At 45.6% G+C, this 121,896-nt stretch overlaps 8 protein-coding genes and 1 long non-coding RNA gene across 27 annotated transcripts in view; 5 read left to right on the top strand and 4 right to left on the bottom strand.

The window, feature by feature from the left end:
- The first annotated feature begins 1,218 nt into the window (after positions 1 to 1,218).
- cabp1b (calcium binding protein 1b) lies at positions 1,219 to 19,046 on the top strand. 5 transcript variants are annotated; one of them, XM_028973756.1, is made up of 8 exons: positions 10,744 to 10,818; positions 15,396 to 15,548; positions 16,308 to 16,338; positions 17,116 to 17,259; positions 17,339 to 17,448; positions 17,805 to 17,879; positions 18,005 to 18,077; positions 18,998 to 19,046. In XM_028973756.1, exons 2-8 carry the CDS (start codon positions 15,483 to 15,485, stop codon positions 19,021 to 19,023), a joined length of 525 nt encoding a protein of 174 aa, XP_028829589.1. In that variant the 5' UTR covers positions 10,744 to 10,818; positions 15,396 to 15,482; the 3' UTR covers positions 19,024 to 19,046. The 5 variants fall into 5 exon arrangements, with proteins under 5 accessions (XP_028829586.1, XP_028829589.1, XP_028829587.1 ...); XM_028973754.1 differs by lacking the exon at positions 10,744 to 10,818 and adding an exon at positions 12,292 to 12,824; XM_028973757.1 differs by lacking the exon at positions 10,744 to 10,818 and adding an exon at positions 13,041 to 14,022.
- A 2,840-nt stretch (positions 19,047 to 21,886) lies between these two features.
- gpat4 (glycerol-3-phosphate acyltransferase 4) lies at positions 21,887 to 32,055 on the top strand. 4 transcript variants are annotated; one of them, XM_028973483.1, is made up of 13 exons: positions 21,887 to 22,052; positions 24,349 to 24,382; positions 26,390 to 26,459; positions 26,801 to 27,077; positions 28,951 to 29,025; positions 29,110 to 29,199; positions 29,281 to 29,374; positions 29,878 to 29,993; positions 30,080 to 30,135; positions 30,308 to 30,393; positions 30,485 to 30,613; positions 31,228 to 31,307; positions 31,420 to 32,055. In XM_028973483.1, the coding sequence occupies exons 1-13, from the start codon at positions 22,009 to 22,011 to the stop codon at positions 31,526 to 31,528; spliced, it is 1,260 nt and encodes a 419-aa protein (XP_028829316.1). In that variant the 5' UTR covers positions 21,887 to 22,008; the 3' UTR covers positions 31,529 to 32,055. The 4 variants fall into 4 exon arrangements, with proteins under 4 accessions (XP_028829316.1, XP_028829313.1, XP_028829314.1 ...); XM_028973481.1 differs by having other exon boundaries at positions 21,919 to 24,382; XM_028973484.1 differs by lacking the exon at positions 24,349 to 24,382 and having other exon boundaries at positions 21,926 to 22,052.
- A 756-nt stretch (positions 32,056 to 32,811) lies between these two features.
- LOC114787064 (uncharacterized) lies at positions 32,812 to 34,449 on the bottom strand. Of its 2 annotated transcripts, none has more exons than XR_003749292.1 (3): positions 34,214 to 34,449; positions 33,976 to 34,133; positions 32,812 to 33,223 (listed from the first exon to the last, which is right to left on the bottom strand). It is a non-coding gene; the product is annotated as an uncharacterized LOC114787064 (long non-coding RNA). The 2 variants fall into 2 exon arrangements; XR_003749293.1 differs by having other exon boundaries at positions 34,273 to 34,449.
- A 4,146-nt stretch (positions 34,450 to 38,595) lies between these two features.
- On the top strand, positions 38,596 to 53,887 carry rab11fip1b (RAB11 family interacting protein 1 (class I) b). 3 transcript variants are annotated; one of them, XM_028973686.1, is made up of 6 exons: positions 38,596 to 39,063; positions 45,616 to 46,040; positions 46,689 to 48,144; positions 50,599 to 51,879; positions 52,611 to 52,725; positions 53,337 to 53,887. In XM_028973686.1, the coding sequence occupies exons 1-6, from the start codon at positions 38,714 to 38,716 to the stop codon at positions 53,541 to 53,543; spliced, it is 3,834 nt and encodes a 1,277-aa protein (XP_028829519.1). In that variant the 5' UTR covers positions 38,596 to 38,713; the 3' UTR covers positions 53,544 to 53,887. The 3 variants fall into 3 exon arrangements, with proteins under 3 accessions (XP_028829519.1, XP_028829522.1, XP_028829520.1); XM_028973687.1 differs by lacking the exon at positions 38,596 to 39,063 and having other exon boundaries at positions 45,616 to 45,755; positions 45,835 to 46,040; XM_028973689.1 differs by lacking the exon at positions 50,599 to 51,879 and having other exon boundaries at positions 38,600 to 39,063.
- Positions 53,888 to 56,373: 2,486 nt separating this feature from the next.
- On the top strand, positions 56,374 to 59,609 carry brf2 (BRF2 general transcription factor IIIB subunit). 2 transcript variants are annotated; one of them, XR_003749230.1, is made up of 6 exons: positions 56,374 to 56,710; positions 57,180 to 57,239; positions 57,327 to 57,648; positions 58,210 to 58,387; positions 58,702 to 59,413; positions 59,485 to 59,590. XR_003749230.1 is itself a non-coding variant. In XM_028974007.1 (5 exons), the coding sequence occupies exons 1-5, from the start codon at positions 56,563 to 56,565 to the stop codon at positions 59,317 to 59,319; spliced, it is 1,326 nt and encodes a 441-aa protein (XP_028829840.1). In that variant the 5' UTR covers positions 56,374 to 56,562; the 3' UTR covers positions 59,320 to 59,609. The 2 variants fall into 2 exon arrangements, 1 of the variants encoding a protein (XP_028829840.1); XM_028974007.1 differs by having other exon boundaries at positions 58,702 to 59,609.
- A 2,308-nt stretch (positions 59,610 to 61,917) lies between these two features.
- prlhr2b (prolactin releasing hormone receptor 2b) lies at positions 61,918 to 63,699 on the bottom strand. The gene is made up of 2 exons (XM_028974243.1): positions 63,220 to 63,699; positions 61,918 to 62,594 (listed from the first exon to the last, which is right to left on the bottom strand). The coding sequence occupies exons 1-2, from the start codon at positions 63,675 to 63,677 to the stop codon at positions 61,958 to 61,960; spliced, it is 1,095 nt and encodes a 364-aa protein (XP_028830076.1). The 5' UTR covers positions 63,678 to 63,699; the 3' UTR covers positions 61,918 to 61,957.
- Positions 63,700 to 78,120: 14,421 nt separating this feature from the next.
- On the bottom strand, positions 78,121 to 83,326 carry adrb3b (adrenoceptor beta 3b). Its single transcript, XM_028974827.1, has 2 exons — positions 82,244 to 83,326; positions 78,121 to 78,189 (listed from the first exon to the last, which is right to left on the bottom strand). Exons 1-2 carry the CDS (start codon positions 83,324 to 83,326, stop codon positions 78,121 to 78,123), a joined length of 1,152 nt encoding a protein of 383 aa, XP_028830660.1.
- Positions 83,327 to 86,300: 2,974 nt separating this feature from the next.
- anxa4 (annexin A4) lies at positions 86,301 to 93,434 on the bottom strand. Its single transcript, XM_028972878.1, has 14 exons — positions 93,332 to 93,434; positions 93,035 to 93,200; positions 92,211 to 92,268; positions 91,722 to 91,809; positions 91,123 to 91,217; positions 89,042 to 89,155; positions 88,802 to 88,892; positions 88,401 to 88,480; positions 88,197 to 88,253; positions 87,885 to 87,978; positions 87,343 to 87,438; positions 87,177 to 87,235; positions 86,977 to 87,099; positions 86,301 to 86,635 (listed from the first exon to the last, which is right to left on the bottom strand). The coding sequence occupies exons 3-14, from the start codon at positions 92,217 to 92,219 to the stop codon at positions 86,576 to 86,578; spliced, it is 966 nt and encodes a 321-aa protein (XP_028828711.1). The 5' UTR covers positions 92,220 to 92,268; positions 93,035 to 93,200; positions 93,332 to 93,434; the 3' UTR covers positions 86,301 to 86,575.
- A 1,525-nt stretch (positions 93,435 to 94,959) lies between these two features.
- Positions 94,960 to 121,896, top strand: part of aak1b (AP2 associated kinase 1b) — a 27,243-nt gene continuing 306 nt past the window's right edge. The window contains exons 1-22 of one of the 8 annotated variants that reach the window (XM_028974277.1): positions 94,960 to 95,252; positions 95,614 to 95,882; positions 99,082 to 99,200; positions 99,382 to 99,490; positions 101,593 to 101,735; positions 101,944 to 102,065; positions 103,260 to 103,341; positions 103,463 to 103,595; positions 103,784 to 103,887; positions 104,086 to 104,171; positions 108,550 to 108,716; positions 108,844 to 108,959; positions 110,178 to 110,522; positions 110,918 to 111,093; positions 111,184 to 111,425; positions 111,572 to 111,664; positions 112,720 to 112,797; positions 113,813 to 113,917; positions 114,128 to 114,202; positions 114,963 to 115,073; positions 115,319 to 115,426; positions 119,516 to 121,896. The exon at positions 119,516 to 121,896 is cut by the window's right edge and continues 305 nt beyond it. In XM_028974277.1, the coding sequence (XP_028830110.1) occupies positions 95,726 to 95,882; positions 99,082 to 99,200; positions 99,382 to 99,490; positions 101,593 to 101,735; positions 101,944 to 102,065; positions 103,260 to 103,341; positions 103,463 to 103,595; positions 103,784 to 103,887; positions 104,086 to 104,171; positions 108,550 to 108,716; positions 108,844 to 108,959; positions 110,178 to 110,522; positions 110,918 to 111,093; positions 111,184 to 111,425; positions 111,572 to 111,664; positions 112,720 to 112,797; positions 113,813 to 113,917; positions 114,128 to 114,202; positions 114,963 to 115,073; positions 115,319 to 115,426; positions 119,516 to 120,147 (3,303 nt within the window). In that variant the 5' untranslated portion in view covers positions 94,960 to 95,252; positions 95,614 to 95,725 and the 3' untranslated portion in view covers positions 120,148 to 121,896. Of the gene's footprint in view, positions 95,883 to 99,081; positions 99,201 to 99,381; positions 99,491 to 101,592; positions 101,736 to 101,943; positions 102,066 to 103,259; positions 103,342 to 103,462; positions 103,596 to 103,783; positions 103,888 to 104,085; positions 104,172 to 108,549; positions 108,717 to 108,843; positions 108,960 to 110,177; positions 110,523 to 110,917; positions 111,094 to 111,183; positions 111,426 to 111,571; positions 111,665 to 112,719; positions 112,798 to 113,812; positions 113,918 to 114,127; positions 114,203 to 114,962; positions 115,074 to 115,318; positions 115,427 to 115,652; positions 118,140 to 119,515 lie in introns of those variants that run through there. The other 7 variants (XM_028974278.1, XM_028974276.1, XM_028974284.1 and 4 more) reach the window with 7 other exon arrangements.

Here is a 121,896-nt window from a genome sequence, read left to right as displayed (position 1 = left end):
ACACGATGAGAGTATGTGGGGTTTGAACCTGGGTCTACCACCCTTATATGGCGAGACGACAGTAAAACTTTCACTTTGACTTTGAAGCAGGTTTCACCTCCCATACTGGCAACTACCAAAACGTGTGACGACATTGGTGGTTAGATTTTGGCAATGTGGCTAATCTCTGTACTGCAAGAGCAGCTCATAGTCAAAAAGCGAAACAAGAAAACGAAACAAAACGAAGCCACAAGACATTAACAAGAATGCATTTTGAACTGCGTCCCAGTTTTGACAGGCTAAATGTTTGCCCGTGTGGACCAGCGGAATAATATCGGTGGTTCGTCGGCGAGAGCAGCATTGCGACATGTTTGCTTTGCTCTGTCCACAGTTTTCTGAGTAGAATTATTAATCTCTGGACAATGAACATGGACTTCAAAACGAGCCCCTCCCACCCAGATTGGCACCCGGTCCTGAGGTTGGGCGTCGGCCTAATCAAAACCTGACTGTATGTATGTTAACACAATACAAATATGCATTACAGTTCAAGAACATGTTGTGAATGATGTTTAAACTGCTTTAAAGCAGGTACATTAGTCCAGAAGACCCAGGTTCAAACCCCACTTACTACCACCGTGTCCCTGAGCAAGACACTTAACCCTGAGTGTCTCCAGGGGGGGGCTGTCCCTGTAACTACTGGTTGTAAGTTGCTCTGGTAAATGCCGTAAATGTCAATGTTCTGACCAGATATTCTTGTGATTCTGCCCTATTGTGTCTGTGCCAGTTACTTTTCATTGTCGGTAATACCGTTTCGTGAGCAATAAGATGGAAATATGTTAATAATGCCTCAGGCTTCACGTGATATCTTACATAAACCTGTACCTATTTTTCACGTACGTAATTTCAGTTGGCACAGAAATATAGACAATAATTATATAACAAATATTGCATCAGGTTAATATCTTAACTACTAAAACACTATATAAACACTATATATTGTGGTTTTCTTTAGTCTGAGTGGGGAAATTATACTTAATTATACACGTGTGTGTGTGTGTGTATATATATATGTCGCACTGTTATTTTCTAAACCCACTCTTGTGAGTTTATTTGAAGGACTGTTCCGTCGTCTCTCGTGACGTCACTGCTGCGGCCGGCGTCACATTTACCTGCAGAGTGCAACCTTCTCTGCTGACGTCACTCACTCTTTCATTCATTTATTCTCCCGGATCGCGCACCGACGGCCTTGAGCCGCCTGGAAACGTGACGTGGGCGCCGGAGGTGGGGAGGGCGGGATACTACGGAGGTGGATGGAGGAGAGAAGTCTCTCGTCCGCTCCTTAAACGGCTTTTTTTTTTTTCTCCTTCTCCTTCTCCTTCTCTTGTCGTCCGTCACCAAGTCCGGGCCAGTGACAGCGGTGACACGCCGCGCCGGGAGGGAGGAGGGGGTATATAAGCCCCCCACCCCCTCCGAAGGTGTCCAAATTCGGCGACGACGCCCCGCTCCTCCTCGCCGAGCAGAGGCGCAGGCAGGTGGCGAACCGCAACTTTCCCGACAGCGGCGGGAGCGGGCGGGTGGGCGTCGCAGCTCCGCGTCAGCTCCTCCGAATCCTGCGCCATGCCGCGTCGGTCCGGCTCGACCTGAGACCCGCGCCGTCCCCGCGATGAGCTCGTCGCTCCCCAAGAGCGAGTCCACCACGTCGCTCCTGCGACCGTCGGCGCCGAGACGCAGGACCGCGCGGCCCGCCGACCACGTGCCGGCCGAGGACGCGTCCTGGGCGGACGACGGCGACGCCAGCGCCCGGAGACCCCTCTGCCAGCCCGCGCGCGGGGGCAAAGGGCGCGCGCGCCCGAAACACATCGACTTCGAGGACGAGCGCGGGCGGGAGCGCGGCAAGTCGTCCAGACCCCCGCAGCATCCTCATCATCACCATCACCACCATCACCACCATCACCAGCAGCAGCAGCACCGGAGCGCGCCCTCGCCGACTCCCTCCCAGTCGAAGCAGGCGGACGAGGCCGCGCGCTTCTTCGAGCCGTCGGCGAGGGAGAGCCGGGCGCGCGCGGGCTCGTCCCCGAGTCTGACCTCTGACCCGCCCGCCGCGTCGTCGCCCCCCCCGGCCGCGCCCGTCCGGCCCGGCGGGAAGCAGCGAGGCGCCGCCGCCGCCACAGCCGCCGCCGCGGACTTCGACCCCAACCTGCAGCCCATCGTCAAGTCGGTGTTCGGCCAGGTGAGGCACGTCTTACGAACCGAACGCCGCAGAACTTTCGAAAAGTGACCGGTCTGCCGGGGCTGCCAGGGTCACGGAGCGGTTTTAATGGCCACCTTGACTTTCGAGGGGAAACAAATCCCACAATAGCGCTTAAAATATACATATATATATATATATATATATATATATATTAATGGTTTATTCAAATGATATTATTACTGTATTAATTGAATTATCAACTATATACGACAAGTAAGGAAAGTGTAATTAAACTAAAACCAGTCAACCTGTGCTCGACCCGACAGCCCGAACGTCCTCGGTCATTTTAACGTCACGATTTTCGGCTTCGAAACGTCTCCTTTCTTCCTTCATTTTTTTTTTTTTTTATGTCGCCGTAATTGCGGGTCTAATACGGAGCGACCTGGCCGGTGTGACGGTGCGTGTCGTGACCTTTTCACTGACGAGTGGCGACTAATCGTGTGATTATTTCCTTTAAAAAAAAGGATGGGCGGGGGGGGGGTAAGGTTGATTGAGGGGACGTAATTGCAAGTGGGATTAAAATTAATTCGAGCAGCCTGGAGGCTGATTCCAGGTCAGAGCCATTACGCAGGTCCGACAAAGTGCCATCGTTTTGGGAACAAGAGGGTTTTTTTTTTTTTTGGAATTGGAGCTACCTGAGAAGAAGTGGAGTGGATTTGTTGTGGGATCCAAGACCCAGTTTCCATGAAAAGCGGCCCACTGTGCTCGTAATAGGTCGATGAGTGTTTGCGATCTATTTTTAATCATTTTAATTCATAGGCTGTAAAGCCCGTGATATGCGATATCGGGGCATGACGCTGACAGACATCTTTGTCTTCGCGTAATTATAACAGGGCTTAATAATTTACGCTCCTCTGCTGAGGGCTGTGTCGCACTGAAACGTGAGAGAACCGGGGACTTTGTAAAAGCCCGTCACCATCGCTACGCATCGTAGTTCCATGCATAATAACAGTCATGTGCGCAGGCTCGTCCTTAGACGTACAGATTTCGGCTGCGCAAGTGACGCGGTGCGTATCCGAAGCCTCACCCCAGAGGACACTGGATCACTCCCACGTTTTTGGTCCCGTGTGACGTGCCCAGAGATCACTTTCACCGCTCCTTTTATAACCGCTAGAGACGGAGATGCTGTTGATGAACGCCAGATCAACTTTCATCCCGTCCAGGTTTTGAACGTGACCCACCGCGGTGCACCTGACGTTTTTTGGGTGAAAGTCGTCTCCTCGGACGTGCGTTTTTAGCTCGGTTCTCTCAGGTCTGCAGCTCTGCGGGCCTCCAGACTTCCAGGGTTCCAGGCAGGCTCACTTGTCCCAGAAATAACTTCAGGGGCCCCGGGCCCAGCTCGCTCGCGACTCGTTTACGCCCCGAAGTGTGAAAATGCGAATTGCTGCTCACTCGTCTAGCACGATGAGTCTCGGCGCGAGAGAGAGCGCGAAAGGTGAGTATCACCCACCAGCCCGCCGTGTTTGTGCGGTTCGAGGCGTCACGACAAACACCTGTTGTGGTTCAAATGTCGGTCTGTTCTGCCAAAGCCACGATTGCATAACATCTCCAGACACCTTTTAGGCGTCGGTGTCGCGAACGTGCACGCCAGCGGCAGCGTTCTAACCAAGGAAGTTCACCGCTATGCTAAGTATTTACAGCCGCGTTCATGTTGGTGCGAAATGAAGATTCCTCAATTGCTGCATATCACATCTCCTTATGCAACATGAAGGCCCACATACAATCCCCACAGAAATCAGCCTCTGCCAGCGGCCGCTAAATATAGCAACCCGGAGACCTGATTATAGGAGGGGAGAGGAGAATGCCGCCTTTTGTGGCGAAGTGGAAATATTCTAATCCCCTCGGCTACCTGACGGAAGGGGGGGGGTTTCAAATCGGAGGAACCCGCGAAGGGTAAAGTCCCTGCGCTTGGGCGTTAAACGCGAAGAGGCCTCCTCTCTTCGACGACGATCGCGGGGACAAGAAGTGTAGGCTAATAAAAGAGGAATCTCGCAATCTCGTTTTTACGCCAATTTGTCCACTCTGCAGGGCTCGGGCCCACTCCGCATCCCCCCTCTTGTCAAATCTCTTTTGGCCACTGAGTGTCGTAGAAGGATCTTCCTTCAGAGGAGTCCGAGACCAAAATATCTCCTTTTCAGATCACCACACACCACAATAGCCCGTTTCATGCACTACTTGTACAAAATAGGCACAAAACACTTGAAAAACTGACATTTTTCATCATTATATTCAGGGTATATGAAGGGTAAACAACGACGACGCTTTTCTGTATCCTGACTCATTTTTCAGCTGACCAGAGGTCAGATTGTAATAATTGGATGTTTGAGCTATCAACCATAATCATTGTCATGATCCGGTCCGAAAGGGGATCCGGTCCGGAGTTTCACTGTTGTCCTGTGTAATGTTCCCTGATCGTCTTCACCTGTGTAAAATTGTATAAAGCTGCCCTGTTCGTTTCTGTTCGCCGTCAGGTCTTTGAAGTTATGTTCCATGTTCACCAGCGTGTCCCCTGTCCTACATTTACATTTACAGCATTTACCAGACGTCCATATCCAGAGCGACTTACAATCAGTAGTTACAGGGACAGTCTTCCTGGAGCAATTTAGGGTTAAGTGTCTTGCTCAGGGACACAATGGTAGTAAGTGGGATTCGAACCCGGGTCTTCTGGTTCATAGGCGAGTGTGTTACACCACTAGGCTACTAGCACCCTGTCCTGTGCGTCACAAATTAAACCCTGGTTTCGTGATGTCATGCGATTGCGTCCTTCCTTCCTCATCTTCTCGTCACCTCTTCGCCCTCCTCTCCGTTCACCTGCCTTGTCATGCCAGCATGGTTCTGACAATCATTAGCATTCAAACAAAAAAAAAAAATTCACTTTACATGTAATTAATATATGAATTATTTTTTAAAAGAACTACGTAATAATATATCACTTTTCGAGCTAAAGACGTCTGTGTCATTGTAACCTTAATGTGTAACTGGAGTTCGTGGCTTTCGCGTGAACGGCAGAAACCGGGCACGGGGGCCAGTAATGTTGCGTTCCGTTCGGCCCTCGCGGTCGGGACCCGCGGGCCCTGCTGAAAACGAGCCGGTCCCGAGGAAGGAGAAGATGAGGAGCGGCGGGGAGGCCTCCCTGGGTCAGGCTGACCTTCTTGGTTAGACGTAGAGGGGAATAAAGCGAGGGAGTGCCGGGGCGGGGGGGGGGGGGGGGGGGGGGGGGGGGTGGGGGGGGGGGGGGGTGGTGGGGGGGGGGAGAACGAGGGGAAGGGAGGAGTGCGAATGCTCGAGCGTGATGCAAGCAGTGCCGCGCGCACCACGTCATTTTCTGCCGTCAATATGTCTCGGGCTGCGGCTCTATTTATAGCCACGGACGTGTGTTTTTATAGTCGGCTCATGCGCAGCTCTGAAAGGGCCGCGTTGTCGCAGCTTCCTCCGGTCTGCGCAGGAGGCAGAGAGGTTGGACCTTGAAATCTCGGGATAAATAATGCGGTTTGTGTGTGTGTGTGTGTGTGTGTGTCCGTCTGAGTCCTGGTTAATAAATATTCATGGTCACCTGGGGGAGGTGCATGACATTGAGAGGGGAAAAAACAGACAGTGATGGAGAGGGAAGAAGCGAGCTGTGGGCCTGTGGGGGTGGAGTCGGGGGGAATGGAGAAGGAGGACGGGACAGACGGGCCAATCAGAGGGCCCCAGCCGACAGGGAAGGACAGTTTACATTCATTGCGTCCCATCCTGCGGATTGGAGGACAATAAGTGAAAGTGAAGTGATTGTCATTGTGAAACAGTGCAGCACAGCACGCTGTGACACAACGAAATGTGTCCTCTGCTTTTAACCATCACCCTTGGTGAGCAGTGGGCAGCCATGACAGGCGCCCGGGGAGCAGTGTGTGGGGACGGTGCTTTGCTCAGTCGCACCCTGGCTCATCGTGATTCGAACCAGCAAACCTTCCGATTATGGGGAGCAGCGGGGAAGGAGGCGAGGGGATGAGGCTGGGGTGGACCGGGGCAGAGGAGAACAGGAAGACAGCTGGCTTGAGGATGGTCCGGGAGCGTGGGTTGGATGGGAGGGCCTCTTGGGTGGCACAGGTGGACACCGTTACTTGGCTACGGGTGGCAGGAAGGTGGGGTAGCGTATGCGTATTGTCGTAGCAAAAGGGGAAGGCAAAAATTAACATTAACAGTATTTATCAGTCACCCTTATCCAGAGCGCCTTACAGTCAGTAGTTACAGGGACAGTCCCCCCCTGTAGACACTCGGGGCTAATAGTCTTGCTCAGGGACACGATGGTAGTAAGTGGGATTTGAACCTGGGTCTTCATAGGCGAGTGTGTTACCCACTAGGCCACTACCACCCTACCACCATCAATCAGGTGTTTGCAAAGAAGGCTGGTGTCTCTGGGAATTTGTTTAATTCAACAAACAGCGGGCAGCGCCCCCCCCCTGGCCACCTGACTTTTATACTCGCCGCTGCCCGCTCTCACTTCCGCTCCCGGGTCGCTGTCTCCCTGTCTGATCTGGCTCCCTCTGGGGGGCTGGAGGCGGTGCGTTGGCCGTGGCAATTTTTTTATATAATATAGTATTTTTTTAGAGATCACGGGGGGGTGCAGAATTATATCTGGTAACCACAATTATATTTGTAAACGTTACATGTATAAAATCCCAATAACACATCCAAAATTTGTATAATCCTGTGTGTGTGTATATATATATATATATATATATATGTGTGTGTGTGTGTGTGTGTGTGTGTGTGTGTGTATATATATATATATATATTAGAGGTGGGCATAGATTAATTTTCTTAATCTAGATTAATCTCACTGTAATCTTGGAATTAATCTAGATTCATTTTAGATTAGATTTTAGATTAATCTAGATTAAAATGGCTCATTTGAATTCTGCCGAATTCTGCATTCAGAATATGTGTGCTACCCAAATAATGACTAAAAGTAAGTCTTTGAGAACGGGTTTCTCAAGCCAGGTGGCGCATTAGACCAGGGGTTCATCTCCTGTTTCCAAAATGCATCACAAACTGCTTGAGAAAGCTGTTCTACTATGATAATTGGTGATGAAAATAAATTATGTTCAATAAGATGTACTTGTGTTTACCAACTGTTTATTCAGTTAAATAGCTGCATCCATGTTACCACGTCACGTTTGATGTGGTCATTTCACAGTTCGAAGACTCGTTCTCGCCCCCTAGAGTGCAATTCGGCTAGGTATACATCCGCGCTAAAATATCAAGGTGAAAGTCATCATTGCGTAGCGCTTCTTCTTCTGCGTTGTGTAACTTTTTGATTTTGTTTCTTGAACCACAAATGATGAGCTGACACCCAAGAGATTTTCTGTGCAAAGTGTATTCTGTACAAAAAGCAAGGTCGCGTCAGAACATCGCGTCACACATCGCGTCTTTCTGCACCTCTCTCTACAATATACAGTATTAAAAGAACATAAAAAATATTCACAAAATAACACACATGCAAAATATTCTTATATACTTATACTTATATAATATACTTATACCTCTAGTGTAACCATTTAACTCCGGCACAATAGCTTGCGTAGTATAGCACTGACTGTGAGACTGACTGTCACTTGTTCAAGTGCACCACCGAGCATGACAGTTGAGTTGGGTTCGGTCTAACTCTAGGGCCAATTACAGCTGTAATATATACTCAGTGGAAAAAAAGGTGGGGAACCACCAGCCTAGCAGACTGATAATCGGAAGGATTTGGGTTTAGGTCACTAAGCGCCGAGGTGCCAGGTTTCCTTGAACAAGGTGGATTAAAGGCAGGGGACACATTTCGTTGTGTGCACCGTGTGCTGCGCTGCTGTCCATCACAATGGCAGTCACTGCTTTCACTTTCTCTTGTGATACTGATCTCTCTTCGCAATACTGTCATGAGTGAGGACTTAGTCCTCATGGGCACAGAATCGCGTTTTTCCAATCTGAACTTCCCACGACAAGTTCAAGTAACAACAACATCACAACAACATTTATTTCTTATATAGCCCAAAATCACATACAGTATGTCTCAATGGGCTTTGACAGGCCCTAGAGTTGACACCCCCCACACTTGACCCTTCTGCACACAAGGAAAAACTCCACACAAAAAAACTCTAGGAGAGAGAAAAAAAGAAAGGAAGAAACGTTGGGAAGGAGTGATACAGAGAGGGACCCCCTTCCAGGGTAGAGTGAGCCTGCAAATGGTGTCAGTGCAGGGCTGGTGATGGTTTGTACAATATAATAATAAGTCCTACAGTTGTAGGGTTGGAGAAGTCCAGGATGTAGTCCAGTGTCATGGTCTAGATTACGTGTCCATTATGATGTTACTGGTCCACTTGAAGATCCCTGAAGCTGTAGTTGTAACGGTGGTGGTGGCTGTGGTGACCCTCTGGTCCGTTTCATGCTATGTACCACTCTCCACGGTCTCATCATCATGACACCAAAGAAAATACATATTTTTTTATTTCAGTGTAGGCCGCTGATTGGGGCCTGTCAGGATGATGTCAGGATGATGACAGTCGGTATTTATGTGTTTAGCATCTTAACTGGTCCGCTGTGGAATAAAATAGAGGACAAAGTTGAGGCGATGGTTCAACATATCATGAAAGCTCTAGGTTGCCTGATTTGTATTGGTAACCTGTCCCACATTGTTCAACACTGATGTAGTACGCGTCCCACATTTGCTCTGTTTGCGTCTGGCGACGCTAGGCAGATTCTGGAGTTGTAAAACTGGGGTGGTCTGAGTCCGGAATTGGTTCTGTCTGTGTCCTTTGCTCCTTCCATCACTTTGTTTGCTCAGAGCAATCTGGCCACCAGCTATTTTGCATTTTACGTTCTACCCTTGGTTACCCGGCTGACATTCGGCACCCCAACGTCTGCCTACACTGCGATCCCGGACCAATCAGTATGCGCGTGTGCCCAGTCTGCGAGAGCCTGCGTATGAACATAAACCAACTGCTGAGATGCGTGAAAAACTATATGTGTTCATGTTCGGATCTTCTTGTTCAAGTAATGGCACCTGCGGCAGACCAGCGGTAGCAGGCATATTGCTGCCCCCAACAGCTGTAGAACCTGTTCAAATCGTTCACCCAATTGGTGAAATTAACCCGCCACTTCATCACTGACCATGGTGTTTTGCATACATAAAAGCTGAGATAGTCAATATGACAGTGAGGCAGAAAGCGTGATAATTTTGTAGTTACACCGAATATGGACAGACACAGGTACACTTGAATACCCAAAACACAGGGAATCAGCAGCCTTTTATTAGAGTAACGCGAATAAATTCCCCTGTCCGTTTATCGCATATGGAAAAAAAATCTAAATTTGAGTGCATCCTCAATAATTCATGCTGGAATTAAGCATGATAATATTTCACCAGCGGCGTGGCCAATCCAACTGAAAGTCATCATCATTTATTTTGCCGGAGGAATGGCTCTCGGGTCACTGACTGAGTCGCACGCTAATCTTCAGCAGTCAGCACTCGGCATCACACAGAGCTGCGTGCCTGAGAGTGGCTGCAGAGGAGGACCACGGTCACGCACACGGCGTCAAGCATGGGGCACACACCCTCCGCCATAGGGGCGTAACTGACATTAACTCTGATATTCTTTTTTTTTTTTTTCATATATAAATACCGGCATTTGCCTTTTTCTATATGAACAAAAATGAGAAAGATGAGTGTTAACAGAAAAACTTCACTTAAATAAAGAAGAGACACCTCAACAGATTCTAGGCTGTATGCAAATAACAACATGTATAAGATCATGCAACTTTGTAAATGGGTTGAGTGAAGGTAAGTGAATAAATATCATCACAGGCATCTGCCCTTTTGCATCGTAAATGTAAAATGTGTCTGTATCTTGACAAAAAGAAAATATCTACAATTTCTGTTGTTGTACAATTATTTATGTCCAAGAAATGCAATCTTATTTGATCACAGTTCACTCAGAGCGACTTACGATCAGTAGTTACAGAGGACAGTCCCCCCCTGGAGACACTCAGGGTTAAGTGTCTTGCTCAGGGACACAATGGGGGCTAATAGGTGTTACCCACTAGACTACCATCATGCTACGTCCTGGATGATTTAAACCCATAGCCATGTGTCACATGGTATTTTGTGCTATTTTTGTGATGTTTAATCTCTGGACACCTTTAACCTTACACAAGCCAACACACTTCATGCATAGTGCCGCGAAAAAAGTGAGCATGTGTAAATAAATCCACATTTAGTGTAGTGTAGGTGCCGGAATGTTAACGTGTGCGTATGTAAGAGTGTGATTACGTAGGTGTTGGTGTGTCCGCGTGCCCGTGTACATCGGCTGTGCTGATGTGATGGGAGTAGGCATGGCCTGGCTCTGATGGCTGATGTGTTGTGAAGTTCACAGCGAGCCTCCGGTGAAGGGCTGAATCATCAGCTCAGATGGGGAGAGAGGGAGAGCGGCCGAGCCAGACAGCAAATGAATGAAAAGAACGAGGGGCGGGAGGACGCGGGGCAGGACGGCGGACCCGGCTGAAATAACGAGCAGCGAGGCGGTGGCCGGGCAGGAAATGGCAGCACGTTCAGTTCGGCCGCAGGAAAGGTCTGAGTGACTATTGGGTGGCGTGCGCTCATTGGCCGCCATTGGGTAGCGTGCCTTCATTGGGTGCCATTGGGTAGCGTGCCTTCATTGGGTGCCATTGGGTAGCGTGCCTTCATTGGGTGCCATTGGGTAGCGTGCCTTCATTGGGTGCCATTGGGTAGTGTGACTTCATTGGGTGCCATTGGGTAGTGTGCCTTCATTGGGCGCCATTGGGTGGCGTGCCTTCATTGTGAGCCATCGGGTGGTGTGCCTTCATTGTGCGCCATTGGGTGCCGTGCCTTGATTGTGCGCCATTGGGTGGTGTGCCTTGATTGTGTGCCATTGGGTGCTGTGCCTTGATTGTGCGCCATTGGGTGGCGTGCCTTAATTGGGTGCATTGGGTGCCGTGCCTTGATTGTGTGCCATTGGGCGGCGTGCCTTCATTGGGCGCCATTGGGTGCTGTGCCTTGATTGTGTGCCATTGGGCGGCGTGCCTTCATTGGGCGCCATTGGGTGCTGTGCCTTGATTGTGTGCCATCGGGCGGCGTGCCTTCATTGTGCGCCATTGGGTGTCGTGGCTTTATTGGGTGCATTGGGTGCCGTGCCTTGATTGTGCGGCATCGGGTGGCGTGCCTTCATTGTGAGCCATTGGGTGTCGTGGCTTCATTGGGTGCATTGGGTGTCGTGGCTTGATTGTGTGCCATTGGGTGTCGTGGCTTCATTGGGTGCATTGGGTGTCGTGGCTTGATTGTGTGCCATTGGGTGTCGTGGCTTGATTGTGTGCCATTGGGTGTCGTGGCTTCATTGGGTGCATTGGGCGGCGTGCCTTCATTGTGCGCCATCGGGTGGTGTGCCATCATTGGGCGCCATTGGGTGCCGTGCCTTGATTGTGCGGCATCGGGTGGCGTGCCTTCATTGTGAGCCATTGGGTGTCGTGGCTTCATTGGGTGCATTGGGTGTCGTGGCTTCATTGGGTGCATTGGGTGTCGTGGCTTGATTGTGTGCCATTGGGTGTCGTGGCTTCATTGGGTGCATTGGGTGCCGTGCCTTGATTGTGTGCCATTGGGTGGCATGCCTTCATTGTGCGCCATTGGGTGTCGTGGCTTCATTGGGTGCATTGGGTGTCGTGGCTTGATTGTGTGCCATTGGGTGTCGTGGCTTCATTGGGTGCATTGGGCGGCGTGCCTTCTTTGGGCGGCCTTTGGATGAAGATATCGACGTCTCCCTGCAGAACTTTTGCCTTTGATCTCGACGCGACTTTGCACTGTGCGTGGCCGTGTGGTGGATAGGAGGAGTGGCAGCGCGCCTCAGATATTTTTAGCCGCACAGCCTCCCGTGCGCGCGTGTGTAATCGACTGTGCGGGTGCGTGTGCGTTCGGATTAGTGTCTGCAGCGTCTTGCTCGGGGGAAGGTAATATGCTTGTCCGAGCGAGCCTCTTTGTCGCTCTCGCCACTGCGCCGTTTGGACGATTTAAAAACTGTGCAAAAGAGGGAAAGGAGCGAGAAAGAGAGAGGAAAGGGAGGGTGGAGGGATCAAGAGAGGAGACAGGGAGGAGGCGAAAGAGGGTAAGGGAGGGAGGAAGAGAGAGAGAGCGAGAGAGAGAGAGAGCAAATGAATAAGCAATCTTGCATTTTTCTGCTCTGAGCGCTTCCCTCTCAGTAAGAAGCCACGCGTACCTCCTCTCCGCCTTGTTCCAGCGCTTCTTCGTTTCCTTCTCCCGACCTCCCTCCATTGCTCTCCCCGTGTCTCAGGTTCTCCCTCCTCCGCACCTCTGTCTTCCCTCTCGCCTTGGTCCTGTCTCAGAGCCGGTGTCTCTCCCTCCTTCCCCTCAGACCCTTTCCCCGCGGAAGATGAGCCCACCCTGACTTCATGCATGGCGACGGACACATGTCCACACACACAGGCACCAGTACACACACTTGTGGGCAGGCGCACTGATCTTTACGCACTGACACAGACACACACCGCGGAGGACTTGACTATGGGCAACTGCGTTAAATCTCCACTCAGAAGTCTCTCCAAGAAGGTAAGGGCTTGCGTGGTTCCTCCTCGCCTGTGGACCCCCAACCCCCACCAGCCCCTTGCCCCTGGACTGGACTGGACAGAGTGGACTGTGTGCGAGTCAACTGGTTGACGCTCGGCTGGCTTGGATTGGATGTTCTGGAGGTGCGGTTCTGGTGTAGATGTGTCCAGAGGTCTTTACTCCTCTTCTGATTATTGGTTCTGCATGTGCTACAGAGTTCAGACGTTTGCGCTACGTGGAACTGTGTGGAACGAGCAACGAATTGACCATAGAGCGTATTCTTGGAGTTACATTGGCATCTCAGCCTATGTACTCGTGGTGTTTGAGGATTTGAGCCAGTGTGTGGACTGATGGTGAGGCTGATGCTGTCCATGGAGAGGTGTGTTCAGGGCAGATGGATTGCCGTTTATCGAGCCGGCCAGTTGGGCATGTAGGCTAACAGGTGGCAATATCTGTACCACAGGAAAGGCTCGAGGAGTTCATTTTATACAGTCCATATAGTCAGATTTCCAAAAATTGTTAACATCTGCACTGCAATTGCAAACAGCCTGTGGCACGTTCTACTTGTTTCAGATCCTTCCATATAACTAACCTGAGTAGGTTGTATCGTGTTTTTTTTCTCCAAACACCTAATCTGCAAGCATTTTCTGTGATGCTTGCATTCATTAAGGATAATCTGGACGTCCTTGATAACATGTTGGTGAGCGTAACATGGTGTAACATGTAACATGTTGGTGAGCACGCTCGTCTGCTTTTTACGCTCCTAAAAATAATATCTTAAAATATCATTATAATATCGGCGTTTTGTTCATAGCCCTATCTGACTATATATGTCAGGGCAACAATACACAGCAGGCACCACCGCAGTTAGCATCTTCCTCCAAGTGCCCACTGGGCAAAGCTTCCTGGAGCGGCAGAAGCTGGCAGCAGAACTGGCATGGTAGCAGATGGAGTGTGAAGGTCATGCCTGAGCAGAGGGCAAAATGTGTGTATGCGTACGCACAAAGCACAACGAATGCGCGTAGGCACGCTCGCGTATGAACAAGCGTACGTACGAGGCGGCATTGATTTTGTGAGCGAGCGTTCTGCTTGAGGTCCTTTTCACTGGCCGACGCTGTAAAAATGGGATATTTTAGAATGGAAATATACGGTCTGAGTGCGTACAGAGCCAGTTCTGCTGCTTGTACCTGTTCACGTGCTGGTACGTAGACCGTCACTGAGCTCCTGTGGGTAAGAGCTGGGTGTCTGGTGTGTGCGCGCGTGTCCATTTCTTAACCATTGTTACATCACCACAGGCGGTTGCAGACTGATTAATATCTCAGCATGCGGCAAGAGGCAGAAGAAGCTGCAGTGCAGAATGGCCAAGGCATAGACAGTTAGGTAGATTTCAATAATCAGATGGAAATGCAAATGTGTTTATCATAAATGATATTATTTTCGAACTGGCACTAGATGCCGCACTATCCGTGAAGTGTGGGGCTTGTTAGCTAATGAAAGGTCAAAGGCGTCCTCAGGAATCACAAATAAACAGATCCAGAAAGAAGAAGTAGGGGTGCGTGATATCCATCAGTCATTGCCATGGGCTGAGCTCCTCCTATTTTAACAGTAAAACGTTGTGTTTTTGGGGGAAAGAAATAATTACAAACCAACAAAACCAGTAATTAGTTTCTCTTCTTCAACATACAGTTCATTCTTGTTTTATATATTTCTTCATGTAAATCCTGAGGACCTTGCGCCAGTGAGTGGCCGGAGTCTAGCAGCGTCGTTTTTATATTCGCTCTGCCAGTGTTAATACGGGTGGTGAGTGTGGGTTTCGCCATCAGGTCTCAGCCGGACATGCGAAACCATGTCTCATCTCGAAGCCCTTGACCCGCGTTCACCTGTTTAACCGTTAAACTGTCATTTTGGTGGTCTCAACTTTATTTAACCCGTGGCTGGCTGATTGATTGGGTATGCATGCTTTCGGTGTGCTGCTCTGCCCTGGGATCACTGGCTGATCATTATAATGCAAGTGGGTGGATGACTTCATTCTCCTCTTGAATGATGTGCTTTCGTCGACTCGTCTACTTTACTCACAACAGGGCGGGGCTCTGCGTGTTTGTTCTGGTGTGCAACCTGCATATTTAACCGATTACAGAGCAGCGCCTGCACCCTTAGAAAGCGGTCGTGGTGCATTTGCACGATTTAGCACGCTCTCGTCTGCTCACATTTGCTAGTGTTGTGCAACACAAACGTGGCTGTGTGGTCAGTGCCAGTTGCGGTCGTGATGGGCCGTTTACCGGAAGCATTTTCAGTTGCTGTCACGTTTTGACACGTATCGAAAGGAACCCTGAAACGAATGCTGCGGAAGACGGGCACTTTGCATCCACTGCACCTGAGAACTGCACGTCCAGCGATTTGCAGTGGGGCTACATGGACCTCGGTCGACTGACGTGTGACACCCATGTCGAGCCAGCATACCCATATTTTGTCCCCTGAGAGTGTGTTTTTTTGTTGCATTTTGTCTTCAATGCTGTGCGTCTAATCGTCCATCCTCCTCCACCCCCTGCTTTCTGTGGAACTCTGGTGGGTCAGGATCAGAAGAGAAGCTATAAAGCGGTGCAGTCCTGCGATGACGGAGCCCAGGGGCCTGTGTCGGCTCAGGCCCAAAACGGCGCCCTAATGCACAACATTCTCGGCCCGGCGTGCATCTTCCTGCGCAAGGGCTTCGCCGAGAGCCGGCAGGCTGTACGTAAGTCTGGATACGCAGTCTTTCTCGCTCTCCTTTTCTTCCCTCCTTTCCCCTCTTTCTCTCTTTCGTCGAACACGTGACTGAGTAAACGAAAGGCACAGCCGCACTCGGACTAGACGAGGCTGTGCCGTGCCGGTGGTCCTCTCTCATCCACTGCTCTGCGGCCTGGACGTGCCATATGGTCTTGTTACTCTCTTCCTTTGCGTCTGTGTGACCCGAAAAAAACCCTGAAACACGGTGTGCTGCTATCTGTGCTGAGTGACAAAAGTGACAGAACATCAGTGGCCTTCATGTTATCAGTGCAGTCAAAGCTCAAACACGTCTGCCCCATGTGAAACATTGCAATTTAGCGGCGGTGTAAAGCAATTGCCTGAGACTAAGACATCAGAAAATGTGAGATCAGTGACATTAAAAAAAAAAAAACGACAACAGCTAAAAGGCCTGGGTTTATCTGGCATGTCAGCCACTGGCATGCCGCTCACGGGGGGGGGGGGGGGGGGGGCAATATGACGGACACCCAAATACCCGATGGTAACATCTGTACCGTGCTCATGGGGTTTAAAACCTGTTTAAAAGCAGTCTTCTGTCCCTGCACGTTAAGTCGGAAGTGATAGACGACTGGCATTCAGATCCTGCAATCGCACAAGGCGATTTCAGTTTGGGTCAGTTTTCATATTCTCCAGGTTCATTTCAGTTTAATCGTGACCATGGACACGTGCACGCTGATTCTCACAATGTCTTTCTCTCCTTCACAGGACAGAGAGCTGAGGCCAGAGGAAATGGATGGTAAGTTCTCACATAATCATTCTCCAGGCAAGGCTTCAAACAGGCCCGTTGTATGTGGCCTCCAGATAAAATGTGCAGGTTCCAGATAACGCTTCAAAAGATGTATATCTACCGTTCCAAAAACACTATTTCATTGTTGACATTGATGCATTGTGTTTAAAAAATTTCATGCTGCATTTGAGTGCTGTTATATGGAGGGAAACAAAGATGATTATAACAAGTGTTTCTGGATTTTTTTTGTTCAATGGTTGTCAAAACCACCAGAGCCAGAGCAGCACTGACCCTGCTCTATACAAGGATGTGGCACAGTAATGAATGCAATGGGCTGTCCCATGAATACACTCAGAAAATATGGAAACAGCAATATATTGCGATATTTCATGTGGTGATATTGTAGCGATACAATATCATATATACGTTTAGTCCACCGTGTGGCGCTGTCGAGCGTTTTCTTAAGCGAGGTCAGCAGAGATGAGAATGAGGGTGCAGATACAACCTCCACTCCTGTAGATGGCAGTTCATGCAGAGTGAAATTGCGAAACATGACAGACCGATCACAGCACCTTGTATTTCAGCTGTTTTTTCATTTTCAGTGAACTGCAGCATATTGCAACATGTACAGTATCACAGTATATCATGATATAATCGTATCGTGACCCATGAACCCAACGATACGTATCGTATTGTGAGATCCTTGCCAATACACACCCCTAACACTCATCATGTTGTTCTGTCCTATAATTATTACTGTCCTTCTTTTATTTTTCTGTCTAACAGAGTTACGGGAAGCATTTAAAGAGTTTGATAAGGACAAAGATGGCTTCATTGGCTGCAAAGACTTGGGTAACTGCATGAGGACCATGGGTTACATGCCCACGGAGATGGAACTGATTGAACTGAGCCAGCAGATCAACATGAACCGTGAGTGTAACGAAAGCAAGAATACATTTAAATTCTCCCAGTTATCTAACACTATTCTAATTGTTCCCTGATTCATTAGTTGGGGGCCATGTAGACTTTGAGGACTTTGTGGAGTTGATGGGACCAAAGCTTTTGGCTGAAACAGCTGACATGATTGGGGTCAAAGAATTGAGGGATGCTTTCAAAGAGGTAAGGAGTAGAAATGATTGAACTTGATGGAGAAAAGGGGAACTTGGAATGGAAAGTGCAATAAGATGCACCGTGGGAGTTGAGGAGACAATTACCGAGCTGAGGGAACCCCAGTACGCCTTTAAATGAGTGTGAGAGAAACTAATGGGAAATAATCAGGTTATGAGTTGGGCAATTATGTGCCGTAATGATGTGGAGATGAGTGGATTGGGGCAAAGCTCACAAGTGAATCGCTATTCTATTTATTATTCATAAAGAGAGGCATGAGGTCAGCCCAGGGACACAGCTGAGATTGAGAAAACGCTCTTAACACCTTTCAGCTCTTTGTTGCTAATCTTACCCTTGTTTATGTTCAGTTTGACACCAATGGGGACGGGAAGATCAGCACTGCTGAACTGAGAGAAGCCATGAAGAAACTGCTAGGACAGCAGGTGGGATAAACTAGACGGATCTATCTGGAAGCTAATGCAATGAAATATAGAGATGATTAAAACTCATGACTAAAACTAAAAAATTACTATATGGTCATAATGCTTCTCCTTGTTATCCTTGGTAGGTGGGCCATAGAGATCTGGAGGACATTCTACGGGATATTGACCTAAATGGAGATGGCCATGTAGACTTTGAAGGTGAGTCTTACCGGACCCTCCATGATGGGATAAGCAAGCCAAGTGCACCTCCATTGCCGGCTCGGCTTCCAGCATTCGCATGAGTGCCTCTCCTGTTCCCTCTGTGAAGTGACCCACATAGATGTAGACTTACCTCAGCGCCAGCACAGGGTCCATCAGAAGCTCTCTGAAATTCCTACTGCGAGAGCGAGAGGGAGGTGGTGGGATGAGGCAGTGGAGCTGTCTTTCAGATTATCTCCCATCCAAAGGATTATGTCACCTCATAGATTACCCAGAGGGGGAAAAAAACGGCATCCAGGCAGTGTGACAAAAATAACCATGGCAGCTATTCTAACCAGACTATTCTAACGGGCAGAATTCTAACATTTACATTACATTTACATTTACAGCATTTATCAGACGCCCTTATCCAGAGCGACTTACAGTCAGTAGTTACAGGGACAGTCTCCCTGGAGCAATTTTAGGGTTAAGTGTTTTACTCAGGGACACAATGGTAGTAAGTGGGATTTGAACCTGGGTCTTCTGGTTCATAGGCGAGTGTGTTACCCATTAGGCTACTACTAACCCTCTAACATTCTGCCCGTGGACATATCGCATTCATATTTGCAACGATACCTGTTTTTTTTTTTTTCTCCGCTACTGCCCAATTAGTTTATCTAGTTTGACTTGCATGGTATGATGTCCTACATCAAACGGAAAGGGAACAAGGCTCCTCTGAGCCAAAGTGAACCTCTTGAAGCTCTCATTAAAAAGTCTACAAGAACTCAGGAGATATTTCCTAAAAGAGAACAATAGTTGACATACCATCTTTTTTTTTTTTTATCACCACAAAATAATCCTGGACATTTCCTGCACAAGGTATTTCACGGTGGGTCTAAATTACATTCTTTATTCTCCTCTCTTTCTTTTTCAATCTTTAGAGTTCGTGCGAATGATGTCACGCTAAAGCAAAAAAAAAAAAAAAAGCCCTAGATGGAGTGGACGGTAAACCCAGTGGAGAGCCTCGACCATCACCCCTGAGGCGGGTGGAGAAAAGGACGGACCAGGAAAGGGGGTGCTGTCTGGATATAATGCAACCACTAACCTCTCAACTACACACACAAAAAAAGCGCTCAATGTACCAGCCTTCCAAACAACGTGATTTCTAGAATGACTCCAGTTTTTTTTTTAAATGGTATACTGAGATATTATCATTCCCGGCAACCTGAACACAAGTCGTACTTTTCCTGAGTCTGCCGAAGAGACGTGACGTGTAGTGACGTGATGCTTCCAATCACTTCTAGAGCTCCCTTTTGGATATACTGTGGCTAGCTAGAGTCTACCTGAGCCTAATTTGGTCTAACTGCTCCTTTAATAAGATGTCATTTTTATGTAGAAAAAAATACTAATAATCTTGGTGCGCAACCAAGCACAAAGTTATATATTTACACATTGTAAAGAAATGGCAATACCATCAGATTACGGGCTGTATTTTAACAGCGATTAATAAGAATAATCAAGTTTGTCTTCGCTCGGCAAAAAACTCACAAACAAGAAGGGGCTTGCTGGTTAGCTGGAGCTGATGGAGTAGGGTTGGAGCGTCCAGCCAGCACTTTCTTGTTCCTTTACTTCAATTTCCGATGCAAGAGACGAACTGTTGTTATTTTACCTAAAAAGATGGTGAGCGTGCCCAAGTCTTATTTAGCACCACTAAAGTACAGCCCCGAGTCTTAAATGCACGTGGACGTTGGTGGGGGTATCAATTTCCATTACTACGTGCAGTAATACCAACCGGACACTGAGAGAAATAGTTACTTTGCAAATCATGATATTAAATATCAGAAATGCTGGAGATTGCTCTTTGTAAATATTCCAAAATTTGCACTAACGCACTTCCATGCACTATCCATCTATTTTTATGGGGGAGAGGGGCATTTACATTAAACCTTAATCGTTCGACCTGCTGCCGGGCATGCTCGTCTTTATTTTTCTCGTGACCTGCATGAGGATCTCTACCTGTTTCTATGATGATGATGATGTAGCCGTTCATGGGCACTAACTGTTCACTAACTAATTTGCTAGAAAATGAAGTGCAGTTGGTTTTAATTGTGTTTGAACGACACTTCTGAACTATTTTTAAATGTCTTCACAACGTCATGTTGGCACAATGCTCATGTGTTTCTATTATGTTGTGTATGTGTCTCTGTGTGTGTAAGAGAAAGGGGTGATATTGGTGAATGTGTGCTTTTGATGTACTGTGCTCACCTCAAGTCTTCTTTATCTGTACGTTAAACCTGTGTGGGTCTATGCATGCCAAAACAAATATCTTTGTAGCAAAAAAGAAATGGTTTGATTAAAGAGTCTGTTGCAGTGATATACTGTACTCATACATGGTTTGTCTGGCTGCTTTTATGAGAAATCTTTCCTCATTGTGGTAAAAAATATATATTTGAATTAGAAATCAAATGTTTTTTGTTGCATGAAAATAGCAAACCTTAAGGGCTTAAGGGTTCTACTGGGGGAAGTGGTGGCCTAGCGGGCAATGAAGCGGCCCAGTTATCAGAAGGTTGCCGGTTCGAATCCCGATACGCCAAGGTGCCACTGAGGTGCCACTGAGCAAAGCATCGTCCCCACACACTGCTCCCCGGGCGCCTGTCATGGCTGCCCACTGCTCACCAAGGGTGATGGGTTAAACACAGAGGACAAATCTCACTGTGTGCACCATGTGCTGTGCTGCTGTGTATCACATGTGACAATCACTTCACTTTTTTTAATGTAGTCAATGTTACATAATGCTGATGTTTGCAGGTAAATAAAGCGATTAATAAGTCTGACATGAACTCTAGAATGATGTCCAGGCTGTCAAACCTGAAACCAGCAAGGATTCCAGCAGCAACAGTCGTATTTCGGTGTGTCCCCACTAGATGTCCCTCCTGCCTTTCAGTGGCTAGTTTGTGTCTTTTACCAAAACTAGTCCAGGGTTTAGAAAATGGCTACACTATGGAATCTGACTGCGAAAAGAACTGAAACCGCAATGTAGACATGATAAAAACAAATTCATTCGGGTCTTGAGAGTTTGAATAGGACATCAAATGAATAACAACTGGTTTTGAGAAAAAAATAAGAAAAACAGATATATTTTTTTCCCTTTAATGTGCATTTAAGGCATTTGGCAAATGCCCTTATCTATCCAGAGTGACTTACAACAGGCTTTCCTGCTACCATCAGGGAAGTCATCAGTTCTATGAACACAATCGTTCTATGTACTCTGTTGTTTTTTCTTTACCATATATGAGATGACCCTAACCCTAAAAGTTATATGTTACAAGTTAGTCTAAGTTAGTATTGTCTAAAGAGGAAGAATTCATAATACTCAGTGACCGTGCCTTTCTGACCCATGGTCTAGATGCCTGACTTTCCTTGAGTAATCTTTTGTTTGGAACACTTACAGCTTGGCAGACTTTGTACATTCTAGTTGTCAGTTTGACGTACTTCTAACAATAAGTGAACATTTTTGAAGTGACAGGCTTTTATTTTAATTTACAAGAACAAGGGCATTAAATTCTTTGAATGCTAGTGCAACTGCATATGCATCCATATTAAAAACCATCATGTATATTGCATATTACAGTGTAATAGTAATGCAATGTGAAAATGTTTATTTTAAATAAAGTCGTATAGGATTTAAATTAACATAGGAATACTTGTTAAGTATTCCTATCACCAGCATTGCAAAAAGCAAAATTATTTGGAAATATGGACCCATGATGTCTAATATATTGGTGACTAGATATCTCTGGATGTTTTTAACGAGTACCGGAGCTTAACATCCCTGATGGCTCCGTCCTGACCCCATAGAGGCTGGCGACGTCATGTGTTTAATGATGGTTGGAGTGTTCTGTCACCTTGCCGCAGTCGCCGAGTCAACAGATCTAGTTGCTAATTCAATTCAATGCCAAATACGAGAGAACCCGGAGATCTGCTGCTGCCGTGCGGGTACGTATGCAGCTTCGGTCACCCGGTGATAATATAACGCTGGATCAGCTCCTAGCTGTGCTAGCTCGCTGGCCCGTTACTCGCCATGTTATTTAATGCTAACTGTCTAGCGCGTTACTGGCCGTGTTATTTAATGCTAACTGGCTGTTCCGTTACTCGCCATGTTATTTAATGCTAACTGTCTAGCGCGTTACTGGCCGTGTTATTTAATGCTAACTGGCTGTTCCGTTACTGGCCATGTTATTTAATGCTAACTGTCTAGCGCGTTACTGGCCGTGTTATTTAATGCTAACTGGCTGTTCCGTTACTCGCCATGTTATTTAATGCTAACTGTCTAGCGCGTTACTCGCCGTGTTATTTAATGCTAACTGGCTGTTCCGTTACTCGCCATGTTATTTAATGCTAACTGGCTAGCGCGTTACTGGTCGTGTTATTTAATGCTAACTGTCTAGCGCGTTACTGGCCGTGTTATTTAATGCTAACTGGCTGTTCCGTTACTCGCCATGTTATTTAATGCTAACTGTCTAGCGCGTTACTGGCCGTGTTATTTAATGCTAACTGGCTGTTCCGTTACTGGCCGTGTTATTTAATGCTAACTGTCTAGCGCGCTACTGGCCGTGTTATTTAATGCTAACTGGCTGTTCCGTTACTGGCCGTGTTATTTAATGCTAACTGTCTAGCGCGTTACTGGCCGTGTTATGTAATGCTAACTGGCTGTTCCGTTACTCGCCATGTTATTTAATGCTAACTGGCTAGCGCGTTACTGGCCGTGTTATTTAATGCTAACTGGCTGTTCCGTTACTCGCCATGTTATTTAATGCTAACTGTCTAGCGCGTTACTGGCCGTGTTATTTAATGCTAACTGGCTGTTCCGTTACTGGCCGTGTTATTTAATGCTAACTGTCTAGCGCGCTACTGGCCGTGTTATTTAATGCTAACTGGCTGTTCCGTTACTGGCCGTGTTATTTAATGCTAACTGTCTAGCGCGTTACTGGCCGTGTTATGTAATGCTAACTGGCTGTTCCGTTACTCGCCATGTTATTTAATGCTAACTGGCTAGCGCGTTACTGGCCGTGTTATTTAATGCTAACTGGCTGTTCCGTTACTCGCCATGTTATTTAATGCTAACTGTCTAGCGCGTTACTGGCCGTGTTATTTAATGCTAACTGGCTGTTCCGTTACTCGCCATGTTATTTAATGCTAACTGTCTAGCGCGTTACTGGCCGTGTTATGTAATGCTAACTGGCTGTTCCGTTACTCGCCATGTTATTTAATGCTAACTGTCTAGCGCGTTACTGGCCGTGTTATTTAATGCTAACTGGCTGTTCCGTTACTGGCCGTGTTATTTAATGCTAACTGTCTAGCGCGTTACTGGCCGTGTTATGTAATGCTAACTGGCTGTTCCGTTACTCGCCATGTTATTTAATGCTAACTGGCTAGCGCGTTACTGGTCGTGTTATTTAATGCTAACTGTCTAGCGCGTTACTGGCCGTGTTATTTAATGCTAACTGGCTGTTCCGTTACTCGCCATGTTATTTAATGCTAACTGTCTAGCGCGTTACTGGCCGTGTTATTTAATGCTAACTGGCTGTTCCGTTACTGGCCGTGTTATTTAATGCTAACTGTCTAGCGCGCTACTGGCCGTGTTATTTAATGCTAACTGGCTGTTCCGTTACTGGCCGTGTTATTTAATGCTAACTGTCTAGCGCGTTACTGGCCGTGTTATGTAATGCTAACTGGCTGTTCCGTTACTCGCCATGTTATTTAATGCTAACTGGCTAGCGCGTTACTGGCCGTGTTATTTAATGCTAACTGGCTGTTCCGTTACTCGCCATGTTATTTAATGCTAACTGTCTAGCGCGTTACTGGCCGTGTTATTTAATGCTAACTGGCTGTTCCGTTACTCGCCATGTTATTTAATGCTAACTGTCTAGCGCGTTACTGGCCGTGTTATGTAATGCTAACTGGCTGTTCCGTTACTCGCCATGTTATTTAATGCTAACTGTCTAGCGCGTTACTGGCCGTGTTATTTAATGCTAACTGGCTGTTCCGTTACTGGCCGTGTTATTTAATGCTAACTGTCTAGCGCGTTACTGGCCGTGTTATGTAATGCTAACTGGCTGTTCCGTTACTCGCCATGTTATTTAATGCTAACTGTCTAGCGCGTTACTGGCCGTGTTATTTAATGCTAACTGGCTGTTCCGTTACTCGCCATGTTATTTAATGCTAACTGTCTAGCGCTGCTGGTCTTTATCATTGTGCCTGCCATTCTTGGGGTTTCTTTCGGCATCCGCAGGATATACATGAAGACCCTGCTGAAGATCTTTGAGGTGAGACCAAGCCTGTGAAAGAGAAGAAAGAATGATTTGTGCATCTGACATACAATTGCAGAGTGAAATTTATTTTTAAAGCATCATTAAAACCAGACCCCATGATGATTGGCCACCGGTCAGCTGATCATTTCTTTCACCTGAACATGGGTTTGAAAAAATAATGTGTATCTGCCGAATTTGCATTGATACCGAGGGGTTCAGTAATCAGCAATGACATTTTTGATGCGAAATGCAAAAAATATAGTAAATAATGCAATTTGTCTCCCTTCCTTTCATTTTAATCTGCGCTCATGCATGCATGAATACAATCTGTATTCATATAGCAACCTCATTACAGTCCCAGAGCCAGCATTCTTTTATCTGGCCTCGTCAAATGCAAAATATCATGTTAATGTTTCTAAAAGTCAGTTCCAAAGTCTTAAACTTTGGAACTGAAGCTACATTATTGTATATGTCATAAGGTCACCAATTTCAGTTTAGCATCGCTCTATAATAGCTGTAGCCATGTCAGAATGAGCCACAGTGGATGCAACAGTCTTCTTTATTTATGAGGCCATTTAGACCTGGCCTTGTCTTTGGCTTCTTCTTTAGCATCCTTGTACTGAAGCCAGTCCTATCAGCAGTTTCCTTCTACTGCTTTACCCAGGGGCTATAAATAGACCTCACAGACGGCCGAGCGAGCGAGTGAGAGAGAGAGAGAGAGAGAGAGAGAGATTGACCTCAAGACGCAGGGCTCCACGTGCATCAAACTATTCTGGCTTCAACACTGCCACTCCTACTCTGCTGAGGCCAATTTTAGTCTGCTAATACGAGTTCTGGGCACCGTCCCAAGACTCATATTTTATAAAAAGGAAATTTACTTTCCGTTCCAGGAAATTGGGTTTAATAAATATGCATAATATGCATAACACCCCATAACTCTATATTAAAACACTCACCTCAAAAAAAAAAAAGAAAAGTAAAACAACCACTTAAGTGACAGCTCTATTAAAATAATAACGTTATCCATGTTTTACCAGCCATAAGGAAAAGCTTAATGGCTAAAGCCGCTCAAATTGAACATAACCAAAACATTTTCATTGTTGCCTCTGAGCTGGATTTTGGTTTTAAAAGTAAATCCTACATTAGTGAATGAGAATGACGACAGGCTTGAAGGTCATAAACATCTGAACATAGACTTCATATTTTATTAAATATTCTAAAATAGAATGTATGTTTTTGCAGTCCAGAAGGCTTATTATGATGAACACTTTCTTATGATTCACTCATGTTAATGAGCATCTCATGAAGCGACTTCTGATGATGACAGTAGTGAACAAAGCAGCCATGAAGGTAAAAAGAGGCGACTCCGAAAAAACAGATTCATCACTTTCTCCTGCAAAAAAAAGTTCTAAATAGGCTTCTTGCATTTGATTGTTCAAAATGGCTCCATCTTAGTCTCCGTCACAGAGTAGGTGCATCCAGACTATTGGCAGGTACTGTACTCAATATGTACTGTAGCTGTGGCACCCTCACGTTCGTGTCCTGTACTTAATGAACAGGCATGAATGTCGAAAGACTGCGAGTCAGCGCTTCTGTGCCCTGACATGAGCGGCAGCTTTATACACTTTACACACTTCACAGCGACGCATCACACGGCCCCGGGCTGATTCGCATCATCGCAGCGCTTAATTGCTGCCCTGTGTGTCAGACACCATGTTTACTTAGCCAGCATGGGACCACGTGACACTGCTGTGGGTGTTCTCGCCACGCCCAGCCCCGTAGAGACGGGCCCACGGTCCTCTGCTTCCCAGGGGATATTTAAGCACGCAGGGCAGAACACGGGCGTTCCCCGTGGAGCGTTTTTACCTGCAGCCCAATTCTGCTTCAGATTATTCCCCATTGCACACAGCCGACCTAACAGATCAGCAGCAGGGAACGCAAGGAAAGCATAACGTATGAACGTATACGTCTGTATTACATTGCAGGAAGTGTGAATAAAACGATTGCTTTTGTCTCTTTAAGTGGGCGACGTTGCGAATGGAACGGGGAGCTAAAGAGAGGAACCAGCAGTTATACAAACCCTGCAGCAATGGTGAGATGAGAACTTTTCTGTAGACTCTCAGCACCAAATCGTTGCTCTAAATGAAGCCTTGGTACACCGAAGACCGTGTCTTTATACGCAGAGGTGAGGTTTTTATAAGAAATGACCCTGTGACCCTCAGTTGGATAAGCAGGTTAAGAATATGGACTGATGACCTCTGTTTCTGATGTCACTGCCAGCTTCAACACTGACTGGGACCCTTGATTATCTAGTTTTGGGAATTGTTCTCAGGTCGGGGCCTGTTTAGAACAGTTGGGAATGGCAAGTGCCACCATCATGTCTCAGTTCACAGTGAATGAAGCTCATCTGTTCTCCACTCTGTCTCTCTGGAGGCATCATCGCTAAGGAACCGGTGTCGCTCGAGCAGGAGATCCAGGAGCCGCGCGGTGGTGGGGGCGAGTTTGACATGTCCGACATCCTCTACTTCTGCCGGCGCGGTGTGGAGAGCATCGTGGACGATGAGGTGACCAAGCGCTTCACGGCCGAGGAACTGGAGTCGTGGAACCTGCTGACGCGCAGCAACTACAACCTCCACCACATCAGCGCCAGACTCACCGTGCTGTGGGGGCTGGGGGTCCTCATCCGCTACGGCTTCCTGCTTCCACTCAGGTCTGCAACACAGAACCCCTGCATTCAAGCAGAAACAAATGACCCCTGCACACCTCTGCATACTTGGTCTCCTCAGTGTCGTTGGAATAGATGGATGTCTTGCCTGTAAAGGGGTTTGCCCCTGCTCTGGTTTCTTTTTTTCCATCAAACAAATGTAAATAATAGTTAAAGGCAGCACAAGTAAACTCAAAATTGTTTGCGACTACTTGCAATGAGTCTTTTACAGCGCTCCTCTCTTTTTCAGCATGAACCGCCTTTTGGAAATCATGCCATAAGGGTGGTAGTTGCCTAGTGGGTAACACACTAGCCTATGAACCAGAAGACCCAGGTTCAAACCCCACTTACATTGTGTCCCTGAGAAAGACACTTAACCCTGAGTGTCTCCAGGAGGGGGAGACTGTCCCTGTAACTACTGATTGTAAGTTGCTCTGGATAAGGGCGTCTGCTAAATGCCTTAAATGTAAATGTAATGCCACCGCATATCAGTAGGATTCAGGTGACCAGGCAACTCTAAAGTCTTCATTCTGTTTTTCTTCAGCCATTCAGAGGTGGACTTGCTGGTGTGTTTTGGCTTGTTTCTGCTTGAGGTCATTAACAGATTCTCCTTCAGAATATGTGGTCCTATTTATCACAGAAAGTCTTCCAGGTCCTGAAGGAGCGAAACAGCCCCAGACCATCACACATACCACTAACCTTTACCCCCTCAGTATGTATTGTCCCAAAAGACTTGGGGATCATCAAAATGTTTTCTGGAAAAACTTTGACTGTCATTAATGTTATTTTTGCTCAACAGTGATTTTCATCTTGCCATGCAGGCCATGTTTGCTCAGTATCTTCAGGATAAGTCATAAACACTGACCTTAACTGAGGTCTGAAGTCTTTTGGATGTTGTGGGGGTCTTTTGTAATTTTGATCAGCTGAACACTCATGGGAAGGAAACACATTTTGGTGTTTACTTGTGTTGTTTTTGATTATCTGAAACATTTAAATGTGACACTTTTAGGGGACAAACACTTTTTCACACCACTGTGTCACATCTCGTGGCTCAAGGGGGAAGAAGGTGCAGAAGCAGGACAACTGGGGCAAAAAAAAGGGATTTTATTTTAAACACAAAGGAGCCAGCACGAGGGCCAAAACCAGGGAAAGAGAAAAGGAATAAATGAAAACAAACCCTAAACGTAACCATAAACCGGGTACGTCACGGTCCACATTAATGTCGCAGCACCTACTGGGTGCTGCCAACCTGCTTTTCAGGGAGTCCTGAGAAATCATGCTTAATTGGCTCCAGGTGAGATTACTCAGGACTCACCGGTCCAGTGGCCCTCAGGCGTCACGGTAAGCTCTCCAGCCTGGGGGGTCTTCTCGTCTTAACCTAACTGAAATCCCCCTGTGTCAAACCTTAACATCGATTTACCTGAACCGTTCATTGTAGAATTTTCTAGTTTTCATGACATTGACATTATGTGCCTAGAGAAGAAAGAAATACCTGTTGTTCCTGTTATGTTTTATTGAAAATTGGCCAATATGATTATTGTGGGATAACCACAGTGGAGCATGAACACGATCGGTTAAGTGTTATAAATTATTGAGTCCTTTGAACTGAGTTTCAAGTGGATGATGTCACAACACATTGGTGTATTCAGTAAATGATCCAAATGAACAGTGTTTTGTGTTCAGCTCCAATTTTTTATTTTTTTTTTCATGTTTCTTGATTTCTGTTGTCTGCTACCCACAGTGTTCATCGCTACCCAGCTGAAGGCTTTATTTCTGTTGCAACAAAGATGAATATTTTTTTTTCTTAACATTATTTTGAGGTGCAAGCACATTGTTGCTTTACCCAAGGGTCAGTCTCTTTTGCACATGTGTTGTACAGGGTCACTCTCGCAGTCACTGGTGTTGGGCTTCTTGTGGTCCTGACAAGTATAGTGGGCTGGCTCCCAAACAGCAGGTACAAAAATAAATTATATCCTCATCCCACATCTGTCCCACCTCAGACAAATGGTGATGGCTCCTGTTTTTTTTTTTTTTTCAGGATGAAAAAATACCTCAGCGAGAAGGTGAACCTGATGTGTTACCGCATCTGTGTGAGAGCCCTGACAGCCATCATCACTTATCATGACAGGTACGTTCAGCAGGACGTTTAGCAGCTCAACCTGGTCACCAGGTCTGTTATCAACACAAAATTGACCTCCTGCTTTCACAGTGACAACAAGCCTAAGAATGGAGGCATCTGTGTGGCCAATCACACATCTCCCATTGACGTCCTCATTCTGGCTAGTGATGGATGCTATTCAATGGTAAGTTGGTCTATGGAAAGTCCTGTGATCCAATAGTTTTTGAAATAAAAGGCATGATCAATGAGATTTTAGCCTTTTGGTTTTTTTTTCAGATATTTGTTATTTTGGGCTGAAAAGCAGCACTGAACCCTGTCTGAGACCCTGTCATAGAAACCTGTGCTAAACATAGCCAACCGAAAGCAGCTCTGAATCGATGACCCGCAATAGCCTAGCATCGCTTATTTTCTCCGGGTCTTCACCATCTGCAGTGTGTTGCTCAGCAACTAGGTGTATGAGCATAGAGAGATTCTGCCGGTGCACAATTAATGGGCTGCATGAACATCAGTCATAGCGCATGGTTTCCCATGAAAGTTAATGAGCAAAGATCCTCCAGGTCCACAGATTTTTTTATGGGCCAACCATTCTATAGGGCAATTAGAAGAGGAACAGTTTGGACTAAGTTCACAGTAGATGCCATCCGTGGGGTGTTTGTGCCATATGTTTAATCTCACCTGTTCCATCAGGTAGGTCAGGCTCATGGTGGACTAATGGGGTTCATTCAGAAGACCCTGGTGAAGGCCTGTCCTCACATCTGGTTTGAGCGATCTGAAGTCAAAGACAGACACCTGGTGGCCAAACGGTAACATAACATCTGTCAACAAGAGGTTGATATGGTAGTTGAATGTCATTTGATTTGTGATATGTCTTCTATGTTTCTTTCTCCAGGCTGAGTGACCATGTAGCAGACAAAACCAAGCTACCAATACTCATATTCCCAGAGGGTGAGTTATTGGTCAGTTTGTTGTAATTGTGGAAAAAATATCTTACATAGAGATTTCTGGGTTTTTTTTATTCGAATGAACAGAGTAAACATGAATAAAGCCCATATTCGATGACCATGTTATTTAGTTATTAATTTTTTATGCTGTTTACAATGTTCTGTTTCTTTCCCAGGCACCTGCATCAACAACACCTCTGTGATGATGTTCAAAAAGGGCAGCTTTGAAATAGACTGCACCATCTATCCGGTAGCGATTAAGGTTGGCAACCCTTCCCTGCCTTTCTCAGAGCCTTTCGTGTCTTCCAGAAAGCCTGCTCTGCTTTGATCTTTCCCTCTGTGTTGTGTGACAGTACGATCCACGCTTTGGTAATGCTTTCTGGAACAGCAGTAAGTTTAGGATGGTGACTTACCTGCTCCATATGATGAGTAGCTGGGCTGTAGTCTGCAGCGTGTGGTACCTGCCGCCAATGAAGAGAGAGGTGAGTGGTACTAACCAGTACACTTCCGCCCACCCCCATCACAGCCTGCTCTGCCCTGGCTATAATAAGATTCTTATTCTCCACGTTGGAGTCAGGGTTTTTTATATGTCCCTGGAGTGGAGTATTTTCCCCTTAAATGCAGAATGCATGAGGTTACAATAACAAATAAATTGCACAAGCTCAGTTCTGAGCTCATCATTATGAGCAATCTATTATCTCTGATAGAATCTAAGCAACTTTTGTCAGAGGCTCATGCTGGCCTGATCTATGGAAAAAAGGACTGTTATTGCTTCACAAACTTTATGAGGCATAGAAGGCTATTATCTTGCCAACAACCCTTTATAGGCCTTGTTCCTGTAAAGGCGTTTCCCATAATTTAACCTTTATTAGTTCTGATTTTAATGACAATGATTACTATTATTTATTACTAGTTATTAGAGAGATTTTATTTCTGTAATCAACATTTTCAACAATGTCATTAATATTGTAGTAAAGTTCAAGCTGGATATAAAATCTAAACCCTTGTTTTGTGGGGGAAAAAAAACATATTTAACACTAATAAAGCGTTCAATCTGAAATGTAGGACAAGTTCGTTTTGTACTTCTGTATTTAAGGAAGGTGAGGATGCAGTCCAGTTTGCAAACAGGGTCAAATCAGCCATTGCCAGAAAAGGGGGTCTGGTGGACCTGCTTTGGTGAGTTCTCAGTGTCATATGTTCAATCTCACCTGTTCCATCATGGTGGACGCCTTCGTAAATATACCGTTTATTCTACTGTGCACTGTTTAAATATGTCTCTCTGTGGCAGGGACGGTGGTTTGAAGCGAAGTAAGGTGAAAGAGGTTTTCAAGGAAGAACAGCAGAAGCTTTACAGCAAAGTGTTGGTGAGCCGACAGGAAGACCCAGAACATTCCTGATTGTAGGGCTGGATCCAGGATCCAGATCCAGGATCAGTGCACATGAAGAAGCCTACTGCACGTGTTCTTCTGCGTCCCCCGATCTTCTCAGGACATTTTATATTTATTTGTTTGTTTGTTTATCTGTTTGTCTGTTTATGCACACTTTGCACAGAAAGCAAGGTGACATTTGATCCCTTGCTGGCATTGAAGGTTATTTATGTTACATATTGTTATACATATCTAAAGACCTTTTTAACACTGCTTTTTTTAAGCAATATTTTATCTAATGCATGTTCATAGTGAGAGAGAGAACGAGAAAGAGAGGGGGTTGGGGGAAATAGCTGTGTGTGGTGAAGTAGAAAAGATGAAATGGAGTAAAAACAGAAGGCCTGCTGTTAGCCTGGGGACCCATGAGGAGCTCTTGAAATGGTCCAGTGGACCTTTACTCATGTTACTGATTTCTGTATTTTATTAACTGTTATAGGTGCACTATTCTTTTAAACCCATTGTTAATAAAAAAAAATAAAAATCCCTGTCCATTGTAATGTTTTTGCTGTTTAATTGTGTGTACATTTAGATTCTCATGCTGAACATCTGTTTTATTCATCCTTATCTAATGAGCAGTATTTGACCACAAATAAGCCTGTGGGATTTTTTAGTTCTGTTCTTTCATGAACGAAGTATCTGCTTCCTGTATAAAACTCATTTTCTTATCCATTATTTAATGGATTTGTAATGGGTAATAACATAGGGCACTTTTTTAGCAGTTGTTGAGTGCACATGCCAAGCCATTGTCATTGTCTAAAGCCACAGAACACACATTACTGCTGGGCTGGGCCCGCTCTTATCATATTGGCTTTATTCTGATAACTGTGTAGACACAGCTCTCAGACATCCCAGAAGGCCTTTCTACGCGTAAAACGACGGTGCCGTCAATATAACAGAGCTGCTCAGTTTGCGTTAATGATTATGAACATATGAATCATCTGTCTGACTGCTGCAGGTGTATTGAACTCTTGCTTGTTTGCCTAACCCATATGCTGAGAACGATACATGCACGGTAGGAGAAATGGTTAATACTACACACGAGCCAGACATAAACAATTCTCACTCAAGAAATCATTTAATGGATATATCTTTAATTCCAGTATTCAGTGGCTGATGTCCAGAAGAATAAAAACGAAAGAAAACAGGAATGTGTTTGTCCATTCGTTTAGTCAGGAGTGCACAATGGGAGGAAATCCTTGCAGCTGAGTCAAGCCTGTTTGCTGATACAGCCGATAATCTGCCAGGGGAAGGTGTTAAAAACACCTTCTGTCATTTGTTTCTGGTCTTCTCTTCAGAGACCCTTGATGTCACTAGTTTCCGGTGATCACAAAAAGAGCAAAAAAGAACACAAAATATTTGTCTAGATGGCTGTTTTTTAAAAGCATTGTGTCTAATCTATGAAATAGATGAAAAACATAATACTCAAAGCCTTGCAAAAAAAAAACACTGGCCATGGTCAGTTTACAGTGGTTTGAGGGAGTGAGAGAGGGTTCGGCAGTGTTTGGTGAGGAACCTCTGAACCCTCTCGTCATCACAGTTGGGGTCCAGGGGTTTGTCATAGTCCTCGTCTCGCTGGCATGCTCCCTTTTTACAGTTTGCCTGAGTGTTCTCAACCTCTGTGCCGTTATTCTTCCTCCACTTAGTTCTCCTGTTCTGGAACCAAACCTGGAAGGTGAAGGCAGCGAGAGGAGTGTTTGCATATCTCTATTAATGAGACACGTGGGTTTTAGATTGTCTTGTGCTTTGCCTGGAATTAGTTGAAAGTCAAAATTCTGTCATTGTTGGGTTTGTATGGCTTAATGTAACTAATAATGTATTCATTTACAGCATTTATCAGACGCCCTTATCCAGAGCGACTTACAATCAGTAGTTACAGGGACAGTCCCCCCCGGAGCAACTTAGGGTTAAGTGTCTTGCTCAGGGACACAATGGTAGTAAGCGGGACTTGATCCCGGGTCTTCTTGTTCATAGGCGAGTGTGTTACCCCTAGGCTACTACCACCCCAGTTGCTGAATACACAGTAAATACCATATAATGCAACAATGGTTCACTCACTTTAAGGGATATTCATTAAAAAAAACTATTGATTTACTTGACCTTATTTCTATAGAATTCCCTAGAATTGTTCCATAGTTCACACAGGAAATAATGGACACTGTATGTAAGTGCCTTTATTGATCATTTTCCTGTTCATGGATTCAGCCTGGTCCTGGACTAAAAGAGAACTTCGATTAAGATCTCTTTTCAAAAACCCTTTGAGTTTAGAACTAGGCTAAATCCATGAACTGGAAACAGACCCAATAATATGGTCGTCCGTGCTGTGGTGGGTTGGCAAATTGAAGAAATGTGAAATTTCCCACCCCCCTGCCCCTGCACCATACTGTACTTTCGTGACTTAAAATACAACGCTTGGTTACCTTCACCTGAGACTCCGTCATGCCTAGGGACAGCGCCAGCTGTGCCTTCTCCAGCGATGTCACATACTTGTTCTGCTCGAAGGTCTTCTCCAGCGCAAAAATCTGGTAGCCACTGAATGTAGGTCTCGACTGCTTGGACGTCTTGTGCGTCTTGCTGTCTAAAGCAACAAGTAAAAGCATAAAAACACTTGGCTCTGGTCCTGAAGTCTACAAAAACCAAAAAGCTGTATTAAACGACCTGGAGAGCGGACGTTTAATTGCACAGAGGGGCCAATGTTGGAGGGGGAAGGGAGTCACCGTTGCAGTGCTGGTTTGTGTCCCTCCTCCGCTGCCCCGTGGCTCCGGGCGCCCTGGGTAGGCCATCGCCCCCTGCCTGGCAGCAGCTGCTGTAGTCCTGGCGGTACTGGGGAGCCGTGGCGGCTCCATTCGCCGGCGGTGCAGAGAACCCGGCCGGGGCGGGGCGACAGTTGTTGTGCGGGTAGTTAGCACCCATTCCGAGAGCCACGCCGTCCCGGCTGTGCGCGCACGCGATGCCGGAAAGGTCTCGGCAGTGGTCCGTAGGCGCGCTGCCCACATAGCTCCCACTCAGAAAGGGCCCAGGAATGCAGTGATTCATGGGTGGTGACCTTTGCTAGGTTTCAGGTGTTGAGTTGTCGTCCCAGGTTGTGATTTGTTGGTCTTATTCCATCACATTCATCAGTCCATCACAAGGAGGTTGAATGGGAAGGTTCACATGCAGTGGCTGAGTAGACCTGCACTGCCCTGGGATATCAGCTGAGTTTTCCGTTGAATGAGTGACATTAAGACAAAGGCCAGCCCGACTCCTCCCGAATGTTCTCTTTTTTTTTATCGACAGGTGTGTGTTTTACAGTAAGCTGTTACAAACAGTGGTGCCGACATGACTTTCTCTGTTTACTTTCCCACCAGCACAAAGAAAGTTCAATGGCACACATGCTATATGTTGGCCAGATATATGATTAAAAACACATTAAAGAAGCATAGTGGCCATAACCATGTAAATATGCTATGTGTCAACAGCACGTGTCAAAAAAATCTGTACCACTGAATACTATTGCATAATTGTACACAATGTAAATCAGTATATTTTCAATTATAGACACATTACTTTTCTGCACTTATACAGTTCTGATGGTCGTTGCTCTAATTATGGGGAAGGCTTTTATGGGGACACTCTAAAAATAGTTCAATGTGTTATTGACCATTTATAGCATTTGTGACCACAGTGCTTCACACTTATACAGTGGTGCAAAAAAAGGAATTTAGCAGAAACTGATTATGCACGTTGTCCAATTTTAAAAGATGAAAGGGGTCTGTAATTTTTCACCATAGGTACAGTTCAACTGTGAGAGACAGAATGTCAAAAAATCCCGGAAATCACATTGCATGCTTTTTAAATGATTTATGATGCAGAAAATAAGTATTCAGCACCAACAAAGGCCCTCACAGACCTGTTACTTCTTCTTTAAGAAGCTCTTCTATCCTGCACTCGTATACCTGTATTAATGGTATTTGTTTGAACTTGAGCGACAAGATTGTCCAGCCCCTCCTCCGGCACTCTGTGCGTTGCTGGTCCTCCCTGACTCTGGATGACCTGGACCCTCTGGTTGGCCCCCAGATGTCATTCAGCATGGCAGTGGCTCCGGCCCCTGCACACAAAAAAACAGCGCCGAACCTTCCAGGCATGTGCAGCCCCTGATATTGCACGTCCCCATTGACGCTTCCCATGTGTCTCTCCCTGCCGCCCCCAGGAAGGTGGTACCTCCGGTGACCACTCTCCATACCAGCCACAGCTGTAAAACACCTGAAAACTTCACTGAAAGTGAAGTGATTGTCATTATTATTAACACATCACCGTTAGTGAGCAGCCATGAAAGGGGAGTGTGGAGTGTGAAAGTGGAGTGCAGTGTGGGGATAGTAACTTGCTCAAGGGCCTGTCAGTGGCACCTTGATGGTTCGGGATTTGAACCTACAACCCTTCGATTGTGACTCCGCTTCCTTACCTGCTAGGCCACTATAGTACTATACATAAGAGGATTGACCTGAAGCCCAGGAAATCCTCTAATCCACAAAAGATCTGTTTCTTTTGGTATCATCCAAATAAACTTCCAGAATAACATTACTCACATTATACATATGGTTCAACCTCCAGCCAATTTTTTGTATTTTATTGAACAACTTAAGTAGAAAACCAGAAATGGTGGAACCAGAAAAATGGAAATTAAATGTTTTTTTTGTGTGTAAGTGGCTTACTGGGATCACACTGGATTCACACTGGGACAATTTGCGACATTCAATACTTAATCTCCGCCCATGTTTTTGTCTCAAACTCAATCCAATTAAAAGCACAATCTGTTCACTTAATGCCAGTGTACTGAGTCTAGAGCAAGCATGCGAATATGGAGAGAAGGAGGAGACAGAGAATATGTGGATCGTTTTACATTTTGTTATGCTTTTATTAAGCTCGGACCTGCTCTCTACATGCATGCACACTAAATGAATTGACAACTCTGAGTTGTCCATAAATTAGAATATGTGAGTGATTGGTGTGTGTGTGTGTGAGTGTGTGTGTGTGTGTGTGTGTGTGTGTGTGTGCATGTTGGACTAAGCAGTTATAAAAAGTGAGTGATTGAGTGATTTCTCTGTGTTTTTTTATTTTCTTTTTATTGATGACGAGTGGCTGTTTTTAACAGGGCTGAATAAATTCAGTGCACACAATTGAGCTCAGTTCTACTGAAGGTGATAAGAACATAATTAGAAGGGAAAAGAAAATCGAGGGAGTTATGCTCATGTCGTATTTTGAAGCGACTAAGCTGGACTCTTTGTTCTTCAGACACCAGCAGCAGCCGGAAGAGCCACAGTGTCGGGAACTGGGAGCTCAGAGAAAGATTTAGAGCGCACCCAAGTGACAAGACTGCAAATTGAGTATAAAACTCTGTTCCAGAACCACGTTACCTTCAATAATAAGCCAACAGATGAATTCTGGTTTCCTGAGAGAGGCAAAAGTGTAGAAAGGCTGGAAATCATTTACCCAGTAATATTATGATTTTTTTTTATTTGGTAGATGGTTTGTCTCTCCCTCTCCAGTGGTTTGATGTAGGTCTTGTAGGCAGAAGATTAAACTGTTACCTTAAACCCTTGATGTCATCACATAGATTCTCCAGAATCCACCGGCACCGTCTATTGCCTCCGGCTAGTCCAGAAACTGCCCGAAGCAGCCAACAAATTTGAAACCATTATTATCCCATGATGCATACAAATGAAGGCTAACTCCCTGAAGAATTGAACCGACGAATTATAAGAATTCTCTAGTTTTTGTCTCTGCTCATCAATACCTGCCCTCTAAGCCACATTAATGTCTGAATGGTAAGGCCAGGGAGCGTCTTACTCTGTAATATTAATAATGTAATAAGGACAGGACATTCAATCCCAAACCATACAAAAAGCCGCCCTATTTAAACATGTATTCACCACAACGTAATATTTATAAGAATATTCCAGAGAAAGGGCACCAGGGGTTGTTTCTTTGTGTGTTCTGTACTGACTGCCGTCAGTGGTCTCTGGTTCCCATTTGTTCCTGTAGAGGGCGCTGCCGCTACATCTCTGTTTACATGTGAAGGCATTTGTGCTACAGCGTGGGCTTCCGAGTACTGCGTACTGTGGTTTCAGTTCACATGCATGCTGTGTGAGCCTTAGCACAGATTTTTGGTACATAATATATGGTAAATAATAAATGTGTGAAATATATTTTCAAAATGTCAGGAGTAGTCAATAGTGTAAACTGGATGATAAATCGTAAAATACAAGCTGTTAAATGAAGTGGAAAAATAAACACATTCATTTGCAAATATATGAATATAACAATATACAAAATATGTACATTTATTATATAATTATAAAATTGTTTATGGCATAAATGACTGGAAGTTCTGTGTTTCCCATCATTACATTATGTGGATATTAGGCTTATGTTGCATGTTGTATTTTCAATGCGTTATTAGGGGAAAAAAACAATAACACGTTAGGGTTATATTATTCAGTTACTGATCTGCTTTCACATTGTTTACAGTGGAAAAAGAAACAGAGTAAATGAAAAGGAAGGCTATTCCTAAATCCCTCTGCAGCGTTAATTTAACAAATGAATAGAAATAAATTGATGCCCGAGGTTAAGAAGAGACACCATCTTGTCAAGTCATGTCAAGTGCCTGAAAGGAAAACTGTTCGGATTGATCAGCATCCATTGTGTGATTAAAGAGCAACGGCCTATCAAGCAATGGCCTTGCCAGATCTGACGTTGCCAGATCCAATAACAAATACGACAAAAAAGTCAGCGTCAATAGCACGGTAAAAAGGTAAAGGCAAGACGTGAATCATAGTGAAGTAACATAAATATTGATTTATCATACAAAAAACAAACAAAAAAACTATTGGCCGAAACAAGACCCAAATGGCGTATAATTGGCGGATTTGGCAACAACGAGGTACAACCAAGAGACGTGCTCGGCTAATAAGGACTAGTAATCCTGGTGGAGATTAACCGCTGGTCCCGCCCTCTGACACACGTCATCATCAGGCCACGCCCACATACCGTTGCCACACCGCAAGCAGGACACTCAGCTGAAACTTTTCTGGCGACGCCGACGACGAACTTGTCTTTTTTTTTTTGTCCCCCGGCCCTCTTCAACACCCCGCCGGGTCAGCAGCCCCAGGTCGAGCCGCCATGTCTCTAGCCGTGCAGAGCCAGCAGTGGTGCCCGACCAGCGTCCAGGTCACGGCCGTGCAGGCGAGGAGCCTGCGGACCAAGGGGAAGAACGGGACCAACGACGCCTACGCCACCATGCAGGTGGCCAAGGAGAAGTTCTCCACGTCGGTGGCCGAGCGGTGCGTGGCTCCCGTGTGGAAGGAGGAGGCCGCGTTCGAGCTGCCGCTGCTCCATCCCGGCAACGCGGAGCGCTGCACGCTGCGGGTGCAGGTCCTGCACCGGGCGCCGGTGGGGCCGGACAAGCTGCTCGGCCAGGCGCTCGTCAACCTGGTGGAGCTGGAGGAGAACAGGGGCCGCGATGAAGCCGAGTGAGTGAAAAGCCGCCAGCAGTCAGCTAATTCCTCCCGTCCTCGGATGTATTGGCCTGATAGGGACCCGCTATAAACTGATGAGGTCCTGCAGATCTCCACCAGCCACAGATAATCCGACCTGGGCCCATCCTCCCAAACTTCCCCCTGCGCCGGGGCAGGTTAAAGCGCCGCATTGTTCCTCTGTGCCAGTAATTCTGCTTCTCCAGGGCAAACAAACCGCAAATCGAACCCGCCGCATCAGGTTCATTAGAGTGAACTGTAAAAGTTTCGGGAACAATTTCCTGATTGTTTCCTCCTGCTCTGTGCATTTTTAATTATGCCTGCAGGCTTACTGGTTTTACAGGGGACGCTGGGAGGACGTCCCCAACGAAGCCACTGGGGTCTTTACGGTCGTTTTGGGCCCCTGAAGGACTGCCAGTCTGGACGTTTAAACTTTATAGGAATTTCGATCCTGTGGGTCACTGTCGGGAAATTGGACTGTTAATGTCCCCCGTCGTGTTCGTGAGTAATGTGACACCGGCGTGTAAGGGGACCTCCAGGTCATGAGCCGCCCCTGTCTCTGGTTTGATGTACAATTCCTTCAAGCCATTTAACCCGCGAGCCGTCTTGGCCGCTTTCTTTGTCCCCTCAGTAGGTCCCTTGCATAAACCCCCCCCCCCCAGAGGTTAAACCCGGAGGTCGCCGTAAACACATTCCTCCGTGTTTACCGGCAAGAACCGAGGCGCTCGCCGCCCGTTACGCTCCGTTCTTCGCCCGCCCCACCCAGACAGGCCGCGGTAATGTCTCAGCCCAGCGAGAACATTCCTGCCGACTCTGCCTGGACTTGCCGAGTGCCCGCCAGCGTCCTCCGTTCTTCTTTTACGATGTTCAGTAATGAAACGGTGGTGGTAGCCTAGTGGGTAACTATGATCCAGAAGACCCAGGTTCAAATCCTGCTTTTTACCATTGTGTCCCTGAAAAAGACACTGTCCCTGTAACTACTGATTGTAGTTTCTGGATAAGGGCGTCTGGTAAATGCTGTGAATGTAATAAGGAGGTGGTGAATAATTCCTTCCATTCTGCCATGGGAACAAGTCAGAAGCGTCACCGCCGATGTTCCAATGTCAAAATGTCCATGGATAAGCCAGGTCATCGGTGTCTTTATATTATGACATGATGATGCCCGGATCCAGGGCGAGACTCGGGATTTAAGTGTCTTGCTCAGGGACACAGTGGCAGTAAGTGGGGTCAGAACCTCTGGTTTATAAGTGAGTGTGTGTGTATAAAATTTGATTATCGCACATCGATATATTGATTATTGAAGGATTGCAACAGGGGCCACGGGGAAGCGAGCGGCCTTCCGCAGCCTCGCCACTCGTACGCAGTCCAACAAAACCAGCTTTGTCTCATATCTTAAGCCCCGGGGTGCTGCGAGGTGAAATCGCAAAATCCACACTACTTTTAGCTGACGCTCTCATCCGTCTCTCTCTCTGTCCATCTTGTAACTAATCAGGAGGTTACGTGACTAAATACAACTTACTCGGCTCTGTACTGTATTTGTTCGCGACTGTAGTTCAAACCCAGAGAAATCTGCGCTGCTCGTTTTTGAAGCGAAGCGATTGTCACATGTGATACACGGCAGCACAGCACACGGTGCGCACAGTGAAATTTGTCCTCTGCATTTAACCCATAACCCTGAGTGAGCAGTGGGCGGCCGTGACAGGCGCCCGGGGAGCAGTGTGTGGGGACGGTGCTTTGCTCAGTGGCACCTCGGCGGATCGGGATTCGACCTTCCTTAACCGCCAGGCCACCACTGTGATGGTATCAGTTGGGAAAGACGTCATTTAATACGCTGGTAATTAAACTGTGCAGGTTTGCCTCTTTAAGGGGCTGCTGTGAGACTTTGAAGCTTTGCTGTATTGTAAAGGAATTTGAAAAAATCCAGATGAAAAGGATGATGCCACCGCAGGTAGTACTTCACCGGGTACCGGGCCTGCAGGTTTCTGAACTTGCTACCAAATGGACCCGTTGGTGTGGATGTTTAAGCGAATCCCCGTTACCGAGGTCCGCCCCTGAAACCCGACTCTGTTCCTCCTCCTTCGTAATGGCGGGTGGCCGATAGGACGCGTTTCATGCGGGATGTAAGGCCATTCGGGACGAGTGGGGCTCGTCACAAATGCGGAGCGGTGACAATTCGTTCGGAGGAGGACGAGGGAGAATAGCTCCTCTTTCCGGCTGCTTGTGGCGATAAGGCCTCGACGCGGCGCTCCACTTTCTTATCAGTCCGCCGGCACACAGGCGCTGGGAGAGTTGAAAGGGGCGCTGAACCGTAATAAACGCGGCGCGTCCCTGTCTGGCATCACGCGGGGTGGAGGTTCCTCTGCGGCCTCGTCTGCCGCGCCCTTCGATGGCGCAACTTCCCCCCGGAGCGGCTTTTTAGACACGACGCTTGTCAGCTGCAATCGTTCCCACCGTAACCGTAAAAACCGTAAAATCCGTCAAACGAACACACCCTGCTGGTATCATGTACATATGCACGGTCGAACTGTGAGGAAGTCCAGAGTGATGTCATCGCCGAGGTCACCGTCCTGTGCCCCCTCTAGAATCAGGGCCTGGTGACCAAACTGAACACATTGGACAGAATCTAATAGGGCGCTTCAGATAAAAGGAACGTAAAGTCGTCAACTGGAGGCTGTGATGTGCCCTCACCGGTCCCCGCTTCCTGGTTGCGAAACAGGAAGAAAGTGAAGTGACTGTCACATGTGATGCACAGCACACAGTGCACACAGTGAAATTGGTCCTCTGCATTTATCCCATGACAGGGGCCTGGGGAGCAGTGTGTGGGGACGGTGCTTTGCTCAGTGGCAACCTTCTGATTACGGGGCCGCTTCCTTAACCGCTAGGCCACCACTGCCCCAGGAACGTTCCTCCAGGAGGACCCTGGAAGGGCCTGGACGTTCCTGGAAGGGCCTGGAACGTTCTAATCCGGCGGAAATTGTTACACAGACCTGGTTGTTGGGCATCGCTGGCCCGTGTTGGCATTAGGGCTGCAACAACGAATCGATTGAATCGATAAAAATCGATTACTAAAAGAGTTGGCAACGAATTTCCTAATCGATTCGTTATGTCGCGCGACGCGGAGACGTTTGATTATTAAAAAAAAAAAAACGTTATTTGAGCGCGGAGCGGAGTGAACGCACTCGGTCTCTCTCGTGCACAGATGCTAGCAGAGTTTGGCGCTTCATAGACAGCGCGGAGCGAAAATAAAAAAAAACGAGCGGAGGTAGAGGACAGATACATGGCGGAGGCAGAGAAATCCACGCGAAAATATGCAAAAGCGTCATGGCACGGCACGGGAGCACCACGGCAATGATCCAGCACCTGAAACGCAATCATGTTGGAGTGTTTGATGAGGAGGAAGAAGGGAGTTCAGCAGCAGGGTAAGTCGCTACAGAATCCTACTTTTGTTCCGTTTTGAAGTGAGGAACGTAATGTCCCTGGTGCTGGTGTTTAACTCGCCGCGGAGGAGAACTAGACGGGGACGTACAGCGCCACCTACAGGTGTGGAGGGGGGATGAAACAGCGTTCGGACTGTTCTCTGCATCTCCGCGTGGACGACTCGCCTATTGTGTCCCTGAGCAAGACACTTAACCCTAAGTTGCTCCAGGGGGACTGTCCCTGTAACTACTGACTCGCTCTGGATAAGGTCGTCTGATAAATGCTGTAAATGTAAATGTTTACCCGTCATCCAGCTAACGAGTTAGCGTTAGCGCGTTAATAACAGTAGTAAAGCAGGGCTGCTATAGTTACTTTGCATTAAAAGACTAAAGACATGTTTTTATTCACTAGCCTTTTTTGGACCATTCATTTTTCAATCTGTTGTCATGTATAGCTACACTGCAAAAAAGCTTTTCTTACCTAGTAATTTTGTCTCGTTTCCAGTCCAAATATCTAAAAAATCTTAAATCAAGATTACTAGACAAGAAAAATTGCATGAGAAAAGTGATGCTTAAAACGTCTGTTTGAGATTATATCTCATTAAGATTAGTTTTCTTACCCCATTGGCAGATAATTTTGCTTGTTTTAAACAATTTTGAGATGTTTTATCAGAAAACAAGACATCATTTCTTATGCTATTTCATGTGTCTAGTAAATGTATCTTGATTTAAGATTTTTTAGAGATTTGGACTGAAATCAGGACAAAACTAGAAAAAAAAAAGTTAGAAAAGCATTTTTTGCAGTGTGTGTGTGTGTGTGTGTCAGTGCGAGAGTTTGTGAGTGTGTGCGTCTGTGAGTGTGTGCATCTGCAGTGTAGTGTAGAGAACAAGTTCTGACATTCAAACAAATCCTGTTAAATTTACTGATTTGTATTGTTCTTTATTTTTTTTATAAATTATTTATCGTTCTGGCAGATCAAGTGGCACTTTATTTAAAAACAAACAAAAAAAAAAGTCTATATTTGGCAGATGTAAAGCATACATGTGTATGTTTTTTGTGTTAGTCCATTTTTATTTTATTATTATTATAACAGCTCAAGGAGCAACAAGTTTGTGCACTTTCTAAAGATTTTGTTTCTGTTTTTGAATAAAGGGTTGGAAATGAATGCTTTTCTTGTTTTTTTTTTGTTTTTTTTTTTATCCGATTCTACGATTAATAAAAAAAATAATCGACAGATTAATCGATTATTAAAATAATCGTTAGTTGCAGCCCTAGTTGGCATGGTAAAATCCAACTAGAAATCTTCGGTGCAGGTTCAACCTCTCCGGGGGGGGGGGTGACCTACATAAATGGGCGTGTCTGTGGTTATAATGTTCTGGTTGATTTGTGATTACGAGCATGGGTGCCGGCCCAATGGCCTCTGCGCCCCGGCGCGTTTTTTCTCCCCGACGCATCGCGGAGATGTGCGAGGGGAATGCCAGGGGGTGATTTGGGGTGTAGGTAGCGGCGTGGGAGGAGAATTGGAAGTTCTCCCGCGCGCACACTCCGGTTACGGCCGGTGCCATCAGGTGCCATCAGCGGCCTATTCACACACACTCAAAAAAAAAAAAAAAAAAACGCCGCCGCCTTCTGAAAATGCTTAATGCGGCACAGCTCTCGGCTGCTTGTTAACGTCGCCATTGTGGCAGAGTCTTTCACAGCATCACCAGAGAACGGCTCCAGATGCTGGGTCCTCCGAGAGCTACCTCGGCAGTGCCGTTTCCATTTAATCACATGCTTGTCCGGGCCACTGTGTGCCCGTCCGGTCGTTTTTCTTTGTTTTTGGTTTTTTTCAAACTGAACATGGCCAGTGGTGGCCTAGCGGTTAAGGAAGTGGCCAAGGTGCCACTGAGCAAAGCACCGTCCCCACACACTGCTCCCTGGGCGCCTGTCATGGCCGCCCACTGCTCACTCAGGGTGATGGGTTAAATGCAGAGGACACATTTCACCATGTGCACCGTGTGCTGTGCTGCTGTGTACCACAAATGACAATCACTTCACTTTAAATAATGCAGGCGTGACGGCCTGGCGCCGGGGTCTGGAGATAAGAGGAGCATCTGAATCAGCAGCAGGCGAGCTCCAGTGTTATTCTAACCCGCACAGCTCCACGTTTCCTGAGGAAATCAGCATTTTTTTTTTTTTTTCCTCCAGGAGAAAACGCAACTTCTGGAGTCGGCAATTTTTTTTTTGTTTCCTCGGGTCACATTTCCTGATGCTGGGCACGGTTCAGTCGTGTTGGGCTTTGTTATTGTCGTCCATAAATACATGAACTGGGACTTTATAATACTGTGGAATGCCCACAATGTGCGTGGTTACCCAACGTCCCCGGACTTTGTCTTCCTGGGTCTCTGTCCCCTGTTTGTTTGTACCGTGGTGCCTTCTGGCTTTTAGGGCTGCCGCACACATCCAAAACACACACACAGAGACACACAAACTCAAAAGGCATTTAAAATACTGACACGTTTTATATTCCCTGTTCTGATTTATTTATCATAGACCAGTCATAGGAGTCCGCTTATGTGGTGGTTTCAGCTTTTCCTTTGAAGCTTAAACGGAGGTGAGGATTTGAAGTTCAATTTAACGATGGAAAGTGGAAAATCTCGACTGACACGAACTGCTGCTTCTGACTGGAGCTGTCAGCTGTATCTGTAGCTGTCAGAAGTGAATTGTGTTTCGTACAGTTGCATGTTGAAGCTTCGTAGCGAACAGGGATGATCTTCTGGACTGCCGGCGTATCGCTGAGAGCAACTTTTTGTAAGTCTTAAAATTTTCACTGTTGTGCTGCTGAATTATAAATGCTGCCAAGAGACGGGAGCCAGAGTCAAGCCAGGCTGAATACTAAATTTTTTTTTAAGAGATTAAAGGGTTTTTACGTGACAGGATTCTTCACCTCATAAACCACGTCTGAGGACTATAAAATATAATAGCCAGCACGGCAATTTGGCTTAATATCTCTGAACGTCCATAAACGCCAGCGCATCGCAGATTTGTGATCTAAGGATTAATGTCCCGTGCGAACATTTAATCATATTCTTCTGTGTGTGATTAATAATAATAAAAAAAAAATAATAATCTGCCCAAATGCTCCTACAGGTGGTTCAAGCTGCTGGACAAAAATGGCAAACATGACAAAGAAAGGGGTGAAGTGTTGCTGGACATTCGGTTCATGAAGAACAACATGACCGCCAGCATGTTCGACCTCTCTGGTCCAGATAAACCGCGGTCGCGCATGGGTAAGCTGAAGGACAAAATCCGCGGCAAGAGAAAGGAGGGCCTGTCCGACTCTGCCTCCGCTGTCGTTCCCTCCTTCAGCCAGCCGCTGACGGACAGCGAGGAGGACGAAGGAGACGACGAGGCCTCCAAGAAGAAGAAGAGCAAGCTCAAGTCGCTGTTCGCTTCCAAGTCCAATTTACAGCGAAACATCTCCCAGTCCATGTCTACACTGGGCACCCATCCTGAGAGGGACTCCGCCATCGGCTCCAGCAGGTCATCTGACCTGAACGTGCCCTCCCCTGAAGGTAAAATCAACTATTTGTCAGGATTTAAAATACGGATGTTGAAAATGGGATTTTGGAATTTTACGAAATTATGGTTGTTGGCCATAGAGCATGATGGCTAATAGCAGTTGTCAACCAAAAATATGTCCTATGTCCTATTAGGTTACGTGTCCTATGTCTGCAATCGTTGGGGAACAGGCTGCTGCAGGCACAATAATAGCTGCCATGTTCGTGCCTGCTCGTAACTGTCCAAGCCGAGCCCAACCGCGCTAAGCTGTTTGCTGATATTAACGCATTATTTGTAATGCTGCACAACCACGAGAGAAAAAAAATGTGATGATGTGTTTTGTATAATGAAGAAAAAGTGTGACTGGCGTAACCGACAAAATTTTACTTCAATTTTTGGATTTTCTGTTGGACACGTATTCAGTTTTTTTTTTGTTTTACCCACTTAGCAATATGTTTGAATTTATGTTTTGGTTGGAGAGGACCGAACCTCCACATGAATAAGAGGTTCTTGTTGTATACTTTTTATACACTGTCTGACATTTATGCCTATTATCCTCATACTGGCTATATTTAACACAATGAAAAGGACACCTATGCCATGAAAATGTCACTAAAATTGTTTTATTTAATTAATGTTCTTTAATTGTTTTCTTTATGTAGGAAAAAAGAAATTTAAGTTGCTGCCTCACAAGTGGACCGAGAGCTCAGACAGCAAATCCTCCCAGGCCCCAGGACAGGCTAACTTGTGCATTAACGGGAGCCACGTCTACACAGACGAACCCGAGGCCAGGAATGGCCGGGCCGGCTCCAACTTCAGCCTCGGCAGCTCTGGCCACGGGTCTCTGGAGGACCTGCGGAAGAGCTCGACTGCTTCCAGCGACTCCTTTAAACCTCCATGCCACGTACCTGAAATAACTGTAGAGGAAGAAAACTCTGAGGAGGAGGAGGAGAAAGCAAGGAGAAAGGAAAAAGAGGAGGAGAAGAGAAAGATTGCAGAGATGAAGGCACTGGAGATTAAAAGGTTGGAGGAGGAAAGAATTAAAGAGAAAAAGAGAAAAGAAGAAGAAAGGCTCAAGAAAGAGGAAGAAGAGCGAAAAAAAATGGAGGAGGAGAGAATTAAAGAGAAAAAGAGAAAAGAAGAAGAAAGGCTCAAGAAAGAGGAAGAAGAGCGAAAGAAAATGGAGGAGGAGAGAATAAAAGAGAAGCAAAAGGAAGAAAGGCTCAAAAGAGAAGAAGACCGGAGAAGGTTTGAGGAAGAGATGAAAAAGTTGGAGGAGGAGAGAATTATGAAAGTGAAGAAAAAGGAAGAGCAGGAAAGGGTCAGAAAAGAGGAAGAGGAGCATAATAAACTAGAGCAAGAGGAAAAGAGAAGGTCTGAGGAGATAAAAAGAAAAGAGGAGGAGAGGATTAAAAAAGAATGGGAAGAGCAAGAGAGGAGAAGGGTTGAGGAAGAGGGAGAAAAGAAGAAGAAAGCAAAAGCAGCAGAGGAAGAGCAGCTCAGAGAAAAGGAAAAGAGGCGAATGATTGAAGAAGAACAGGTTAGAAGACAGGATGAGGAGAGGAAATTATCAGAGAAGAGGAAGATGGAGGAGGAAGACCAAGCAAGGGAACAAGAAAAGAAACTAATTGAGGAGAAAAGGATCAGGAAAGCAGAGGACGAGTTGAGAATGAAGGAAGAAAGGGATAAAAGAGAGCAAGAGGAAAGAAAGAAAGCAGAGAGAGAAAGGGAAAAGGAGAAGATAAGGTCTGAGGAAGAAAGATATCGAAAGGAGGCAAATGAGGAGAAAAAACGAGAGGCGGAAGAAAGAACTAAAAGGGATGAGCAAAAGAAAAAGGCAAGGGATGAAGAGAGGAGAATTGAGGTAGAGGAGAATGACAGGAAGATAACTGAAGCAAAGAAAGAGGAGGAGAGGAAGAATGTGGAAGAAGTTAAAAAGAGGAACAGCGAAGAGGCGAAGATGGTCCAGGCTAAGGCAGCCACAGTGTCCAGGAATCCTTTTGAGGATGACTCCACGAATCCTTTTGATGAAACCCCTTCCACCAATCCATTTGAGGAGATTCCATCGCCTCCAGGGCCCCTGAGCCGCACACCCAGAGTCTCTGCAGTGAAACCAAGGTCAGTCCCATCACAAGCACAACCTCCACACCAACCAATCCAGTAAGGAACACACACACCTTGCCTACACTGCGGAGATGCTTCCTGCAATGTAGTATGTCTGAGACCATCGGTACTCTACTCCAGTCTGAGGACCCACAATCTTCCCAGCTCCTCCCATTATGACTCTCATGATTCTCCTGTTTGATGTGTCGTGGGCGGGGCAACAGTCTGGAGTCGACCACCAGTGTGTCAGACATACAGGGGCATAAACATAGAATAAAGGAAAAGATACCATCTCTAAAATTGTTAAATGCTTATTTAAGACCCTTTGATCACCCAGTTCATGTTTGGTTTGTCAATGTAGCTTTGCAAGGTAGCATTTTAAAAGGTTAACATTTGTAATAGTCAAGAGACCTCAGTTGATCAGACTGTTCTTTTAAATGTTTTATTTAGTATAAAAATAAATAGGAAGAAATATTATTATAGTAATTGTGACCTTACAAATGTAAGAAGTAAAATTAGAACTACAATTAGAAGTAAAAAGGCGACTATATCCAAGTTATAAACAAGTGGCTTTGCAAACAAATTAAAGTTCATTGTTGAAAGTTTGGAAAAAAAACAGCTTGCTGTATTGAGGATTCCCAATAATATGTAAATTAGCATTTAACTATTGCAAATGAAGCACAACGTTTTGGTGGTCTTATGTCCATGTTATGTCCGATCTGGCACCACTGCTTTGGCTGCTTTGTCCGTGTGACCGGTTTAAATTTTCCAGGACGAGGAAGCAGGACTCGGTCAGTTGTTGCTGTGGGCATCTCTCATGTTAAAGATAATTCGTAAAATATACTGAGACAAATAAAAACTATGTATTACAATCTAATAACACACCTGCAAACCAAACACACCCTGGATGATCAAATTCGGTTTTTCCTTAATCTGTGGATGTTTTTTTATGTATCTATTTATATTTTTCCCATCTGGATTAGATTTAGTATTTAGTCTGTTTTTAGAAATCACACCTAAAGACATAAATGAGCCACATCGGAGAGGAACCGTAGGTCTCTTTATTTTCAGTTGCTTTTTTCCTCATTAGAAAAGAACAATCTAACCGTCTTTGTCTTAACCAAAAAACCTTCTGCCTGTATTTCATTTAAAGGGGCAAAATAATTGACCACCTTAAATCTCCATGCGCGTATGAATAGGTTTATGTTGACCTGAATCCATGTGCCATGTGTTTTTTGTATTTCAACATCAGAAAAACAGGTATAAAGTCATGTAGATGCCCCTTTAATTCTGCCAATGAAGGCAAAGCTAAGCATTCTAACACTCATTCTGCCTCACTGGCAATTACAAGATCTCAGATATGACCTGACCAATAATGGCTTCTATACTTGTGGTTATGTCAGAAAATGAAAGTGACTACTTTTTCCAACCAATCAAAAGCAAGGTTTGTGCTTGCGTTTCAGTTTTTTCCAAAATTGCATCTTCAAATTGATAGTAGAAATTGTATTAGTGCGATCTGCAAGGTGATTTCATTATTTGAGCAAATTAAAGGACTATTTTGCAGGCCTTTCTAACGAAGCACAAAATTGCCTAAACTTAGTAGATCTGACATCATTTGCTTATCTAACACCAGCTTTTTCATCACACCAGACCTCATTTTTTGGTATGACTCATTATGTCTGTTTTTGCATTTCAACATGGTAAAATTCATCTCCTTAAAAGGACAATGTGCAGGATTGTTTTTGCAGTAAATCTGTATAATATGTGACATTTTAGTATGCCATCATTTTTTTAACAAATATAGTTCTTGAATTTTTATATAGTGTGTGAATTTTTATTTATTTAAAAAAAAATGTGGTACTACAGTATTTCCCCCCCTCCTAATAGTCGCAGTCCTGCATATTGTGCATTTAAACACGCACATGTATAAATAGCCAAATACAGCACCTCCTGATCAAAGTCAATTACCTTCATTTGAAAATAAAGATTTCTAACCACTTTGTATTGTGATCATGTTTGCTTTCTCCTTTCTATCTATTAACTGCTGTGAACGTTTTAATGCCTCCTGCTTGCGTAAATCTGGGGAGAAATTTGTCCTCGGACAGACGAGCTGACAAAGCCCTGCAGTTCCTCTAGCCTGCGTTGTGGCCGCTTAACAGCAGGACGTGGACTGACGTATGCGTATGCACGTACAACAAGAGCCTGAATTAGTCAGAAATGAATGCTTTTAAAAAAGAAACGAAATGGCAATGCATTTGATTTGTGATTATGTGGCTGAGCATTTCGATGCGACTTACCGTTTTTTAACCTTTAGATTTTCGGGGAGCGTCCTTCTTTACATGTGTTCATACGTATACAGTTGTTTGCTCTGTGGGAAGTCTCGAAAGCTTTTCAGCAACCTCTGAAATTGTCAGTGTTGCACCTCTACCAGTCTTTTTTAATGTTCCTTTACTCATCCCACTTCTCCAGTTTTGTCGGCTCTGGTGCCTCTACTCTGGTCTTTGAGGCATCTTCAAACCCTTTCTTATCTCCTACTGAACTCAAGAGTCCAACAAATTTAGTAAGTGGCAGCATGGAGTGTCTGGCTGAAGCTGGAAGGGTGGAGAAGAAACGGCGTGCCCCTTTGCCACCAAAGAAGTCAGAGGCGTTTTCTTCAGTGAAACCAGACCTTTTCCAAAGAAACCTTTGCATGACTCTCTCAGCTGAAAGCCACCATCCAGGTTTGAGGGAAAGAAAAGGCTCCCCTGATCAAGACGACTCTGACTTGAGCGCGAGCAAGAGGCGTGCACCTCAGCCTCCTGATCCCTTGATGGGGGATAAAGTTCAGAACATAGTGGATGTAAAAGCAGCGCGAGTCTGTCTCAAAATGGTGAATGATGAGCTGGCCTCCAGTCCTCCGGTGGATAATGGTCAAGAAGGAGAATCTTCTAATTCTGCTGATGAAGGCTCATGCAGTAATGCTTTACTTGAATCCGCCCCTGGCGTCCCACCAGATGTCTCAACACATCACTTTGCGGACTCAAAAATCTTCAGCCGCGGCAAGGGACCAGCACCCAAACCTCAGGCCTCTTCGGTCTCAGAGAAGTTCACTCCAGTGCTTGTTCTAGATCATTTACTATTAAAGAACAATGATCCTGAAGTTGCTGAGCACAGTGGGATCACTGAAGAACATCAGACTTTGGACTATTGTGCAAATGAGATGAATGTGAGCGAAACCAAAACTGATCCTGAACCTTATGGTCCTGAAGATGCCCAGTCCAGACAAAGGGATGGGCAAGGAAGCTCTCCAGCTGGAATGGTTAAACCTGATGGGTGGCATGAGCTTGATGGTCAATGTTTGGTTCAGGATTTGGAGAACGGTGACGCACAAAAGATCCCAAACACCGGTATTTCTTCTGAAGAGTGTAACGTGGGCCTATCAAGAATGAAGAGCCGTGCGCCATTACCCCCGACAAGAATGATTAAGACAACACCTGCCAGTTTGGCCAATCAGACTTCAGAGGTGACGAATTTGGATTTCGGAGGTCACAAATCAGAAAGCGTCTCAGAGAGTCCATCAGACCACGCCACTGCATCCTCAACGCCACCTGACCCGCTGGAAACCCCAGGAACACCAAAGATGGCAGCAGAGGTTCAGTCTGGGCTGAAGGCGTGGTTCCACACCAGAGTTTTACCATCTGCCCCCCGCCCAGCAGCTGCACGGAGCAGTGGAGGCAAAGGTGGAGGTAAAGCTGGCGGGCCGACTCACAGGTGAGAACGTCCTGGTGCTGTAGATGGGCGGCGTGCAGTAGTCTGAGTGCGGATGAGCTGTTTTATTCCCCCCTCCCAACCCTGGTCCAGGCTGAAATGTGATATGAAAGATCCCCTTGTTTCTAGTGTATGTTTGCTGATCTTGTTTTGTGATTTTTGTCTGTTCCTCCTCTTATTTGCTGGTACACCATAGCCTCCCAGTTGCTGATTTCTTTTCAGTTTTCTTACAGCGTGTTCTAATATTATGACTATTAAACATCAACATAAAAGACCTAAAAGGATCATCATTTAAATAAAAAAATGATATCCCCCTGCATTAGAAGGAATGGTAAAAAGGAAGGGCAGTTTACATTTGGAACAAATCCTTTTCAGATTCAGGCAGGAGCAAAATGTATTCTATTCACTGTGACCATTTCATGAGCCAGGACCTGTTTGTTAGAGGTTGTAAAAATGGGATCCTGAGCATTCTGATGACCTGAATGTGTGAGGTGTTTCATTAGATGTCTGTCTGCTTTCATTGAAGCAGCCTCTGTGCTAAATGGGTGAAGGAAAACTTGTCCTGAGGTGCTGAGACCTTCAAATAAGGTGCTCACTGGTGTAAAAAAAAAAAAAAGCAATTTGTGAGTTTGTTGAAGCAGAGTCCCAAAATCCATAATGTTTCAGGGCCATATTTACCCTGCAATGCCCTGGTCCTCTGCTCATAAGCATAATCTATTACATTCTGTCCACAGGCCTCATGCCGTGAAGCCTCTGATCCCCACAGAAAACCAGTCAGGCCACAACAGTCTGGAGGTGCAAGACATCAACCCAGCAGGGAAGCCCCCCAGCGTGCCAGCGAGGACAAAGGTATGTGTGTCTTTTTCTTTTATGTCTCCCAGCTAAGGTAATTACTTGCCGGTGACCTTTTCCCCCCCAGATAAAAAGCTCAAATGTGTATCCAGGAGATCCATGTGCATTTTTGGCTCTTAACCGTCACCCTTGGTGAGCAGTGGGCAGCCATGACAGGTGCCCAGGGAGCAGTGCGTGGGGACGGTGCTTTGCTTAGTGGGTCCTTCTGATTATGGGGCCGCTTCCTTAACCACTTGGCCACCACTGACCCTTCATCTGTAACAGTCATGTCATATATTATTATTTTGACTCAAGATTTTTGTTTTAACCCTTCCTCCCCCTTACCTGCACGTGTGTCTCAATGGGGCAGTGGTGGCCTAGCGGTTAAGGAAGTGGCCCCGTAATCAGAAGGTTGCCGGTTCGAATCCCGATCCGCCAAGGTGCCACTGAGGTGCCACTGAGCAAAGCACCGTCCCCACACACTGCTCCCCGGGCGCCTGTCATGGCTGCCCACTGCTCACTCAGGGTGATGGGTTAAATGCAGAGGACAAATTTCACTTTGTGCACCGTGTGCTGTGCTGCTGTGTATTACATGTGACAATCACTTCGCTTCAATTTCCCCCACTCAGGCGAGCCAGTCTGATACTAAAGGGCCGTACTCCATGCTGACCCGCGAGGAGCTCATCTCCCTACTGGTGAAACAGCAAGAGCATCTGTCCCAGAAGGACTGCAGGATCGTGGAGTTGGAGCAGTACATAGACAACCTGCTGGTTCGCGTCATGGAGGAACAGCCCAGCATCCTAATGACACTGAGTGCTTCCAAGAAGGCCCACTGAAAATGAATTTAGACACCTCATTACCCATGTACAGTGCAAATGTCCATTTCTGCCGTGTATACAAGAATTGTGGTGCACTTATCTATTTTTACATGGCCTTGCTCACGCAAGCATGTTTTATTATTATTATTTTTTTAAGATAAGTAAGCCCCTACACCGATCGGCATGGACAGAGTGAATTGCAGTATGAGTCAGACTGGGTCCTAGTGTGCCTTTTAATGAAACCGTTTACTCTCCTTCATCAATTAAAGTTGCACTTCTCCTTTGGAAATTACTGGCACTTTATCCCTTTCTTTTTTCTTTTTTCTTTTTTTTTTTATCTGTTCTTCGCCTGCTTTTTTTTTGTTGTTCTGACTTATGTACCTGTAAAACAGTTGACCAGTGTACACTACTGTTCAGACACTTTCTTATGTTTTTTTTTTTTTTTATGTTCTTATTACTGTAATCTCTGAAGTTCTAAAGACAATAAATATTCATTTCCACGTTTTTTTTTTTTTTTTTTTGTGCTGCTAAATTACTTTAAGAATGCAACATGTTTCAGGCCATTACTACACCATGTTTCATTAATAGTAATAGATGCCTGCAGCCCAAGCAGGTTTTTAGAATAGAAGGAGAGATGCAAAGACTAGGCTGAGGAAGCGGACTTGTAACCAAAAGGTTGTGGGTTCGAATCCCAAACCGCCAAGGAACCATTCGGGGAGGTGTGTGTGCTTGAGATATTCTCCAGCTCACACATTTACATTTAGAGCATTTACCAGACGCCCTTATCCAGAGCGACTTACAATCAGTAGTTACAGGGACAGTCCCCCCCTGGAGAGCAATTTAGGGTTAAGTGTCTTAAGTGTAGGGTTAAGACACTGAAACCCCTGCATGTGAGCAACGCGGTTTATGCAACATGCAATTTATAATAAGCAGCTCAAGAAATAGAAAATGGCACAGCTTGCATGCACTTTGATTTCCTACAAGCACTGTAGTCAAACTCACTACAAGGGGCAGCTAATAAGCAGATTATGCACAGATCAACATAAACTTGTTTGCATTGGTCCCATTGGTCACACAATAATTACAGTCTTAAGCAGTCACATGACCATAACTTGTAGGCATCATTAGCCACAGGCGTCATTATGGAGTAGGTCATCCCATAACGGTTTCCACTGAAGATTGGAGCGTGTCTGTGGGATTTTTTGCCCATTCATCTTGAACTGCATTTTTAAGACCACGCTGCTTCATCTGGTTAAACGTGTTAACCATTACACCGGGGCGCTTTCAGTGAAGTGACAACACACGGTGACACAACAACGTGTGTCCTCTGCTTTTAACCATCACCCTTGGTGAGCAGTCGGCAGCCACGACAGGCGCCCGGGGACGGTGCCTTGCTCAGTGGCACCTCAATGGTTCTGATTACAGGTCCACTTCCTTAACCACTAGGCCACCAGTGCCCAAAACAAACGAATGCACCACTGGGTTTCGAACCCAGGATCACCTGTTTACTAGACAGGCGCTTTAACCAACTACTCCACGGCTGTTTGTCGGCAGTTTGGCTCTTCCTTCCCTGGAACTAAGAAGCCTAGATTAGGCAGAAAGACAGTGATCAGCCTCTCGTTGTAAAAGTTAGCCGAGTCAAGTGTTTTATAATAGTTACGGGATTTCTGACTTCACATCCGACGCTCTTGTAAGCTTTACTGTGATTCTGTGTTATGTCAGGACAGCTTTTTCTTCTTACACCGTATAAAGCATAGATATAAACAGTAGATGTCGCATTCAGCCTCGCAGCATGCGTCATGTTTGGACGGGTTTCCAGGCTCATTCAAACACGCTTCTCGCACGGTACGAGCGAAGATGCGGGACTTATGCCCCTCGTACGGATCAAGGCACATTTCATTCAAATATATATGTATTTTAAATATATATATTTATAGACATTTTGTGTTCAACAAATAAGAGCATCTGTCTTCTGTTGGAGAAGCATTTCAGGTGACGACCTCTTGAAGCTCATCGAGAGAATGCCAAGAGTGTGCTAAGCAGTAATCAGAGCAAAGAAACTAGAATATAAAACATGTTTTCACTTATTTCACCTTTTTTTTGTTAAGTACACAACTCCACATGTGTTCATTCATAGTTCTGATGCCTTCAGTGAGAATCTACCAACATAAATGGTCATGAAAATAAAGAAAACACATTGAATGAGAAGGTATGGTAGTAGCCTAGTCAATTACACACTTGCCTATGAACCAGAAGACCCAGGTTCAAACCCCGCTTACTACCATTGTGTCCATGAGCAAGACACTTAACCCTGAGTGTCTCCAGGGGGGGACTGTCCCTGTCACTACTGGTTGTAAGTCGCTCTGGATAAGGGTGGTAGTAGCCTAGTGGGTAACACACTCGCCTATGAACCAGAAGACCCGGGTTCGAATCCAACTTACTACCATTGTGTCCCTGAGCAAGACACTTAACCCTAAATTGCTCCAGGGAGACTGTCCCTGTAATACTGATTGTAAGTCGCTCTGGATAAGGGCGTCTGATAAATGCTGTAAATGTAAATGTAAATGTAAGGGCGTCTGGTAAATGCTGTAGATGTAAAGGTAAAGGTGCGTCCAAACATTTGGCCTGTACTGTGTATGTATGTGTGTGTGTATATATAGTTCCATTAAAAACCAAACTGTTTGTTCGGCTTCCTTCTAGCATAAGAAAATCATTAAAGCAGAAGACCGTTCCGCGTTTTACCCGATAGATTTAAGAACAACCCTGGCAGACGTCGGCCAGTTCGAGCTCTTGTACAGGCGGAACCTTTTTTGTTCTGGACTACGTTTCCCCCCGGACTTTTCCCACTGTGACGCGGCTGTGGTTGTCGCGTTGGTCCCGGTCCTGTCTTACAAGCGCGACAGATGTCCGTCCGTTTGGTCGGTCTGACGTCACAGGTATGAAAATTATAATTGACAGTACGTTAAAGTAGACGTGTCCACGCCGTTGTTTTGGGCACCTGAGCGTTTGCTTTAACCCGTGTGATTTGCGGGGGAGAATGTCCCGCGCCTGTCCCCACTGCGGCTCGGGAAATGTCGTGGAGGACGACCTGTACTCCGAGAAGCAGCTGGTCTGCGAGGACTGCGGCTCGCTGCTGCCCGAAGTAGAGCTGACCAGCACACGGACGGAGGAACTGCAGGCCACAGGTTTGCGTTTTATTCTGCGTTTGAGACAGCGGTGGCCTGGCGGTTAAGGAAGCGGCCCCGTAATCAGAAGGTTGCCGGTTCGAATCCCGGTCCGCCGAGGTGCCACTGAGCAAAGCACCGTCCCCACACACTGTCATGGGCACCTGTCATGGCCGCCCACTGCTCACTCAGGGTGATGGGTTAAATGTGGTGGTAGTAGCCTAGTGGGTAACACACTCGCCTATGAACCAGAAGACCCGGGTTCGAATCCCACTTACTACCATTGTGTCCCTGAGCAAGACACTTAACCCTAAAAATTGCTCCAGGGAGACTGTCCCTGTAACTACTGATTGTAAGTCGCTCTGGATAAGGGCGTCTGGTAAATGATGTAAATGTAAATGCAGAGGACAAATTTCACTGTGTGCTGTGCTGCTGTGTATCACGTGTGACGATCCTTTCACTTTCACTTAAAAATGCTCCCTTCTCATAGCCGTCCCGTATTACGAGAGCACTCAAACCGAGAAGCGGAAATGCCCAAACCTCATTAAAGGTACAATTTAAAAAAATAAATTAAAATCAATTTAGGTTTTTTTTTCTCATGACCGGTGATGTTAACGTCCGTGCGCTTTCTGAACAGGTTGTGGAAGGCTGCGCGCTCTGTGCCGGATCTTCCGCTTCCCAAGTGACATGGAGTCGAGCGCCGTGAGCCTGTACGAGGGGGCCTACGGTCACCCCAGTTTCCTGCACACCTCCCTGAGCAAGAAAGAGGCGCTGGCGGGGAGCTGCGTGCTCGCCGTGTCCAGGATGAACAGCTGGCCGCTGGGGATGGGGTCGGTCGTCGCCATGCTGGAAGCGGACCCCGCCCTGTTTGGTGCCATATATCAGGAGCTCATCAAATGTATGAATCTACAGACCGTAGGCGGTGGAATTACGGAGCTGCTGGAGGGCTTCTGTCACGAGTTGGTGACACTTTTTTTCTTTCTTGTCTCATTCTGTAATATTGGTCACAATAGCATTCCAGCCTGAGCCATGTGTCCCGTAAGATTTCTCCGAACGCGACTTATTGAGGTATTTTTTGGGGGCGGCGGTGGCCTGGCGGTTAAGGAAGCGGCCCCCGTAATCAGAAGGTTGCCGGTTCGAATCCCGACCCGCCATGGTCCCACTGAGCAAAGCATTGTCCCCACACACTGCTCCCCGGGCGCCTGTCATTTACATTTACACTTAACGCCCTTATCCAGAGCAACTTACAATCAGTCGTTACGGGGACAGTCCCCCCCTGGAGACACTCAGGGTTAAGTGTCTTGCTCAGGGACACAATGGTAGTAAGTGGGGTTTGAACCTGGGTCTTCTGGTTCATAGGCGAGTGTGTTACCCGCTAGGCTGCTACCGCTCCATGGTGTCATGGCTGCCCACTGCTCACCAAGGGTGGTGGTTAAAAGCAGAGGACACATTTCATTGTGTCACCGTGTGCTGTGCTGCAGGTTATCACAACACTCTCTTTACTTTGGTCGTGTGTGCAGTTTCAAGCTGGGTCGCGACCAGGTCGGAGCCGAGTACGGCGAGACGACGCGGGAGCTGAAGCGGAGGGCTCTGGACCTGCTGGAGCTGGCCGCCGACAGCTGGATCGTGACCGGCCGCCAGCCGCAGCCCATGCTGCTCGCCGCGGTCTACCTGGCCTGGCAGTCCCTCAGTCCGGTGGTGAGTTTAGTGGATGTCTTACTCGCCTGCTGTGTTCTTTTGCCTCGGCACATTAGTGTGACGAGCATGTTCTGAGGGGTATATAGGGGTGTAGTATCCTAGCGGGTAACACACTCGCCTACGAACCAGAAGACCCAGGTTCAAACCCCACTTACTACCATCGTGTCCCTGAGCAAGACACTTAACCCTGAGTGTCTCCAGGGGGGGACTGTCCCTGTAACTACTGATTGTAATGGCGTCTGGTAAATGCGGTAAATGTAAATGGATCGAGTAGTGCTCACTCGCATCTCTCTTTTTCTGTGGATCCATGGCAGAAACGCATGAAAGTCCCTCTGACGAAGTTCTGCGTGATTAGCAAGTTCGGCAGCGTTAAAGAGGGCGAGAGGAGACGCACAGCGCAGAAGCGTGTGGTGGAGATGAGGGAGGTGCTCTGCAAGCTGGGACAGGAGCTGCCCTGGCTCAGCGGAAGCCCGGTGAAGCCCAGCGACGTGGCCGTGCTGGTCGAGGACATCCTGGCGTTACGCCTGGTGCTCCAGTCGGAGGCCATGAGGCGCCACGAACAGTCCCTGCTGTCAGAAACCTCCGAGACGAGAGCGGCGGGCGACGCTTTATCTTCTGCCCCGGAGGCTGCCTTAAAAAGCTCCTCGCACTCACAAGTAGAGGAGAAAGCGCCCCCTGCTGGAGGACATTCAAACGACAGCCAGCTTTCAGAATTACCCTGGGCCAAGCGCCACTTGTTCGTCCCTCCCTGTGTCCGTGTGGCTAAAAAGCCCAGAGCGGAGGCAGCAGGACCGGACGTGACTGGCGACGAAGATATTTCGGACGGCGAGATTGAGTCGTACATCCGAACAGACCAAGAGATGAGATACATCGTGCGACTCCAGAAGACGTTGCAGCAGCAGAAGGAGGAGGAGGAGGAAGGACACGGCTAAAGCCCAGACGCGTGATGCTGCCTGGGTGAATGCGTGGTTTACACGGGGATCAGCTCACTGCTGCTACGTTCAGTTTATTTACTTGTTAATTATGTTTTGCTCATTGTTTGGAAAGTGCTTATCATTTTTGCCATTCGTTCGGCATTCACACAAGTCTTTTTTGCATTTTTTTGCACACTGATAAAATCTACGTGAAGATGTTCTGTTCCGATTTTAGTTGGTTTTCCCGCTGGTCACTCAACTTTGTCTGCCTGTCCCTTTTGGTTTCTCAAATAAAAGTTTAAAATGTGTGCTATTCCCCGTTCCTTTAAAAATGTGTATTTTTCTGTCAACATGTCCTAAATAAATGAATCTTCTTTGACTGGCCAATGCTCCAGGGACCTGCATGACGAGCACTGCTTCGTCCATTTTCCATTCAGCAATACTGGAACTTAATGTATGTGATGCTAAAAATAAGCACTAATACTGTCTCACCAGTACCAAGCATGAATAGGGTGGTAGTAGCCTAGTGGGGTAACACACTCGCCTATGAACCAGAAGACCCGGGTTCAAACCCCACTTACTACCATTGTGTCCCTGAGCAAGACACCCTAAGTTGCTCCAGGGGACGACTGTCCCTGTAACTACTGGATAAGGGCGTCTGTAAATGTAAAATGTAAAGGAATATTACTTGGTGTTTGAAACTGATGAATACTTAAATGCATTCAAATTGAAAAGTTTGTTCAAACCATGAAAATCAATGCATATACATTGCATATACAAATGCAATGCAGCACATATACCTACATACACATTCTTCTGCTAAATAAGACCTGGCATGTCACAAGTCAATTTTTCTTCTAGGCACACGGCATTTTCGCCAAACACCAATACTGCAAATGGCCTGGCATGCCCTGTTAATAACCGTTCTTTCCGACCTCGTCCCTGGGCGACTAGGACAGGATCCAGCCCCCCATTATAACAAATGAAATTGCAGAATGACTCAAAATCACAAAAGCATTCTGGGAAAGTGTTCGAGAGCTACAAATACCCCAGAACAGAAACGTATGAATCATATCATTATAGTATTAGTCCAATTAGATGTCAGATCGACATTTTATATATGCAACTGGTAGCCATGGCAACAATAATTGTGTACAGTACACTAGCCTGTAGCTAATCGAGAACTGTGATTCACCATTTGCATGACTGTGTGCATCATTTAAAACAAGGAGGGGATCTACAATCAGAAATGCAGTGATAAGTCGTATTTTATTTCCTACGAAGCTGATACGTTTCTGCGCCTGAAAACAACGAGCAACCTCACAACTAGACTTGGAATGCTGCAGAATAACATTCCTTTCTCTGCTGACAGTTGTTTGATGAATATGAATGAAAGTCCCGGGGGACTCGGTGTGCAGGCAACAAGGCTTTATTTCCGTATGAAGTCTTCCAGGAGGACGCATTAGCATTAGCACACTTAGCACATGTATGTATAGAGTTTTCAATACAACCACAATTTCACTAAAACCCTTCAGTCACTCACACACACACTAGCACATCTGTCAGTGGTCACATCAGAGGACGACTGCTGAGCAGAAGTTTTGTAGGTCCGGTGCTGGACTACTGTGGCTGTATTGGTAGGGGTGTATTTTTACACACCTATGGACAGTTGATAAGTCCATGGCCCACCATTGGCAGTACAATACGGGCGCTGGTACCATGTTCATTCATTCACAGCTGGTCTGAGCACTGCTGATTCTCCAGCTGATCTACTGGTGTATGTCACAGCCCGTCGTCATTAAACAGAGAACTCTGGAGAACTGAAAGCAGCAGGTGTCCACTGCCTGTAACCCATCACCCCTGGTGAGCAGTGGGCAGCCGTGACAGGCGCCCGGGCAGCAGGGTGTGGGGACGGTGCTCTGCTCAGTGGGATTCCTTAGCTGCTAGGCCACCCAGTGAAGCTAGTACATGTTCTCCATGTTTATGAGCATCACTCATTTGTTCAGATTTTATCTTTCAGCTCTTTTCTTTAACATTATGTCCTGCTGATTAGATGATCCAATTGACCAAATATCACCAAACAAGCAAAGGTTTATTTCCCACTTCTGTCATCTTAACCCTGCTTGATCATCCTGTTTAGACCACAGAACACTTCCAGCCATAATGCGTTAATATTATTATCATTACGTAGTGGGTGCTTAACATTATTATAGAATAAGACTATTATAGTTTTCCGTTTTAGATTATTTAATGTGAACGGTAGATCACTGAAGACTATAAAGATAGTTACATTGGTCAAAGACACAAGCCCATTAACTGAGGAAAAGACGGAGATTTCGCTGTACATTGAGTTTATCCAGTGCAATATCAATAAAATGACTTTTTTTCTGCACACCAATTCCTCACGTTGTAGCATATGTGGGTTTAAAAGCAGACTACATTGTCCAAGACTGTATTTAAACTGTATGCAGCATTGACGCTGCTTTTTAAAAGCTGACGATTTACTGCCATTTACCATCCGCAGGCTAATGGCAGATTAGGCATCCCTTTTTTCTGCCTAAAAAGCTGACACGACGCCATTCTGAAGCAGAAGCAGGTTGGCTGATCAGTGTTAAAATGGTGTCCCACTCATCCTTCTCCCCCACAGAGTTCCTGCTCAGAGCACGACGCTGGCGGTGGCACAGTGGTTGGCGGGAATGCCGATGCGCCGGTGACAGGTGAGCATCTTGCGCAGCTCTGAGCGGAAGCGGTCGTGGAGCCAGGCGTACAGGAAGGGGTTGCAGCAGGAGGAGGACATGGCGCACAGATGGCACAGCAGCTGGATGAGCAGGAAGTGGCGCTTGTTGATGAGGCGGATGTCGATGTCGCGCAGGACGTTGAAGACGTGGATGGGCAGCCAGCACACGGCGAACGCGGCCACCACCAGCGCCACAAGGCGGAAGATCTTGCGCTTGCGGGCGCGCTGAGCCTTGGCCTGGTCCCGGGTGTGGTGGCCCGGCGCCACGCAGTTGCGCAGCTTCACAGAGATGCAGAGGTAGGACACGCAGACGGCCGACAGCGGCAGGATGTACGTGACCAGCAGGGTGCCGTAGGCGTAGGTCAGGCGCTCCGTTTCCTGGCCCAGCCAGAACTCCTCGCAGATGGTGAGGTGCTCCGAGTGGAACTCCACATGGTAGGTGTGGGCCACCGCTGGTGCCACCAGGCCACAGGAGATCAGCCAGATGCCGGTCAGAACGTAGGCACACGTTGCCACGGATATGCGCTTCTTCAGAGGATGTACGGTGGCATAATACCTGGTGGAGGGGTTGGGGGAAGTCAGTCTGTTGCGTTTCACAAAATGACAATTGGTAAAATTATTCAAATGAACTGACAGTAGGGCAAAAAACGGGGTGGTAGCATGCAGGTGAAGTCAAGAAATCACCAGTCTGTTCATGCCAAAAGCCCGCCAGGGCCTCCAAACAAGCCAAATACCGCACAATTTTATAAATGATATCTCTAAATGATGCATTGTCAAGTGAATGTCATTGTGATACACAGCGGCACAGCACACGGTGCACACAGTGAAATTTGTCCTCTGCATTTGACCCATCACCCTGATTTGTCTGTACTAGACACAAAATTATATTACTATTGTTATCATAATTATTCATAACAAATTTTGAATGAAATGCGTGGTCTGTGCACTGGCCATTTCTCAATTTCAAAATTTCTAAATACTTTCTTTTAAAGAAACCCATTCAAATCCACATGCAGCCAGAGAAATCACATTCCCTCAGTGTCATCCAAAAAGTACCCTGTTTGGAATGAAATGGACCCTCACAGAATCATTCGAATGACATAAAGAAAGAAATGTTTTCATTGTCAATCAGGAGCAAACATCCACTTCTACAAAGAGCAGATATGAAATCATCCACTCACCTGTCCACAGCGATGGCAGTCAGTGTGAAGACCGAGACGTAGACTGTCACAGGCTGGATGAGGAACACCAGGTAGCACATGAAGCGTCCAAAGACCCATCCGCGGGGATTAAAGGCGTAAGCCAGGGTGAAGGGCACGCAGGTGACACACATGAGCATGTCGGAGAAGGCCAGGTTGCCGATGAAGAAGTTTGTGACGTTGTGCATCTTCCGTGTGCGGCAAATGACATAGAGAAGCAGGTAGTTGCCAAACACGCCCACCAGTACCACCAGCACATAGCAGGGGATAATGAGGGGTTTAAATGTCTGGAGGAGGGCCACATCGGCGAACGGGTAGGTATAGTTGGCCGAGTCATTCCGCGCATCCACCTCGTGGACGGTATGGCCTCCTGACCTCTCTTGCTGACCTCCAGGTAAAGGGGTTGACCCATCCACCCAGGCACTGGCACTGTCATTCATTACTGCCACTTCGCTTCCAGTTCCTCCTTTTTACTGCAAAGATAATAAGCAATTAGAGCACCGCTGCAACTCCACGACGGATCACACTTTAGTGATAATTCTACATCAACATTGTGCTAAAATGTTTGGAACTGGTTGGACAGGCAGAAAACGAGAAAGCGGATCTGCATTTTTCCTAACACACTTATTCCTCTTTACTTTTCAAATTGTGCCTGGAGACAACCTTCATTCACATATTTTACTGCCCAAATCATATAATTCATCTATCCAGTTTTAACTGGTTCGATGCACATTGCATGTGGACAAGAAAACGATGAATTATAAAGGCAAATCAGGGGGAGAAACCAGGGAGAAAAAAATTCTATTTTTATTAATAAAAAAGTTACCGGATTCACAAATGTACTCAGTTTAATGGTTGAGTTATACTATTTCTTTTCAAAGATGTTCGGTCAATTTGTGGGGTGATTCAAATTTATTGTTAATACACACACACACACACACACACGGTCAAATAAATATACAGTCATTTATAATCATTGTAACAAGTGGTTCCTGTTGAAAATCCTGTTAAATTCTTTCTAAAGGATGATAGCCAGAAAGGAAACTATCAATTGATTATAATCTATATTTCATATATTATAATCTATATTCATATGTCTATATTTAACATCTTCACCGCATTTTCCCTATTTTAAATAGATAAAAGCATTAAATGAGCAGAATATATATTCAATGAATCTACTAATTTTATACACACACACACACACACACACACATGTGTGTATATGTCCCATTTGTATATGAGAAACCTGCTGCATGCGGTCTTGCATTTTTCACAGCTTCCAGATAAAAATACTTCTAGACCTGAACACCGTCCGCTGCCTGACGACAAAAACGTCACTTTACTTAATAAAACATACAACAATATAAAGCGAGAAGAAGAAGAAGAAGAAGAAGAAGAAGGGGAACGTGCACCATCCCCCCTCACGCTACCTGCCTCCCGGTCCCGTGCGTCCCTGTCCCGTGCGTCCCGGTCCCGTGCGTCCCTGTCCCGTGCGTCCCGGTCCCGTGCGTCCCGGTCCCGTGCGTCCCTGTCCCGTGCGTCCCGGTCCCGTGCGTCCCGGTCCCGGGAAGCGGAGTGGGCGCGCGCGCCCGTTCCGGAGCGCGCGCCCCGGCGGCGGACCAATCAGCGCAGAGCAGCTCTTCCCATCAAAGGGCAGGTCCATCAGCTGAACCTACTAGAAGACAATGCTGTGTCGAGCGGGCTCGGTGATGGGGAGGGCTGAGAAGCCTAGTGGGGTAACACACTCGCCTGCGAACCAGAAGACCCAGATTCAAATCCCACTTACTACCATTGTGTCCCTGAGCAAGTGGGATTTGAACCCGGGTCTTCTGGTTCATAGGCGAGTGTTTTACCCACTAGGCTACTACAATTTCAGTTACTGAAGCCCCCTTGAACAGAGCTACCTGAGCTTCCACTAAGAACCCACCTAAATTATTTTATTGTCGTTCTCGCCATGCCAACAGGGCACAGTTGGCAATGAAAAACGAGCACCACTCTCCCGGGGTCCTGTTCATATTAAAATCACGTCCTTTCTATGTTGTCGCGGTTTGAGCTCATCACTGCCATCTGCAACTCATGGCCAGAAACGAGAAAAGAACATTTCAATGGGTTCTTTTGAAAATAAGGAATCGGACTCGTAACCAAAGGGTTAAAGTGAAAGTGAAGTGATTGGCATTGTGAAACACTGCAGCACAGCGCATGGTGACACAATGAAATGTGTCCTCTGCTTTTAACCATCACCCTTGGTGAGCAGTGGGCAGCCATGACAGGCGCCCGGGGAGCAGTGTGTGGGGACGGTGCTTTGCTCAGTGGCGCCTTGGCGGTTCGGGATTCGCTTCCTTACCCGCTAGGCCACCACTGCCCCACTACTGGTTCAAATCCTGAACCTTGCTCAAGCACTGTGACAGTTCCCAGGCGGGGTCGTGCGTGTTCCACTGGGGCAGTGGGGGTGCAGATGGCCGTGATGTCCTGCAGGATTCTGGTGCTCATCAAGATCCATGGTGGGGTCGAGACCATACTGCACTCACCCACCTGGACACTCGGAAGGGAAATTATGTTAAAATGCATTGACTACAGTTCAGCATTTAACACAATAATCCCTTCCACACTCACCACCAAGCTGGAGCACCTGGGACTCAGATCATCTCTCTGTCAGTGGATCTCCAACTTCCTAACCGGGAGACCACAGGCAGTAAGGATGGGTGGACATGTCTCAACCTCCATCACACTCAGCATTGGAGCCCCCCAGGGCTGTGTTTTGAGCCCCCTGCTGTACTCCCTGTACACCCATGACTGTACAGCCACTACTAACTCCACCACCATCATCAAGTTTGCTGACGACACTGTCGTGGTGGGCCTGATCTCTGACAACGACGAGACGGCCTACCTGGAGGAGGTTGGAAATCTGGCGAACTGGTGCCAGAGGAACAATCTCCACCTGAACGTCAGCAAGACAAAGGAGTTAATAGTGGACTTCAGTACAAAGCAGGAGAGGACCTACCAGACACCCTGTCATCAACAGGAGCCCAGTGGAGAGAGTGGACAGCTTCCGTTACCTCGGTGTTAACATCACGCAGGACCTGTCATGGTCCTGTCACATCAACACCGTGGTGAAAAAGGCCCGGCAGCGTCTCTACCACCTCAGACACCTGAGAGACTTCAGACTGCCCTCCAAGGTGCTCAGGAACTTCTTCTCCTGCACCATAGAGAGCATCCTGACGGGAAATATCTCAACCTGGTTCGGGAACAGCACCATGAAGGACAGGCGAGCCCTACAGAGGGTGGTTCGATCAGCCGAACGAATCATCCGTACCAAGCTCCCTGACCTTCAATCTATCTACAGCAAACGGTGCTGCACCAGGGCCAGGAAGATAGCGAAGGACCTCACCCACCCCAACAATGGACTCTTCTCTCTGCTGCGATCAGGGAAGCGCTTTCACTCCCCGAAGTCCAACACAGAGAGAATGAGGAGGAGCTTCTTCCCGCAGGCTGTCCAAGCTCTCAACAACAGTACATAGAACTCATGCACTTTCACCTCCAATCACTCCGGACTCTTTTGCACAAAACATCTTTGCACAAAACCACTTTGCACAAAATCACTTTGCACAAAATGACTCTGCGCTTTTTAGGTCTTTACTGCTCTTTCTTTTATGGCTCTTTCTCTCTTTTCTTTAAACATTGTAAAAAAACTGTAACTCATTTGCACACCTTCACCCTACCAGTTACACATATTTTATGTTAAAGACGTAAAAGTGTAATACTTGGTTATGTTTGCAATATTTGCATATTGGTTCATTGTTTACTTGCAACATTTGCAATACTGTGGTCTGTAGCAGTCGCAGAAAGCATTTCACTGCACATCATATCGTGTATGACTGTGTATGTGACAAATAAAATTTGAATTTGAATTTGAATTTGAGAACACCTATCCCGTTGTTCCCAGGCAGGGTCATGCACGCTCCACTGTGACAGTTGTTGATCATGCCAATGAGCTGAAATTTGTCTAAAAGAGGTAAATGTATTAATGCTGTAAATGTAAATGGACCGGGTCATGACCACCCTTATTGTTTTTTTACACTAGACCTACTTGATGTGGTTAATAGATATAAACTGTAGATGCCTTGTTGAAAACAGCCATCTATGGAAGCGATTGCAGTTCTTTTAAATGAATGACCATCTAACAGAGTCGAATACAACACACAACAAAAGGCCAGCAATGTTAGCTGAAAGACCCTGGCAATCTTCATGATAAACCCCATAGCATTACCATTCGTTCATTTATGTATTTAGCACTGGCTTTTATCCAAAATAAAGTATCAGCTTAAGAATAAGCAATGAAGGAGGGTGAATGAGTGAGTAACGGGATATTATACATGAACTGAAGTGCATTTTTTTCTAATGTCTAATTTACTTTTCTGTCAGTTATATACAGTCAGTATTTCCTGTCAAAACATCTTCATTTTGGATATTTTGAAATCGGTTTGTCTGCTTGAGGAATATGTTGACAGTTAGTGAATGATTTACACCGTTTTCAAACACATCAGTCATGCAGTGATGCTCATGTCTTACATTTACATTTACAGCATTTACCAGACGCCCTTATCCAGAGCGACATACAATCAGTAGTTACAGGGACAGTCCCCCCCTGGAGACACTCAGGGTTAAGTGTCTTGATCAGGGACACAATGGTAGTAAGTGGGGTTTGAACCCGGGTCTTCTGGTTCATAGGCGAGCGTGTTACCCACTAAGCTACTACCACCCTCGTTTGCAGATGCCTTGTGTCATCGTGAAAGAAATCAGGGGACAGCATTTCCCATCTTACCCTGCCCACCTCACCTCTGGGTAAAGGTGATCACTCACAGTCATTTTGATTCGCTGTGACCTTTTGTGCTAATGTAACAAAAGTCCATGTCAACCAAACACCCTAAAAAATGCCCTTTTCCGTTCATTTATATATTTTTTTCCTGTTTTGTGTCAGTCTGCAGAAGATGGCTGCTGGAAGGTTGTATTTGGATCACAATTAGGTGCCATTTGTACGTGTGACATTCAACAGACAGATCATGTGAGATGTTATTGTCTCCCCCAGTCCTAGATCTTATTCATCTTGACTCAGACATAAGGTGCGTTCGGCCACCATTTCTCAAAAGCAACCTCAACCACCTCCTCTCCATCAAGGACATCAGAACACAGAAATCTCTCTCACAAACTTTCTCTTTATTCGGTACACACGTTCACAGTCACACACACACACACACAGACACCATTACGTCTTCTGTGATACCTTCTTGAAGAGAGGCAGGAGGCAGAGAAGGATTGAACCGTGCTATAAACTCAATTTGGTTTGCACCAAATTGCACTCTACGTGTGCAAACAACATTATATACTAATATTACATTAAGAACGGTGTAAGGGTTTGAAATGATTGCTATGCCACCTTGTGTTTGAACTGTGCAATGCGCAGAATTAACACACAGACAAGTTGAATTAATTGCACATTTTGCAAAAAACAACAAGTTACAGAGATAAAAGAAATGATTAAAGAGACCCTTAGTATGGGGTGATTTCTGACAAAGTGGACCGTGGGTCCGTCGCTTTGCATGTACTTAGATACAGTCCTATCTATCTCTTTTATTCTGTCAAAATGAACACTGTCCAAATTTACAGATTAGATTAATGTAAGATAGACCTAACCATAACCATTGGATGGAAGCCTATGCCAAAACACCAACTGTGATCCTGAATGTGATACTGGGTAGCGGGCATCTGATGGGCAACATCCGGTACCTGTATAACTTCTTATCGTGTTAAGTGAAGCTAATAAAACAATTAGGAGTTCCTAAAAAATAGTTGCTGCTGAGCATAGTTAACACTGATGATAGAAGGAAGGCCCTCAAACATCATAAGTTGTACATCCCAAGTGGTTTCTGGCTCTGAGTTGAGCTTTAAATGCATTCCCTGAGCGCCGAGAGTTTTTCTGTCTGGAATGGCACTTACTGACAGACAGAAGAAAATAAAGAAAGGAAGAAAGATAGAACCTAATGATGTGTGCTGAAAGGACGGCTGCAGGCTTACTCTGAAGGGTTTGTTGTGGAGACACAGTCCCTTTGATTCATCTGGGGCTGGACACGGGATAATGAACCAACTGCACCGGTCACAGTGCACATTTCTACTGAGCTTGTGTTTATCGCTGTGATTGCTAAACTGGATGCAATGAGCCGAGGTTACGGCAACCCTTAACCTTGGTTGAAGCCAATGTTTTATTTCCTTTTCAACAAAAGTATTGTGTCTTGTGCACTTTATATGATTTGTAGTTATTATGAAAAATGCCAGAACAATAAAAATAAACCAGAGGGATTGTGAAACACGTGAAATTGTCATGGCCTGAACTGCACCCGACACTCATGGTTTTCCCAATGCTGTACGTCTCCCGTGTGCCTGAGTACATCAGTTGTTATCACACGTTCCTGAGTGTTTCCTCACCCGGCATGTGTGTTTCTGCTCTGTGTCCTTGTCTTGTGTGTTAAACACCAGTTTTTTTTACGTGTCATTTAATTTATACAATGTTAAGTTGCCATAAATCAAATCTATTTTTGTCAAATGTCCCAGCTGATTAATTCCTTTACTATTATTATTTTTAAATCCTCCGGGAGACATTAAATGTCTCGGCAGCATTATGAATATATCAGATTCCCATAAAGGGATAATCACATTATTAATTCCTATCTTAATACATTTTTTTACAAGATAATAATTAATCAGAGAAGGTGAATGTGTGATTAAATGTTAAATACAAATCTTTTTGTTTCTGTAATGCCAGCAGCAAAAGATATTTGGCAAATTTGCGGTGACAAATACACAGAGAACTGCCCAGTCTTCGGGATAAATAGACTTCTCTTTGATCTGAAAGCTGGATTAGTGAACAAATGATGGGTTTCAGGCACCAGGCTCCCGGTTATGATAAACATCGCGGCTGGACTACGTGCTGCGAGCGTGGTGAGGACGGAGGTTGAAGCGTCTGACTAGTCTTGAGGAGCACAAAGCCATCATTTCTGATGCCAACGCTGTGCACCACTCCCCCACAACTCCCCTTTTTTACACAGGCTCAGGAGGAAAAAAAGAAGAAAGGAAAGAAAGAAAGACTCCTTTTTTGTGGCAAATATGACTGTAAATCACTCTATTCGCAGCTAAATGACTTTCATCTCGAGTCACGCAGGGCCACTGAGGGGGTGGACGTCCCATGTCTCTGGACACCTGCATATTTCATGCCATAAGCTGCCAAAAGCAACTGTTGTTTGGTCGCCAAGGAGGGAGCCACATCTGTCACACTTGTTCGGGTGGCTTTAGAAGGATGTACCCTTGTTAGTGTCAGACTCTGATGTTGCAATGCGGCAATGACAAGTGAGCCCAGTTGTATCCCAGCTCATTACAGCGAGATTATTGCAAGTGTGTCTTACAGAGTGTCCCCCTTTGTTGAGTCCTTTCTACACATGGACCAATAAGCCCTCGTGCCCTTCATTCTGCATGTTTGAGGCCAAGCACCAGTGAAACCTTACACGGACCCTTAATATTGCTTTTTAATTACATTTAAGGAGAATGCACGGAAAGAATGAACGCCTTCCTGTCATCATTATTTTTATAAGCATCGGTAAAAATCCTTTGGAATTTGTACAGTATAATGAATGTTGTCTTGCCAACATGCCAGCAGTTAATAGGCTGCCAATCAGCGTATGCTTGCACTACACATACACACACGAAACTGCCTGTTGCTATTCAGGATAGCTGATAAAGTGACACTAATGAACTAAGCATCAGTAGTTGGTGTGCGGCAGCTATTTAAAATGGGTGAAATTAGTGGCATGCAAATGCAGATAACACGTTCAGTCCAGGAGCAGAACATTAGCATAATTACTGTAGCTGGACGTGGCTTCAAACAGCATTCATTCTTACGCAATTAAAACATGATGAACAAATTATTATTATTTCCCTATGTTTTAAGAACATCCATCCACTCATCCATCACTTCCTTTCTTTTCTACTTCAGTGTCACGACCGCGAGCTGACGGGGGGAGAGAAGCGCGGAGGCGGGACATGCTGGGAAGGGAGTTTTATTATAAAATAAACAATAAACACAAACAAACAACGGTGCGGTGGCCAAGAATGGGAAATAAAGGGGAATAACACAAACAAACCCGCAGGCGTGTGCCGATTGCCAGAACTCAAAGTACACACAGTCACAAAAGTTCACTAGGATGCCGGCGCTCCCGAAGGGGTGGAAATCCCCGGCTTTTAAACGCTGTCCGGATTGGGCACAGGTGATCAGACCAGGTGCAGTCAATCCTGACAGAGCCCCCCCTCCAAGGGATACGTCCTCGGAGCCCCAGCAGTACCATCAGTGGAGGCGGCAGGGCGGACAGCGGCAACCACAGGGCTCCTGCCCTGCTTTATCCTCCCCTTGGAGGACCCGGTCCCTCGGGCTGGCTCCCCGGCGTGGCGGCCCCGGTCCCTGGGGGTGGCTACATTTACATTTACAGCATTTATCAGACGCCCTTAACCAGAGCGACTTACAATCAGTATTACAGGGACAGTCTCCCTGGAGCAATTTAGGGTTAAGTGTCTTGCTCAGGGACACAATGGTAGTAAGTGGGATTCGAACCCGGGTCTTCTGGTTCATAGGCGAGTGTGTTACCCACTAGGCTACTACCACCCTGGGTGGCTACCTGGCGTGGTCAGGTGTGGCGGCCCCGGTCCCTCGGGCTGGCTCCTCTGGCGACCGTTCCAGGCTGGTACCTTCTGGGACCATGCAGCAGTCAGCTTCCCTCCCTGCACCGCGCAGGGAGGTGGTCCTGGAGCCTCTGGCGACTGTTCTCGGCACTCCAGGCTAATGCCTTCTGGGACCATGCAGCCCCTCTCACTGCACGTCCCTGGTGCCAAGGTGGGGGCATTGCCAGAATATCCAGCTAGCCCCTTCTGCGTCCGTTGGGACAAGCAGGCCCTCTTCCTGCCTGTCCCAGCGGGGTCCTCATGCCTACCAGGGGGCTCTATGGCGCTCCACCCCTCTGGAGGCGGACGCAGGCCCATGCATGGCCCGCCCTAGCACCCGTACCGGCTACCGGAGGATCCACCTCCGTCGCTTCCCCACCTACCCTCCCCTCAGGAGGAGCCCCCAACCCAAACTGCACCCCCCCAAAAATTTCTTTGGGGGAGCAGCTCCCCCCGGCTGGACTTAGGGGTACCTTGGGGCTTGTCCACCTCGCCTTGGACCTGTTTAGTCAGGTTAGGAACTGCCTCCCTGGGGTTCGGCTCCACTGCTGGGTCGCCATCTGGTGGACACAAAGAGGGCAAGTGGGGGCGACATACGGACACTAATGCCACGCGCACACAGACAGAGACAGACAGAAGAGAGGGTCATCTTTCTCCCTCTCTGGGCACTCCGGGACCTCCTCAGGGGGCACAGCCAGGATCTCGGGAGGCGTGACCTTCTCGTCACCTGCCAGTGCTGGGTCTTCTTGCCCCGGATCCTGACTGGCGCTGGATGTGGTGGAGGGGCAGAGTTCGATCCCTGGTTCAGGCTCTGGGCGATCAAACTCCGCCCTTAGTCTCTGCAGGAAGTCCCGAAAACTCCTGTCGGTCTCTCCCTGCTGCCAGAGGGCTGCGCTCCAGCCCCATGCTGACCCAGGCAGACACGCGAGGATGGTGGTGATCTCATCCGCGTCTGCTGCCCCACTGAAGGGTCCCGGGACCATTGGGCTGTCCCATATGGGGCTGGGCACATCGCTGGAGATGGTGGTGGGTGTGTGACGTGGAGGGGGGTGGACGTCTTCTCCAGAAGGTGGGGGCGCTGGTGCTGCACTGCCATTTCGCTGGGGAACGTCCGGGCAGAGGGAAGGCGGATTCCCTGCGAGGCAGTCACGTCAGCGCAGTTGCTGGCTGGCGACCTCACGTCGCCCTCTTCCACCAGCTGTCCTCACACTGCTGGGAGGGACGTGGGTCTCCACAGACCTTGTGACGATCCTGGACGGGGACGATGGGCAGAGCCATCCCGGCACCGACCGCCCAACCGGCGTCATCCTGGTTGTAGTCCGTGTCAACCTCGTACCCCCGGGAGTCACGTGGGTCTTCACGGACGTCGCGACGATCTCGGACGCGCGCTGGGCGGAGCCATCCCGGCACGACCGTCCAATGAAAATCCACGTCATCGCCGCTTTCGTCATCCGTGTCCTCCCACTGGTGACTCCGAGGGTTGTCCACCCTGGACCCATGGCGCAATCATCTCCCATGGGCAGTACTCTGGCCATTCAGGCTGGAGCCTGCCCACCTCCTTGCTGGAGGAATGCCGCCGTTGTCGTCTCTCACACCCCTGGAAGTGATGTGGATCCCCACGGACCTTGCAACGATCGCGGACTGGCGCGATGGGCGGAGCCCAACTCGCGTCTCCAGTGCCTTTGTCGTCCGTGTCGTCCCAGTCCACGGGGAGCCTGGCCAGCAGAGTGCAGAGTTCCTGGCTCGACATGGCGAAGATCGTGGGGGTCGCATCCTCTGCACTCGCTGCCCACGTCACTTCATAGCTGCTGCCGACGCCATTGTCTTTGCTCCGCCCACTCACCCGCCGACATTGACGCTTCCGGGTTTTGCGGATTCTCCCGGGGGTGACGTCATGACGCGGCGCCGTGCGACATGGCTCGCCGGGAAGAAACCGCTCCACCAGAACGGGTGGTGCGTCTGTCCGCTGGTGTCCGCTTTGACGTCCTTCTCTGCCTTCTTCCTCTGCGCTTTTGTGGGGAGCGCCGACATTCTGTCACGACCGCGAGCTGACGGGGGGAGAGAAGCGCAGAGGCGGGACATGCTGGGAAGGCGGGACATGCTGAGTTTTATTATAAAATAAACAATAAACACAATTAAACAACGGCGCGGTGGCCAAGAACGGGAAATAAAGGGGAATAACACAAACAAACCCGCAGGCGTGTGGCGATTGCACACAGTCACAAAAGTTCACTAGGATGCCGGCGCTCCCGAAGGGGCGGAAATCCCCGGCTTTTTAACGCTGTCCGGATTGTGCACTGGTGATCAGACCAGGTGCAGTCAATCCTGACATTCAGTGTTGCTAGGCACATTATCCTTCGTCATCGGGGACCACTGTTATCACGATATGGCGTGGCTGGTCAGCAACATTCTTTATGCAAACTGGACGTAACAAACATCCACATGAATTTTACATGAAGAAGATTACCCTGTCTGCTCTTCTCCTGGCTGTACACATGGTATTAACGAAAACGCGATTCTGTCGATCGGACCACCTTCTTTCTGATGCTCATACAACCACGAAACCTGCAGATGTCTAGCTTCGCCGAACTTGCCATCTAGCACAATTTGACCCTGGTTGTTACTTTTGCTTCTTTATTTTACGATTCATCATGGGTCACCACTCACAAAATATACCAACAAGGGTTGGGTAATAAATATAATAAATATAACAAGTTCTTCAACTCTCTGTACTAAAATACTTTACTTTTACTTTACTTTATTTAGCAGATGCTTTTATCCAAAGCGACTTACAAGAGGAAGACACCAGCAATTCTCGTTCGATTTCTATAGAATATTGAGTTTACAAACTAAGAGCCCTGATAAGGCTCAGACTTGTCAGTGAAGAGCATGCTCAGAGATTGTTGGGTGCTGTCAGGATTGCCTGCAGCTGGGCTCCACACCTGACTCCAATCCTGACGCCCCATAAATGCCGGAAGTTTCCGCCCCTTCTGGGTCTCTGGCATTTTCGTGAACTCAGACATGAACTTGACTTCAGTGAGTGAATGTCTTTATGTTTTTGAGTTCTGGCAATCGCCACACGCCTATGGGTTAGTTTGTGTTTTTTATTGTAGTTAAATTGTTTTCGGCCACCGTGCCGCTGTTTATTTGTGTTTATTGTATAATAAAACCCCCTTCCCAGTATGTCAGACCTCTGCGCTTCCTTCCCCCGTAAGTCCGTAGTCGTGACAGGTGCTAGACTAAGAAAAATTATAATGTATTTATACATTTTTGTATTGTTTGTGCAATGTGTACGCATGTGCGTGTGTAAGTGTTAGATTTGTCTGTAATATTTTTTGAACAAGAGGGTTTTCACCTGCTTCTTAAAAGTGGTGGTAGTCTCGGCAAGTCGTGTGGAGGAGGGCAGGTTGTTCCACCAGCCAGGGACAACAACGGAGAACAGACATGATTGGAATCGGAGACCCCGTGAAGAAGGAATTTTTAGTCTCCTTTCGTTTGCCGATCTGAGAGAGCGTGCAGGAGTGTAGCTAGGTAGTAGTGTGTTGATGTAGGAGGTAGTATTGTAGCTTCTGTGCAGGAGTGTAGCTAGGTAGTAGTGTGTTGATGTAGGAGGGCGCAGTTCCATTTACAGCCCTGTAGGCAGCATCAAGGATTTGAACTCAATGCGAGCAGCTACCGGGAGCCAGTGGAGGGAGGTAAGAAGAGGTGTAACATGGGTGTATTTTGGCTGATTGAAGATGAGACGGGCTGCCATATTTTGGATCATCTGGAGTGGTTTTATGGTGACTGCAGAGGCTCCAGCCAGGAGAGAGTTACAGTAGTCGAGTTTGGAGATGACCATTGCCTGGACGAGGAGCTGCATAGCCTCGAATGTTGCGAATGTTGTAGAGAGTGAACCTGCAGAATCTGGAGATCGCAGCAACATGATGGTTCAAACTCAGTTTGTCATCTATCCAAACTCCAAGGCTTTTTGCAGACGCCGTGGGTGTTAACAGTAGCGATCCAATTTGAATTGAAAGGTTTTGCTGAGGGGAATTGTTGCCCGGAAAGATCAGAATCTCGGTTTTGGATAGGTTGAGTTGGAGGTGTTGGAGGTGACTGAAAAGGGTCGAGAAGATCATGCTCGTGGAGAAATGAGGAAAGTTGAGCCAGGACTGCTCTTTCAAGAATTTTTGAAAGAAAAGGAAGGTTGGAGACTGGGCGGTAGCTATCCAGTAGAGACGGGTTTAATGTGGGTTTTTTGAGCAGGGGAGCAATGACAGCCTGTTTGAAAGCAGTGGGGAATGTTCCTGTTGTGAGTGAGGAGTTTAAGACGTGTGTCAGAGCAGATAATATGGTGGGCTGTATGGACTGAAGGAGGTGTGAGGGGATTGGATCCAGGGAGCAGGTGGTGGGGTGACTAGACTGGAGAAATTTAGACACGTCTGATTCAGAGAGGGGAGTAAAGGAAGACAGATTCCTGGTTTCAGAGGTAACAGCAGGACGGGGTCTGGGGTTAGGCGGTGAGAATTGTTTGCTAATGTCAGCCACCTTCTCTGTGAAGAATAATTTTCTATTATTCAAGCTTTATACATTTTAACAACATGATTTTTACATTTGATTCCAAACAAATCAGAGCACTAGCACCCTGATTATTCCCACATGTTCTACATCACAGGTAAGTGGTGGTAATCACGGGTGCTTAGCGGGGTAATGACTTCTGATCGGTGATTGGTTAGTTTAGTGGTAATGGGTCTGTCCACTCCTCTTTATAACCAGCCGGTCCCTTTAGTCCTGCGTTCGGTCTCCCTCACACAAACAGAGTTTGTTGCTGCACCGCATGCTGTCCTTAACGGCACTTGACAGTGAACCCCACAGAAGGACTGGAACTCAGCTCTCCCCTCTAGGCTCAATACAGCTCAGCCACGCCGGTTCGAAGCCTGGGCAAGACAAGGGCGATCTTTGGCTCTCGCTGAGGGCCTCGCGGAAGATCCCACAACCCGGCTTCTAAAGGAGAGGCGTGGCACTTCACGCAAGGACAGTTCAGTTCTTTCATTTTTGTTTTTTGAGTTCAAATAAAATACACATTGTTATTTCTTCAACCTGCGTCCTCCATTTTTCACCTGAGCTAGAGGGGAACGTGACAGTGTGTGAAAGAAACAGAAAGAAAAGAATTGGTATTCCTAGAATTTAATATGTTAAATTTAAAATGTACTAAAAAATCTCTATATGTTAATTTGCACATTTACACAGCAACATACTATTTTAATGTCATCTTTAACAGTAGCTAGAAGTCCAGAAATCATTATGCAAAAATAACTGCTGCGGAAATCCCTTTCAGCGCACTTCAATTTGTATGGCGAAGCACAGAATGCCATTCTCTGAAATACTGTTAGTCATTAACCTCGACGGTTAACGACGGTGGCACATTAACCCAGTATTCACGTTGCGGTTATTACGTTCCCGCGCTGGAGCAGTAATTGCTTTGCACAAAACAGGATCCACCTTGTATTCAGGCTTGGGTATGCAGCTGAGAATGGAGTTTCGGTTCATTTGCTGCGAGATGACTTGCTCTGCCATACTTTTTTAACCTCAAGATTCCACTTCAAAAGTATATCATTGACCCATGACAATACATCTCTTTTGCACGGTAGTCCTTCACGTTAACAAAGTCCCTTCCAACATTCTTACGGGAAATTATATAGCACCGACAAGAGAAATCTTTTCCTGCAAACAGACAGCAAAGGACACCAGTCTCTATTTTCCCTCAGAATTACAGTACTATAGACAATACAATGTGGGCAAATTAGCATGTTTGAGGTGTAGTTCGATGGCTTATCACTGAAAGATGCTGCGTCTAGTCATTTCAGAACACTTCTGCACTTTCAAGATGTTCTCATGGAAATGGAAAATGCAAATGTAATTCTTACTGTCAAAAAATGAAGCAATAATATTGAGAGAAAATCGTATATACATGAAACTGGGTTTGCCGGTGAATTCAGCAGCTGCTCTCCTCCAACGTGTACATCAGCAGGCCCATCAGGCCCTTAAAACAGATGAAATGAAACCTTTTTATGATATGATGGCCCTGCATCTGAAAACAGTTGCAGATTCATTGTGTCGAACACATTGTGGCTCTTTTCACACTTTGCAAACTCCGGCCACTTGGGATGTAGTCTCCGGAAGGATCTCATCTCTGGGCTTGGTATTCTGTCAACAAGAAAAAACAGTGAACAGTGAATCACTGACATGTCATGAGAGTCATTGTTCACAAAATGCATTTGCTTTTTTTAGAACAATCTTGCTTTAAGAAATATTAAAATGTCTATCATTACCATGGGGAAAAAAATGAACAATAAAGTCAATATTTTAAATTTGGGGCTTGTTTGCTAGTAAAAGGTCAGGCATCCTCAGGATCTACATAAAAGAAGCTTGATAAAATCAGAAAGAAGAGCTTGGTAGTTGTCTGTGTATTGAAGAATATATTGTATATATTGTCTGTATATTGAAGGTTGCCAGTTCGAATCCCGATCCGCCAAGGTGCCACTGAGGTGCAACTGAGCAAAGCACCGTCCCCACACACTGCTCCCCGGGCACCTGTCATGGCTGCCCACTGCTCACTCAGGGTGGGGGGTTAAATGCAGAGGACAAATTTCACTGTGTGCACCGTGTGCTGTGCTGCTTTTTTAAGAAGAGAAACTATCTTAAATATTAAAATGGGAGTAGCTCTGATTCTGCATGATATAAACCCGGCTGTGCCTTCATCAGAGCCCATTCATGATCTGTAACACCCTTCACACCGCTCCTGTAGTCTTCTGGTAATCACACCATTGCTGTTACATTTTTACGCTTTCGGCTTCAGCTACAGGTTGTACATCCAAATATTTACAGAGTTCATTATGAGCAACGGCAGGCAGGCGTTTCTAGTTTCCATGGCTCTCTGGCAGACCATTGCCCCATTGCCAGGCAAAGTGAGGTTGCCGGGAGACAGAGACAGGTGGTCCTCCTGAGACAGAACCTTTCCTGTCAACTTCCACCACATGGACTCCGGCTCAAGCAAACACACTTAGGACTTGAGATTGAGTTGCAGTATTTGCCCCAAAACTGTCATGAATGCACAAAGCCATCATTTTTATCTTTATTATTACAGATTTATTACAGATTTGTGTGTGGGCACACACATATACCATATACATCTACAAAATAATGCCTTTTCATGCATTGTATTTGATCCCCTATCAATCAGCAAGATTTCTGGGTCCCAGTTGTATTTTATACAGGTAAGGAGCTGACATTGGAAGCTTCTCAACTTGTTGCCTGTGTAAAAGATACATGTTCATAGAAGCAATCAGATTCCTTCAGATTATCCAGATTCCAAACTCTGCACAAGGGCCAAGACCAAAGAGGAAAGAGGAGTGGGACAGAATCCTTGTGGCCAACCACAAGAAATGTCTGACCTCTGCGATGCCAACAACTGTTTTCCCAAAAATATCACATTTGCAAAAGGGAGCAAAAATGTATTTCATTCAAGAAAATGCTGATTCATTTATAACTATTTAGAAATGTATTTTCTGGATCCTTTGTTAGAGGGCAAATGTATAAAGTGTAATTTTTATTGAGGTGGAAGTGCTAATCTGATATGAACAATTCAAGAACCAGATTCAAAGGAAAGCTGCTGCGTGTTCTCTGTTTACCACTGACAGTACACTCCCACGTAGAAGGAACAGTGTTTGAGAACCTTTCGTATGTGGCTTGGTGAAGTAGGGCATACCAACCAAGCAACCAGTACTTAACAACAAGCTAAATTATGAGAAAATAAGCAACCCATCGAAAGTCATATATGCATTCGCAATGGGATAATTATATGGAATAAGGGATCCAAACCACATTCCTGGAGAAGGTTTATTTTTTCTAAATGTCACAACCAATTGGCATGATGAGGCAGGTGAACAGAGATGATGACCAAACTAGGAAGGACGTCACGATACAGGGGTTTAATCGGTGAAGAACAGGACAGGGTAGACATCCATGGTGAATGTGTAACATAACAAAGGCCTGACGGCAAACAGAAACGAACAGGGCAACTTTATACATTCGACACCGGTGAAGACGATTAGGGAACATTACACAGGACAACAGTGAAACTCTGCTCCGGATCCCGGACCGGAGCAACTCCTTCCGGACCGGATCATGACACTAAATTACAATCACCTTGTTGGAATTAAGCAATGGTTGGAATTAAAGGATTCTACTGGGGGGGGTAAAGTATACTAATCATGCATTAAACAAATAGTTCGCATTTAGGGATCAGAGAGTAAGAGTATTAACCAACTGTTTGATGGTGATTATGTTTCAGCTGGCAACAAGTTCTTCAACTCACTTCAACTCCCTATATTTGACTCATTTAAGTCACTTCTCATTTCTTAAAAAACTATCAGTGATCCCGAAATTAGTAAAAATAAATAAATAAACAAATCAAAATGTTCAACATTGACAGTATGAGCATTTGCACGCACACACAATGTGAAGGGAACTCAGGGGATGCACACACCAAAATGTGTCCTCTGCTTTTAACCCATCACCCTTAGAGAGCAGTGGGCAGCCATGACAGGCGCCTGGGGAGCGGATCTTTGAATCGGGATTCGAACCGGCAACCCTCTGATGAGTCCCCTGTTCCAGAGTGATGGTGAATCAGGGTAAGAAGAGAGACGCATGAAGTGATGCACCCATCATGCCTTGTTCTTATAAAGTACAAGCCTGTGTGGGCGGTGCTATGATCTATGATTGTTGCAGTTGATCAGGACGAGGTTCATCAAAGTTATGTCTACAAAGAACAAGGTCAGCTGAATACATGATTCCCCATTGAGAATATTTGGTATGTGCTGGAGAAGCATTTGTGTTTTTTTGTGTACAGCCAGTGTTCAATACATATACCTACTCAATATTAATTACTTGCATCACCAAAGTTGGATTAGCTCATTAAGCCTGATGTCCAATTGCAAGTTGTGCTTCTCTTTAGCATCCTCTCAAGAGTTACAGTCCTTAACGCAACCCTCAAAATATCTTAAGATCATGGGAAGGTTCAGAGGTTTAGACTGTAAGGAGTGTAATTAGGAAATAGAAGAACACAGGCACAGTTGTTTTTAATTCCCGGTCTGGCAGGCCAAGAAGAATACAGGAGCAGCATGTGGAGGATTGTGAGAATGGTCACAGACAACCTACAGATCACCTCCAAAGACCTGCAAGAAGATCTTGGTGTGTCTGTACATCATTCTGCAATTCAATGCAATTTGCACAAAGAACATCTGCATAGCAGAAGTCCTTTCTGCACTCATGAGACAGAGTCTCAAAAATACCCCCATCCAGAATCCAGGCACTCATCAAGAGCTCTAGGAGTTGCAGTTTTATATGTAGGTGGCAAAGGTCTTGATGTAAATTTGCTTTAAGGGGTTCCCATTTTAATGCACCTGTCTAATTTTGTCATGATGCATATTCCATAAGTTAAATTAATACAATAAACATCCAATGTCACAGCTGAAATACTACAGTTTGCATAACAATAGTATTTGGAAACTCAGCCAATGATGAACAGAAATTTTTTAAAAATTAAGAGGGGTTTCCCAAACCTTTTCATATGACTATATTTTAGCTCACTGTAGACACCTCAGCTGGTGCTGTGTCTTAGAAACACAGAAGCAACCTAAACATCAAAAAGACTGAAAACGCCATTTTTAAAGTGCTGTGGCAATAAATGTATTATCCCTTGTGACACTGACTTGGCAATTCATGAAGTTTGGTGTTCTATTGTGCACACATCTTGATAGATTAGAGAAAGTTTGGTAACCACGATTAACCATACCGACAGATATGGCATTTGGAATCCTGGTCAAAATTAAATCAGGATGCATGTTTAGAATTTAGTTTTTCCCAAGTTGGGTATGTGCTACAATATTTATTTTTTAATTAAGCCAAAGACATTTATTTGCACAATTATTTAACTTGTATTATCACTGCAAATATATAGGCATCTGCAAATGACTGCACAAACAAAGCAAACTTCTCATTGTAGAAACCTTGGGTTTTTTATGTTGGTCAAAGATAAAAAATGAGATGGTCAAGTGTGGATGAGGCTCTGGGTGATGCTGAAATGAGCCAAATAACCCAACAGGTCTTCCTTAACTGGACACAAATATGTCTATTGTTTTGCATGTAGGAACGTTCACCTGAGTAAGCGTGCTGTGAGGACAGTCATGGCTCCTCTTACCTTAGCTGGTTGTGTGAGGCACGCACGGTGGGCTTGCAACCTACTGTGCAGAGACTCTGACAGCTTGGGGCAACCAAGAAGTGTCCAGAAAGCATTGCGGTACTCTGGCGTGTGGCAGTAGATGATGGGGTTGAAGAAAGAGTTCAAATAGCCAAACCAGTTGAGCATGAGGAAGGACGTCTTGCTTGGGACTTCAGGCTGGATTGCCTTTATGATGTTCGCCACAAAGAAAGGCAGCCAGCAAAGTGTGAAGACGCCCATCAGGATGCCTAACGTCTTCAGTGCTCTGTGTTCTCTGACCAGCTGCATGGGCCTGCGACTATGGCTGCTGCTCCCACTGGCTCCGGCCCTCTTTGCCACAGCTGAAGGGCTCGTCCTGAGGTTCTCAGCATCTCCCAAATCGCAGTCACTTAAAAAACGCAGCTGGTCTTTATCAATGAGCTTCATCTGCCGCCTGGCAATGGCAAAAACGCGGCCATAGATGAAGATCATGGCCAGCAGCGGCACGTAGAAGGACACCACAGAGGAGGCAATGGCGTACTTCATGTTGGGGGTGAAGTCACAACTGTCCGGTCCCTGGCTGCAATCCTGCGTGGTGTTGGCACACCAGTTGTGGTTCATGATCGGCACAAAGGAGATAAGAGTCGACACCGTCCAGACCAGGCACACCATCAGCTGAACCCGGCTCTTGCTCAACAGGATCTGGTAGCGAAGAGGCTGGGTGACAGAGATGTAACGGGCCAAAGCTATTGTGCAAAGGGTCTCGATGCTGGCCGTCACACAAAGCACATCCACAGAGATCCACAGTTCACACATAACGCTGCCTAGCACCCATTTCCCAGTCACCACCAAGCTGGCCCCTATTGGCTGTACCACACAGCCCATGATGAGGTCAGCAAGGGCCAGAGACAGGATGAAGATGCTGGTGGTGGTCCGGAGCTGTGGCGTGCGGTAGATGGCGAGGAGGACCAGCAGGTTCCCAGCCACTGTGCCGATGATGATCAGAGCCAGTCCCAGGATTAAAACAGATCCAGCTGGGGTGAAGCTGATGGAGTTGACACCAACGGAGGACAGGTTCTTCATCCTTGTGACCTGCTCTTCTGGAGCAGGTCACCCTTTTTTTGAACTTGAAGCCGTACCTAGAATTTTTTTTTAAGTTACTTCAATTGGTCAACGGAGGTCATCTTGCTTGCTTTTACCATCTGCGCTAAGAAACCTGCATGATTGAGGATGTCAGTGGCTACTTGCAGATGCCTCAACTGGTGCAGAATGTGCTCCACCCACAAGTTTCCGTCATGTCACTCTAGACTGTCTGTGCACCATCTCATGAGTTGGTTCTCATTCACTCTCTCCTCTGAACACTTCAGTTGATTCCTGACCTCACTGCCTGCCCCGGCTCAATCTGTCTGTTCTCACACAGAGCTTTGTGACACGTTTGCCTATCAGGCGCTGCAGGCGCTGCAGGCTTTTATGCCCTGGGCAAGGGGAGAGGCATGTACTACAAGGCAGGATCTCCAGAAAGTTATACAGCCTGAGGCCAAACTTATCACTTCAAGGAACTTCAAGGTGTTTTTTTTGTAGGTATTTAGTTAACAAAACAGAATCTGATGAATGAGTAACATTGAATCAACGTATATATTGAATGAACACTTGAATTGCCACAATGTTTCCATCATTCATGTGCAGCATTTCACCATAAAGGATTCGATTAAATGCACAAGATTAGATTAAAGTTGAAATGTGCCACATGCGTGAACCACATTAGGAAATTGTGGTTAAGCATCAGCGTTGTTTCTCACACAGCTTCTTCACACGGTGCATCCGGCTGGGTTTTACTTCCTATGGGTTTCGGAGCCACTGTCAAAAGCAAGCAGGCATTTGAAGAGGGGTTTCCAGCAAAGGTCAAATGTTATGGCTGTGTATGTTGTGTTCATTTATAAATGAATTCATAAACCTGTGACTTAGATGGTGTATCCTATGAACCTTTTAGCTTTTCTCCACCGTCATCAGTTTGAATACACGTTTTACAGAGTATGCTGTACTCAGTATTGTAGTTATGTTTTATGCACAACCGCAGCTCATGACCACCAGTTCATGTGCTCATGCGAATGTGACGGAAGATGATTGAAATGTCAGTGTGATGACATTCTCTGGCATCTCCATTGTCCTACATCCATTCTTTTGGTAAAATGCTGACACATTGTCAATGCAAAATAATAAGAGCACATAAGCAGCACTTCTGTCTGCTTGTAAAAAAACAATTATTTATTTTCATATTGATGCATTTCACTGCATGTTGTACTGCTATATAACTATGCATGTGACAAAAATCTTAAATCTACTGTTCTTCTGACATTATAATTACCTAAAAATCTTAAGATGATTAAATTCCACGTATCACTTTCATTTCAAGACCTGTTGGGAACCATTGCAGTCAGTGAGTTTATATGATGTTAAAATGTAATTGTAATAATAGCCTAAAACTGGATCCTTAGCCAGCATGAAGACTTAATAGTCCAAACAAAACCATACCAGCCAGTCATAGTCAGACTCATACACACTGTGTCCATGCCCTACAAAGCATAAAGCACATACAATGTGAACAGAGCTGTAAAGCTTTCCAATTCACCATTCGGCATTGTACCAATTTGCCACCAGCTAAATTGTTTGTCTGTTGTTTTGGCCTGTGATGTAATAGGTCAACCTGAAATTGCCCCCTATTGTAAAAGTCAGAAAAAGAAAACTGTATGTAGTCGCACCTCCTGCCGCTGACTCGCGGCATAACCATCATAGACACTGTTTTAGTTTGGTTCTTGCATACCCAAGTAGCACAAATAATATGTCACTCACTCACTATACAGAAACGCTGAATATTGAGCAGGGTTGTGGCTTCTGGAGATAGATGGGAAAAATGAATTATACTAATTCAGCTAATTTCATCATTAGGAGGAATTATTGGCAAGAAAACTCAAAGACTTGGCCTCTACATGCTACTTTGTCGTCTATTATACTACAAGTCTATTATCTGAATCATAAAGAGTAAATATTTATTCAGAATTTTTGACTTGATTTATGACTTCAAATACTTCAGCCTTGTCATTTGAAAACATAACCATTAAAATTACGATCATTGATTAGCCTAGTCCACGAGTCTAAATGTTCCTTGAGTACCCCGTAGTGAAAAGCACACTCTTCTAATGGACAGATTAGTATAGAAATCATGGTGGGCACTGCCAGACAACATTGTTAGAATCAAGTGGGTTCGTGTGTAGACTTATCGTGCTGAAGTTAACAGAAGACTCCCAGCAGAGTTGCCCGGCCACAATTCTCCTCAGGACCAGTGACGTCAGCCTAGATCTGAAGCAAAGTGCTGAGGCTGCCCCCCCTTGGTCATATTATGTCACCTTATATTTCAACCTGCACGTTTTTTGTAAATGGATGACTGTTTTGAAATTACAGTTCAAACGCCAACTTCGTCAGTTTTCTTTCCAAAAGGGTTTAGGTACAGGATAGTTATGATAATAAATAAGAATTATGCATCAAAATGTTTCACACCCTGTCCAAAAGAATCAAACCATATGACATGGTGCAAAGAAGCTGATCTTTGAAAGTGAAGTGATTGTCTTTGTGAAACACAGCACACCCTTTCGGGGATTTGAACCGGCAACCCTCTGATTACAGGTCCGCTTCCTTACCTGCTAGGCCACCACTGCCCCCATCAAAAATAATAATCATCCTTGGTGAGCAGTGGGCAGCCAGGAGAGGCGCCTGGGGAGCAGTGTGTGGGGACGGTGCTTTGCTCACTGGCACCTCTGTATAATGTATATAAAATGTAGAAATACAAGTCTTTCTATGTTTCTGTTAATGCACGTGATTCCTATCAGTCATATCTGCAGACAGAGGCATACTTAGAGATGTTCTACCAGTGACCCATAGTAGCATCTACCTTCAGAATCCGACGTAAAAGCAATTGAAACGATTATTTCCAAATCACAGTAAAAGCCAGATTTACACAACGCATTGACAGCAATTAAATGAATGTAATCCAGTTCCAGTGTTGGGATTAAAATGATATTTACTGGAGCACGGTGGACAACAATGATACAGACCATTGTACATTCATCTTCTGGCATCTATTCCACAACACTGGCTAAAGTCTTATTAAAAAGGTAGCAAAACAGATCAGTAAATGTTACACAGAAATATAAAACGTCACTTGATTTCTTCTAGTTTAATAGGCATGAAAAGTGGAGGAAGCTTTGGTCAGCAGAACAAATGTGAAGCAGGAAAGCAAATAGCCACAGGTGACGTCACATGACCTGCACAAATCCTCTACTTTTCTCCTCCACACAACTCCAGCAGAATTTTGCGGTAGTCCCCAGATGTGTCACCCTGTCAAAGAATCAGAAGAGAACTTCATTTCTCCAGAATAAGCAGTACAAAGCAAATTCTAACCCCCGTTGCCTGTTTGTGTTCATTCGGCACATTATGCACATTTTTTAGTCATCGAGTGGGAGACACGGAGAGACAGAACGCTTTTACTTTTGTTAACTGATGGCTTCTTCCCAATATGTATCAATTTAAAGCTTCACTACAGTTTGCCAAAAACAGCTACCGTGATCTTTCTAGTATTTCAATAATTTACCATTAGTTATGTAGGGTGTGTTTTTCCACATCTGAAACTCAATTTAACATCAGATCCTCAAACGCCGTCCTGCTGTGCGATGTCTCACCTTTATAAAGGAGTGCAGAGTCTTGCCATACAATTTAAGGAACGCGGCCTTGATGTCCTGCATGTCGATCTCGGCACGAGACACCATAATTCTGATCAAAATACTATCTGTAGTACCCAGGCCCTGAGAGACAAGAACCATGTTTGGCATTAACACACATACACAGCCATTCATCCCATTAAAACGGCAGCGAATGTTACCTTCATGGACTTGTAAAGGCGCTCAGCAAAGAATTCAGTTTTGTTCCTGATGCATTTTACTGGAAGTATTTATAAAAAAAAAAAAAAAAAAAAAAAAAAAAAAAAAAAAAGTAAAAATCCAACCAATGTAAGATAAACAGGTCACGTCATTCTGTTGCAGACTAACCTATGGCCAGGAAGACCTCCTCCAGAGAGCCGGACATCTCCCTCTTTATGCTGTCTTCAATGTCTCTCCCAGAGACCTTCTTATAATCATCAAAGACTACGAGAAAGATGGAGATTCAGAATGTCACAGAAAAACAAATTGACAGATACTTGGCACCATCCATTACCAGGAAGTCATGATGCTTTATGATCAGTCTAACAAATGAAGTTCTGTGCCTGGCTGTCCTTTTCATAACAGATAGCTACTACACTATAGTGACCATAAAGTTTATCACCCTGTACACAAAGCTGTTCTCTTCTAACACTTGCATACATGAACACGGCCTAATCATTAACCAAAAGACTGTCTTTTATGAGGACATTTACATTTTTACAGCACTGCTGCTCTGTATTTGTTGCTTAAGCAAACAGAAAATTATGGATAAAAAAAAAAAAAAAATTATTTAGATTTATAAGAGAGTAAAATCTAGAGGAGTGGAGAAAAAAACCTGCCACCAAACATCACTTTTTGGCTAAAGGGAGAGGCTTAGAGGACAACGATACCTCGGAGTAAGTGCTTCCTGTTCCGCACACATAGCACGGTGAGGAACTTCACTTCATCCGTACCCCAACGTGCCTCTCCAGCCTCATAGATTTCCTGCAGGGTCACAGAAAAATGATGGATACAGTCTCTAAATTAAATGACTGTTAATGTAGAAAAACTTCTATTTTCTACAATGACACCATGGCAGGATTTAAAAGTCATATTATGCCATCTGCACCAAACGTTTATCAGAATAGGGTCCAGCATACACGCCTAAATCGGTACATCATCCCTACATAAACTGTTCTTTTTTTCCGTAAAAAGATCAGCACCTTGGCATCCTGCATGGCCAGCGCCTCATTTACGGAGTCGCTCTCATCACGTCCAGCCTAGAAGACGATATAAAACACATTAAAAGTTGGAAGGTAATTACGCCACTGGACAAGCTGTATATAAAATGTTCAAAAGTGAACATTATTCATGTTTACATAGCAAACAGTGACCGTTACAACAAGGTCCATGGACTTCGTTCTTACAGTCAGAAGGGACACAAGGACCCTTTGGAAGTATCCAGAAGTGTCACCACAGATGTCTTCCTCCAAGCTCCGGTCATACTCTGTAAAGGACAAGATTGTTAATTTATGATCAAATTCAAGATAGTAAGATCGATAAACATATATAAAAAGAAATGCCACACTCACACTTACTCACTTGATAACACACACACCTCACCGTCTTACACACAATCACCTCACACACTCAGAGCTACACATACTCTTAAAAAGCATTTATATTTAGTAATATTTGCCTAGCTCTCGTTTCTGAATGAAAATATCTGACTACATGATGCGTGTTACTTGTAAGGCATTTGTAAACAGTCTATAATTTCTGGGTAATTTGTGATATCTGAACATCCCAGCGAATGAAAGAGAAGCACCCTTTCTGTAGACTTCGTTGATCGTCTTAATTTCAGCGTTGGTCCTGGAGGCCAAGATATCGATGAGACAAGCCTCTTCGGTTCCTGCACCCTGGAACACAAGCGGCAGCCTACGTTAACGTCGGAAAAATACCTCTGTTTGGCGCTGCCGCTTTATTGCAGTCATTGCTCTCCGTTTCCTCTTGGTTCAGTAGATGTTCAATAGGAATATATATTTAGCTGTCGGCCCCAGTCACTCGCCTTTATTGCATTTCTCAGTTCATACGCATCATACACTGGAGCGGTCATGAGGAGGCCCACGACCACCTTCTCAAAGTTCCCGGACAGCTCTGATTTCAGGTCATCTAGCAAATTCTGCAGGGACAAAAAAAAAAAAAGGGGAAAAAGAGAGACTATTAATGCTTTCATAGTCACAAATAGACCTGCTGCAGCCTCAAGTGGACAGTTCTGATGTAATACCCCCGGTGCCAGAAAGGCGTGGTGGTTAAACGCTGAGCCGCAGTTTGCGGAGGGGCTGCGTTCCGTTCCCGGTGACTCACTGTTCCTGACCAAACACACGGGTGGGAATGTAAGCACGGCTATGTTGGCTTTTTAACTTGCAGCTATGGAAGGTCACCAACTGGCAACTACACGGTCGATGGAGGGCAAGGTCTGCCATGCTGTGGGTATAAAAGAACCCGATCTCCCAATGCCAGGATTCTCTCTGGATGTCCCCAGTTAAACAGTAATCCACCTTGAGAACGTCCCAGGCCACTTTATTGACCATTTTAGTGAATGAGTTGTGCTCATAAATCATCCATTAGGCCCGTTGTTTGACTCAAGGGTAGAACTGCATATAATCCCTCCGGCACAAATCAATTCCCCCATCGGACATGAACACATTCTATTCTTGTTTCAGCAAATGCTTGACTAGAAGAATAAAGGGTTACTTGCATGTACCTGTGCTTATCGACCAGGTCATTAACCAAAAGCATCTGCCCTTTATCAGTCTGACATGTACATACGCGTCTGCAAACACACTTCCTTGCTGAAGGACATTTAGGATCATAATTTAAAACAGCATTCATAGTCTACACACATCACTGAAGTCAATTACATAAGGCTTAATTGGTATTTAAAGGTAAAGCATTTTATGATCTTTATGATTGGCCTATCATTTGGTGTGTGTGTGTGTGTGTGTGTGTGTGTGCACACACATGCAGTAGATTGATACAGACACTCAAGGACACTATACTGATCTCGAGCTCGGCCAGACCTTCGAATACCGTGATTAATTAGTATTTAAAATGTAAAGGATTTTAGGATCTTTAGGATTGGCCTATCATTTGGTGTGTGTGTGTGTGTGCACACACGCATGCAGTAGATTGATACAGACACTATACTGATCTCGATCTCAGTCAGACCTTCAAATACCGTGAAAATTTAATCACATAAAGATTACCAGGTATTTCAGGTGCTGTGTGACTGCGCGAGTGGCAGTGAGGCCACGGCGTATTTCGGTCAATGACCGTGGCCCAGCTTTTAAAAAAAAAAAAAAAAAAAAAAAAAAGTCATTTAATCAGATAAAGATTAACAGGCGCGCAAGTCTGCATTATCAGCAAAAACACTCATTTGCTTAAAAGGTCCCCCCTCCAGTGACAAGCACGACCCGTGATTCCTGCTGACTATCATTGGAGCGGATGAAATAAATAAATAAAAAAAAAAAAAAAAAAAAAAAAGGTCATATTACTTGCAAGGTTCACGTTATACTGACAGTCCACCTTACTAAACTACACCTTACAAAGGCGTAGCTGGAGCAGAAGGGTGTGGCTGAGGCAACACGCTGGTTACTTGTCTTGCACGCTCAACTGAAAAAAAGAGCTGATCATTCTACTGTCGAAGGTAAAATATCGCAAAGGCCCTGGGCTATGTTTTAATTCTGGGATACTAATATTGTTGAACATATCACTATACCCATAGCAACACTATTAAAAATAAAAAAATAAAAAAAAATCTGAAGCCAGTGCACTGTGGATAATTATAATTATACTGTACAATCACCCACATTATATATTAGAAAGTATATTCATAATTGTGTGAATTAATAAATCTGTTGACAGTGGAGCTGTAGCAACTGCAGGCCTACATTATGAATTTGAACTAATGGGTTCGCTAAAGAGTGGGCCATCCAATCAGACGAAAGAATCTTGCATCATTTCCTGATTTCAAATCAAACTAAATTTTTGGAACTATACCAGGTTATCCATTCATCATGTGGGGGTAAATACTGACACATATGAAATGCTCGACACGTACGCCAGACACAACGCGACTGTATTTACCTTCCCGATAGTCTGCTTGTAGACTTCCTTGATCCGTTGCCTCTGGGCGATGGTGCGCCGAGTGAGGACCTCGGTGATGACTGCCTCATTGGTCCCTGTTTGAAATCATATAATCATATTTCAGCCGTGCCCGAAGGTAACTGTACACCGCTCCAGGTAGGCTGCAATCTAGCTGGATCACATTCCCTCGCCAGAACGAGACACACTTAGAAAAACACGGCCACTTGGTTCCCCCCAATGGCCCTAGTCACCTCTTGACCCCTGACAAGACAATCTCTCCGGAGCAGTGTACCGGCGGCAGTTTGCGCTTAATGCAGCTCACATTGGAGTCAGGAGGAAGCCATTAGGCTGAAGTCGCTGACTTCACGGTCAAAGCCGAACACAGGGGAAGCACACTCACTTCTAATGCCGCTGTTAAGTCATAACGTAGGAAGGTCACCGATATTGTGCAATATTTTATTTATTTATTTTTTTTAATAAAGCATTTCCCATAATGAAGCAATGACAGAGATGGGTCACACCGCCTGGACATGCGGCGGTCACTAGCCTGCGCCTAGTGACCTGGTGCAAGTTTAATGAACGTCGTTCGAGCAGCTCACCGACTCCTTTCATGGCCTCCCGCAGCTTATGAATATCCGCATCGGGATTGAATCCAGCGGCCTCCGTGATGGTCCCGCGGCTCCCCAGCTGCAGGGGCAGAACATGTTCCCAACAGCCGTACATCACTACACACAGTCAGTGCGCCAGGCAGCCGAATAGCGGGTTCGGTCTACACAGTCCGCGGAACGTATGGCTGCATGAGCACCGTGAACACAGATGCTAATAATGCACACAAAAAAAAAAATAATAATAGTGTTATGAATTATTCATACATGAGTGCACCACTACAGAGGGCATTTGCCTTGCTATGGTTGTCCCAGGCAACAGGATGAGGAGCCATTGTTTTGCGTCGAGGCGCGAGGCCGAATTTGCCTGACTGCTGGAAAGCCATTCTACTAACATGGAAATGCAAAATATGGAAAAATGGGTGCAGGCCAAACGTGATAAATCAGTCAAAGCGTCGCACATACGGAAGTCGGGGTACTTACTGCAGCCATTGTGACGACGAGATGTGTGTCGAAGCGCAAGTTGTGGCTACGCAAAAACCTGCAGGGATTAGAACACTATAATAAGCACGAGGGGTGAGCGGGTAAAACACACGCCTATTAACCAGGAGACCACGAAGTCCCATTTCAAAACACGCATAGATATCTATATTTATTTATTTATACATGCAATAAATCTATTAGTTACACATGCATACAAACATATTGGTTTATTTAAAATATATGGTGGTAATAGCCTAGCGGGTAACACACTCGCCTATAAACCAGAAGACCCAGGTTCAAACCCCACTTACTACCATCGTGTCCCTGAGCAAGACACTTAAACCCTGAGTGTCTCCAGGGGGGGACTGTCCCTGTAACTACTGACTGTAAGTCGCTCTGGATAAGGGTGTCTGGTAAATGCAAGAAGGTGTTGAGATCCAACTAAACTAGCCGATTATTTCACACCAACGGTATCGAAAAAACTTCGAACTAAGAACTTAAATCAGTTTAATTCCAGTGAGAATGTTATAAATTGAGAGACAGACAGACAGACCGACGTCTTTTGCGAAAGTATCTCGTCTAGGGAGGGTGCTGCCCGGGTCACTATCCTGTTTACTGTACAACAGTGAAAGTTTTTGAGGTAACTTCATGCTTTTGTGTGTGTATATACACATTTATTATTATATATATTCCGTATTAAATTTAGGGGCGCGACGTCTGCTTTTTGACGTTGTCGCCGAACTTCCGTAAAAAAGTGACCAAACGTCCGCACCGAAAACGGCGAAAACTCCGGCGGCCGGTCGCGCAGAAACCGCGCCGCTTACCTGCACTCCGGAGCGGCGTGAGGAGGGCGAGGAGGGTCGGGAGCGGCCGGAGCCCGGCGGCGGCGCGGCGGCGGCTTTTATCGGGAGCGGTGGGTGTGGGCGCCACGCCGGCGAGTCGGATTTCATTTCCTCGTTGCGGGCCGCCCTTTTACTGCTGGATCCCCCCCTAAAAAAAAAAAAAAAAAAAAAAAAAAAAAAAAAAGAGAGAGAAGACGGATTAAAGCTTTGATAGAATTAGATTTTTAATTTTTTGGAGGGGCGGCGGTGGTGGAGCGACCGCGTAATCCGTACACGGACCTACAAGCACAACCAAAAGGCCCCGCCGGAGGAATTATGGGAGGAAGAATTTCGTTTTTCATCCCTCCGTCCGACCGTAAAGCGCAACGCTGGGGCGGCGACGTCTTAAACCTCCAAAAAAAACAAAAAAAAACTTCCCACTTCAAACTCGTCCTACTTGCTCAATTCCTCCAGTGGAGGAACCAGTACGGCACGTTGGGAACGTTTTACAAGCGCCACTCCCTTAATACTGGTAGTAGATTATTATTATTATGAATATTGGATTATTATTATCGGCACCGGGGAAACCAGACAGCTTCTACACTGGAGGACGGCCCAGCGCAGACGGAGCAACGCCTCAGGGCTAGAATCAGCGGTGTGCCTTCACCTGAAGGACAAAGGACCCTCGTTTTTGGACGAGAACGTTCAAATATTGGACGGAGAAGATAGGTGGTGTGAGAGAGGAGCGAGGGAAGCTCCAACCTATAATGATGTCCTTCCTTCCATCAGGCCCGATTCACACGTCCACCAGGTCGGCCACATTAGGGTGGTAGTAGCCTAGTGGGTAACACACTCACCTATGAACCAGAAGACCCAGGTTCAAATCCCACAATCCCAAATTGTGTCCCTGAGCAAGACACTTAACCCTGAGTGTCTCCAGGGGGGGACTGTCCCTGTAACTACTGACTGTAAGTCGCTCTGGATAAGGGCGTCTGATAAATGCTTAATGGGGGCAGGAGGAGCCGCCAGGGCGGGGCAGTCAAATCCACCCACCCACCCCCTCCGCCTGCATTTGTTTCACGTAACGATCCTATTCAAGGTGGGAGTGAGCCTCTGCCCCAGTCTCCAGTCTTTTGCAGACTCCAAGAGGTTTTCTGTGTCATACTCCTTCCATTTCTGAATGATCGCTTGAACAGTGCTCCATGGGATGTTCAAGGCTTGGAAATCTTTTCGTAGCCTGAGCCTCCTTTAAATTTCTCAATAACTTTATCCCTGACCTGTCTGGTGTGCTCTTTGGACTTCATGGTGTTGTTGCTCCCAATATTCTCTTAAACAACCTCTGAGGCCGTCACAGAGCAGCTGTATTTGTACTGACATTAGATTACACACAGGTGCACTCTATTTAGTCATTAGCACAAAGAGGGCTGAATAAATATGCACACCCCACTTTTTTAGTTATTTTAAAAAAATGTTTGGAATCATGTATGATTTTCGTTGCACTTCTCAAGTGTACAACACTTTGTATTGGTCTTTCTCGTGGAATTCCAATAAAATAGATTCATGTTTGTGGCTGTAATAAGACAAAATGTGGAAAAGTTCAAGGGGGCCGAATACTTTTGCAACCCACTGTATTACCAGTGTGTCCCTGGGGACTCTGTCCCTGTAAATACTGACTGTAAGTCAGTCAGATAAATGCCATGTGTCAATTTTTGAAGGGTGGGTTGTTGTACCCCACATCTATCTTCTCCTACTAGATCCATCGATTACTGTTTGGAAATATGCATTCTTTTGATTGCCAAAAAAACCCACTAAAACCAAACCAATCGTTCCAAACTCTCCACGCACCGGGCCCTTCGCGTTCGGCGGTGCCACAACCACTGCGCTAGATGGCGCTGTGACCCCCTGACGGCGCGGCGCGGCCCCGGACCGAAGAAGGAATCGGCGGAGTTCCTGTCGCGGAGGGCTGGCGGGGGGAAGGAATGTCTCTCGGCCGCCAGCGCAGAAATCTGTCGGGCTTTCGCGATGGGGCGGCCCCGGTAGCGCGTTGAATTCGCACGGCAGAGGGAAGCCTCGGGCGGCATCGGCCTTGGCGCTCTGCCCCGCCGCTGAAATGCCGCAGCAGATGCCGTCAGTGGCTTCGGGACGCTCGGCTAGCTAGTTAGCTGACGTTTGGCTAATCGGGCAGCCAGCCGGGTGACGTTTCGTCGTGGGAAAAAAAGGGGTAAATAACAACAACAATAAAACCTGAATAAATTAGTTACACGGGTAGAGGGTGACGGCTGCGTGGTAAAAACCTGCGGCTGGCGCGCTAACGTGTGCTTAGCCTCCGTGCTAATTACGGAGCATTAGCCCCTTTCCGGCGAGTTTTCGCCAATAAACGCCGCGGTTCGCATTATCACAGCGGAACGGCTCGTTTTGAGACGCGCTCGCCGCATTTCCCCTTTTATAGGCACCTGCAACGACGCGAAAATATCCTTTCTAGGGATGGTGGTGGCCAGTTAACCACCATGTTTACTGGCGTCCGATATCATTGCTAAATCGGTGAAGTCGTGCTTTTGTGTGTGTAATATATATATATACAGTTTAATTTAGGGGTTGCGGAGTGTGGTTCTGACATTGCTCCGACGCCGGTGTCCCCATTGACCGCCGAGACGGTATCTGATCTAGATCAGATTAAATCGACACTCGGGCGCAATGAAGAAGTTCTTCGACTGTCGGAGGGAGCTGGTGAGCTCCGGTCCCGGCTCCGGGGGGGGCGCCGGCTTCTCCAGCAGCGCCGGGGGCAACTTCATCGGCCGCGTCTTCACCATCGGCCGCCATCAAGTCACCGTCGACGAGACCATCGCGGAAGGTAGGGTGACGCCGTCGATGGTCATTCGTGCACAGTTCCGCTGCAGAATTTGGGTGAAGCTGCTGTGTGATTGTGTGGGAATGCGGGCCGGGGGAAGGATGGTCAGCACTTTGGACCGGCTGCGGTGTGGGTTCGCCGGTGTCAGCACTGCTGCTCACTTTGATAAATCCTCCTGCTGAAAAGTCCGCCTGTCACACCTCAGGAAATGGGGGGGTGAGCGTTTCTCTTTTGGTTTCCTGGTTTATATTATTGAAGTGATTGACATTGTGATACACAGCACACGGTGCACACAGTGAAGTGTGTCCTCTGCATTTAACCCATCACCCTTGGTGAGCAGTGGGCAGCCATGACAGGCGCCCGGGGAGCAGTGTGGGGGGACGGCGCTTTGCTCAGTGGCACCTTGGCAGACCGGGATTGGAAGGGTGGCGTACGATCACCATTCCAGATGTTCGTCAGTGTGACAGTAGCCAAGAAGTACGTGGTGACCGGTGGCGAACATACATACTCCCAGGGCAGACACGGAAAAGGAAAATTACTGCCATTTACCAGAGCGACTTACAATCAGTAGTTACAGGGATAGTCCCCCCCTGGAGACACTCAGGCTTAAGTGTCTTGCTCGGGGACACGATGGTAGTAAGGGGCTGTGGTGGCCTAGCTGGTAAGGAAGCAGACTCAAGGTACCGTCCCCACACACTGCTCCCCGGGCTCCTTTCATGGCTGCCCACTGCTCACTAACGGTGATGGGACACATTTCATTGTGTGGACCATGTGCTGAGCTTGCTGTGACAATGACAAAACCACCACTTTGTCTTTAAAAGTGGGGTTTAAACCTGCGACCTGGTGACCTGCTGGTTGCTTGCTGCAGTTTTCCGTTGGGTAGTTAAGTCAGGCAAACTGTGATAATATTCATAATACAGGGTCATTAAAAACCTGGAAAAGTCATGGAATTTGAATTTGGAATTTGGTGACATTTACTACAGTCCCCTGTAATACAATAATTTATTACTGAAAATGCAAAATAAGTTCTTCAACGCATATTACCAACATAGGACAGAAGGATGAATCGCTGTTTTAATTGAGTCAGTAGAGGAAAGTTTTTTTTATACACAAGTTCTCAACCCAGAACTCCATGCATCACTTAAATGCTGGTATGCAGAACTAAGATTATAATACTTTTAATAGACATGCATGTTTAAACCGTTCGGAACATCTGTCAGTCATGTGAACTGTCAACCATTTTCTGTTTATGGAAGGACAAGGAAGGGCAACCATTGTTGCCTATGTAGCACACAGTGGTGAAGTTCCCAATACTGGCCATGATGGAAAGGTTTCAGAACCCTATGCAGTTTTTTTTTTGGTAGCATGAGGAGGACCTGATCATAATTAGGCAGGAATATGTAATGTTCGAGGATTGAATGAGGACCATTTGTGTTAAGTTGGGATCATAAACCTCATCATGTGTAATTGCCTTTGATCTGCCTGTAATAGGAGGTGCCCAGATAGCTGATTGCTGGCTCTGTCAAGGTTAGCAGTGAGCCCCCCCCAACCCCAGACCTACTGCCAATAACAGATCTTACACAAGGATATGAAAGGGAAGAGAAGAAAATCCAGAAAATACTCTCTGTGCCGATCGATTCGTGGATGTAGGCTGTATTTTACCAAGACCAACAGGAAATCGACATGATGCAGGTCCCAATAATAAACAAACCGCTGTTGTGTGTCTGGAATTTTTTAAGAGTATCAAGCAGATTCTTAGAGGACTTTATGTGACACACCATTAAATCCAGGCCATAACGTTTGGTATACAAGCAAAACTTCTATGACTGGTGTTGTAACATAAGGATGAAATCTGAAGTTATCTTTGCACAATGCTAACATTAAGTGAATGTGTAAATCATTCCATGTTAACTGTAATTTCAATGCCCTGATCCAGAAATGCTGTGTGATTCTCTTAGACATCTTAAAACCACATTGTCTGCTGAAAAACCATCTGTTTTTTGTTTTTTTTTTAAATAAATTGCAACATTTATTAAAATGAAATTAATTGTAATGCATGGTGAATTACACTTTGAACCAAACAATTGTGTATGATTTACACACTCTGTGTACTTGAGTTAAAGTAGAGATACACAAAGTAATTTAGTCCATTATAAGTAAGTCCTCCCTTTTAAAATAACACTTGCGTACAAAAGTATTTGTTTTTAAATGTATTTAAATGCCAAAAGTATAAGTACAGTGATTTTGTTATGGTTTGAATGATTATATTAGTTTGAGAGCTTTTTCTTAATAAAATAATTGTTGGTGAAAAGACAATTTAAATTTTTTTTTAAGCAGAATGTCTTTCATTTATGGGATGTTCAGCTAATTTCCATTAGGTGAAACACAGTTACTATTGAATAAACGTTTTACATCAGACAGTGTAGTATAGTTACAAACCTGGCCAAGTCATATTTACTATAATAGGAACTAGTCTAGTGTATAATAGCAACGCCTAGGTGAAGTCAGTGGGCGGGGCTTGCAGTGTTTGTTGGTGCGGTGTTTACCTGCTAAGTAGGAATCTTTACCTTCTGCACTGAGAGTTACACAATGTTTCCTGTATAGTTGTCATCTTGAAACCCTTTTTCTGCCAGTTTCTATGATAGACTTTAATAGTATTTACTAACAGCAAAAATATTCAACTAGACATTTAATTGCATTACATGCCATTACAAACAACAACATTGTAATGCACTGTTAATATTGCTTATATCATATGTATGGGTTATAACATCAGTTTTACTTTGCACTTTTACATGCTGCTGCACTTCTTATAAGATAAGGAACAGTTATGCAACTGTTATGTCACTGTGTAATAACTCATAAGTAAAAACAGAATGACATTATGTATTGGAGTAAAAAGATGTTTGACTTTGTAATGTAGTGGATTTAAAGTAAAAATTCTCTTCAGTGAAGTACAGATACCATTTGCTTTGTTACTGCCCACCTCTGGAACCAAGTCGCCATGTGTGCACTCCTGTCATTTCGGCGCAAATTTTGAATGTCCCAAAACCAGGTTTTTCTGAGTACAGTATGACAACATAATCGTGTATATACACAACATATCACCAGGTGAAAGACTGCACAGGACCAGTGTCGGGGCAAGGTTTCCAGTGCCTTGTGTGCTCTGTGCAGGGTTCATCTCTTCTTCCTCCTTCCTCAGGTGGCTTTGCCATTGTGTTCTTGGTGCGGACCCACCAGGGCGTTCGCTGTGCCCTGAAGCGGATGTACGTCAACAACGAGCACGACCTGCAGGTCTGCAAGCGTGAGATCCAGATCATGGTAAGTGCTGTCACGTGCCAAGCGAGATGCTTTTCCGTGACATTGCATTGCATTGCTTTGAAAGAAGTTGGACTCGTGTAATGGTTGGGACAGGGCTCCAGGAGTTTCAGGCTTATGGGATTAACTCTCTGCTGGTCGAGTGTTGTGTTCGGGGAGTGTGAATCTGGTGTTGTTCTTTCAGAGGGATCTGGCAGGGCACAAGAACATTGTTGGCTACCTGGACTCCAGCATCACCGCGGTTGGAGGTGGAGACGTGTGGGAGGTGCTCATCCTCATGGACTACTGCCGTGGTGAGTTGCGGCCACGTTGTCTGCGGACTTGATCCTCAAGGTTCTGTTTTACGTCAGACTCCGGTTATTATTTCCAGCCGAAGTCGATCATGTTACAACATGTGGGCGAAACGTATGGCTGCACATGTCACTAAACGCTCAACACACGTGAGGTTCTGCTAGCAAAGGATTTTTAGCTTTTTTTTTTTTTTTTTTTCCTAGAATGCTTTTGAGTATTTTTATGTGAATGTACATGTTTACAGGTCTGATATGAGGCCACTGATTAGTTTATTTGAAGATTCTCAATAAGGGAATCTTTTTGTGGGCAGTGGTGGTCTCCCCATAATCGGTAGGTTGCCGGTTCGAATCCCGATCCGCTGAGGTGCAACTGACCACTGCTCACCAAGGGTGATGGTTAAAAGCAGAGGACTCATTTCGTTGTGTCACCGTGTGCTGTGCTTCTGTGTATCACAACGACAATCACTTCACTTTCATGTTTATAAGGGCTGATAATATCTTAGTGGGTAACAGGTGAAGTGGTACAGGGGTAACAGGTAACACACTTGCCTAAATAAATAGTGAAGTGATTGTCACATGTGATACACAGCAGCACAGCACACGGTGCCTAAGACCACAAAGTCTTGGGTTCAAACCCCACTTAGTAAAGATTGTATCCCTGAGCAAGACACTCCAGAGGGACTCTCCCTGTAACTACTGATTGTAAGTCGCTCTTAGTAAGGTCATCTGATAAGTGCCATAAATGTAAATAAGACATAGCACATGCTGAGACTTTACTGGGAATTACTGTTCGCTGTGCCCAACACACTTTTCCATTCTGGATGCTTTTAAATCCCTGCTTGTCCATATGTCACATGTCCAAGTTTCTAATCCTTCCCTGTACACATGTACACAAAAGAAATTAAAAGATAAATATTGCTGAAAAGCAATGGAGCACCTTGCTGCGGAGCTGCATTTTGTGCATTTTTATTTTGTACACATGGGGGCGCTCTCTATCCAAATAGTTTTTCTGATCTAACGAAATATGGTTGGTCATAAAGACATAATTCTTGAATTGCGCATGTTCATTATGCTGCCATTTTCCTGTAAGGGAATTGTGAATGAATGCGTTGATTTTTGTGTGTGTGTGTGTGTGTGTGTGTGTGTGTGTGTGTGTGTGTGTGTGTGTGTTGGTCTGTTCAGCCTTTCCTTGCTGTATAGGAAAAGCATCAAAGGGCAGACTAAGTGCACCCAAAGCACTCCAATCCCATAAACCGGTTTCATGAAACATGCCAGATAAAGAGAACTCTAGCCGATGTTTTTCATGTCATACCAGAACGGTGTCCTTTGTCTAGTGAATGCCAGTAATCAATTCAGCTGTAATTTGGCAGGATACTGCAACTGGGAATGGTTCTGTTTTGTTAAGCAAAGACTGTTGTGACCATTTATTGCTCTGTTTTTGAGATTCTTACGTTTCTGCTACTGTGAAGGGACCACTTTAGCCTGAAAATGTACTGGTTAATACAAATTAAACTGCAGTGTAGTGAACAGCGTATTCTATGCAATTTTTGCTGCTTGCAGAGTGTTAAATTCCTGAGCTCTTAATTCTTCTAGTTTACGGCAGTCTTAATAAATACGGCTTCATTCCTCTCAACGTAAAGACTTTTCAGTTTTTGCTTGAAATCACAGCCTTGAAATCAGCGTCATTAAGTAAAAATTTTCTGGAATGAAGGAGCCCAGTATCTGGTGTGTTTTTATGCCGGCCCCTCTTCACCTGTTTTACACTTTCATTATGGCTTTATATCCAGTTCCTGACATCTTTATGAGGCACAGATTTCTGTGCACTTTATTTGTTTACTGCCATTGGCTGAAATAAATGTGATTTTTATAATAGGAATCATCCATTTAAGCTGACTGCTCCACTCTACTCGCCATCGTATGTATGCCTGTGTGTTTTGGTTGTTCAAGCATCTGTCGAGCACATGTGTTTATTGCATCTGTGCGCACGAATCCAAAAGGAATCCGGACGAGCCTGCGCTCCTCTAGTACCAGACTGGTCCTCAGACGTAATTGAGTTGAAGTGCGGCGTTGCGGGGTTTTAACAAGGACCTTCTCACTGTGCGCAGGAGGCCAGGTGGTAAACCTCATGAATCAACGCCTACAGACCGGCTTCAGCGAGCAGGAGGTGCTGCAGATATTCTGCGACACTTGCGAGGCCCTTTCCCGCCTCCATCAGTGCAAGACACCCATCGTCCACCGGGATCTGAAGGTTCGGGAGCCACCCACAGCACACCGCTCCCTTCCTTTCGCTCTCCCCTTTGTGGCAGACTCAGTGTTTCTTTTGCTGTCTCGTTCACACTGTGTATTTCAACACTTGTATTTCATATGCTGCCCCACCCACAGTGACACTGATGTCTTGGCTTTTGCTATGTGTGCGTTGGAGTCGAAAATGATTTTGTGTGATGGTGTCTCTTCAGGTGGAGAATATCTTATTGCACGATCGAGGACACTATGTGCTCTGTGACTTTGGCAGTGCCACAAACAGGTTCCAGAACCCACAGACAGAGGGGGTGACCTTGGTAGAGGATGAAATCAAAAAGTAATTTCTTTTTTTTTTTTCTTCTTCTTCTTCTCCTTCTATGTCTCATTTTCCATTGACACAATGACACCTCCACAGCATGCCTATGGTTCTTATTCATATACAGGACTGCAACTTGTTGCACTTGTTTTCTCATGTGCACCTCTCATTTTCACTTATTTTTTCTTTTTTAATCAATGTGCATATAGGCAAACTGTTTGGTAATCGAGTACTCTGTCGATGTTTTTCATCGATTACTCTAATAAATCATACTTTTGTGTTTTTTAAACAACTATATCAATAGTGTGTTATGCAACATCAATGGCTTCTTAAAATGCAAGTTAAATGCATGCAAATTAAAATGCAAGCAATTTGCTTATATTCCTCCCAAAAAGCTTTTTATTCAAACTCAACACTTTCATTAGACCAAAGCTTAAACCTGTGGCTTATCCAGAACTAAGCTTATTTATTCAACCTTTCTTTGAAGAACATGGGAAAAAAACAATGAAATACAACTTCACAGACAGGTTATTTGTATAGAATCCCATCCCATCTGACTACAAATATACAAAATAGTAAAAAGAAAAAAATAAACAATTCAAGTATTACTAATAATTGTGAAACTATGTAATATTATTACAAAGTTCCCCTAGCCTGTCTATGGTCCTGCAGTGGCTAGTAATGGTAATGTAAAGAGTGCCTCTCGTTTCTCATGAATTTCAGACCCCTCCCGTAAAACATCTCCACCGACCGGCATGGTTTCGAAACACTGCAGTACAGCACACGGTGCACACAAAAAGTGCTTTACTGAGCTGAAATGAATTAAAAGAAAATTAAAAGTGCAAGTGTTTTAAGGGCTTGAACATGATTATCATCTTGGCCTGACTATCTGTTTCCTGCAGCATCTTGGCCTCTGCATTTAATGTGTTTTATAGATGCATTATTCTTTAACATTTCATTTCTATTATTTTACTCGGTCAGGTGATGTGTTTCAATTAGTGCGAAAATGGGTGCTGAGGATGTGAAACAGAGGCTACTGCAAACATTTCGGTTGCACTGAAAAATTAAGTCGGATGTGCAACCAAATTGGTCGCACTCTGGAGCCCTGATATCCAGCTCATATCTGGATGAGAAGCAGCAGACGACTGAGTCGTACTGCCTCTGTTTGCTTACAGACGTGTTGGTAGAGTTAGTGCTGTTTTTGTTTTTATTAAGGTACACAACCCTCTCCTACCGTGCACCAGAGATGGTCAATCTGTACAATGGAAAGATCATTAGCACCAAAGCAGACATCTGGGTAAGAGGAATGGAGCCAAATCAGCATTCCTTTAATCAGATCAGATGTACTAATGTGATCAGATGTACTAATGTGCTGTCTGTGTGTGTGTGTTTTTTCCCACATTTCTACCTTGTTTCAGGCCATGGGCTGCCTGCTCTATAAGCTTTGCTTTTTCACGCTGCCATTTGGCGAGAGCCAGGTAGCCATCTGTGACGGGAACTTCACTATCCCAGACAACTCCCGCTACTCTCACGATATGCACTGTCTGATCCGTGAGTATCACACCGCATCCTGCCTTCCTATCGCTGCATGACTTAAAGAGCTTTAAATATTCCGGGTTGGGTTTTGGATTTGAGATTGATTTCATTTTTCATTTCTGTCTGTGGCCTTTTTTCTTTGAGTAACTCACCTTTCACTTTCTCTTTCTTTCTCTCTCACTGTTTTGGGTGCTATTTGTCAGGCTATATGTTGGAGCCGGACCCTGAAAAGAGACCTGACATCTATCTGGTGTCTTACTTTGCTTTCAAACTGGCCCGACGTGACTGCCCTATCCAAAATGTGAAGGTCTGTCTGCTGGTGTCATTTTTCTCTCTGTGTTGGTGTTTCTCGGGCTAAAACCAGCACTTTCCTGGATTGGAGTCATTGATTTTTCCACCACAGGGGGGTCGTCGGTTAGATGCTGTTAGATGAATGTTTGGTATTTTTCCATTATACAACGTTCTTTTATGAAACAGAGTGTTAAACGAGTTCGATTTCTTTCAGAACGCTCCCATTCCGACTAAACTTCCTGAGCCAATTAGAGCCAGCGAGGCAGCGGTGAAGAAGAGTCAGAACCAGACGAAGGCGAGGTGCGCATACATATTTGTTCATATTTGTCTGCTGCCATAAGTGACGACCTAATACTTTCCGGTTGGGGGCAGTTGGTAAAATGCCAGAATATTGCTTTTCATAAAAAAAAGTTTAACTTTTATGGTGATTGTTTCAAATGCTTCCCATTCACTTTCAATGGAATGACATTATGTGCTGCCAAAATAAATTATGGCTCTGCTACGTTGCATCACTTGCAGCACAAAGTTAGAAATTGTTGAACTTCTCAAAGTTGTCCTAAATGCCTTGACCAGTAATTTGGGCCTTTTGGTGGTTAAGCATGATATGTTTTCCTGAGTAAGAAACAACGATAGGTTGTACTCATGTGCGCCATGCACTGGTTCTCTGAGGGAGATGAGTGAGACATCTTACTATAGGACAGACCCCTTGCGTAGCTATTTATTAGCAATTCAATCACTGGTCTCCTCATCTGGGGTTACAACCATAACCTTTCTGTCTATTCGCTTGGCATCTCACTATGGGATACAGAAAGTACCCCTATTGCTAGGCCAGTAACCGGAAGGGCTGAAGGCATGTACACATAATGCACACTTCATGAAGTCACGCCCAGGACTAGGAGTAGGAGCATCTAGGAATGAGCATCCAGTAGAACCTAATAAACGTGTCAGGGCTTGGCCAACTAGTTCAGGAACACACATAAGCCATCGACACGCCCCTAAACAATGCCCAGGATGCCGCCATCCTTTCTTAGTAAACTAAGAGCCCTGATAATGCCGAAAAAAAAAAAAAAGAACATGCTCGGAAATTAAGTGCTAGCTGAAAAATAAATTATTATATTTTGTGCAGTGTGTGTGCATGTGAGTGTGTTGGTGTTAACCCACTTGTTCAAAAAGTATTTCAGATGAGTCTTTCAACTGCTTCTTAAAGGTGGTGGTAGTCTCGGCTAGTCGAATGTAGGAGGGCAAGTTGTTCCACCAGCCAGGGACAACAAAGGAGAACAGAGTCGATTGGGATCGGAGACCCCGTGAGGAGGGAATTCAGTCTCGATTCGTTGCAGATCTGAGTGTAGCTAGCTAGTAGTGTGTTGGTATAAGAGGGTGCACTTCCATTTACAGCCCTGTAGGCAGCATGAAGGATTTAAACTCGACACGAGCAGCTACCGGGAGCCAGTGGAGAGAGGTGAGAAGAGGCGGGACGTGGGTGGTGTGTATCAGCTGGTTGAAGATGAGACGGGCTGCCACATTTTGGACCATCTGGAGGGGTTTTATGGTGACTGCAGAGGCTCCAGCCAGGAGAGTTACAATAGTCGAGTTTCGAGATGACCATTGCCTGGACGAGGAGCTGCGTAGCCTGTTGTGAAAGAAAAGGCCGAATCTTCCGAATGTTGTAGAGAGCGAACCTGCAGGCTCTGGAGGTTGATGGTTCAGACTCAGTTTGTAGTCAATCCAAACTCCAAGGCTTTTTGCAGACGCCGTGGGTGTTAACAGTAGCGAGCCAATTTGAATTGAGAGGTTTTGCTGAGGGGAGTTGTTGCACGGAAAGATCCGAATCTCAGATTTGGATGGGTTTAGTTGGCGGTGCCATCCCTCTGGTGGAGTGCACCCATACAGGTGAAGGGGGCTGCACCCCCTGACCCACATAAGCCAGAGAAATAGCCCGTGAGGGGTTAGCAAAGCTAACAAAAGTTGCTTGCTTCTCCTAAACAGTCCAGTCCTGTTCGTACAGGGCAGAGCATGTTGAGGGGGCGCAAGTGGCCTGGTGATCGGACTCAGACCCCACTGGCGTTCCTCCCGCACCTATGTGGCATGCAGAAATCGCTTACAAATACACCTCAAGAGTAGAAAAAGCCTTGCCCTCCTCCAGTAGCTCTTGTAAGAAGAAGAGCACTGATGAAACAGGACACTGATAGGACACAAGCTGACGTCCGATACACTAAGGGCATACGGTGACCTACTGGACGGTGCTCTGGCGTTAAGAGTGGCATTAAGTGGCACGTTTCGTGGCAGGCCATCTGAGGTCAGATTAAACCTCACCGGTCAGGGGTGGGGGTGTGCCAGGGTGCCGCATAAAGCAGCTGACCTCTCTCCACCAACCATGGGTGACCTTGTTCAGATCAGAATGAGCGTGAAGCCCCCCAACCTCACCCTGTCCCAGCGGCACCACATTTATGACTGATGCCAATAAGACACACATGGATTGAAACCTAGCGATTCAGCTGGAAGCAGCCCAGACATTACCAGAACGGTTGAGCGGTTAGTACATGAGATCCAGACCCCGAAATGTTACCTTCTGCAATGGGTCCAGGGAGCTCTTTGATCTGAGCAACGCTGTGTTTCACGGCTTGCGCTCGTGAAGGGGCACAAATCAGTCAATCATCTATGTACACCATCACACGCGTTCCCCTGTCACACGGGGCATGTGGGCCAACCCCCTGTCTGCAAATTCCTCGAAGTCCGTAGACAGGAGGTCGCGATGTGTATGACCTGGTCCAGAATCTGGTGAGATCCTCCATGCAATCAGGAAAGGACAGAATATCACAGTCTATCAGCTGGGTGGTCGGAGGCAAAACTTTCATGTCCAATCTGGAGCATTTGGCCTCAGGCGCGGCCGCGGGCCAAGTTATTTAAAGCTTCCTCTCCTTTGGCTCGCTCGGGTTGCGAATACTGCACATCTTTGTCGCCATTGTCTGACACATCCGCCGATGCTGCGAGGGAGACCGAGGCCTCGTCCCAGGAGACGGAGGTTCGTTCATACCGAGGAAACAGTCGCCCATGTTGATGGCCAGTTCAGCTGGAGATTGCTTGTCAGCCCAGTCCAGGTTTGGCTCGTCACAAACCTCCTTGTGGTCTGAGCGAAGCTACAAGGATCATTGGGTCCTTGCCGAAGCATTGGTTTAAGAAGACTCCCCGCCGGCAGAGGAAGTCTGCGGCAGTGCTCGCTCACTGCTGGCTCTTGGTTAAGCGCCTGTATACCATAAGCATATCCGAGACAGACGAGACACACGGGATGGGTATCCCTCACGGTGGGGGGTGAAGCTTATTAGAGGTCTTCTGTCTAATCTGAAAATTAAGATTAAGTATTAAAAACCCGGCAAACGAGCGGTGGCTCATTCTGTGGACCATTAAGTCGAAGCTCCTAACTCATGCACGTAGGTACTCATGTGGCCTCAGAAGAATACAGCAAGTGAAGAATGAGGGACTGGATGGGCGTGGCAGGGCCTCCCGCATCCAGCCAAGCCTGAAGGTGTGATTGAATTGGGCTTCAGCAAAAAGCCATAGTGTGACATAGTGTGTCCCATAGTGTGATGTTGAGCAAATAAACCAAAAGAGAATTACTCTAGATTAGAATGGGATGTGAGGAAGCCAACAGATTGTGGTCCAAAACATTTGATAATCTAGGCACGTTTGGTGCCAACACACTCAATCTGTGATTCATCAGAATGCACTGGTCTTTCACCAAAATGACAAGTAGAACATTCCTCACACGTTTCTAATTTCCTGAACTATAAAGGACACACCATCCTTATAGTGCTCCTTTTCAAAGCTCTAAACTTCTTGAAGTCCAGTAATCATGGTCATGCTGTTTTTCTGGGTCTAGCATGATGCTCTCTTAGACACCAGCTGCACAATCTAGGTCTTTAGTATAAGACATGATTAGGATTCCTTGTCTTTCTTTGTCTGTCTCAGATATTTGAGTCACAGGAAGTCAGAGAAGGTCATGCGTCACCAGACCAGACTGTCTTGAGGTGGTGACAGCAAGTCCAAGGAATTGTCAGGCTGTGTCTGAGCTAGTGATCTTAACAGGGACCAATTCTGTCCCCTTCCCATCGGCACAAAACCCATCCCCATTCCGTCCCTATGTTTGTGAACAGAGTAAACACTATAAACCTAAAATACGCTGGTTAGTAAAATACATCCAGCATTATAAGAGAGAATAAAAAATGTGTCAACACCTTTTATGAATGCACCCTGCAGTGTCAGGTCATTTTACCAACGTTAACATGACATTTGTTATGGTCACTGCAAGAGTTCCCGAAACATATCTCTCCGCAGGGATCATTTAACAAACTTGTTTGACTTTTCTCCAATTAATAAGCACTGTTCCTGTTCCACTGCTGCTCTCAAGGCAGAGGCAGTCCAAAATTTGTGCAAAAGGTAATTGGTGTCCATGAGAACAGGGACATATTTTTCACATTTTGTAGAAAGCAACTAATCAGATGTTTATGCCAGGGTATGTAGAATGCAAACTGATGGAGGAGGTAGCAGGTTGCTCCTGCTCATCTGCTTTAAGGTGACAACCTCAGCTCTTTGCTGTCTGTCATGCCCAGTCATGTTTTAGAGCATAAAAATGATTTACTGTTTTTGATTGATTTGCTGTATTGCATTGTATCCGGTCCAGGCTCACAGACCCTATCCCCACCACGGAGACATCAATCACACCACGTCAGCGCCCTAAAGCTGGGCAGTCCCAGCCACAACCAATAGGCGGCATCCTGCCCATCCAACCAGCAGCTCTAACGCCACGAAAGAGGGCAAACCTGCCGGTGGGCTCTGCTCAGCCATTAGGTACAGCTGCCATGACAACTGGGCATTTTTTATCTCCTGCACTTCTCCGTCTCATACCATAGTCACTGTGCAGCAAACTGGGCCTTTGTGGATAAAGGTTTGCTGATGGCATTGAATGTTTTCGCAGTGGTGAACATGAGTCTGGCACAGCCTGTCACCACCCTGCAGTCACAAAAAGTTCAAGCCACTCAGCCACCCGTGTGTGTCCCCCAGGCTGAGCCAGCCCAGCTCCAACCCAAACTGGTAAGCTGTAAACACCTGTTTGTGTTTTTTCATTGCTCTGGATAAGGGCACCAAATGTAAATGTTAAGTCAGTCTAATATGCAGACATATAAACATCCCACGTTTAGCCTAACCAATACAGGTAAAAACATGATAAAACAATGATATTACAGTATTAAAAAAAACATTATTCTAATAACTGTAGGACTCTTGAAATGACAAAACAATGTCCATAACTTAAGAAAAAAAGTGTATAAGCATAATTTCAATAACATTGCATTTTTGGGAACAATGTTTTTCCATCATAAAACACCTGTTTTTAAATGCATTGTAAATGTATTGTAGATGCAGAGTTATTAGCTTGCTTTGGACTGGGCCTAACTGGTCTAAATCAAGTGCTGGCTGCACCATAGGGAGGATTCAATAGTTTTGTCAGTGCACCAGTGTGAGGTTCAATGATGCACTCATGCTACAGGCAAGTGGGTTTTGTGCAGGTATCGATCTATGCCTGCCATTTAGCTGAAGGATTGGGTACTTTTTAAAGCTTTTTAAAGCTTATTTTAGAGCAATGAGCAGCGTCTGCCATTGAAATGCAATACTGGATTCGTGGGAGTCGTCTGTACGTCATTTGGGAACGTCTTTGAGTTGCGAGCTAAGAGTTGCAGTTGAAGTTGTTTAAATGTCGTTGGGTCTCTACACCGCATCAGAAGATTTAGCAATAGGGACATGAATGGCCATTTTCACTCATGATCAGTGTTTATCAGTTCCTTTGCCGAGCAATCCTGAGCACATGTTTCTCCTGTGGTGATTAAAATAGAAGCGCTGCCTGGTTGTGAGTGGTGCCCCGGTTGCTGTCATTTCTGCTTCTGCGGCAACTGAACCTGCAAGATCGTACCTCAAATGAAGAACAAAGCTGCACCCTTTATTCATTTACAATTTATTTGGATTCATGTGACCGTCAGCCATTGTCTACTTTTACTGGCTTCATTTTCAGTCGTAATTGTGAACGGCAAATGTTTTTTTCTTGTTCTTTGTCTTTGCTCATTCACTATCCATGTATGTTTTTTCTCCACACCAAAGAAAGATCAATCTTATGTAGGTTTGGCTCCCAGAGTCGGTTGGCGCACCTCTATTTGCCACCTTGGCAATAGGCTTGGATTGCCCAGACCTGTGAAGAGTGTGTATGTGTGAAGGCTGGTGTGGTTCTTGTAACTGGCCGGCTGTCGCCTGTCTTTGCAGTCAGTGCCAGTGTCCTCTGCCCTGCAGGCGGCCCAGCAGCCTCCCCTGCCGCCCGCAGATGCCAGTCCTGCCCCTCACAAAGCGCTGGTCCAGCCGCAGTCCAGCCCTGGACCTCCGACAGCACAGGTCCAGCCTCAGTCGAGCCCGGCTCCGCCCACAGCGCCAGCTCGCAGCGCTCGGCGTAAACAGCAGCAGCAGCAGCAGCAGCAACAACAGGCCCCTCCTGCAGCCCAGCCAGCCAATGGTCAGCCTCCAGCAGTCCAGCAGCCTCCGGCCCCCGTTCAGCAACCTGCCACCCCGGCGGCGGCTCAGCCGGTGGAAGACCACGATGAGCCCGGGCAGATGGTAACTCTGACAGAGCCTGCACTCTGAGCTTTCAAGTGGACTCCAGCAGTTAACTTGAAACAGCCTGGCCGTTTCGCTCATTTCACCCAAAGGCTCTTCATCTGCATATTCATACTTTTATTTCTTGTTTTCACTTTCATTTCTGTGTTTGTGTTTGCTTTTGAACGCTTTTGCCCTATACTGGCTTTCAGTTAAAAAGGGTAAAAGCTGGCTGTATAAAACCATTGTAAAACTTTTGTTGTTTTGAAATGCTTTCACATTCTTAATTTCTTATTTTTTCATTAAAAATTATATGTTTTTTTTGGTCTGTCATTGCTCATTGGCCTTATCCACACATGTTGTATTCAGAGATCACATTTCCGCATCTCATATCTCCATTCGTCGCTCCTGGACAGGTTCCTGCTGCAGGCCAGTCTCAGACACCTCCCTCCTCTCCGAGGTCTGGCCAGCGGGGTGGCCACAGGCGCATCCTGAGCGACGTCACCCATAGTGCCGTGTTCGGGGTGCCGGTCAGCCAGTCCACTCAGCAGCTGCTGGCGGCCGCGGCCGAGGCCAGCCTCAACAAGTCCAAGTAAGACACATCGTTCGGAATGGATGATGCACGCCGACCCTGACTCCAGTGTATAGCATTTATAAGACATTTCTGCCTTTCCTGATCCAGGTCGGCCAGTGCCACGCCATCCAATTCGCCGCAGTCCTCCCAGCAGAGCGTGTACCAGCCGGCGCAGCCCAGCCCCCCTCAAGCGGCATCTGTCACACCCGCTGCTCCAGCCGCCCAGGCGTTGGCTGCAGGCTGCAGCGCTCCCACAGATCAGCCCGCATGGAACCCGTTCGGAGACGACAACTTCTCCAAGCTCACTGCAGAGGAGCTCCTCAACAAGGACTTTGCCAAACTGGCCGATGGTAACTCTGCCGGCTGGTAGCGCATGGAAACAAATCCGGAGCAAATGCGTTATTTTAGCACCGTTGTGAAAATTGTTTGAAACTGAGCATTGGCGGGAAGGTAAAGACTCTAATAAAAGCTCACATGCTTTCTTTTTCCCATGCAGAGAAGCCAGGGCAAGTGCTGAGTGGTTCCACAGAGGAGCTTATTCCTGGCCTTCAGGCCGCCCTCCCCACTGAGCCTCCCCCTCAGCCAGCTGGTAGGTCACAATCGCCATCTTCATCATCACCGCTCACTCACTCTGCGTGCATTAGTCTTGACTCCCCTCTCGATGCGCTCTCACCATTTTTTCTGTGTGGCCTTCCTGTGTGACTCTTTTAAAATGGCTTTAAAGTGCCAGATGGAGTCACGCATTTTATCCTCCCTTTCGTGTTTAGCAGTAAAAGCAGTCTGTGTCCATTTTTTAATTATCATTTAATAAAAACGATTCCAAGTTTTTTGCCTTTGTGTTTACAGATTGATGCTGGCAATTCAGCCATTATTTAAGGTTTTGACTGCCTTATGTTACTTTGGGCTGACAGAGCAGTGCTAGTTTCTTCATTTAAGCATTTTTTTTTTTTAAAGTAAAACGTTGATCAAAGTTGCCCTCCGACATTTAAGATGTTTTTATTAGTGTCCTGTTCATCCATATGGATTTTTTTTCTGCTTAATGGCCCAGGTTTGTATCTATAACTGTGACAGTATAAAATTAGTTGAAATGTGTTGAATTAACAGAAATATAGCTGACACCAGTCAAGGCATATGATGTGTGGGTTCATTTTTAAATCACCTTTTGTATAAGTATGAATAAGGCTTCCTGTGTACAGTTCAATAAAATACATTAATAACTAATAACATTTTACACTTTTGTTCACACAACTCAATGTTCTAAGTGCAATATCTGATAATAATACACTTGTGCAATACTTCTTTTCACTTACACTAAGTTTTAGTGCAATAGGTAACAAAATTATGTGCCAGAGCTAATTACTATTATATTTTATTTTTCTTCTATTTATTGTTATTTCTCGTTGTATTTTACATTTTCTAATTTTTAACTTTTCGCCCTTCCCGGTAGATTAATTAATTAATTAATCTGATTAATCTGGGCAACTGTATAACCAAGAGCAATTTCCCTCTGAGATTAATAAAGTTCTTTGAATCTTGAATTATTAGATTTTGTCACCATTTGCCTTCTCCATACACATCAGTGTGAATTAGTTCACTTCTCATCTTGTCTCCCCTCCGTTCTCTCTCCTGACCTGTTGTCTGCAGCGGAGAGACCCTCTGATATTCTTGGCCTAGACAACAGCACCTCACTGCTCAGTGTCCCTGACCCTTTCGGCGCCCCAGGTATGTTCTTCTGACCTTTGAACAAACACCATTCAGACTTCTTGACGCTAATGTAAGTGCAGACCTGAACTCACTGATTGTGAAATCGTCCAGATTGACACAGAAGTGAAGTGGGCCAGATATGAAGTGCTCTCGTTGAGGAGCTTTGATGACTTGTTCTCTGCTCTTTGAGCTGCAATAATTTTTGACATTGTGAAATGCTGAGCACTATTTAGTGTTATTAAGGCAGTGAAGGTTCCTAAACTTCTAAAGCCTCTAAAGGATTCTCTGCTGTGGTTGCTTGCGTCCTTGTGCCAGTTACCAAGCTGATGCGCCAGTCAGAAAGGAGTGGATTGTGGGTAAATACTGCTGCTGGTCTGTGCAAAGTGTGTCTGGTTGGCCTGAAGCTTGCCTGTGGTTCGGACCAGTTGAATAGGATATGCTTGCTTGGAATTGGAACCTAATCTAGTTCAGGCTCATCAGCCATGAGCCATTAACACTTGTGTGTGCAGGAATGTGAATGAATATTAGATTCATTTTTTAAAAATTAATTATTTAGTTAGTCTTGCCTTTCAACATTTTTAATGGTTTCCAATCAAATTGAAACACTTATTATAAACAGGAACATTATCCCAAGAAAATGATTATGCAGTGTTCTGTAACCAGGCACCATGGGGTCACACTGTAGAAGTTCTAGGAATTTATATATATATATTTTCCCTTTTAAACCAGCTTGCCTGTAGTGCAAAAGATCTGCCAGGCATAGGTTTCATTAACAGCTATGCTGATAGGTACTCCCCACTAATACCGAGTGCCCACTGTCACCAGTTCCTCTGGTGGCTTCCTGTGTTTCTTCTGCAACCTGACTGACCTGCCTATCGTTTTTTTTTTTTTTTTTTTTTTTTTTTTTAACATCAGCATGTTTCTCGCAGCACTGCCAAATCACCCTGACCTTTTCTAAGTCACTCATTCTCTTTCTTTTTCTCTTTCTTTCTGCCTCCCTGACTCTGCTTGGACTGTCATTGCTGGCTCACAGAGAAACTGATTGAGGGGCTGAAGTCCCCAGACACCTCCTTAATGCTGCCTGACCTGTTGTCCATGGCTGACCCCTTTGGCAGCTCAGTGGAAGAATCCCGAAATGGTATCTTGTTTGCTTGCTGTGTAATTTTTTGTTGTTGTTGTTGCCTGGATGCACCAGTACAGACTCTTGCACCCACTAAATGCTCCATTGAACAATTATGTTAAAACCAGCACTCCATTATACAAATTTTCCTTCATTAGAGTGTACAGTTTTCCACCTCTCTTTTCTAATGAAATATGTTCTCTTCCCTCTCTCTGTCTACAATATCAGAAGTGTGTGTGGACTCCTTGATCCCTGGATTGGAGCTCCCTCAGTCCCTCAGTCAGACGGCCCAGGTGGATACAGGTGGGCTCATCTGCTGATATGTCATTCATGCAGACCAATGGTTGGCCAGTCATTGGGCTGGTTGTCATCTTTTTAAACTTCATGAACTTTTCTCTGGAATGTGGACTTTTTTTAAAGCACACAAATGTGCATGTCTCTATTAAAGTGCTTTGTGGAATCCTTTACTGAGGTATTTACATGATCAATCTTCACATAACCCCAGTCTGATCAATCTTGATCAAACGTTGCACCGGCAGTCAGTGGGATAAATTTGACAGCAAGTGAGCTTTTCCATTAAGCTCTGTTTAAAGCAGTATTTAAAATACCTGCTATTGACTGCTTGTTGCCAGATATCAGGGATCTAGTCAAGTCTGTGCCTTGATTGGTTAGAGCTGTTTTGTTGTTAAAAGGGACATCAACTCAGTAGTAGTTTATCTTTTTCCTAAAATGTTTGACTGTTCTTAACAGTTTTTAGAACATTAACTATCTACTGTATGGGGCATTGGCTTTACATTGCATAGCCAGTAGTTAGAAAGGGGCAGTAGTGACCTAGCGGTTCAGGAAGTGGCCCTGTAATTAGAAGGTTGCCTTTTTGAATCCCGGTCCGCCAAGGTGGCACTAGGATGCCTCTGAGCAAAGCACCGTCCCCACACATTGCTCTCCAAGGGTGATGGGTTTAAGGCAGAGGACACATGTCGCCGTGTGCTGCACTGCAGGTCATCAGAATGACCATCACTTCACTTTCACTTCATATAAATCTTGTTCACTCCCTTTTCCTCAGAACCTCTGTTAGGGGATGATTCCCTGCTGGGCGGCTCAGTGGCTTCTGGCTCTGCTTCCTGTCTAGACGAATTTGCTCCTGTCTCAGGAGATTCTTCTCAGACCCTCTCCGGTAAGAAATGCACCGTAACCTACACTACAGTAGAACTCACGTTTGTTTCAGGGCAGAAACAAAGCAAATCTCTCCACCTATGGATCTCCGTCTGGGCTGCACTAACTCGAATCACCATATTTTTTTTCTGCTTTCACCTCATCCTTCTTTCCCAACCTCAATCTTGAATTTCTTTTCCATCCTGAATTTTTTTAATTTTATCGTCTACCCTCCACACGCAAATTCCCATCCTACCATTATGGCAGACTCATCTTGCCTTATCTCAGGACTTGAGCCACCCTCTTCAGCAGATAAAGGCACTGAGGATGAGTTTGACCCCATCCCTGTGCTGGTCTCCAAAAACCCCACCCAAGGTAAGGACCGAGATTTAAGAGTTCCCTCAGAGTTACCGGGGGGTCTTTCAGCATTAAAACATGTTCCATAATGCAATGTTCTCCGTCACAGAGACCTCATTATTACTTTCTCTCTTTCTCTTCTCTTCTCTCTGCTCTGTTCCAACCGCCTATTCCCTTCCTACCCCACCGGGGCTGCGGTCCTCTGTCCTTATTGACCCAACACACCCCTCCCTTCAACCTCCAGATGCCCACTTGCACAGTGGCACCTCCGAGTCCAGCCTCCCCAGCCTGGCACGCTCCTTGCTGCTGGTGGACCAGCTCATCGACCTGTAGAAACTGAGTCGAGCTTCTGCTAGACCCCCGCTGCTGGAGATGTCGCCCGCTTTTAGTCTGACAGCTTCAGTCGCCTCCTCAGTCCTCTCTGGCCCGTCTTTCTCGATCGGCACTGGTTCCTCTTATTGTCCTCCACCCCTGCAGTCAAACATCTCCATCTGCTCCTCCCTGTCTGTGTCTGTTACTCCCCTCCCCCCCTGGTCTTCTCATCTCGCCAACGCCCCCCCCTCGGTTCCCCTAACAGCTCCTTATCAAACTGTACTCCATTTTGTCGTCTTTTTGTTTCATTCCGTCTGAAGCATCTTACTGCACTTTAACTGTGTCCACGTGCCGATTTACGTGGACATTCATCTCCCCTTCATACGTATTGTCTGAACGTCCTGTAACAGCATCACAGTGCCCTTTCTCCACAGCTAGATGCTTCCGCACTTCCGGCTTCAGCAACAAAAAAAAAAAAAAACAGAACCGGGTTTACTATTCGCAACGCAGTGTCCCTTGGCGATTGACGTGAGGACAAGTTAGTGAGTCATACAATAAGGCCGGTCTGTCGTCGCTGCTGAATTAAATGTTGCCCGTGGCCAGGAGCCCCACGCATTGGTCGGTCAGCTATTAGCTGTCAGAAAGCGTCCATTTTAGCTGCAAGTTGGTTCTGTGTCATGCTGGGGGCCGACGCCCTCTTTGCATGCCATTGGTCATTTTTCGTGCGGCGGCCTCCATCACCAGTCGATCCGCTCATGCTGTTCCTTCTGTCCTCGTGTGTGTGTAAATAAACTCTTGTGTCGATGTTGATGGTTCCCCGCCCCCAAAATGATGTAAATGGACGTATATCTGCAATACCCGACTCTGGTCCTATGAACATGTTTGCCTGTGTACAAAGCCAATGTTTAAAATGTCCTGTCCTGTTCTTTTTTTTTTTTTTTTTTTTTTTTGCCATCATAGTATAAGAGATTATTTAAAAGTATATTTCATATATGGTGAACATTTAAATGTGAATATAAATAGAGTGGTAGAGACTGAATGTATGAGATATCAATACGTAAATACTAATATATTGTTCTTTAAATAGATATTACTAGTTCTTTCTATGTTGTTTGTTTGAAGCTGTCTCAAGAATGTAAAATATCCTCATCACCCTCAAATCTGAATAGCCACACGAGATCGTGAAATCATTTCCAGCTCCCAAAAGACAATCTTAAATCTTTCCGTGTCTCTGCACCCCACCCAGCCTGGGCCAATTTGTACAAGACCTCTGAGAAATAGACCGGGTGTGAAGGCGGCCCAGTGTTCCGTGGCCAGGGCACAAAATTAGCTTCATCCCTCTCTTAAACTGGCGTTTTAATGCACTGGTCCACCATATACACACGTATAGTCCAGACTTATGTGAACGGCACAGCCAGAATAAATGCAAGTCTACGGTGTCATGAAGCCATGCTTTCCTGTAACAGATGCATATCAGAGCATGACAGTATTTTTTAATATTCATTTGCCGTGTTTGTGGACAATGTTGTAATGAATTCTGTGTGCGTGTGTGTGTGTGTGTGTGTGTGTGTCTGGGTGTCTGTGTATGTAAGTGGGGATGTACAAGTGACATACAGTAGTCCTAGATGTTGGAAGTGGTGCGGTTTGTTTATATTTTCATGGTGGTTGCAATTTCAGGAGTCCACTATTGGCATCTGTTTATAATAAGGACGGGCAAAAGGGTGATCATTGGTCGGATTTTCCTTAAATATTTCAGTGTTGTTTGGGTTTTTTTTTTTTTTTTCTTCTCCCTGTTCTGAGTCACAATGTATTATTGGACTTGACAGGGAACTTTTGTTTATTTATTTATTTATTTATTTAGTCACCGTGTATTATGTTACAGTCAATTTCCTATAGTACCTATTTCGGCTTTCTGGTTATTCCATCAAGGCTTTCAGAGAGATGATTTATTTATTTATTTTTCTGGTTCGTACTGAGAATTACATCCTTGGGCTCTTGTCAGGATTTCTTGTCAGGCCTGACGAACACAGGGTCTTTTCAATGAAAGTGGCTTTTCGTTGAAGCAAAGTTTGTCCACTACTCCAATAACGGTAACTGCTATTGTGTGCAATGAAAGCCTCACAACCCAATACTGTGTCCTGTCATAGTACAGACCGGGTCATCTTCAGGTTGTGTGGTTCACCTATGCAATCCAAAGTGCATCGATTTATCCTTTTGAGAATCCTGGCGGAGCTGAACTCTGTTTCCTTGCCTGGCGGGTCGTTTAACCTTCTTGTTCTGTCGTGAATATCGGCCTGACTGTGCGGAGCCACCCTCAGTCTCTGTAGCAAATACCCATTAGTGATTTCAGTGTGCATCTTCTATTTTTGTGGGGGGGGTGGAGAACGGGTGTTGAATAAACATGTAAGTATGAAACTGCTATGGAATCGATTTTTATTCTTTGCACATTTCTGGCCAAGCCTGCGCTTTGCACTTTTCAGACTCGCGTCTGGATTTAAACACTCTTTAAAGTCCAAAACGCCAAGCTTGCACATGACATTGCAGCATTGATTTTCTTTGATGTGTCTTGTGCAACTTCTTTTGTAGTCAGAGTTCTGGTGTTTTTTCACCCCAGTTTGATCCTTTGAATCTTCTGTAGAGTGTAGAGCACATGAAGAATGCAGAGTCCTGGTTATGAAACCTTTCAGCTGCTGTGATGAACTATATCACTGCTGCAGGACATGGTGTCTTTGGTTATCACCGTTGTATAGTTTAAAGGTCCCACGACGTGACAATTTGTGAGATTAATACGAGTTCCCCTTGAACTGCACTGGCTAGAAATTACTGTGTATAAAGAGTGCTTTGGCCATTCTACTGAGCGGCAGCTCAGACTGTCTGATCTGGAATTGGTCCCTTATGTCTTCATAATGGACAAGGTCGCCTCCCCTTTTCTCGATATAAAAGCAAAAAATAAAAACTAAATCACGTTTAATGAAGGCATATATAGTGTTATATGAGGTGTTCATTTCTTTTCACACAGCTTAACAAATCATTACAATTGCATTGTATTTCTTCAATCTGATCATGGATCATTAAAATTCCAATGTAACTAATCTTAACATGGAGCTGCTGCTTTTTTTTTTTTTTTTTTTCTTGTCCCCTTCTCTTTCTGGCTTAAGGTAAGTTTAGTCTAAACTCACTTTCTGTAATCCATGTCTCACTCTCTACCTTTTGTGTGCAGCTGGTGCTGCATTCTGGTGTCATGCTGGTTCATAATTTGTTTTTCTTCATTTTATTTTAGTTTTTTTTTACACTGTGCCATAAACACCCATATGCATGTGCATTTTTCAAGGAAATGCTTCATAAATTATCATAATGGTCATCTTCTATATCCAGGGCAAGTGCAGTGTCACATTTTTTTTTTATATTTATCAATCTGCATAATAACCACTTCAGTACTGGATTCAGTACTAGCAAATTGTATGTTAATTTAGCTTTAATGCCATATTTTTTGCATTCATGGAAAATAAATTTAAGAGGTGTCTGCATGATTATTGTATAATAAATCATGCAACCCCTCCCCCCGATGTGTTAGATTACTCTAGTTATGTGTATTTGATCACATCAACACACCACATTTCTATCCATAAATGATTACTAATCATCCATTTTGGGGTCATGTACAGCTTTTTTCTTTCTTTTTTTTATGACTGGGTCCAAACTGCCCGTGTTCCCTATCAGTTCTGATTTGTATGTTGTTTAAGCCCTTGGTTCCAGGCCTACTCTGCTAATTTTGATCCCTTCTTTGATCTGCAGATCCGCCGCATGGTGTGAATGGTTGCGGTGTGTTATCAGGATCCCCTGGGCAGCGGGGCTTTCATCTGGATTCAGATGAAGGGCAGAGGCACAGAAGTAACGTACAGGAAGAAGCGCTTCTTACTTGCAATGGCAGTGAGCTGCTCAGTTCAGAGGCAAAAGCAACACAGGCGAACCACTTCACCCCTGATGTGTGTCATCTGCCCCAGTCCTTTCTGGAGACCACACCATCTCCAGATGTCTTCTCCAGTGCCCCCTTCTCCGTGGGAGTCAGAGATGGCCAGGATGTCTTCACCAGTGCCCCTTTCCCACAACCGGACGTCTTCCTGCAGGCCCCCTTCGGGAAGAGGAAGGAGTCCGCTGGAGCCCCTCCACTCAACCATCTTCTTGTCAACCCAAACACCCCGTCAATCAGCCTCCAGGCTCAGACTAAATACAAATGCTGCTCTGAAGCCCCCCTGCCCCAGCAGCCGGTTGCAGCCCACCGTGTCGTGTCCGTTGTGGGCCAGCAGGCGGCAGTAGGCTCAGTTCCTGTAGGACCGCTCCATTCTTGGACTGTTGGGGTACGAACCACAGTGGACCCATTTTTGGCTGCACCATTCCACCCTAGAGGTCCACAGGCGAAGCCTTAATGTTGGGGAGCAGCCCCCCACAATCCCTCATACACACCTGTTCCTCTTCAGCCTGGTCTTCATGTGAATCATGCATATGGACCCAGAAAAGCTCGTACCCCACAGTAGCAGAAAACTGAGGTGCTGTGACAACACAGATTATTCGCAGTTTTTCGATATTTCCCCATACCGGCAAGGTTGCTGATTACATTTTCTCTGAATTTGTTTCTAAGATCGTGGATCCTGTTTCTCTGGAGTTGTCTCAGACTACCTCAGCTGTGTGGCAGGAAGGTCAAATCTAGCATTATGTACACTTTGCAGCACTTTATCGCCGCTGGTCTCTCAGCGTGGCACCACGTCTAGCATCATTACCCATTATATACTGTATGTGTTATTCATGCTATACTTTATTATAGTTCTTGTACTGTAATGGATGTTTTATAGAACAATAATCATCATCATTATTCTGCCCCTGTATTCAGTGCAGTGTTAAAAGCTGAACCAGGCCTATGGAAGGACAGTGTTGACCTCTTTTTCCTCCCCCATTTAATCTCATATAATGACCAATAATCTTGCCTTTCTGAAGAAAAGATAACTGAAGGAGTGTGTGTGTGTGTATAAAATTTAAATGAAGCATATGGTTTAAGGTGACACCAGTGATCTTAATGGCACTTTCCTGGCCCTGTTTACATGGTACTGTATGCCTATGCCATCAGTTATGCCATATGTTATTAAACCCGTTCTGCAGGAGCTACGCATTCGTCATGGGTTCCTGCTAAATGCGTTAACACTTTTCTCGTATGTAATGGTGCATTATGTCTTAATGTCTTAACCAGCACATGGTTGATCGAATTATATCACCAGTGATATTCATTGGTGACTTAAGCCAAAGAAGGTATTAATGTGTTTGGTACTACGGTTGCAATAAATGATTGTTAAAATAGATAAAAACTAAATGGATTGTACAAATGACCATTTTCCATAGCTCCAAATGGTAACAATGATTGCTTGCCCCAGTTATGGTTTTCACTCATCCCTTGTCTGCCAAAGTGTAGTCTAGTTGTTAAAAGTCCCTTCAAACACTTTTTTTTTTTTTTTTTTTTTAATTTACTTACAAACCTGCTGCTGCCATTGTGTCCCAGAAGAGCACAATCCCTGTAACTAGCCAATGTGAGGCAGTATATGTAGAGATTCTGGGGTGAAGCGGAGTTTGTATGGAAAATGGCCCATCTTGCTGCAAGGCTCTTGGCTTTCCCAAGAAGAGTTAATGGTGCGTATATAATCAGTGCCATTACATACAAAACCCAGAGCCCGTCTTTTGTCATACCCTGTTTTATGTGGAGGTTTTGTTAAGCATGCGCGTTGACTCTGCAGCTGCTCTAGATTGGAGTCTTTATATCATTGTTTGCTCGAAATGGGCTTCTCCGTTCAGCAGCGAAAGAGCTTTTAACATAACGATTCGCTGTCCTGACACTTCTCATCGCATCTCATCGCAGTTGTTTCTGATTGCTGTACTAAAGCTTCATGTATCCGTGTTTTTATGTATATATATTCTTTTTTTTTTATTTATTATGTTTAGTCAACCGTTCTCCCTGACGTTGGGGTGCAGGATGAGCAGGAAGGACACAAATCTCCGTAAATAAGCAAGGTTATTTTTAATAATGAGCAGTGTTGTCTTTCAGCCTGTTTAATGAAGTATTCTACGTATGGAATCGATCCTTGTCTGTCCCCACTGGGGTTATTGCTCGGTTTGTGGTTTGAAAGCGGCGA

Source organism: Denticeps clupeoides, chromosome 3, assembly GCF_900700375.1.
Source record: "Denticeps clupeoides chromosome 3, fDenClu1.1, whole genome shotgun sequence".
Classification (NCBI taxonomy): domain Eukaryota; kingdom Metazoa; phylum Chordata; class Actinopteri; order Clupeiformes; family Denticipitidae; genus Denticeps; species Denticeps clupeoides.
This window is presented reverse-complemented; position numbering and strand designations above follow the sequence as displayed.

What these genes read in the sequence shown, in the direction of transcription:
- cabp1b (XM_028973753.1), top strand. Translation starts at nt 1,643, where the DNA reads ATGAGCTCGTCGCTCCCCAAGAGCGAGTCCACCACGTCGCTCCTGCGA. An exon ending in AGAAACTGCTAGGACAGCAG is followed by an intron (nt 17,880 to 18,004) that starts GTGGGATAAACT and finishes TATCCTTGGTAG; the next exon opens with GTGGGCCATAGAGATCTGGA. An exon ending in TGGCCATGTAGACTTTGAAG is followed by an intron (nt 18,078 to 18,997) that starts GTGAGTCTTACC and finishes TTCAATCTTTAG; the next exon opens with AGTTCGTGCGAATGATGTCA.
- gpat4 (XM_028973480.1), top strand. Translation starts at nt 24,266, where the DNA reads ATGTTATTTAATGCTAACTGTCTAGCGCTGCTGGTCTTTATCATTGTG. An exon ending in GTGATGGATGCTATTCAATG is followed by an intron (nt 29,375 to 29,877) that starts GTAAGTTGGTCT and finishes CTGTTCCATCAG; the next exon opens with GTAGGTCAGGCTCATGGTGG. An exon ending in AGACACCTGGTGGCCAAACG is followed by an intron (nt 29,994 to 30,079) that starts GTAACATAACAT and finishes TTCTTTCTCCAG; the next exon opens with GCTGAGTGACCATGTAGCAG.
- rab11fip1b (XM_028973686.1), top strand. Translation starts at nt 38,714, where the DNA reads ATGTCTCTAGCCGTGCAGAGCCAGCAGTGGTGCCCGACCAGCGTCCAG. An exon ending in GAACGTGCCCTCCCCTGAAG is followed by an intron (nt 46,041 to 46,688) that starts GTAAAATCAACT and finishes TTCTTTATGTAG; the next exon opens with GAAAAAAGAAATTTAAGTTG. An exon ending in GCTGGCGGGCCGACTCACAG is followed by an intron (nt 51,880 to 52,610) that starts GTGAGAACGTCC and finishes TTCTGTCCACAG; the next exon opens with GCCTCATGCCGTGAAGCCTC.
- brf2 (XM_028974007.1), top strand. Translation starts at nt 56,563, where the DNA reads ATGTCCCGCGCCTGTCCCCACTGCGGCTCGGGAAATGTCGTGGAGGAC. An exon ending in GGAGGAACTGCAGGCCACAG is followed by an intron (nt 56,711 to 57,179) that starts GTTTGCGTTTTA and finishes CCCTTCTCATAG; the next exon opens with CCGTCCCGTATTACGAGAGC. An exon ending in GGCAGTCCCTCAGTCCGGTG is followed by an intron (nt 58,388 to 58,701) that starts GTGAGTTTAGTG and finishes GATCCATGGCAG; the next exon opens with AAACGCATGAAAGTCCCTCT.
- prlhr2b (XM_028974243.1), bottom strand. Translation starts at nt 63,677, where the DNA reads ATGAATGACAGTGCCAGTGCCTGGGTGGATGGGTCAACCCCTTTACCT. An exon ending in ACTGCCATCGCTGTGGACAG is followed by an intron (nt 62,595 to 63,219) that starts GTGAGTGGATGA and finishes CCCCTCCACCAG; the next exon opens with GTATTATGCCACCGTACATC.
- adrb3b (XM_028974827.1), bottom strand. Translation starts at nt 83,326, where the DNA reads ATGAAGAACCTGTCCTCCGTTGGTGTCAACTCCATCAGCTTCACCCCA. An exon ending in GCCTCACACAACCAGCTAAG is followed by an intron (nt 78,190 to 82,243) that starts GTAAGAGGAGCC and finishes TCTTGTTGACAG; the next exon opens with AATACCAAGCCCAGAGATGA.
- anxa4 (XM_028972878.1), bottom strand. An exon ending in AACTGAGAAATGCAATAAAG is followed by an intron (nt 88,893 to 89,041) that starts GCGAGTGACTGG and finishes CTTGTGTTCCAG; the next exon opens with GGTGCAGGAACCGAAGAGGC. An exon ending in CAGGAAGCACTTACTCCGAG is followed by an intron (nt 87,439 to 87,884) that starts GTATCGTTGTCC and finishes TCTTTCTCGTAG; the next exon opens with TCTTTGATGATTATAAGAAG.